Genomic DNA, 144,179 nt, shown 5'->3' on the forward strand with positions numbered 1-144,179 from the left:
TCCGCGGGATTTCGCGAGATCTCACAGTCGCACGTTGAAGGCATCAAGTCGATGTCGGGGTGCGGCCAAAAGCATTGGATCATCAAGGATCCAACGGAGCGCGTCACCTCCGTGTCGGGTTATTGGTGGGATGCTCTAAAATTTCGATCTGACAATCATCTACTTGCTCTGTTGGTCATAGTTCGGGACAGATCCAACGCCATCCCACAGTAGGCGTTCCACGCGAGTTATTTAACCTAATCCAATGCTCCAGATTGCCACCGACTATAATATGGGTAATTATTTCAAGTTAAGTCCGCCATTTTGAAGGGATATGTCTATTGACCCCAACACGAATCCTATTTAAACAACCCAAACCCACTTCATTTTTCATTCAATTCATTTTCTTCTAAAATCAATATTCTGGTATGTGTCTGGAATATAAATCTAATTTTAGAAGTATTCTGATATGTGTCTGGAATTCTGAAAAGTATTAAGTGAAGTTATAACATTCAAGTGCCTAGAAGATCCATTCGCATCAGCCCTAGAGCTAATATTATTTAAAAAGGTTCGCCCGCTTTCAGAATATAGAATTACCATCTTAACTTCTGAAATGATAGTCGTTGTATCCCGAAGGCATACACACTAACTATTGGTACTGTTACGGGATGTAAAATGTCTTAAGGAAAGAGAACTTATTCTCACCTCAACTCCATAAATACTTATTGTCTATCTCGGATAATCCGAAAGAAGGATTACTGATAAATCAGAATCCGCTTATTGTCATCTCTCTATAACTTAGAGAAAGGAAGTTCCCTACTTCAACCCAGACTATGTCTTCATCAAAACAAGACAAAGATCAAGTGAACTCGACCGATAACCAGAGGAACAACAATCTTAAGACATTTTATAGATAAGGATTATCACTCTAGTTATAAGCTTTTGATTTGGTTTATTTTCCGTGTGTTTCTGAAAAATAGCAAGAAACAAGAACAAATCTACGGTTTCTTCCATTAATAACTAAACTGTTGACGCATTAGACATATAAAGATGTTACTTGTTTTTATTTACTTCAATTACAATGCAAAAATTAAACGTTACAGCCTAAAGTTCTTAACCATGGGCCCTGGAGAAATAGATGTCGTAAATGCCGAAATGCTCAGAACAGAAGCGCTTCTGTGCAGAGCTTTCTAAGTCACAATTTTGATTATTCAAGGCACAATATAGAACTTCTAACACAAAGCGAAACTCACTTTAACGTCATTATCCTCTTCATCATCATTATCAAGTCAAGTCTAATACCTCTCAGAAGTCAAAGATCTGCCTAGCTTTCAAAACTTGAACTTGATCTCGAGCTATATTCTGCTACAAGCTTTGAGAACAAAGATGTCTTATTTTCCAACAACTTGCTTGGAGAATCATATTCCACAGCAAGGCCTATATAAGAGGTGAAAGAAAAAAATAATCACCTGACGAGAATCTAAATACGAACTAACGTTAATAGAAGAAATGAAAGTAGTTTTACCATTATCTAAGAGTAGGACCATATCACTATCGACAACGGATGTTATTCTGTGAGCGATTGTAATGACTGTAGAGTCACAGAACTGTTGTCTTAGTGTTTGCTGAATCAAGTTATCAGTTGCAGTGTCGACAGATGCAGTAGCTTCATCGAGAACCAAGACTTTGCTCTTTTTTAGAAGTACTCGTCCGAGACAAACTAGTTGCCTCTGCCCCACACTCCAGTTCTCTCCATTTTCAACAACTGAAAAAACCAAATAAACATTTCTAACTTATCTTGCACTGATAGAAGTAGGAGACGAAATTAAAAAGTAGAAGCATATATAGATGTCAATTCTACACTATATTAGTAATGAGAAAGTGATTTTTGCGAGAATATAACCTGCAGAGTCGAGCTTCCCTTCTTTCCTCCTTACTTCGTCACCGAGTTGACACTTATCTAGGGCCTAAAAACAGATTTTCATCTTTCAGCAACAATTTCGTAGAATGATTGAAGGTCATTTAGGACGATTGCTAAACAGTAAAGTGGGGTACCAACAAAATAAGATCATTATATTCTTCGAATCGTGTTTCACAAATTGAATATTTCATGTCGTATATCAAACTTACCTCCCAAATCTGTTCGTCAGTGTACTCTTCAAGGGGATCTAGGTTGCTTCGCACAGTACCCTCAAACATAGTTGGATCCTGCGGAATGATGCTTAATCGAGATCGTAAATCGTGCAATCCAATGGTGGAGATGTTTACATTATCTATAAGAATTTGGCCCACAGTAGGCTCAACAATGCGGAAAAGTGTCTGAATAAGAGTCGATTTACCACTGCCTGTTCTCCCTACAATACCAGTTTTTGCACCTCCACGGAAAGTGCAAGTAAGACCTCTCAACACAAATGGCATGTGTGAGGCATAACGAACCTACATCCACGTTAACAACGATACAGAAAGTTAACATAAGCCAAATCACAAAAACAAACTCGGCAACTCCAACCATCTTATTTATGATATTAGATATCTCATCAATATTTGCTTTTCGGCACAAATTTTGCTTACCTGCAGATTGTAAACACCAACTTCCCCATGTGATGGCCAGTTATTGAGTGGCTTATTTGCTTCTATAGAAAGAGGTGGTTCACTTGAGATGGATGAGTACTGAAGTATCCTCTCAACAGATATGATTTTATTCTCAAGATTGCAGAGGCTCCATATGACCCGTGCTTGTAGCATATTCAAGTTAAGCCCATATGTCACTGCTAGGCCCGCAATACCTATATAATAGATTAAATAGAAGATCAAAGAAATAGTGAGATTCATGTGCTTCATCGACATCCATAATAGCAAATTGAAATGTAATTTTCAGAAAGATTTCAGTGGTAGTTACCAGGGTCGATTACTCCCTTCGGCACAGAAATCAAGAAAACAAGTGAGAATGCAAATGTTATGGATGACAACATATCCAAGCGAAAGCATAACCACTCCATTGCAGCGGCATTAAAAAATTTAGGTCGTGAATATGCATCCATCAGCTTCAGATTGGTTTCCATGAATCTTGGTTCTTGATCAAAACTCCTGATTGTAGTTGATCCCGATATAGTCTCGGCAAAATGTTGTATGACTGGAGCTTTACATACTCCAACTAGTCGAGACAGTTCTCGTGCCGTCGGTATATAATATTGCTGGAGAATAAGCATTATTACTTATATGAGCATGCGCGAGAAGTATGTAGAGTAACGCCAGATATTCTTTAGGAAAATACTAATAGAAAAAAAAAACTAAGAAGGGTCCAGAGATCACCTGATACCAAATGCAGATGGAAATTACAGGTACGAAAATGATGAAGACCATCCACGACACCTGTGACATCACTGCGATAATCCCAAGGAGTTGTATGATAGAGAAGGCAACTGACGCAATTAGGGGTGGAATATCCATATCCACCGCACTTTGATCTGTAGAAGCCTGAAAACGGGAGTACGGATTACATATTGAAGAACTGAACAACAATATTAAGTTCGATATCTAAAATGTTTGAAATTGAACGAATGAAGAGAATATACAAAAAAAAGAAAGAAAAAAGATGTATATTTTCACTCACTCTATTTAATATCCGTCCACTTGGGGTGGAATCAAAGAATGACATCGGAGCTCGGAAAATACATGAATGCATTTTAGTGAAAAGTAGAGTTGCAGTTTTGTAACCAGCCATTGCACGGAGCAGCGCTCTCACAAGGACAAAAATGGAGCTTGCTATGGCCAAAGCAACATATACGAAGATGAGTGTAGAGCCCTCCACCGGAGGTTTTACATCCTTTGACACGGGGGTAGCCCAAGCCATCCAGTAATTGCTCCCAATTTGAAGGACTTGAAAAAGAAGTTGTGCTAACAATATCAATGGCACAAGTGCTCCTCCGTATGCGATGGTTATATATTTCCAATATACCCAGAACCCAACTCTTCCTTTCTCTCTCTCTTCTTCTTGAACCAGCTGCCCTTTTGCTCCAGATATCTCAGCTTCTTTACCATTTTGCTCTTCTTTTTTCTCTACAATTTGCTTCAAAGTACCGACATCATCATGTACCTCATTTTTTTTTGAATTGTCAGGCGCTGACCCTGGCTCAAAAGCATCTAAGGCTGACAAGGCATTTTGATGTGCACCTACTAATTCCATAAAATCTGTTCCTGAACTGAGAATATCATTGTACTTGCCAGATTGGGTAATCTTTCCATCTTTCATTACCTAACAAAAACATTAGCTGTAAGAACTACAAACTAAATGAGATTCTTTATATCTAAAGGAAAAAAGTCAGAACTTTACCAGAATAAGATCTGCAGAAGGTAAGAATTCTACTTGATGAGTAACATAAATTACTGTTTTTGAACCCAAAAGGCCGAGGAGGCACTCCTGTCATTCAGAAATTTGTTAGTCATAGAAATGAGTAACAATTACCTGCAGCAACTTCAAGGACAAACGAGGAAAAAAAATTACGCCAGAAACAGCATAACCGATAATTTAAGTGGTTTTGTTTGTATGGAAAGATAATGCAGAGTAACCATGTTAGGAAAATATATGATGTGTATAAAAGCAGAAAAAATGTACCCTTTTGTAAATTTAGGACAAAAACTGGCAGAATTCGGGTTTGACACTATTTTGCTTTCCCTATAACTTCTTTATGGGGCTATTTAATGTAGAAATCTGTGCGGGTTTGAAGTATCCGACACTAAAGGTGTCGGATGTGGAAACCCAAAAATCTTAGAAGTTAGAACAGGAATAAAGCGTAAGATTCGTGTATATTTTATCATAGCTTTTAGGTCCTTTTACATTTTGGATTAACCGTTGCTACATCATACATACATGATATTAGCTAAGAGCCGTACTTTATGGTCCTATATGGTAACTTGTTTGCGTGCTAGGACATTTACCTGCTTAGTTTATAAGAAAAATACTAAAAAGGATTATCCATACTACATAGATTTCAAGGGTTTTTAAGAAAAGATAAGTCAACCTAAGTCACAACTTGTTATCGATGTTGTCCTTTCTTTTGTCTCCGGGGCCCAAGTTCGATATGTACAGGGTTTGTTTCCGGCAAGGGAACTGTGAGGCTACACGGAAAACCTCGACACTTACTAAGCTTGAGATCGTACCTATAGCCTAAAACCTTAATCTCCAAAAGCTCCCACGAGGAACCCAAAAAAGCAACACAAGCAACCCAAACCAAGTGCATTTAAATATTCTGGTTTTGTTTTGGGCGAAGGCAACACGAGCAGCCCGAAAAGACCTCACCATTTCCTAAACTTGAACTCACACCTATAGCCCAGTCTACCACACGATCCCCTAAGAGTTGCAGTATACTACATAAGGTATTTGTGGTTTGTATGTGACTTCTGAGGGATAATGTTTTCTTTACCTATAAGCAAAGAATTTGTTGATTCAATGTACCTTGTGAAATTTATTACAATACAAGGCGTTTATCTAAAATATAGGATCTAGATGCACATACACGAGTTACATACCTAACTAATCTAACCATATATGTTATAATGTTAATAGAAACTTGTTAAACCCAACCTCAACAAATAACTAAAAACTAGAGGATAAACATGAGTTACCTTAAACAAATGTGTCCCTGTGTGAGCATCAACAGCACTAAAAGGATCATCGAAGAGATATATATCAGCATCCTGGTATAAAGCACGAGCAATCTGTATCCTTTGCTTTTGTCCTCCGCTCAGATTAATTCCCCTCTCTCCAATGACAGTCTGATCCCCGAAGGACAATATTTCTAAGTCCTTCCTCAAAGAACATGCTTCTAGTACCCTCTCATACTTTTCTCTGTCCATATTCTTACCAAACAATATATTATCCTCGATTTTTCCACTCTGTATCCATGGCGACTGAGCAACGAAGGCCTTTGTTCCACACAACTTAATGGTCCCAGATATCTTTGGTACTTCCCCTAAGATGCAAGAAAGCAAGCTCGACTTTCCCGAGCCAACTGTACCACAAACTGCTACCCTCATACCATGGTTCACTTGAAAATTTATATCTTTCAATGTAGGAGTAGGAGAAGAGATATCCCAAGAGAAATTCCCATCCCTTACTTCTATTGCAATTTTAGAAGTACTGCTTCGATGTTTTTCAATTATATCTGACTCAAGGTCACCGAGTCTGAGGAATGATGCAATCCTGTCAAGTGAAACTTTAGTTTGAGCTACCATAGAAATCGTGTCAGGGAGATTGTAAATAGGCTCTTGCAGTATCCTGAATGTTGCTAGTGCAGACAGAATTTTTCCGGACTCAAGTGGGATGCCCATGACCATACAAGCTCCAAATGTGACCACAGCCACAAATGTAGGTGCCCCCCAGAAGATGAAAGTAGTCATGGCTGATGTATAGACGTACTTTCTCAACCACCCTTCTTCGTTCTTCCTGAGATCAATAATCTTAGACAAAAATTTCATTTCCCATCCCTGGAGCTTGAGAATTCTCATGTTCCTCAAAATCTCAGATGTTGACTTCATTCTTTCATCTTTCGACTCCATCAATTTACCTTGGAACTTCTCCTGCAATGAACCCAAGGGAACATTTGCCAACATCACAATAACAGTGGCAACAAAAGCGGCAATTGAAGCAAGGCCAAGATTCTTATACAATATCAACAAGGCCAAACCAACTTGAATGGGCACCAACCATATATCATGCATATACCAACTGAAATCACCAATTCTCTCAGCATCGACAGTCATGAAGTTGATAATTTCCCCACTAGAGCGTCCCTGTCTCGATTGGCTTGAAAGGGTTAGACCCTTCTTATAGATGGTTGCGACTAGGGAAGCTCTTGCCCTGATACCAACCTGCTGCAACTTGAAAAACCAGTGCCTCTGTGCAAGACACTCAACAAGCTTTGCAATGAAGAAGGCAGACACCAAAACATACCCCTCATTGTCGAATTCTTCATAGCCATTAAGGTACTGAACGAAGGAATCAATAAGGTATGGACCGACATAAGAAGCAAGCGTGTATATAATTGCAAGTAAAGATGTTAGTAAAATTTCTCGCCACACCGAAAAGACTAATGCCTTGACCAAATCGAGAGTTCGCACTTCACGGTCACCGGAATAAGACCTAAGTTTATTTTTGAAATTCGGGTAGACACCATTAACACTATCACCAATGTCAAGCTCAGGAACATCCTCGAGGTCTAACTGTTTCTTGTTACCAATAGCAAGCAAAGGGCTCATCCAAGAGAAAGTGAGGATACTAAGAAAACCAGCACTCGAGAAAGGAGTTATATTTTCACCATTAATATTCTTCCTCGACTCATTGCCACCATTACCATTAACACCATTCAAAAGAGGCTCCTGAAGAGGAGCCTCTTCTCTCTCCCTCTTGCCGCAAATTCCGACATAAAATATGAATAAACCAGCAATAACAGAGATAACATCCAGAACCCATAAATGTGTCGGCAAGATTTGTTCTTTCCGATAGAGTACGAAGTCTACAACGAGAAAATAACTACACATGAGGAAGTAAAAACCCCACCAAATCCTAAGAAGAATTGGGTATTTCAGCTCACTTGAATGAGAGAATTCGATATGCAAGTAAGAAACAACTGCAACCCATGCAAGTGTTCTTATTACTAAATCTAATTGAATCACAAGCTTTTCATCAGACCAAACATTTGTATACCAAAGAAAGTAATTTAAACCACATAAGATAAGATTAAGCAGTGACAAAATCAAACAAGAGAAAAGGGTTGGCTTGTAATACAAAATCCTTAATTGTTTGAAGTTCTGTAAAGGGGTAGCTTTGAATCTCTTGATTGCCCAATAAATACATAAAGCTAGAAAGAGAAAAAGATGTAAAGAAGCAGAAAACCCATGAAGGACAATGGGTTTAAAGAACATTAGATTAGAATAGTCTGAGAAGTACATAATCACCATATCTGTCTTTGCAAAAACACCCATCTTTATGAAGCTCTTGTGATATGGTGCAACTTAGAGATATACAGAAATTTGATCATAACCCAAGTTAAATAAAAAGTTCAATTTGTAGAGAGAGGGAGAGGGAGAGAGTCAGGGGGGCTTTATCAGAAGTTTTTTGGGTACCTTGGTGGACAAGATTGGGTGAAGATGAAGGGAGAAGAACGCCAAAAAGCAGAGGAGGAAAAACCAGACAAAAAAAAGGTGGCAATCCCCCTCAAATTCTCAACTTGGGTGGGGTTCTTTTGAAAGAAATTCCTCCCCTTCCCCTTCCCCTTCCCCTTCACATTTTCAACTTCAACCAAATTTGTTTGTTATGACAGACAAACCGTTCCAAAACAAAAACAGATCCTTTGACCCAGCAGTCAACCGTGATTATTGTTATCACATAATGATTGTATCAAATTTAGATTTGCCGACTTACAAGGGTTTCTTACTTTCTTTAGGGAAGTTTTCTTCATTTCAGGGATGGTTTTGAATGGGTGGGAGGTTATTTTTTGGTCTATGTTTCCACAAATTAGGTAAGTTTGATGGATACATCTGGTGGTAGGAAGAAAGTTAATGACATTCCTATATTATTGGCGTATTATTTTTTTAATAATTAAAATTTAGAGAGATAAAAAGAGAAAAAAATATTTATGTGATGAAAAACCCGTATGAGAAAGAGAAAAAAAATTGTAGAAGTAGAGAGTATAAAACTTGTTACTTGTTAGGAAGAAAGAAATGACTCCTTGTGGTAGGGACCAAGTGCGGGTACACATCCCGCACCCCCTACCACACGGGCTTGACAATAATGTTTAGGTTAAACCTAAAATAAAAATTTCAAAGATCCACACTAATTTATGAGTAAATTTGTGTCGAAAAGTTCCTAGGCCAGATCTTTGGGTAAAAGTTCTGAATTTTTCATAAAAAATGAATAACGCGTTCTTTTAAAGTTCTTAAAAAAATCTGAACCAATAACACGAAACTTTAAAGTTCTTAAATAAAAGTCTGAATCAATAACACAGAATTTCGAAGCTCTTAAAAAAAGGTCGAAACCAATAGCACTAAACTTCAAAGGTTGGAAGAACTCATCGGAGACAATTTCCCTACTAATAATTCCTTGATAGTGAGAGAAGTAGAAGGATCAAGGGATGGTGGGTCCAATTATTTTGCTGTCTGGTGGAATGGAAAGGAAACCAATTTCCCAGGCGCTCACCCCACGCAACCCTCGTGGGACAGAATAAATATTTTTCCACAATATATAAGGTGCCACATCTCACATTATTCTCTGCTGCTACTCGAAAATATATACTGTTTGTTATGCCCCGAAATTCCGTAGGTAATATCACTTTTATGACACATTTGAATTCAAATGAAGTGTCAGATCCAGGGACGTGGGAGAGGGGTGTTGTAAATTTGAAGACACGTACCGGACTCCGTACGACAAAAATACCTACAAGACTAAATTACGAATATATACTTCTAAGTTAAGGATTTATGGAATTTGAAATTGGATAGTTATTGTTTTCGTTTTCTTTTTGGATAACGGTTCTTAAATAGAATTGGAATTTAATATTTTTTTTTATGAAAGAATGTAAGTGGGTTAGTAAATGCTTTGTCATAAGTACTTTGTGATAAGTTTGTGGTCGCCCAACTCAAAACCAATTGACTATGACTGGATATGACCTAGATATTATATTTTTGGTTGCTAGATAGCCATTCTCCTATACGGGAGTATTCTTACACGCCCCTTCACGTGTGACGTTGATAGAGAAAGATATTCTCTATATTAAATATTATGAGTTTCTATATTTTGGAAGATATTTTATAGTTGTTTCATATTAGGAGTTTCTATATTTTAGAGTTTCTAAGTAATTTAGGAGTTTCTATATTTCTAAATGTTGAATCCCTAGTTGAAGTATGATTAGGAGTCATAGTTAGAGTCTAATTTGTCTGGTTGTAGCCTATAAATATGGCTGAGTTCATAGTAGTTAGGATACGAATATGAATATTGAAGTTATTAATAAAATTTTATATTAGTATTACGTTTATCTTTGGCTGGCCTAGAGAAGGACTTAGGTTCTTATCTATTGGTATCCAGACCAGACGCTCCTATCATTCGCTTTCGCACTACTTTTATCTTCGTTAGAGAAACTTGTTTTTGGTACGAATTAAAAAAAAATGGAGAAGCAATTAGGCGAATTGAAGAGAAGATGGCTGGGATGCCGGTAAATCAATCATCATTGATTGAGAAGATTGGTCGATTGGTCGAAAATAGAAAGATTGTGTCTCAAAGAGGTGATCGTTTTAAAGGTGAAAGGTTATATTTTACACGGTTTGACGGATCAGATGTGGAAGGATGAATTTTTCAAGATGAACAATCTTTTGAGTTATATGACACTGCACAAGATCAAAAGATTCAGTTTGCAATCAGGTACTTTCGTTCATGGGAAGAGTTTATCGAAGCGGTTGTAGGTCGCTTCGGGAGAAAGACGTATGAAGATGTAGGGGATGCACTAACAAAATTACAACAAACAAAGTCCTACTATGAATATCAAGAAGATTTTGAGCGTCTTTCAAACATGGTTAAGGTGTCCGGGAAAGATAAGGAGAAGACAGAGAAAAACAACCAAAGTAGAAAACAAGAAAGCTGGCAGAGAGAACAAAAAAAAAACTCAGAGGAAGACGACATCGATGCCATCCCGATGAATATACAAAAAGAAGAATCCAAAAATAATGAAATTCAAATTGAAGAAAATGTTCCTAGACCTCCTCCTCGATCAAATTGTTCGATGAACATCAATCCATTGAAGGAAACAAAACTGATCATATATGGAGGATATTCCGAACAAATAGCATCTAATAAGAGTAGATTCTCTAAAAAGGGAAGTTCTACAGTAAGAAGGGCATACTTCAAAGTTATCTCCAAAGTACTATGGTTCATATAAAATACTGGAAAAAATCGGCCCACTAACGTTTCGTTTGGAATTGCTAGAGGAAACTAAAATTCTTCTTGTTTTTATGTTTCTGTTTTGAAGAAGGCACTTATCCTCAATATTGCGATTGGTGATGAAATACCAATTGTCAAAGATGAGGGAGACCCGGTGTTAACTATGATCCAGAACATCCTTCAGGGCAAGGATGCTGTCAAGGGGGGGGGGGGGGGGGGGGGGGGGGAATGATAGAGAAAGATATTCTCTATATTTAATATTATGAGTTTCTATATTTTGGAATATATTCTATATTTATTTAATATTAGGAGTTTCTATATTTTAGAGTTTCTAAGTAATTTAGGAGTTTCTATATCTATAATTCTAAATATTGAATCCTAGTTGAAGTCTAATCAGGAGTTCTATTTAGAGTCTAATTTGTCGGTTTGTAGCCTATATATATGGTTGAGTTCATAGTAGTTAGGATATGAATATGAATATTGAAGTTATTAATAAAATTTTACATTAGTATTACGTTTATCTTTGACTGGCCTAGAGAAGGACTTAAGTTCTTATCAGACATTCTTTGAGTCTAACGCGTGAGTATTTTCTTTTTTGGTTGACGTGGAGCACGTGGGACTTTTTAAGGCTATCACGTGTGGTCCTAGCTCTGATACCATGTTAAGTTTGTGGTCATCCAACTCAAAACCAATTAGCTATGAGTGGAGAGGACCTAAACATTATATTCTTGGTCGCTAGATAGCCCTTCTCCCATGTGAGACTATGCCCAAGTACTAAATACATAGTTAATTGCTATATTCATTCACACTCGTCCAAAATATAACAAAAAAATTATGTAACTCAACTGGAAATTTTTTGATCACTATGATACATATAAATGTTTCGTCTTATATTATCGAAGAGACCCGAACAAAAGTTCGCACAGAGTCCCATTTTTCTGAGCTACATCACTAGTTAATCTTCTTAAACTGAACACAGTTAAACTAACATCAATGGAAGGGGCCATTAAAAGGCACAAATATTGTTCGCCATATTCTTATATTTTGCTAAATAAATTGAGTGGAGGAAGAAGATGGAAACATAAGATAAGTGGTGTTTGAGTCTGACTTGTCTGAATTTGAATTGACTGAATATATATGACTCTTTCCAGTCAAATATATCGAGCTCAAATAGACCCAAATTCCAAGTGACTCATTTAGATGAATCAAATCATGAACTAGACAAAAACAAACACTCCAAAAATTTAAGCTGAATCTGAACAGATCTTCTGTCACACATATCTGACTCAGTCCATATTTTACGCACTACCAAGAAGTGAGCAATTTCTTATCACATAACAACTTATTTTTTTCACCACATTGAGTGAGATGGTAAAAGTGAGAAATAAAAAGACTGAGTATATGTTTTTAAGTTAGAACGACTAGTTATATTTTGTTTGGTTAAAAACCAAGCATTTGCAATTATATTTTTTGCAACTCTTTTGCAATCTGTTGCAATTCTCTTGTAACTAGTTGCAAATTACGATGTAACTTTACTAATATATGATATCATAACTAAAATATAAATTTTAGCTTTTGAGATTCAGTGTCACCAAATACAGGTACAATAAATGCAGACCAGAGAGAATTTAACAATTGGGATATAAAAGAGAACAAAGAAAAAATAATTATGGTAGAACAAAGTTAAAGAAGCTAACACACGGTTAAAGAAGATTGGAGAAGATAATAGAAATTAGAAAAGATGACATGATTATAGAAGACACGAGAAAATCAAAAGGTAAGCATGCGGTTGAGAGATGCCATAACTCCCCTTCGACACATGTTGGGTTTTTGATGTAGAAACGCAGCGGAATTAAAAGAGATGAATAATTAAATAAGAACGATGAAAATAAAGATCGAATAACTCTAAATAATAAACTTGATTAAAACTTCAATGGGGTTTTTCTCTCAATCTGAGAATAATAGACAAACTAGATATCCTTTTATAGGATTCTGGACTTTCCTAGATAGACTTGAATTAGACTTTCTAAATAATTAAATACTGCAACTGCCTAAATAACTTGGACTCAAATATGAACCTTTCCAATTATTGGAAATATTAAAATAGCATAATTCCTAAACCCAAATTAATTAATAATCATACTAAAATAAGGACTTCCTAATTCTACTCTCTCTGGCCGGTTGGTCCATGACCGGGTCCGGTCATGGAAATAGTCTCCACGCCGGGTGCCCCTGCATCAGCATCCCCTTCCCTCAAGAGGTTCGTCCCGAACCGTTTGTGAAGAGAATGTAGTTCTTCCGATCCATCTTCAATTGGCAATAACGTCACAATCTTCTTCTTCCACGGAAATTCATAAACATTCAAACGACCACGGTAAGTGGCATCAACATCAGATTGCCATGGTCGTCCTAATATGATGTGGCATAAATCCATATCGGTGACATCACAATTAACTGTAGACACATAAGAAGAACCAATAGAAAGATTAATAGTACACATGTGATCAACCCGTGTAGTAGTTCCTGACTGAATCCAAGCGGTTTTATATGGGTTTGATTTAATCATTGTAGGAGTACCCAAGAAATGAACCAGTTTTGTAGAAATTAAATTTTCTACACAACCATTGTCAATTACTATAGTACACACTTTATTCAGTATTGTTCCCCGTGTAACGAACAAATTCTTTCGTTGAGATAAATTCCTTTTTAAAGGTGTGAAAAGAACTCTACGAGTGAGTAACATAACCCGATCACCGTTGTCTGGAATAGTGTTAATTCGTTCCAATTGATCTTCATCTGAATCTGATTTCTTTTCAACAATATTTGCTTTACCGCGAGAGGGGCAAGCATTAGAATAGTGACCTGTTTCAAAGCAACGATAACACTTAACTGGTGGAGGTTTTTTATAAGGATTATCTGACAGTGATTTAGAACCGTCCTCCGCCTGTTTGGATTGATCTAAGTCATCCGGTAGAGTTCGAACTGCTTGACTTCTAGTACTGTGTCCTCGGAAAATAGAACGTGAATCTGATTCAAAAGACCGAGCTACACTAATACATTCAGAAACCGAAGTAAAAGATCTTAAATTAACCAAATCTTTAATATCATTCCGAAGTCCGTCCTTGAATTTCTCTACTTTCATTGACTCTGAATCTGGGAGATTAAGTCTTGTAATTAGTCTTTGGAATTCTGAAGCATATTCCTCAACTGAACGTTTTCCTTGGCGGCAACGTAAATAATCAACACATAATTGGTTCTCATAATCCGGAGGGAGGAAACGGGAGAACATTAATGGTTTCAATTCTAACCAAGAAGAAATAGGAGGTAAGTGTAATAAACGACGATTTTCAGATTCCTGTTTCCACCAAGTGAGAGCAGTTTTAGATAAATAACCAGTAACACAACGTACCTGTTCAGGACCTTCCACTTGCATAACATCAAAAAAAATTTCTAAACGGGAGATATAATCCAAAAATTCCTCAATATTTATTGCTCCGTCATAAGAAGGAACATCCATTCGTATACGATAAGCGGGACTTGACGTTGAAGAAGAACCCGATTGGTTAAGTTCGGTATTGGCCGTTGGAGGTAGTTGTACGGTTGCAATTTGTTGATGTGGGTTAATGGTTAATGGTCGATGGGTCGGGTTGTGGGTAGCTGATCGAGTGAAGTTGTGGTCTGGTTCTCGATAACGCGGGAAAATAGATTGCTCGGGTGGATGATAGGAGGGGTTGTTGAGGTGTTCGGTTTCTCGAATTCGTAAAAGTGGTTGGGTTTCGAGGGTTCGGTTAGGTGTGGTCGTGTGTTCTCGGGTTTGTGTGGTTTCAAAGGGACGAGTATAAGGGATTTCAGGTGGTGCTGTTGGGTATTGGAAACATGGGTTTTGGTTGTTGGAAGAGGACCCTGTTCCGATTGGATCGAATTGCTTGGTTGGGTACTCGGTTGGGGTATAGTGACGTGGTTGATAATGTGTTGAAGGGTTGTGGAATTGATGGTTGATTTGTGGTATATGGCTGCCTAGGTTTGGGTTACCTGAATTGTGGAAAAATAAGGGAGTTGTAGGTGGGTGGTGAGTGAGGTTTTCAAAGATGATTGGTGGTGTAGTTGAAGTTGTATAAGGGGGTGAAGTAATGGGTATTGGTAGTCGGCTGTTTTGGTGGTTTGTACATGTTGAGGGTAGTGTGGCGGTGGAGAAGGTGATGTGAGATGGTGGTGGTGTCACGGGACAAGGGTGGGAAATAGTATGGCCGAATAATGGTATCGTGGTGGATGTGGTGTTGGTTACGAAAGGTTGTTGTGGTTCGGGTGGAAACCCGAGAGGTGGAAATCGGTTGGTGTTGGTGGTAGTCGGTAGTGGTGAGGGTTGTTGAGTTGTGATAATGGTGGGAGGTGGAGTTTGGTTTTTACACATACCTTCGAGTTGTTTGGAGATGAAGTTGATGGAGTCGTTGAATTTATCGAATCGTTGATCGATTTTATCGAATTTTTCTGTTGTTTCTTTTTTGTACTCATTGAAACCTTCTTCCAACTTTTTACCTGCAGATAGCCCTTCTTTAATGTTGTCCCATTCAGATGAAAAGGTTGGTGTTTTCTCCTTAGTTGGTGTAGCTGAGATAGTAGTATTAACCATGATGATAAAAGTGATGAAGACCGGAAAGAAAAAAAAAATTTATGCCTCTAGATACCACTTGATGTAGAAACGCAGCGGAATTAAAAGAGATGAATAATTAAATAAGAACGATGAAAATAAAGATCAAATAACTCTAAATAATAAACTTGATTGAAACTTCAATGGGGTTTTTCTCTCAATCTGAGAATAATAGACAAACTAGATATCCTTTTATAGGATTCTGGACTTTCCTAGATAGACTTGAATTAGACTTTTTAAATAATTAAATACTGCAACTGCCTAAATAACTTGGACTCAAATATGAACCTTTCCAATTATTGGAAATATTAAAATAGCATAATTCCTAAACCCAAATTAATTAATAATCATACTAAAATAAGGACTTCCTAATTCTACTCTCTCTGGCCGGTTGGTCCATGACCGGGTCCGGTCATGGAAATAGTCTCCACGCCGGGTGCCCCTGCATCAGTTTTATTGTCTCCTAATGCTCTAAGCGGAATCTCAGACGTCTAATACGTCTAACATTACGTTTCTTAGGTCTCTGCATAAACTAATATTGAACTAGCAAGTAAGAGATATATTTTATATCGCTTCCCTCAGACTAAATTGATCACTTTTTTTCGAAGACGAAAAGCTCCAATTTGTAGTTCCTCCGCTCGAGACACCCGAGCAATCAACTTGATTTCCCTCCTTTCAAGTCAGCTAGAATACCACTAAGCGGTTTGATGAAGAATAGATTCTTCTTCGAACAAGACATATAGCTTGAGATCTTCTCGCTCTCGCTCTCTCTCTTACTGTTTCTACTTGATACGACAGAGATAGAAATCTACACCTGTTTTTGTTCCAATGAGGTCATTATATAAAACACCTGAAGTTTGAATGCAATTCGGACTAGGATTTCATATAGACCACAAAAACAGATTTCTAAGTCCGACTTAGAGTGGGGGATTCCCATATGGGATGTCTATCCCATCTAGGACATCCATAATATGGGTGGTTCTTCCATAGGTCGGGCCTTACGGCTTGCCATTCCTTTTGGTCCCGACAGTTGACTCGGCCTATGTTACATTTGTTTTGGCACTTTTGCCAGACCTTTTAGCCATGTTAATAGATCAAATCCACACTTATGGTGGCTTATTTTATTAGTCTTATTTTCTGATCGAGTCGATACTCGTTGTGTAATCTGTTGTAGGATCCGGTCACAATTAGTTCCGAATCACTTAAGTGATCCATTGATCGTAGTTAGTTTCTAGCCGAATATTACGATCCCTAATAGACCAGACTCGATGATCTTCGTCACTATTTGTCTTATAAGACAAGTTACACGCATTGTCATGTTGATCGAAGGACACCTCCTTCAACAATGACATATCTAGTTTGGGTTCACTGATAGTCAGTATCGCTCAGATATGCCTATGACCGATAACAGGTATTCGCGGTCTACCTCGTACTAAGGACCCAAGCAAGAAATGAGTCTTTGGGCCGTTTTCCCACCCCTGCTCTTGACTATAATTTTTAGATGAAAAATTAATCGTAATTGTTATTTTGTGGTGTTAAATTGTTTTTCCACCACACGTTTACCTAGTACTGCTACTTCTAGTGCCATTGAGTTTAGTTGATTAGACCATACATGAGATATCCTACGTAAAAAGACACTCACTATGTAAATGGGAGAATATTCCTCAAATAGTTGGTCCAGTTGATCGAGAAAAATGTAATCCATTTATAATCGTAGATAATATGTCATCTACTGGTAGTTCAGTCGGTTGGGCACTCTTCTAAGAGTTCAATAAGTCACAAGCTTGACGTTACGCAATAGGTAGATGGATTTTATAGGCCTAATGTTAATATTATGCTGTTAAGTTTGCTCATTCAGTTCATGACATATCGATTTTATAAAATAAAATTCATTATAAAGAGATGGAATTCCATATATTTATGCCTTATATGGGTACACATAGCTCATTTAAGAACTTTTTTGTTAGCTCATAAATAAAAATGCTTTTTAAAAATCAATTTGAGTTGCTTGATAAACTATATAAAAAGTGTTTTTATATCGTAAAAAACCTAGATGTGGCGTTTGGTAAAAGTATATAATTTTGTATTGTGATTATTAAAATTAGGGTCCACGAGCTTTAGGCCCAAAATAAAATTCAAAAGGGGATACTTCATCATCAAATCTTCTTCGCCATCACCGTCTACAAAGTAAGTCTTTATTTCAGTCAATATTGTTCACTACTATGCTTACTAATTTCTACAATAAACCCGTGAAAAAATAACGAGTATTGAGAATTGAAATGGCACGATGTGTCGCTCAAATGCATTAGGGCTTTATATGGAATGATCTTAGATTTGCTTTTATCATTTCTGGTTGCTTTGAGAGATTTCTTAATCATATTGACATGACTTTGTCAGAGTGATTTTTCCTATATCATTTTTATTTCTATTTGGTTTTTTGTTCTCGGTTTGTTTCTACATCACACAAAAAGTGAATATTATTTTTATTTTATTTTTTCTACCTTTATCGGTATTTTTCACTACTATGTCTACTAAGTCAAATAGTAAATATCGATCTAGAACTGAACTCTATAATGGATCCGTGAAGACCAACAAATTGAAAAAGTTGTTTCTCTATCTAAACCAAGTTTGCAAGATCTGCAAATCCAATTCACATGTGCTATCGAGTTTGTGAGATCTGCAAATCCAATTTGTCTTATTTGCGGACTCAGATTGCGCAAAAAGTAAAACAAGTTTCTAAAATTTGCAAATTCAGTTTGCAAAGGAAAAAAAATACAGAAAAGAATCATCATTTTTTTGGGTTTTTGTATATAAAAATGTGTCGAAAGTAGATCTTGTTAGAAAGATTATAGAAAATCCTTCCTTAATATGTAATTGTTATCCCTATTTGAAGTCTAATAAAAATAATATATACATATATGTAAAGTTTTAAAAGAAAAGTTACAGAGATTTTAAGCTTTATAAATATCTTGATCAGATAATAATTGTAAAATGTTAATGGATTTTAGATCCAAAATCACAATGTCAATGGATTTTAAAAGAAAATCCTTCCTTAACTATTTTGGATATTATTTCGACTCAAATAACTAAAGGGGTGATGGGTTTTAGATCCAAAATCACAATGTCAATGGATTTAGAGCCCAAAGATAATATTAAATAGAAAATAAATCCATTAGGAGTAATTTACATGTCTAACCTCTCTTTTCTCTACTACTACCTAACCTATTCCAGGGTGATAGGGTATCAATATGTTTCTTAAAAAAAAATCCTTCAAATCTTGTCTCATTGTTTCTCTTTTCATAATCTTGTTTTCTCCAAGAAAATTGCATGAAAGGTAATTATATATTTTGCAAAGTTTTTGTATATTCTTATAGCATTTTCTTGACTCTAACAGCATATATACGTTTTGTAATTTTTTGAGTTACGCAAAATATCATTTGGGTTTTGTAATTTTGAATGAGCGAGTTTATTTTTCATCACGTCTGAATGTTTATCTCACTATTATTGTAGATGAGTAGAATAACTTGGATTTTGTCATGGTAACCTTGTCAGGTATAGTTATTCTAAGAATGTTTATAACCATTATAAAGTTACCCCAAAAGACGACTTCAACACTTAACTGTGGTTACGGTTCTTAATTGTGATTACCATTCACATCATTATATCTTGAACTATTATAGCTGTTGTCAGATAATTTAACTTTTAAGTAAAATGGAAATGATGCACAAATCACCGTAATTTGGAATAATTTGAAAAGTGAAATATTCAAATTTCAAATAATATTTATAACAAAAAAAGAACATAATCACCAATTTTCCTGTTAGTATTTGATCCAAATTGAAGTCCATAGCAATCGATGGAAGTAGTCTCAAAGGAAAAATTGCAGAATCCTTCTGCATGTCAAAAACTCCAAATGCTCTTCTTTTATTTTTTCTTCAAGCTTCTTTACCTGAATCAAATAAAAGCAAAGCGAAAATGCTGAAACCATACTTTGAATCAAATACTAACAGGAAAACGGGAACTGAAACAAAATTTTACCATCATAGAACTTAAACTATTTGTTTATTTACTAATACGATTAGAACTTCTTTCAATAGTCAAAAGCCATAATTGCCCACGACTTGTCTTAAGAGAGGAAATTTTGTCTCCGAAGAATTAGGTACGTGGAGAAGACCTAAATATTAGAATAAAGTTTTTTTAATGTTAGGACTCACCTTAGTTAGAATGTATACCATTCGCGTCGCAGGTTAGAAGTTCCACTATGCTTCCATTGATTTAGTTGCCACTTCTATGATGCTTGTCCCTCGCCAACAACTATACTCAGGCCCAATCGTTGTTGTTTTTATTTTGACTGAAATTCCTGCATTGACGAATGAGGAATGATATGAGCAAAAGGATTTCTCAAAACAATGTGGATTTTAGAATGTTACTTTCCTACTCGTTCTATTCTTCTAGTGAATCCCAGAGTTACAGATTATCCATGGTTAGAAAGAGGCATTGGAAGGGTTTTGGAGCACTATCGACAATAATAAGCGCAATCTAACTATTTCAAGATGAGGTCAATATATCAATGATCAATATATCTGCATCATTCACCAAAATAGCCAGTCATTGAAGGTAAAATGTTCAAATTTAAACTCAAAGTTAGATCATCTGTAGACATTATTTGCAACCGAGAGTCTATATATACACGAGCAATATTGATTCACTACACCAAAATAACTACCTAATTTGGGTTCTCGTTTTTTTTTTTGTTGAAACAATTTGGGTTCTCTTTGAGGGAGCAGCCTTGCAAGACTTAAATCCCCATAGACAACAACCCAAAAAAGTTGTACCCGAAAATAATATATAAATAAGAAATAATCACCTAATCAAAGAAAATTTTATTTTCTCCATCATCAACACCAAGATTTGTCGAATGGTTAATGAAATGACTTAATGCCATCTTCAACAACATACTAACTTACTCATGTTGTTGACAAAGAATAAAACCTAGCAAAGTTAGGCAACTAACTATAACTTCATACTAACAATAACTCAGAAGTACTCTAATAATTAAGTCTGTGAGAAAACATAAACAAAAATCGCAAATGGGATTTAAGGTTGAAAGTGAATTAATGACTCCCACTGACCTCTTAAGTAACTCCAATTATTTAAACCAAAGCTTGAAAATGAGAAAAAATTATACGAACTTGATTCCTCATAAGAAGACAATCAAAGGGTTCAGTAATGTTACAAATATGAGCTGAAAGGATAATGACTAATGACGCTATAGATCTTGGTTGGCATAAAAAAATTGCTCACTTGTTTACGGATCTTCAATGTCCAATGCCTACAAGGCTACAAATAGAAAATTGCAGCCAATGAGTAAAGGAGTTTGACGACATCCAGTTAATGTACATCAACATGCCGTGTGATTAGAAAGTAAATAAACTTAGCAAAAAATACTAAGAATGTAAAGGTTAATGATTCGCAAAACTTAAAAAGGTCCAAAGCAAGGCTAACCCACTATTATCATGAAATTATTGCTGCAATGGTGGCGATCAAGCCGTTTACCTTTAAGCCTGCCCTTTCTATTGTCCCAAGTCTGAAGTGCTGCAAGGTCATAAATAGCAACAAAATCAGGTCTAAGATAAAACAAAAGTTAGGTCATTGACATGTATCAATTAGAATTTATATGCATAATATAAACAAAATTAGGCCAGGGAGTAAATTGAAGATATCGTAAAGCAGATCAATTGGCTACTGGATCTTAAAAAATAAGGTCTTAGATGCGAATGTAGTTGAAATATATTGAAATTGGCGACTAAATCTTCCAAAATAAGCAAATCAGTACATCGAGTCATTCAAAACAATATATCAGTTGACATTGGAAGCTATAACCATCAACAAATAGTTGTGTCAACCGAATGAAATGAAGAAAACGAAAGATTCAATATATGAAGAATCAAATGGAGAGAGACAAAGTACTTGAACTATTTTCTTTAAAGAATGAATCTTCATACAACAAATTATATGTAAAGAGAGTCTGTGAATTTATCAATGATGATGGTACCTGTGCTGGCCACTACCCTATATGCGGAACTACCATTCATCTGTAATTCAACATGTCCTCTTCCCCTACCTTTATTCTTATCTCCACATTCTTACCCCAACGGAAATATAAATATATATTTAACTCAATAAGAAGGTGAGAAAGAGATAAAGAGAGAAAACTCGATGTTAGATTTTGGTTCAGGACATCGTAGGTTGTGAATGCAGATAGGGTCTCCTGCTGTAATTTAAGCATCACAAATGTCATATACAATTATTTGAATGAATCGTGTTTAAAAGGACGTGTATGTATATGAATATTTGTTGGGCAGTCTATGAAATATACGTCCCCGGTGGAATCATAACGACCTAATTATTTCAACTTTGACTCTAAGTCCTAGTAGTATCGGTATAAAACTATGTTATATGATTATATTCTTGTTATAACCAAGTATGGTGAAATAGGAAGTAAAGGACAGTTTAAAGTGGAAGCATGTTTTATATGACTTACAATGAGGTTATGATATCATGGAATTGTGGGAAAGGAAGTGTAAAAATCAATAACTGACCTAGGGGAGATTGTCCTTTGATAATGGTAATCCTGCATCTTCATTTTTTCCTTTTACGATAAGGACAAACCCTTCACCCAGTTCTTTGAGTTTTCGTCATGGATCTATCTGATTGAATCTTTCAATCAATGTTCAGCTGTAAAAGTTATAAAAGTAAAACGACATTGTTACGACATCTTATAGTTTGTAATATGTATTAATGAACCCTAAAAAAGATTTATTAGATATTAAACTTTAATATATAACATAGACATGTACAATTTAGTGCAAGTAATTTATGAAAAAAAGCTAATGAGTTAGGTTTAGAGAGCCTACCAAATCATGACAGTCGAAAGTTCTTTTCCAAGTTTGGAAATATTGCTTAACAGTAATTATATTTGTCATCTACGTATCTGGTCGGGAAATCCTTATGACAGAAATGATCGTAAAATAATATAAGATGCGAATGAATAACAATTGGTATTGTTTGTAACTATTACAATAAAATTTCAGTATAAACAACATTAGGGGTAGTAAAAGTGTTGCAATGTTCGGGTAATAAAACGTGTATTCTACTACTGGCAGTGCATCTTGATAAAGCAACATATAATTGACCATGGCTAAACACAGGAAAGCGTAGGTCTATCCCAACAAATTTAACAGACTGCCCTTGAGACTTGTTTATTGTCATGGCATACGCTAACCGTACCGGGAATTGCCTCCTCACAAACGGAATGCCCAAATCAGAAGATGTTGTTAGAGAGATTCTTGGAATAAAAACCAAGTTACCAGACTTATCTCCTGTTAATATTTTTGCTTCGATAACTCTGGGAGCTGTTCTAACCACCATCAATCTTGTACCATTACACAGGCCATCCCTTGGAGAAAGGTTCCTTAACAACATGATGGGACAACCGATTTTAAATTCCAATTTGAATTGCGGAAATCCAGGAGGATTAAGGGAGTTTAGAAACTCGTTAGGACAGCTAGCATTTAAAGAATAGTTAGTAACTTCTGTATCATTCATCTTATCGGCTGCGAGATAAGTTATACATTCTCCCGAAAATATATTTAAAGCCACATTATTGATCGCAGATACATCTTCGTTTCGCGCTGATAGAATGGTTCTTTCTGTGAGGTAACTTGGAGTAACATTTGTAACTACACCCAACCTTGGATATATAGCAGTTATTAGATCTAACAGGGAGGCTGATCTATTAATTGAATCAGGTAACGGAAGATTTTCTGATGGAGTTGCTCCAACCTATAAGAAAAAATATTGTATTTTTAAATGATGAAGTTTTGTGTAAAAATAATTCAAACATAGGTAAGGTGAATCCAAATTTGGAATATTAAAGTAGAAAGGTCTTACCAATTGTAGAAAAGTGCGAAAGGAATTACAACCAGGATCTTCAGACTCAAGTCGCATGTTTTGTGACAAAGTAAGGACATTGATGCGAGTCCAAATGTGGGACCTCCTTACTGACCCACTTACAATTTCTTCTCGACTTCCTTTTGGTATAACAGGTAAAATTTGTCTAAAGTCGCCGCCAAGAACAACAGTTATCCCACCAAATGGTCGATTAGAATCTCGAATATCTTGCAATGTGCGATCAACTGCTTCAACACAATACCGGTGTTGCATAGGAACCTCATCCCATATTATCAACTTTGTTGCTTTAAATAACTCTGCTTGTTGGGTTTGTTTACCAATGTTGCAAATTGAGTCTTCATGGATGTCAAGAGGGATCTGAAATGTTGAATGAGCTGTCCTTCCTCCAACTAATAACAAAGATGCAATACCAGATGAAGCAACTGTGATGACTATATGGTCTTTAATTCGACAAGAAGCTGCAACTGTGTTGTACAAAAATGTTTTTCCAGTTCCAGCAGCACCGTTGAGAAAAAAAAGCGAACCTCCATTAGTAAATACAGACCTTGTAATTTCCTCAAAAGCGTATCGTTGGCCTTCATTAAGGCAATCAACTTTACTTGTTAAATCGAATTGATTTATAGAGTTTTTGAGTTGTATATGCTCCCATATTAATCTATTCTCTGGAACTTCATTCCATTGTTGCTGTGGCAAAGGCATGGATGGGAAGTTGACTTGAAGGCTTTTACCAGATTCCAAAAGGATTTCATTTAAGAGGTGTAGTCCAAAATCCTGGATTTGTGCCTCTGTTGGGTTCTCAATTCTGCGTGTAGTACGCATGAGGTATGGAATATCATCACAAATATTCATTGCAAATTTATTCCATAGCTTATCTGGATTTAAAGGATTACACTCTAATAGGATTATACAAAAAAGCCTTCGTAATTGATAACCTGTTTTCATTGAAGCAGCTTCTTGTAAACATTGTATCCATTCTCCATCTGATTCAAGCATTCCACGTGCAACACAAGCTAATTTAAAGGTATCATATATCACACCATTGAAAGTACGTAAGGATTCAAAAGAAGACGGGCCAATTGCAACTGTTAATAGCATTCGGAGGTAAAATCTTTCTCCGGCATTCGGGCTTACGAAGTACATTCTCCCTATGGCAAAACCACGTTTTCTTTTTTTCCAAAATTTTGCATCTTTGTCCCAAACATAGTGTTGTGGGAATTCTTGATATGTGTAGTTTCTTGCAGCTTGATCCGTAGAGCACTTAATGAAAAATGACATTAAAGTAGACATTTGTAGACCAGCTCTATACTGAATGACTTCGGGAGGATCTTCAGGGTTAAAAACTACGTGGTGCATACCTGGTAGATGTACAGCAAGACGCACAATATTTGGAAATTCTTCATGTAGTAAATGACCGAATAATCTCCATGCAGCTTCAGGCGCAGCTATATACCGTGAGTCGAGGTATTGTTGAATCTCGTCATTTTCACCCACAACCATTGTTGCTCGATCGTGACCCTTGTAAATATACTTGTGGATATATTTCACACATCGGACGCTTGCACAGATTTCAACATTAATGTGACAATCAAAGAGCTTAGAAAGGTAAGGATTGTAAGGAACAATATTTCTATTATCTACCAGATGCCCTCGAACAATAAAGGACCGACCATCATCACGACGGCGATATATTGGATATCCATCTTCCCCTAGGGTTGTTGTATCTGTAAAATTCCGAGGATAACCTTTCGAGCATTTTCCATCAATCATACATGGTGAAGTAGGCTTTTGATGTCCACACGGGCCATGTACCATGCAATTTTTTATTGTTTCAAAAAGTAATGGGTCCTTATACTCACAAGGTAATTCAGCAGAAACAAAACGGTCAACCTGATTCGCAGTGTGGATTTTATCTGATTGTTGAAGAAATATGAGGGCGTGCATATGTGGTAAGCCACGTTTTTGAAACTCAATTGTGTAAACATGTGCAACCGCTTTGCCAAACACACACTCATTTTGAATAACGTTCATTAATTTTTTCCTTTTTAGTTCGAAGACCCGCGCAACTAAATCTGGACGATCAACTGCAGTTTGATGAGGGAAAAGGGCAAACGTTATCTCAGGCCATTTGGGATTTGCAGTCATAGTTAAAAATATATCTGGATGGTGGTGGTAACGAGTTATTGCCATTGAATCTTGATAAATTTCAAACAGATGTCTGCCACTTCCTGTGAAGGAAGATGGTAAGATGAACTTGCGTCCCACTTGATTTGGATTTAACCCATCAACAGATACATCAGTAAGACCATTATAAAGCTCTGACCGTAGTTGGGTTTGATGATGCCTAATATACATCAAACGATTTTGCTCCGTCGACGCCCATGCATCGACAAGAAACTCTTGAAATAAGTTACCTGCTCTTAGTATTGATGAATATTCAGTTTCTCGATGGAATATACGGTAACTGTAAAACTGCATTTGCGTTAGTCGTGACTTACTTACACGATTACGTTTTATATCCCATTGCTTCAAATCAGGGTCCCATCCCAGCTCTCCAAATGGGAATAGTAAAACGTAGTGTAATGGCAAGTAAGCTGGGTGACTTTCTGATACTCTGAGTAATTCGGTTGACCCTTTCAGATGTAGGACAATATCCCTCGACGATGCTTTTTCGGTACCATCTCCTGGTATTATAACGGCAATCTCATGAGATGTAGGCAAATTATATAGCCTTCTATCCATGGTTGGATTATAATGCAAGTGAACAGGCAAATGTTGGTTAGCTGAAATAGTTTCTGATAAAATTTCATATGCCTGACAATATTTAGGGTAGAATGCATTGTAACGAAGGAGCGTTTCTTGAATAATGTTGAGAACACGAACATCCAAATCATTGTTTCTTTCACTACGAATCCTTAATGCAGTATCAGGATCATAGATATAGAGTTGAGCATAGGATGGTGGTGTGTCCGCCTCTGGTAATAGTGAACCAGTCCGATGACGCAATTCCCCATGTATAGTGAATGAATATGGTCCCCGACCACTTAGCGTTCTGGATTCTAATGTGCATCCTAGACTTGTGAATGCATTTGCAGCGTTAAAACGACGTATGTTCCGTCTAAATGACGTTGAACTTTCGTCATCTCCATCATATAAAGATTTTAATGGCAATGGTGGTTCACGTAGCCGGGGTAGGCGGATTTTTCCTTGGAAACAACATGTACCAAATAACGGTCTTGATATAGATGAATTCTTTAATTTTTCGTCAATCCAATGTAGTGCTGAACAATGAGGACACAATACTTCCATAAGTCCAAGAAAATGTCGCTCAGTATCAACTGTATTGAACTCATCTAATGTGGAAGTCGAAGCCTCGGTCGGCTCTTCTAGGGTACTAACATGGTTTGTGTGTTGTCTATCATCTTCTTGTTGGCCCAACATCTTTAGTCGCTTACATGTATTTGTACTTTGTGACGACATATTGGTTTGCTATTATATTATAGATATATGTTAGCAAGACTTATTATTAAGGATAAAAATAACCTGTAAAAATATATAATATCGCCCATAAATAAAGAATGAAGAGATAATAAACCTCATAAGCGTTATGCAGGGTTGTGGTAGGTGAATGTTGTGTGGTCACAGGAAAGACATCATTTGGTATTGATGGTCCTTTTCTCTTGTCTCCAGAAGACAGACGTTCCCTATTGCGACGCAATTGTTGACCAATGCTACGTTTCTGTAGTATTAGAAAAGGATCATTTTTTTATTAAATGAAGGGGACCAAAATGGTATATGAGGGGTACAAAGTAAGAAGTAGCGCAATTAATGAGTTAGAGTCTGTGTAAATAGGTAGATACGATTTTAGTAAAACAATACAAAAACTGTAAAACAAACCTCATTAACAGATGCAGTGGTGGGCGAAGTTTCATGTTGTATAGGTATGCCAGAAGTTGTGTCATTTATTCGCAGGGGTCGCATAGATGTACTTTGCAGAAAACCAGATGAGCGTTCATCCTATAGAAGACAACTTCAGTGTAAGTCGGATAAAGGATTTTTTTTAGTATGCAATAGAAATGTAGCGATTCAAGTTGTGCAGTAGTGATTAGGAGGAATATATAGTGTCTAACATTGTTAGGTATCACCACTGTTTTTCCTTTGTTTTGGCGTGCTATCCGTTCCCTTTCCCGACGCAGGCGTTGTCCTGTACTGCGTTGCTAGTTTGTAAGAATGAATAAATAAAGTCAGGGATGTAGTTGCTTTGTTAATTTGTAACACTAAACAAATGAAATCAGGAATGTATTATGGGAAAGATCCGTAATTTAAGGTAGTATATAGTGGAGGAAATGGAGTAGGTGTTTATTTGATAACAATCAATTTGTCAGTAACAACCTATGTACAATATAATATATGTTTACATATATGTGTGTGTGTAGGAGATGCATTTTCATATTTATTTTCTTAAGTTTAGTAGTGTGAAAGGGAAGGTGTATTATAAGAGAGATGTTGTAGTAATGAAGACGTCATAAGTAAATTTTTGTTGTTGTCAATTCAATTGAGTAATTTGCATAAGAATAACCACAAATGAGATTAAAATGCTCACATGTGATTCGGTGCCTTCAGTTGATGGTGTGGTGCCGCTTTAGAAGTAACCATTGAATTTAGGTTGAGGCGATGCTGAAAAATAATTTGAGGAAATAAAACAACACAGCTGCAGAGACCTACATAAAATGGATTTGAAGATAAGTTTAACTGTCTGAAATTGTTTAAAGTTATATATTGAATTAAAGGTCCAAAAAGATTTTCATATTTATGACATTAAGTGAACATTTGTTTAATTATCATATATAAATACCACAACTAATATGCATTTAGGAAAAGTAAGTTACGATGTAACGTTTACATAGGAAATGGTAATAGATGTTTGTAGAAATATGAAATTGCATTTTGAAAGACAATATATATACTTTAATACGATAAAGCATTAACTTGTTTTTGAGCATCCCTATTTAAAATGGGCTTCCTATTCTCCGATATTACTAATTGAATCCAAAAGGAACTGGGATTCAGATGAGAAGTCCACCGCCTCCGCCTTAACGACAGTTAATTTCACCAGACGCTCATTATTGTAAAGTTCTTCTTTTACTATTAACTTGAATGAGTACAACTTAAATTTCACCATCCTTATAGTGTCTGAAAATTTTTCTTCATCCCCTTCTTTCAAAATTGTCAAATCTTTCGCTGAAATGCCCATTATTGCTTCAGCAACCTCTTGGAATGCAGTCACATATATAGTACCTGTGCAATCTTGAAGTTGTAATTGCAGAATGTATTCACATTCAGGAACTGATTGATCACACCTTCCACACCACCAACGTCCCTCCTCATTCTTTGTTACCTTTTTGTTGCATTTACGAGACCCAACCATTAATGGGCACGCAGTGTACGAAAAGTTTTCTGGTTTTACGTATGAAATTCTAGCGGTAACAATGATATAGTTGGGTTCGCCAGATTTTCCGAGCCCCTCTTCTTTGATTTGAGATATTAGTTTACGGTGATATTGAACATTTGTTGCTGATTGCTTAGAAATACGGATGGATGTGGTTTTGGATTCGTCTGAACTATACCACAACCTAAGTTTATGAGCCTCTGGAATGTCTGGATTGATGATTAATTGCGTTGACATCACTGTGTACACTGATTTTCCATTAAATTCATTAATTCTTCCAGATTTGACAGCGATGACAACAATAGAAGCAGAGTCAAGAAGTTCGGAAACCTTGTCACCCTCAACATTGCAAAACTTTCCCCACATGGTCAAATCCACTGTGTAACCAGACATGTCTCTCAACTCCAGATTTCTTTTCACTGTCTCGGTTCCATCTTTTTTCACTATAGGCGTGGTTGAATTTATAGACATCACCAGACCAACTACATCCACTAATGAGTATTTTTCCATGTTTCCAATTTCATTTATTGGTTGAAAGTGAAATTGATGTACAGGTATTGTGTTATCATCTTCCGCACAACGTTCAATTTTGGAAGATTTGTCTAGATAAATCTCATACTCATTTCTCAGATGGTTGAAGGTTTTAGATGCAGGTTTTAGATGCAGGTTTTAGCATGCCATTAGCAATGAAGTATACTTGTCTCTCTTCAATGTAATCATAGAATTGGTCGGCTACCGCGTTAAAACAAGTTATATGGATTTCATCTCCTTCAGAATCTACAATGTCAAAGGAAAATACTTTCCCAGGACCTTTTGCATTTGTGTAATTCGTAAGTTTACTTTTTGAGGTGACCCTAGCTTTCACTGTCCACTTCCCTTGATAAGGATTGAGTAACCTTATGGGTATTATCATCACAGGAGTTGCGATTGTAGGTGAACTCATTATCTGTATATAATGTCATGAATTGGTGGTAATGAATTCTAACGTTGGGGACACTTAAAATAAGGATGAAACATCAATAAGCATTAATCATGACATTTTTCAAAAAAAATTGGGTTATATTTTACTCTATAATGCATTGATAAAGTATTAAAGTGTAGAATATCAATACAGGTATGTTGGTTATATAGAAGTGGGTTTTTAGTCAGGTAAGTAATCCTAAAGTTAAGTAGTTTATGTGGTTTTATGTGATTTAGTCGGTAAGGTCTGTCAATAAAATACATGATTCTTATAAGATCTACAATTATGTCTATCATGGTGACTAAGATACTAAGTAGTTAAGTAACCAAAGACTAACATAGCATAGGTCAGACGAAGTGGGAACAACGTTTAATGGGTATAAGCTAATGGTTTGTTAGTAAAGAACGTCAGAAAAGTTAATTATAATATCAATGAATTTAACGCACCTACGCTGAATCAGAGCCTGTCTTGCGCAAATTCCAATTACCTATAAAAAAGTGTGGAAAGTAAGTAAAAAAGAATGTTCAATAATGTATGAAGCTTTAATGATTAAAGTTTTCAATATTATGTACACTTATTTATAATAGTTCAATACTGAAATTAACCAAATTTTGTTAGTAGCCCTGTAAATATCCGGGTTATACCTAGTCTATTATACAAAACAGATACCTGTGACTAGGACAAAATAAATGTTCCTAGATGCTGATTGTACAGCCACGTAGACATATGACATGGACATTCATTCTCTTTTAATCTGACCGGTTCAAACAATTCTCAAATTCAATAAGATTAATTTTGTTTTAATCGGAGCCCTTCAATCATCTATCTCAACGGATGATTCATACCCAAAACTCTTCTTCTCCCACAACGAGTGACTCCTCATTCCCCCCCTTCAGTTTCTTTCCAACTTCTCAACATTCCAGTGCTCTCACCCTCTCTCTTTCCCACCAAGCTTCTTCTTCCGAATTGTAGTAATCTCTCCTGGTTTAGCTTCAAAATCAACATCTTCCAAGATGTACCTAGGAGTAGTAATATTGTTGTAATTAGTCCTTTTACAGCAAACCCAATTGAATGCATCGACTCTGTTTCTATATGTGTTCTTTACTAGTAATTCCATTGAAAGAAAAATACTCAGAGGAGAAGAAAGCAAACAGAGTGAGTCAGAAAACTATTAAGAATGAAAATGAAGACAAATAGCTAGAGAGAGAGGTAGAATGAATGCTGAGGATAGAAGAGAGAAGAAAAACTACCATACCAAATTATGGTGTCTTAGAGAACAAAGCAAGAGAACAAATTGAAGTAATATTGGTGTGCATATAATAATAACTTCATGAGAACTGAATTCAGGTGAACTGAGTTGACGATTGTTGGTGAGGAAATGGGGAGAAGGTAGCCCGTTGTCACTTGTGAACCGAGTAAGTTTCTTTCCTAGCCTCTTTAAATGACAAAATTGCTAATAAAGTCAGTAACATGAAGATTATAAAATTAAGACAGAGTAAGTTTTTCCTCGATCATTTCTTAGCCCCTTTTATGATTTTTGCTTCAAGAAATTTCTTCCTTAATTGTTATCTGCGGATAATCTTGGTCATTTTTGGTTAATTTTAAGTGTTTTAGATACAATTTTCCCATTACTCTTTCTTAATCGTGGTCATTCTTGGTTCATAATTTTGGCCATCTTAAAACAAGTATATATCAAAAGGTGTTTGATGAAATGACTGAAAGAGTTGTTCATTTATGGACTATTATTAATTGTTGTTAATATAAAGCTGTCAATTTGATGGAGATTTGTTTATTGTAGAACATATGCTAATTCAAGGGTTGAACCTAACCTGTTAACAAACTTTATTTAGGTTTTTCTCATTTTGAGTATTTTGATCTTCATGGTTGTTCAATTTACTTGCGTACATTTGATCCAGTTTCCTAACTTTAATGTGTAGGGGATGGAATCAGTGGATTAATGGGACCTGACATACCAACAATCGGTTTTACAAGTCAATCCGATCAACATCTTGTGGGTAACTAAATCTCTTATGGTTAAAGTTAAACACTTATTTATCTTCCTCGTTTAGCTATGAAAAAGTTGCACAGGTAATATTTCAATATAGGGTTAATTATTGAGTTAATTCCTATATGGCCCCCCTACTTTGTGACCAGCTTCCTTTATGGCCCCCTTTTTTTCGTAAATTCAAATATGACCCCTATTTTCAAGTAAATGTCATTACTACCCTTCTTAATTTTAAATTTAAAACATTTAAAAAACATTATTTCCACCTCACCCCCCTCTCTCTCTCCACCTCATCTCTCTCTACAACTCACCCATCTCTCTCTCTCCAATTCACTTCTCTATCTTTCCAACTCACCTCTCTCTCTTCCAACTCACCTCTCTCTCTTCCAACTCACCTCTCTCTCTTCCAACTCACCTCTCTCTCTCTCCAACTCACCTTCATCTTCCCCGATTAAGGTCGCCGGCCGGAAAATTTTCCGGCCGGCGACCTCCAAAAGAAAAAAGAAATTGATCAAGTTTATGAGCCCTAAATTTGTCTGCTAAACTAGTATCAACATCTTTACTAGTAGTAGTTCCAGTAGTAGTAGTAGTCCCTCTTTTCGACGAAGACCTAATGAAGAACCACCAAATCCCAAACCCTAACATCAAAGAAACAGCAGCACCAAAAACAGCAGCAGAAATTACAACAATGAGATTCTTTTTTTTCATTCCATCACAATTAGATCCAAGTGGTTGACCACAAAGTCCATCATTTCCATCAAAATTAGTTGAATCAAAATCAGAAAAATAAGATAGGATCTGACCTGATAAATCATTATTAGCAACTGATAATTTCTTCAAACGACCTAAATTTGATAACTGATAAGGAATCGAACCCGATAATCTATTATATTTCAAAATCAAAGTATTAAGATACTTACAATTAACAATTTCAAGTGGGATTTCACCAGTTAGGTCATTTCTTGATAGATCTAAGTGAGTTAAATAAGGTAACCAATCACAGATTTGAGAAGGGATATTACCAGAAAGTGCATTATCTGAAAGTTGAAGCATCTGAAGACTTGAACAATACTTAAGTGATTCAGGAATTTGACCTAGAAGTTCCATTGATGGAAGTTGTAAACCTATTAAACGATTTTCCCTTTCATTCCAACATGAAACACCAACAAATTTACAGATATAACCAATGGAGATATTTGAAAATACCCATGAACTTAGTTTTGATTGTGGATCAGTAATTGATGATTTTATACCTTCAAGACATTTTGAATCATCTTCTTGACCTTTGATTGGGACAAGAAATGAAATAGCTATGAATAAGAAGAAGAAGAAAAATGTGGTTTTTATCTCTCTTGATCTGTTCATGGCGGAAGTGAGAGAAAGGAAGAGACTTTGAGACTGTTTTGGACTTTAGTAGGTATTTTGAAGTTAGGGTTTTTTAGTATCTGCTCCACTACACAGAGAAGCCATTGACTTCAAGCAGGTTTAGAGTGGACAGAGAGATGAGAGCATAATGGGGTTGTTTTTAGAGAGAGAAAGAGTTTTCTAGAGAAAGAAAGATTATCTCCCTAGAGTAATGCTTGGAGAGTTGGAGTGAATGTGAGTGAAATGAGTTGAAATTAGAGAAGAAGGTGGTGGGTAGACCTTTGAAAGGTCTGTTCGTGAACAGACCAGATCGGTCTGTTCACGACTCCGGCGAAGGCAAACCCCCTTCGCCGGAGTTTTTAGAGAGAGAGAGAGAGATGAGAGGAATTTTTTTTTTTTTTTTTGGAGGTCGCCGGCCGGAAAATTTGCCGGCCGGCGACCTTAATCGGGGAAGATGAAGGTGAGTTGGAGAGAGAGAGAGGTGAGTTGGAAGAGAGAGAGGTGAGTTGGAAAGATAGAGAGGTGAATTGGAGAGAGAGAGATGGGTGAGTTGTAGAGAGAGATGAGGTGGAGAGAGAGAGATGGGTGAGTTGTAGAGAGAGATGAGGTGGAGAGCGAGAGAGGGGTGAGGTGGAAATAATGTTTTTTAAATGTTTTAAATTTAAAATTAAGAAGGGTAGTAATGACATTTACTTGAAAATAGGGGTCATATTTGAATTTACGAAAAAAAAGGGGTCATAAAGGAAGCTGGTCACAAAGTAGGGGGCCATATAGGAATTAACTCTTAATTATTTTGTTTATCTGTATACATAACATGAACAATGATAGAAAAATATCAAACAATATTTGGAAGAGGGTAAAAAAAAATACTACCGCTGCCAGCCATCTTGTAGGGGTTTAAGTACATAGAAATTGACTACAACTTCTATTCTTTTTAGCTTCTCAAGATGCTAATTTACATGAACAGTTATTGGATTCATCTATCTCAATTTCACATTTTCCTTCTTATTTTTAACAACACTTCAATACTCACAGAATTATAAATATTTATTATTCTTTTAGATGCATGAATTTCATTGTAACCATTACATGAAGGATAAATCATAAAATAGTTCTTCATTAAGAACTTGTTTTTCCATTTTCCTACATTCTTAGAATCCTTTTATGTACCTCGAGATGTAATTTTTGCTCTTATATATGCCAACCATGTATTGTAAACCAAAATTCTAAAGGAAATAACAAATGTAGACCAACCCCTTCCAGGATCATTCAGACATGATAGATCTGGAAATTGACCTTGCATTGGTGATTTTCTCCAATATTGTCTTCACTGCTGCTCAACAATTTTTCTTACAATATATGGAGTTATAAGTCCATACATAGCAGTATTTTCAGTGTCTTGAACACTATCGATTTATTCCAGCATTCAACTATTACAATTAACTTTATATTAGATTGAGATATAAACCAGTTCTTGCATTATATATTGAAAAAAAAAATCGCCTTACTTTGCTGTGGTTTGCAGGTGTTTGGAAATTGCGTTAGACAACCCTAATTCAAGTTAAGCGCGTCATTTTATTGATAACTTTATTTCGAACTATTTGGTTAGACCCTCCTTGCACGTATCACCTCTATTTCCTCTCAGTCTCCCTACCTCTCTATTCAACTTCGCTAAAGTTCTTCCTTCACCAGTTATTTGTTATTCTTTCACCATTTCATTCATATTCATCTCCTCTCAACGCTTTATCTGCCTCTCTCATGCAAGCCTCTCTCATCTCAGGTATTTATCTCTTTCCCTCTCTGACTCTATCTCTCTCACACATATAGAACCTCTTTCTCTCTCTCGATGTAGGTCAGTGTGCTTTTGGTTGATGATTGATGATGCTACTCATTTGCCTTCCTGGTATTGTAATCAGGGCTTCATAGTTATGGTGCTCATCTGCCTTCTCTGGTGTTGTAATTACGGCTTTCTAGATTCACGGGATGTTCAGCCCTAATCCTTGTTGCTATGTACCCTATCTAGATTTGACACTGTCCAAGTCACTCACCCATCTAGGCATCTATCTTATTCATCACCCAAAAAATTTTGTATGCTTCTTAGTGATTAATGGTGATATTTATTTGATATAATAGAGATTAGTCTGGTGATTTAGGCCTTTGATGATTTAGGCAGAATTTAGTTTCAACTATTTCTTTTGTTTTAGGTCATCATTTATAGAACTCCATTAGATTGAAACTAACCTATTACCAGTATTTAGTTTCAATTTGCTTGTATGTCTATAGAACTCTTTATGCAGGTTGCGGCTTTATTTGGTTTCAATCTTCATTTGGTTTCAATATGTTTTCATCTCATTTAGGTTGACGATTGATGGTGAGACCTCTTCCAGGTTTTTGAAATGATCTCTTTGTCTTTCTCCCTTTCAATAACAATTGATCTTCTGTTTTTCTGTTCTTTTTAATCCCTACCATCTCAAGAGAAGAAACATAATTTTCTATCAAACATGTAGTCATCCCTTTTATCTGTGTATTTTTCACTTTTTCTAACTTCTCTATATACCAATCTCAATTTCAGTAACACTTAAACCTTTGTAGTTTAGTTTCTTTCGTCGCATCATAGCGGCACCACGTATGTCATTTTTCTTCTGATCTTTTTAATAAGCATGTATGATTCTTATCTTTGGTGTGGTTTAGATGAAACTCAAAATTGATTTTCTTTAATTCAGCGTATCACTCCAAATTTACAGTTTCAATCCATCTATTCGTATTGGTCTTTTTTGCAGGTTGAAGTTTAAGAACAAACCAAACATTTGTTGTGCAAGAATTTTATGCTATGTAAATCAACAATCTCACCTTCACATTGAAGAAATCTTATTCACCAAAATTCTATCCTTTTCTTCTTTCAGGCGTTGGGATTTCCATATCTTTGTTGAAGGTAATTCTTTCCAACTTTGCGGATAACTACCAAAAGAGTTTAATTACTTATAAGTTTGGTTTCACCATACCAAGGTTCAAATAACAATTTCTTTATAGTACATATATGGTTCGGGTAACTGCTCCTTATTTATGTTTGTTTAGTGAATAATTGTTCCAATGTACTACTTCATCAGTTACTTAAGCTGGTTTCCTGGTTTTCTAATGACTTAGCATTCACTCCGGCAGACGATAATAATGAAGATGATGCTTTAACGTTTTATGCAAAAAAAATGATGCTTTAACGCTCGTGTCTCTTCCTAATCGTGATCCACTACTCATTTTTATTATCACCTCCCCATCTCAAATAGGTTTGATCATCTTTCTCGAGGTCTCTCGGTTTCTATTACGGCTAATGAGTTCTTTATTTTTTTCTCAAACCTCAAAAGTAATTGGAAATAATCAGTCATGGCTTTCTCAATTCTCAATAATTGAATGGTGATCTCCTTTGTCTGTCCAGGAAGTGAGTTGATTTAATGAACTATGAACTCCAGTTGTTCAATGAAAATTCTCAACCAAATAACCAATTGTATGTATGTTCAAGGTAATTTCTTTGATCTGTAATTTATTTAGTTTCCCCTTCCAAATGTAACTTATTGGAGCCTTGTGAAGCATGTTGTAAATGGAGTCAATGATGTGGCTGGTGATCATAAGGCTTCATTCATCATGATTACATTATGATGATTCTATTATCGTGTTTGGATGCAAACATATGATGGGTGGGGAATATATCTTTTGTTGGGCGAATTAGGGATTCGTACTCCCTTGTGTAAGAAATATAGTCACTAGATATTACTCAAGGGAAGACTACGTTACAGTTGGAAATCCGGAATCAGTTACTGAAAATTAGTTTAGTACGCTTTAATGGTACAAACCTGTACGCGGACATGTTATATTTTTACCATCTCTTACCAAGAGTCGCTCTCTCTTAATGTTACACTAGATAGTATTTAAGGGCAGACTACGTTAGAGTTGAAAATCCGAAATCAGTTACTGAAAATTAGTTTAATACGCTTCAATGGTAGAAACCTGTAAGCAGACATGTTATATCCCATATTTTTAGTGAGTACCAAGAGTCACTTGTGATGTGTAATGGGACTTTGGATCATGGATGTATAATGCGACTTCATCAATAATATAGTCGGTGTGTTAATAACTTTTAGGTGACGACTTATTTTTGGTTTGTTCCTTTATGTCTAAATTGGAAATGTTTTGGCACATTATCTAATTTAACATAAGCATTTTACAAGTACCACATATACATAGTATCTATCCATGGATTCTTATTTTACCATTATAAATCTATGCAGCATTAAAATCACATTTTGGTTGTTATCTCATTAACATGTTATATTTCTTAATTTATACTGGAGTTTGTTTACTGTAATCGCAGTTCTTTTTTATCAATTCTCAAATAGAGACCATTTTCCCTCTTAGTACACTTTTAGTTTTTCAACTTATGATTTTTCAAAAGCATAATTCTATCGATCATTTGAATACCGCGTTAGGATTGTAACTTCATGCTCTCTTTCAATCATTTCTAACTAATAGTAACTACTTCAGACTTTTCTTCTATGTAATGAATGGTGGAAGGTTATCTAAGTTGTATCATCCAAATTGTTCATCTTCAAGGCTCACAATTTCTGGCTCCTTTTTGTTTGATTTGTAGTTTCTTCTAAGACTCATGGAATTTCAATTTCAAGTAAGTTTTGTTTAAGTTTATATGATTCCTGCTTGATGTAAACCTTCACGATAACTTATTTTTTTGTTGTATAAATGCGACGGATGAAGGAAAGGGTTCTCCTCTTTTGGTTACACCATCACCATTCTTCACTAGCTAGCTCTCCTCCGCTCTGAAAAAGAGACGGGGAGGATGAAGAAATCTAAGTATAACTTTTGAAATTTTTCTTTTTTCCTTTGGTTTCGGTTGGATAGCTCAAGTGGAAAAATAAGAAAAAGATGAATGTGGATCCTGTTTCAGCGATCTCTCATGGTAACATTGACGAGCAGATTTCTCAGGTTATGCAATGCAAACCCTTACTCCGAAAACGAGGTTTTCATGTTCCTTGTTTTATTCATCTCTTAATGCAGTTCATCAGATAAAATTTGGAACCTTTTTGTAGATATTCGTGTTCTCTTTCTCTTGATTTTCCTTTGAGCTACTCCTTCCAAACCTCTTTATGATCCACTTTGATTTCAGACTTTTATTGTAATTGGGGAAAATTCAGCATTTTCTCTATCTTGGGTCTTAAGCAAATGATCTAGATTATGTTGATATCCACCATGAGTTGTTAGTACAGTTTTTGCAGACCAAAGGATTCGTAGGAAGGTTTCATTTTGCAATTTGGGTGTGATCGCTATTCTAGATGCCTAATTGATTTTTGTTTTATGTTTGGCTAACGTAAATCTTTGTGTAATACTAAAATGGATATATTTTTTCACTTGTGTATGGTTTTTAGATGAGTTATTTTCTTGGTAACTGATCTCATTTTTAGACACCAAAGTTTCGAACTCTTTGGTATGGCACTAAGATCATATTCTAAGCATTTGACCAAACTAGAGAAAGTGTGCACCCATCCTTTTTTAACTTTATTACTTTAGCATTGGAGGCTGCATTCAGATAGTAAATGACCATAGTTTGTTTGTCTTCTTTTTTCTTGCCTCGTGACTTGTATTCTTGTAAGGAGGATATATAATAGCTAATTTAGTTTCTATAAGCTTCTTGTTTCGTTAATAACTTCATCGAAATTGCAAACTATGTTTATTTATATGATGCTTGGTGGTTGGTATGTATGTTGAGAGATTCTTTAGAGTTCATGTATTGTATGGATAATCACTTCAGTCCTTTTGGTAACACTTTAATTTGGAGTTTCGTAAGTCGCAACCTTTGACTTTTTCATGAATTGCAGAAACCATATTTTTCTCCTCGTGGTGCTTCAGTGTGTGATGACTGTCTTAAGTACCTGCGTTGACAGTAACAACTGTAGAGTAAATACTTCTCAATTTAGAATAGGATTATGTAATACTTTTCTAATGTGTAAGGATTTTGTAAATTCAAACTCTGTGTAGTAGCATTTTGATATGTAATGGATGATATATTTTATTTTGGTCTGCTCTCTTTTGTGAAACCCAGTATCTTAACCGTTGAACGTGATAATATGTTCGACGGTAGGTCAGAGCATTATGCGACAAGGCTAAAGAAATACTAATGACAGAAAGCAATGTTCATGTGGTATTTCTTCAACCTCTTTCTATGTGATCATGTTCAATCTGTGATGTTATGCTTTAATGGGATACATATCGAAACACATATTCTTTTTTATTATGTTTGATGATGTATTGGCACATGTAGTATTCTTTCATAAAAAAATCGTCTAAGGCTTCAATTGTGATTTGTGACTGAATAAATGGTGTTATTTTTTCAGGGAGTTACTGCTGCATTTTTATCTGGTTCAGCTAAAAGGGAGCCTAATCAAATAACTATGTTGAGGTACTTTACTTAATGTAAAGTCGGTTTAAGTCAAGTTAGTTAACGTGAAATAGAATTAGATCAATAATAGTTTTTATCCCATTTTATGTAGTTTTCCATTGTATTAAGTGATGATGCATTGATTTCGTGGATGGAGTCAGCTCTTGTTTAACGAAGTTATTAACGCCAACTTGTAGAAAATTTTCGAGGTAATCATTCCGCAACTGGTTGTTTTGATTAGGTATTGCTTCTCAAAAGTTATTATTGCTTGATTAATTACATATCAGTATTTATTGACCTCAATAGTCAATATATCTATTGTCACATGCCTGAAATTCCTTGATGGGAAGTAGAAACCTAAGTTCACAGTGATGGTTGCACACAAAAAATATCACAATATATTCTCATAGCATGTATAAATCTTCAAATTGTTCCACTACGAAATAGTCTACTCACCAAGTACATTACAAAATAAAAGTTCCTATTTAATTTAACAACTAATATGACTTTGTTTTCAGTTTTCACTTTTATAAGCATCGTTATCTATGTATGCTTTAATAAGTTCCGCAGTTATTGATCTCCTTATTCATATCTATTTTTAAATTTCTTCGGGTTTGGCTATTACTCTTGGTCTATCTCCCTCTGTACAAAAATGTTCCCCTTCTCTTATTGCATCATCATCCTCCATGTAGATACATGTATGTTATTTGATTTAGAGCAAGTCCAATGGGGAGCGGACACCCCATCCTCCCCATTGGAGTGGAAATGGTCCCGGGTCCCTTATTAGGGGCCGGCCCCTAGCTCCCCAAGGGACCGTTGGGGCTCCCCAACGGTCACATTGGGGAGCAAATCCCACCGTTGGATCACATCCAACGGTGATCCAACGGTGGAATTATTTATTTATTTTATTTTCTTTGTAAAAACTAAATAAAAATAACTCATTAATTTAAAAACTTAAAAATTCATAAAAAAACTTAAACTTAAAAAACTTGAATAAAAAAACTTAAACTTAAAAAACTTGAATAAAAAAACTTAAAGAAACTTCAAATTTAAGGGCCCTGGACCGCTCCCCATTGGAGCTGATTTTGAGGGTCTGAGCCCGGGCCCTTAAATTTGAATGAAAAGGTGAATTAAGGGCCCTGGGACCGGGACTCATTGGACTTGCTCTTATTTTGTAAATTTTAGTTCAAATCAACTTCAATGAGAATTTTACTGTTTGTACTTTTCAGTAGTCACTTGTGTTTTCTTATGTGAAATTGTTAAGAAATTTGAATTTGATTTGTTCACTAAAAGTATTTAACATGTGTTTTATATGTGATACATTGTACGATTAATAATTTTATTCAACGATTTGTACATAATATTGAAAACATAATTCTCTTTTATACATAATTCAAATATTGGGGAAATGAAATTGAGATACGTAGAACTGGTTACAATTTTTATTTATCTAACACATTGTATGTAACTATGGATACAATACATTATATCATAAATGAGTTGAGAACTATTCGTTTTTGTGTTCCAACAATAAAAATATCATCTTGTCGAAACAAAGTTGTATATGTGATGTACATGATAAAACAAATACAAATTAGACAGTAAAGTAAGAATATCTATAGTTTATAATGAAATTCGAATCTCAAACGTAAACTCCAACCTCCGTATGCTTGAGAAATCCCCTAAATTTGTTTTTCTTCGATATATTTGAAACTACAAAGTTGAAAAAAGTAAATAATAAGAATAAAATACAAACATTTGCTTTACATTCACCTGTAGACATAATAAAATTGTGTTATAAGTTATGATCAGTCACAGTATTCTCCTTAGTTGTCTTCACACAAACAATTACTTGCAAGGAAAGTAAATAATTGTTAGGAGGTGCAGAAGGGTGGAAGAATGGAGAAGAAATTTAGCAGAATATACTTCAATGAAGAGGAAGGGCATACGTAACATGTTGTTAAGCAGCAATTAGTACAACCATGGGCGTTCCGAATTTGGAAAGATTACACGTTGCAGACTTAGGTACAACTTGAAACTCAAACACCACAATATTAACTTAAAGATATGCATCAATCTGCCATTAGCACGCCATAAATCGCCGAGGATGAGAGGCACACTTTCAAGTTATAGCAGCCATCCTGAAATTGTTCAACAAAGCTCATAATGATAGGTTTTAGAGTGAGAAACAATAAATCTGCGGAGATTTGTGCCCCCAATAGACATGTACAGGTATTTTCAAGCAAACTTGTCAACATCACCTCGTTCACAATAAGAACTAAAGACAGAAAAACCATTGAAAATAATTGGATTCACATTGCGTAATCCTGTTTACTTGGCCAACACCATCCTCACAAACTCCTCATAGTTTACTTGGCCATCCCCATCCACATATATTTCTCTGATCATCTCGCCCACTTCTTCATCAGTCAATTTCTCCCAGATTTGTCATCACATGCCTTAGCTGCTCCATGTTGGTATAAAAAACAAATACAATTTATTATGATAGGATATCTTCCAATGGTCGGAAAATATTTTGATAACTTAGTGTCTTCTGTAATACATATTATAAGTTTTGATGTAAGAGCTCTTTGCTCGATTGGTGCACTCTTTACACCATTGTCAATATATTATAGACCTTTAAGAAAAAAATGCAAAACCACAATGTACACAAAGTATGAAGAACCCAATTTTGTATTGTTTTTGTAATAATAAAATGAACAAATAACGATCATACAAATATATAAATGAATCAATAGGGCCTATCTCTGCAGCTGAAATGACACCATTACGATCCTTGTCAAAAACCTTGAAAGCTTCCTTGAGTTCTTCTTCGGAATCAGTATCCTTCAAGAGTAGAAATAGAAATTTTAACCATGTCAACATAATTATTCTAAAATTTTTAAATTTAATTGAAGAAAGAAAACGTGTATTACTTCTTCCAAACATTCATGATCTTAAATTTCAAATACACAAATAAATCAAGTGAAACAAATATAACAAAACATTAAGATATAATATTTTCATGAAGAAAGAAAAAGAGGCGAAATTTAATGGGTAACAACTATACCTATATGGGTTTAGAATCACTATTATGGTGTTCCGTGACAAAATGTTATAGATGAAATTTTTTTTTGGATTTGAATGAAAGAAACACCATTCGGACGCTAACCGATTAATATGTAGGGTTTGTAAAGACTTTGCGACCTTAAAAGTGGAGTCAAACTCCATATGGTTGAGATATTAGTTGGAAATATATTTTCTCCAATAATCAAAATTCAAAACTACAGAATTGGTAAATTAAATAATAATAATGAAATACATATCTATCCCTAGAAAAAGTTACATAAAATAAATTTTCAAGTGGATTTTGGAAGAAATCTATTCTAGCGACATGTAGACTGTAATGAGAACAAACAATCCAAGTGACGTTTCCATATCTAATGTTCTAGAAGAAGGTATTTAAAAAAATCCATTACCAATTATAAAAGGCATGGAGTAGTTCACTTAGCGTTAAAGTGACCTGTAGATATAAAGAAATTGCGTTATAAGTTATAGATTGCCCACAACACTCTGTTTAGTTGTGGTTCGTAACGTGAATAATTAGAGTATCAAGAAGGATAAATGTCAATGATTGTCAGATGATGCATAATTGTGGGAAAAGACGAAGAAATTTAGTAGACTACACTTTAACGGATAGAAGGTTATATGTAGCATCCCAATAAGGCGTAGCACCGGACGTGACCAGTTTCGAAAGATAGACATTACAGTTGAACATGTGTTATGTCTTGACGGAAACAATAAAAAATTTTAATTACAGTAATAGAGACCAAAAAAGTACTTAAATATACTAAAGATTCCATGTCTTGTGTAATAAAATACCTAATGACTTGTGTAGTTGAATAGTACTTTTGTTGTCCTATTGAGTTTGAAACGAAAACGCTTTAGTTATGTTCTTTACTTATGGTGATTGTAAACATCCATACAAATGCGTATGAAATTAAATTTAAGCGACAACCCAAAGAGACCAATGTGGCTATAAGACGACCTTGTTAACTATAGCTGAACTAAAATTAGGAGTTGCATTGATGGATTTATTGAGTAATTTGAAACTTGAACATAACAAGACTAAACTAAATATATGGATAAAAGAACCCTTTGCTGCACCAAATGTTTCAACTTGATTTTATGGCACCATGATAACCTACATTAAATTTAAGCGACAACTCAATCAGACCAATGTAGCTATAAGACGACCTTCTTAACTGTAACTGAACAAAAATAAGGAGTTGCATTGACGGAATTGTTGAATAATTTTAAACTTAAACATAACAAGACTAAACTAAATATATGGATAAAAGAACATTCACGATGTTCGTGGTAACCTACAATTTTTTTAAAATGAAAACAATTAAAGAGGTAAAAAAATAATATAACAGATAAGTAAAGTTAGTGTGTCGTACAGAAAATTAATGATTCAACCTTTGTGTGAAGCCAAGCAACTACAATAAGAACATTCACGATGTTCGTTAGTACGTTCCGATCAGGAGGAAGATATACATATCTAAAATGGGAAGGATGTTAATGAGGACTGAGGAGAACATGAAACTAACTTTTATGACAAACCAAATAATTTATTTCACTATTAGATGACTGGATCAAGAAATGAGGATGTCTTCACAATTTTACAATGAAAACTCATTACCAAAGAAAGGAGAAGGAAGTAACATACTCAAGATGAGGAAGAAATGTGTATTCCACGACAATCTTGTAGCTATAGGTTCACTAACAGGAAGAGACCCCATATTGACTCCCCTACTTTGGTTTCCAGTAAAGCCGACATCTTTGGTCAACTATGCAGGTAGACAACTCGAGTCCTTCACAACTTGTGCTTCATTTTGTTGATCCTTATTATCTGTTGATATTGGCTTAGTTGCTGAATAAAATTTGACTAATTTGCTTAATGTCAGGTTGGTACGTAATTTAGGGGGAAGACTTCTTTCCCTACTAAGTTACCAAAGAAATGGAAAACTAAAGAGAAATTTCTTCTCTTTTCCTAACCGTAAAAGTTAATCAAACAAAAATTAAAGGTAATAAGAGCAAAACATATATGTACTTGTTTAGTTGTCTTTTGCTTCATAAGTCAAGTTTTCATCTTTGAAATCCACAAATGCAATGTTCCTTAGCCTCAACATAACAATAAAGACCGGTCAAGCGGATGAATATTGAATGCAAAGTCCCACCTAAATAACCCAACCAGTAAATATATAATTTGCAGGCATGTATGGAAGGTTACCAATTTATAGTTCATGGATCTTATAGGAACAAAGGTAGGATTTCATTTTTTATTTATTTTTCATGCTCCTCTTTGCATTAATATGCTGGCGGTTTACTACAATAATCAGGACATCGGTATTCAGAATGACCACCAATATCAATTAGAAGCAAAATCGAACATCCATGTGAAAAATTAATATATTTGAACATGATTTACTCAAAACGGCTTACAAGAACAATCTAATTGATAAACAAAAATTTATAAACTAATTCGAACTATGAGGTTGTTATGGGAGGAGAGCGATACCTTCCTCCAGAGCAAAGACAGACAAAGGAAGCACCGTAGTGATCAGAAAAGAGTCGAGAGAGTTTCTCGTGATCAGGAGATACCGAAAAAAGGGTCCCTCCTAATAGTGAATCTTCTTCTTGTCCTCATGTCTACATTGGTGTTGTCTGCATCTGATGATGAAATTAATTCATTTGCTACCGCTGCAATGGAAGAAATACATCCAGGAGAGAAATCAATAATAAGCAGTTGATTAAAGTTAACAAAAGAAAGTCATACCAAATGAGAACGTGAAGAGATTGTTGTCCATTGCCATATATTATCCGAAATGAAATTTGATTGAAAACGTCGAAATTTTGTTCAAGTAGTTGTCCTGTTACACCATCAATGACTTCACATAAGAATAAATAATCTCGTAAGCAATTGATATAACTGGAACATAAGAAATTTAGGCAACAACAATCTGCGAGTATCAAACCTACAACCTCTTTTAGTTAGAATCGGTTGCACGCCCATTAGAGTACAACCCATTTGCTATATAAAGAAGCTTTGAATCGGTAACAATCAATTTTCTAATGTAGATCTGAGAGGATGAAGGATAAACTGTGTAAATTATAGCCAAGATACAGTTATAGAATAGTTCTATATTCAAACAAAGTTGTTCCATGGAGGAATTTGACCAGGTAGGTAGTTTGCACCTTATTGGAAATGTTGATTACGGTACATATCAAATAAAACACGGAACACTGTAGGAGCAAAGGTAACCAGGAAGCAAAATTTATGAAAATAAAATTCAATTGGTTGAGTCATTTCCCCAAACAAGTTGTGTCATAAATAAAAAGAACTATGGACAAGTGGAGGATGAAAGTATTCACTCAATCTCGTCCAATACTCGGTACTTCTTAACAAATAAAAAAAAAGTAGATAAAGATGTCATAAAATCTAAGACAGTGAGAGAGTGAGACATTGAGAGAGGAAGGTGAGATATTGCGGAGAATTTTAAGTATGAAATAATTACAAAAAAATTGAGAGTGGGGGATGAAGAGGTAAGGAAGGAGGATTAGATGAAAGGGATAAATGGGAAAGTGAAAAAAATAGAGGATTTGAGAGACAGGGATGGACATTGACAGAGAGGAATGAGAGATATGACAAAGAATTTGAGAGTGCATATTCAATGAAGCGCTTGCACGAGAGGGGAGGGATTTTGGTGTTTGAGATTCACTGGGCGCGGTTAGGAGTTGATAAGGCGAGGAAGACAAACATGGAAGAATAGTTGTCTGTGTGGCTACCCAAGTTTTTGTTGTTGAGAGAGAAAAATGAATTTCTGAGAGAGAAGAAGGAAAATGTCATGTTTGGTATGCGAATGAGGTAATTGAAGGGACAACGAAGAGGTAATTGAAGGGACAATCAAGTGTAGATGGATAACAACAAAATGAATGGATTGTTTTGAATGAATAGTGTTTGTCCTAGTCACATGTATGTGTGGTCACCAAGTTACCCGGAGGAGCTTTCATTTTGTCCTAGAACTGGGTAGAGTTAATTCAACTGAACAGAGAGAAGTTCAAAAGATGAATCGACCCATAGGAGAGGAACATACCGTGAAAGATGGGCGAAAGCTTTTGGTTATTAATGTGCGATTCAATTAAAAGGTCTGGACTAAACGATAAATAAATCATATCAAATTTGACATCTGTTTGAACCATGAAAGAGGAAAGTTGCCTTTTTTTTTTTAGGAAAGGAAAGTTGTCCTTTTAAAATGTCTATGTGGCTATCAAATTATGTCTTAAGCATGACCCCCCGTCCTACTGGCGGGGTAATGCCCTTTAAACAACGCGAAAAAGTAGATATGATATTCGATTATTTTTTTTAATTAGTATCCTGATACCCTCTAAAGATAGGTGTAGTTGTCTAGAGGTATAAGATTTGTCGTTAGTTATTTAAAAGTTTTGAAATTACAAAACTTTTTTGATTTTGATGTTTAAATCTATTTACAATTTTTTTTTAAAAATATTTCTAGTTTTCTTTTATAGATAGCTAACTGCCCCCATATTATAGGTTTAAGTCCAATTTAATACAATCAATCTAGACCCATTTAAAAAAAAAAATCAAACTCCAACTTAGGTGTAGTAGACATATGTTTAAGTTTTTTTAAAGTATGTCTTACAAAAGACATGAAAATTAGAATTGTACGATTCTAGCCACATAATATTCAGCAAACAAAAATTCGCTATGACATAGAAGGCATCTCCATCAATTCATAAAGGGGTGCTATTATAAAAATTGTAACTTCACTTTCCCTCTTTTCTTGTTTGTTGGATTATCAAACCAACTCCATATCACAACAATTCAAAGTGAGAACAAGAAAATATTAACAAAATTAAATTGTGAGATAAATTGATAAATACGTAACATGTTCTACCTTGTTATTAGAAACGGAACCAAAAATTTTGTTTGGAGTACAAACACGAAAAAATTTGTCAAAGTATAAGTTCTGGTATGAAATATAATTTTCATATATATTTTTCATTTTGATTTAAGAGGAAATGACTCAATATTAAAAGCAGAATACAAGAGTGAACATGAAGGTACGAGAAGATACGAAAATGAGTCTCCACCAAGGCAATAAACCTAATCTTTCAATTATATAATCAGTAAAAGGAAGAAGGCAACTGTTGCACCAATCAGTTATACCCGCTTACTTCTTTTTTTTGTTGAGATTATATCCGCTTACTTGATTATCAATCTTGTATGAGCGTACCAGTATATGATACCACAAAATCACTTATTGCTCTTACTGTTCATTTAGATATTTCATCATCCTAATAGATAAAAAAAAATAAGAATACTAAAGAACAAATACCCATCATCATTATTGATAGTTTGAAACTTTTCATCACTGAATGAAACATATGAGCATAACATTAATAAAATACTTGATCTGTATCAATTCTCCTTCCATGAATATATCAACTGTTGCTTCGACGTATGGGGAAATGGTTCTTTCTTATATATGGGAAAAATAATTTGGTTCATGAAAATGCTACGGAATTAGTAATTAGAATTGACTAATACTAAATTGATATTTTATGGACATAACATTTAACATAATTGTTCATCTTCCTAAATTTTTCTTTGAGAGGCTTAATAGGTTCAAGAAGCTACAATTAATTTAATAATCACCTATTAATCACTACTGAGATTTGTTCATCTTCCTAAATCGTTCTTTGAGAAGTTTAATAACTTCTGGAACATCAACTAATTTATTAGTTAGCTATTAAAATTTATTAAGATATATTTTGAATAAAATCAATACAATTGTTGATCTTCCTCAATGGCTCTTTGGGAAGCTTAATAGGTTCATGAATTTGAAACTAATTTAGTAATTAACTACTAATTATTAATGAGTGGAAGACTGATCTAAAGGTTAAGATTATAGATGAAAGAGAAGGGAGGACTATGATTTGTCATAATCTTTGTCCTAGTCAGCAAATCATATGTTTTGGTATGCCTAGTCACATTGTCCTAGTCACCATCTAAGAGCATTCATTTTGTCCTAGTCACAAGTATCTGTTTTGTATAATAGATATATATATATATATATATATATATATATAACAAAACAGAGTGGTTTTGTGCTGACTAGGACAAAATAAATGCAAGCTGACTGGACAAAATTAATGCATCATATTTAAATCTTAACCGTTGAGTGTTAACCTTTGAATCTGGACCCTCAGACCCCTCTCCAATGGGTTAAACCTTGCATTAAATCGCAGTTGTTTTACTTCCCAACTCTTCCACTTCCTACGTCCTTTCATATTCTCCCTCGATAACGCAATGTTTTGTGCTGACTGGGACAAACCAAAACACAAATCTGACCGTTTGTTCAATTTGATCTTATATCTTAACCTTTTGATATCTTACCCACCTAAAAAATTAATTATTTGTTCACCCATTCAATGGACAATGTTACAAAACTCAATATTTAGTGCTGATTGGGATATATTACAATAAATCCTAACCGTCCATCTCCGATCAAATCCTACCATAGCCACTAAATCATACTTATCAATTAACGATAGTTATCCTTCCCTCATTAATTAAATCCGTTTATCAATGTCTGTTACCCACTTTTAACTTCCCTCAACGTTACATTCATCTATTTCATTACGTCTCTCTACGTTTCTTTCTTATCTTTCTTTTAAATCAGTGGTTTGATGATAGTTAGAGTCCCCACCCCTCACTCACTGATCCTAAGAGGTTATCCTTCACTTCATCTTAAATCTTCATCAAGATTTCAGTTACAAAATCCTCAATCCCTCTTTTCTAAAATTTTAATCTTCCTGTTTCAGTTACAAATTCCAGCCGTTATCCTCTCTCCTGTAATTTCTTAATTCTATCCCCAGAACAAATAAAATCATTTATTTGGAATTATGGATCCATATTGACCAGAACGATGACAACGATTTCTTATGATAGGGTTCACTAACTTTTGGATTTATTCTCAGATTTGATTGTCTTAAACATTTTGATGTATCTATTAGGTCTCAGTTTGATCTTATGTTGATGTTATTGTCAAGATAAATCAACATTTTGATCTTATTTGATTGTCTTAAACAGTTATTTGAATTTAGTTTGACATTTTTTGTGATTTTCTCTATGATCCTAAAGGGGGGTCAGCTTGATTTCTCCAATTTGATTATTTTGTTGTAAATTTTCTCACCTTGATGTGGTATCTGAAATTGAATTTGTGCAGGTTCATTCCCATCATAAATCAATAATTGAAGTGACCAGACATTTTTCACTCTCCAATTCAGTTGCCTTCTCGAAGGTAAGACATTTTTCACTCTTTCATCTTCTACATTTCAATATTTTTATCCAATTTATTTCAAGGTTTGTCTTGCTTAGTTGGTGCTTAGAAGGTGTTTGCTTAAATGTCAATGTGAAATGGGTATGATTTTGTCTTGTTTAGTTAGTTTCTGTCTATTGTTGATGAAATGGGTATCAATGAATTGTTTGATAAATTAATGTCTGTTGTTCTTTGGAACTCTCTCATGGAGATGGTGACTGAAATTCATTCACAATAAAGAACAATTAAAGAGATAACAAAAGTGTTATGTTGTGTCCTAATATCATATTATCATATCAACCATTAAATCTGCTCATGCTCTTGGATGTGAATTGAGGATACTGAGTGATGCAAATGTATTCATTCAAACAATCTTAGAACACCATGGGTTAATGGGTTATTTTTTGGAGATTAACACTAACCCTGGCAATATCGACAACGACGGAAAGCTCATGATCTTGCCTTACCATGATTTCAATACTTCTTCTCAGGTTATTTTATTTGCCCTCCCAATATGTGCAACGGATTAATTTTCGAGAGGATTAAAGCAGAAGTTTATGCAAATGGAAGTATGGAACAATCGATTCATATATCTTGGAGATGGAAAGGGTGATTTTTGCACTGAGTTTAAAGCTAGAACAAGTAGATAAAGTTATGCCGAGAAAGAATTACCCATTATGGGAACTAATAACCGCCTAAAGATCAGTAATCAAGGCAGAAATTCATGAATGGAGCGACGGGGAGGATCTCGGACGAATTCTTCTTCAACTCGTTGACGCAGTTATTTATGAAAAGAACACCAATTGCCCACTAGGATTGGTGTCAACAGAGTGTAAGTTTCATATGACACCGATCTCTACTCACGAATGTTTACTAATGTGCCATTTTGACATAATATTTTTGTAATCCTGGGTGTGGAAGTGAAAGTTATGACTTTAAACTTTTATGGCGATTCCAACTCCAAAAGTGAAACTTATGGTTTCTCTGCATTCATTGTATGCTTTCTAAATCAACCAGTTATATTTACAGAAAGCACCGGTATTGATGCAGCCATGCAGGGTGTTGCAACATTTGGGTTTCCATACAACACCTCTAAGACTCGTTACTCGATATTTATCAAACAATTGGATGCTATAATTTACTTCACTCGGCATTTACTAAAATCAAGAGTAAAATAGCGATGGCTGCAAGCATGTTCATAAAAGACTAATTTTACTTGTTTTGTATTTCTAATAATTCGACGCTTTAGGTTGCAACATGTTCAGCCTTATATTTTTGCTCTTTTTTCTGTATGGATGTGACATTTTTATGTGGAGAAAAACTCGAATAAACTATAACTTCATCTTCGAATTGGCTCCTTCCAAAATCTTAGATAGAGACGTGTCTTATTTTGATATCATCCAATGTTGAGTTGGTCAAATTGAAGATTTTCGTATCTATTGTTTTTCTTTCCTTTATTTATATCAATTTTTTTTTGTCAAAGTTGGTCTCTGTTTATGGAGAATGTCAAACTATAAAACTTTCATCTCATTCTTTATATTTCCTCATAATCTTATTTATATCACAGTTTCATCATGCCAGAGGCACGGGTTATATCTAGTATATATATATATATATATATATATATATATAACAAAACAGGGAAGGTTAGTGCTGACTAGGACAAAATAAATGCAAGCTCCAAATCCATCATCTTCTTCCCTAAATTAATACAATCAAAATTCTTGAGTTAGCTTCCATCACCATCTCCTACTCTTCAGTTACCCGACTCCAGTCATTTGATTTACACCCCACATTTACAATCAAAATTAATACACTTTCAGTTACCAAACTCTTTCTTTTTCTTCTGCACCTCTCCACTTTTCACCGTCTCTCACTATACCCATACCGGTCTTTCAAACTAGAGAGAAGTGAAAAATCGATGAAATCTGGGATTAGGATGCTCTGCTTTTTTCCTATGAATTTCTTATTCTCCTCAGGTTTCCACTATTTTCTTCCTCTTTTTTTTATTCTTTTCACATTTTAGGGTTTTTGTTGTGTCTAGGGTTTGATTACTTTTAATATTCACTTGTATTTGGTTAATTTTTCGATTGATTTTAGGATGTTCAATGGTTTATGTTATGGTTAATAATCTCTATTTTTATTTGCTTAATTTTTTCCTTTTCTTCCATTTCAACTCATCAGGTACTTGGTACATATGGTATTTGCTCCCTGCCTGCAGGTAGTACTTTTTATTTACTTTGTGGTTGAGTTTGAATCTATGGTTTGAGATTGTAGTTTGTTATGATTTATTCTCTTTTTCCCAAAAGATGTGTTGTTTTTCAAATATCTTCACCAAGAAATAACGGATCATCGCGTAGAGACTTTAGTAGAACAGAGTAGATGTTGTGTATTACAGAATTATCTTTGGCATCAGAAGAAGCCCGTCTTGTCAATGAAATAACGGGTAATGCAATGGGTTTTGTTGTGTTTTACATTTTAGGGTTTTTGTTGTTTCTAGGGTTCGATTACTTTTAGTATTAACTTGTATTTGCTTAATTTTTTCGTTTTAGAAACTACATCATTCAGTTCTTGGTCAAATAGTCTAATGAGATAAGTCATAGGGACTTTCAAGTCTCTCTCTCTCTGCAAAAATTTAGAAGGAATGTGGTTCAAAGGTTCTCGATCAAAACAGAAGAAGAAGAATCAATAGAAGTTATAAGGGAACTTCTCAATTTTAACTTGTTGATGATTATTCAAGATCAATTTGGAAACTATGTTGCAAAGTTTGTTCTTGCTGTAGCAAAGGTCAGAGAGTTCCTTGGCGTTACTTCATGACTTTAATTTGTTATTAGTTCTGTGAAATAGTTATTTTGCTACTTAGTGTTTTCAATTCGGGTTGCATTTACTTGAGCTAATGTCGAACCATTCGAGCACTAGAAATGAGGATTGGAGCTATCTATATCAAGGTCTGTCTTTTTTCTTTTAACTCTGTGACTAAAAGATGTTTTTGTGGTTATCTACAGCAGCAACACATTTGAATCGAACATTCATGTTAGTTTCAGCCAATGATGTACTTTTGGATTCTTCAGTTATGAAATATAGCCCCTCAGATTGTCAGAGGTCAGAAGTTTTTAACACGAACTTAGTGAAGGGAAATATTCTTCTTTGTGGGTATTCATTTAAATTTGTCGTTTGCTTCAGGTGAAGAAAGTTTCAGCAACTTCTAAGGCCCTTGGTGTTGTTGGTTTTGTTCTGGCCGTAGAAAATATTTCTCCAGGAACAAAATTTGATCCTGCCCCTGTTGAAATTCCGGCATTGTCATCACCGATGTCAGCAAGTCAATGGTAAATATATTAGATCCTTACTAAGGAAAATTGATGTAGAACGCAGCGGAATTTAAGAATAAAATAAACTAATACGAAGAACGATAAAATAACGATTAAATAACTGTAAAATTGATTAAACTTGATTGGGTTTTCTCTTCAACATGAAAATAAAAGACAGACTAGACCTCCTTTTATAGGATATCATACTTTCCTAGTTAGACTCAAACTGGACTTTCCTGAATAATGGAAATACTGAAATACTGCAACTTCCTAAATAGATAGACTCAAAACAAGACCTTTCCAATTATTGGAAATATTAAAATAGCATAATTTCCTAAACCTAATTTATCTAATAATCATACTAAAATAAAGACTTCCTAAATCTACTCTCTCTGGCCGGTTGGTCCATGACCGGGTTCGGTCATGGAAATAGTCTCCACGTCGGGTGCCCCTGCATCAGCTTCCCCTTCTCCCACGAGGTTCGTCCCGAACCGTTTCGACGAAGAAATTAATTTGATGGACCCGCATACGATGAATACCACCAAGGCGATTCGTAACTCCCACTTCGAACGAATTTTACAAAGAATGTGAAGAATACTAAATTGCAAGAAATCGCCAACTTCGTTCCCAATCTCATATGCCACTGATTCTCGCAATATTAACATTAGAAATTCAAGAACATTCATCTCGCCATCTTCCCAAAATTTGTCCGTAAGATCCAAAATATAAAAGTAATGAACTTCAATTATGATTTCGAGGTGGAAACGTGTAGTATTGATATGAAACCCAAAATATACCTTCCCACGTTCATCTTCATGAAGTTTATAGAATATAATTCTATCATAATATGGCAACTTATGAAATCCCCGAGTTAACATATCATGTTGTCGACGAACTAAAGTTGACAAATCCGTGTATGGAAGCTTAGGGTCGATTTTGTATTCACGAAGGATTCGTCGTATCCAAAGTATGATTCTACTAATGAAGTGTGATTCGTCGTTAATAATCCCTCGCCAGATATCCTTTGCTAAAGAAATCTCCTGCTGGTCTTCTTTCAGTCTTGGTACAAAATCTTCCAAACCAGGCATCTCAACACCACTCGACTGGTTTCGAGGGAAATCAACTCGTTTATCTTCCTTGTACACATTAAAGAAATTCCCTATAATGTCGTAACCAATATGTTGTTTGCAAGTAATATGAAACTCTACCATATCAGATGCGACAATAAAAGCATCATTCATCAACGGGAGAAGATGGGTCTTTGTAGAAACATTGTAGTACGAATAAGCAGCCTTCAGATGAGAATAGTTTTTATTGCCAAGGATCGATGATGGAAGCGTATAAAAGCTGCAGAAATTAGTAATCTCATGGGTCTCTGGGCTCTCAACCAAAAAAATATTCACAACATTCTCCGTTGGGAGAAGCCAATGCTCAACGTCATCATCATTAAAATCAAGAGCAACAATGAAGTTGCTTAAGTAGTTTCGTAACAAACGGGTAACTGCAGGAACATCACAAAGCTCCATTTTCTTGAAACCCTGAGTGACAGTTGATTCGGGTAACTTATAAAGTTTTATTGTTCTGCTCATTGTCATCCTTGCACCCAATCCGGAGAAATCCACGTCGATAAGTTTCTTGGGGTTCATAGATCGGTGCCAATATTGACAAGTTGATATCGGTGTTGGAAGAACAACTCCAGCAGTATAAGATGCTTGCCATATATTTTCCAAGTGAACTCTCCTTGTAACCTCCTTAATCATAGAAGGAGCAAGTCTCTTAGATCTAAGTTTCTTATGAACACATAAAAAGTTAATCTCTGCCACCGTGACAACTTCATCACGAACTCGAATCTTAGCAGGCACACTAGTAATGAAAGCAACAAGCTGTTTTGATACTTTAACACGAACACCAATATGCCAACTCTTAAAGTAACCAGGAGGACGAAGAGTCCAACGAAGAAACTCTTTCAAATAATTAAATCGAAACATATTTTCATCATCTTCAACATAATTGTTTGTTAGATTATAAACCTCTGCACAAGTTTCTTCGGAATCAATATCACAAGTAGTCCATTCATATAAATTGGGTAGATTATAAGGTTCTTGTTTCACTTCAGAGAGAGGCGTTGGTGGTTCAATAGGACCTTCAGTTAAGCTACTATCACATAGATCTTTAAATTGTCCAACAGGTTGGGTTTTCCAGAAAGTATGTTTCTTTCCTAGAGAGAGAGAATCTTGAACTTTTCTAGCTATTGCTTCAATTGATGTTTCATTCTCAGAAGGTGGGTTGGAATCAAAATCAGGTTTGATGTTGTCACACATATGTAGAATCGAATCTAAATAAGACTTTAGCGATTGAACTGTTTCGAAAAACGACGGTTGCGGTGGTGGTGATGGTGAATAGGAAAGCGAAGATAATTGTGTTGGTGGTGGTGGTGTATAATCGTCTATGAATTTTGCTTCCTCCTCCGTCATTGACTGAATTTTGTTCCTCTTTTCCAGAACTTCTCCTTCAATATCATTGATCTTAGTAATTAAAGTAGCTTCGGAGAACTGCCTCCTTGATTCAATATTTGTTTCGACACATGACAAATATTCATCAAGAGGAAGAAAACCATACCTGAGGATACTTTTCAATGTCGTCCAATCGTTTATGAATTGTTTTCCTTCATCAATGAGTCTCCATTGCATTGCATTGAATTGTTCATAAATTCTTTTGGACATATGTTGCTCAACCGAAAAGACTTTATCTTTGTCATGAACTTCTTGATTTCTGAACCAATCTTCCATGTGTTGAATCCAGAAATTTATATGAAATTGTCCATCGAAGAGTGGAATTTTGGACACTTGATGAATTTTACTTTCATCTTCTCGATCAATATAAAATTGAGTTGTATCGCGAATGGGATCCCAACATAAACGTGGAAAATTTTTCCAACATTCAAGAGGAATAGTAGTGTTAACCATTGTGAACGATTAAAAAAAAAAATGGCTCTGAATACCACTTGATGTAGAACGCAGCGGAATTTAAGAATAAAATAAACTAATACGAAGAACGATAAAATAACGATTAAATAACTGTAAAATTGATTAAACTTGATTGGGTTTTCTCTTCAACATGAAAATAAAAGACAGACTAGACCTCCTTTTATAGGATATCATACTTTCCTAGTTAGACTCAAACTGGACTTTCCTGAATAATGGAAATACTGAAATACTGCAACTTCCTAAATAGATAGACTCAAAACAAGACCTTTCCAATTATTGGAAATATTAAAATAGCATAATTTCCTAAACCTAATTTATCTAATAATCATACTAAAATAAAGACTTCCTAAATCTACACTCTCTGGCCGGTTGGTCCATGACCGGGTTCGGTCATGGAAATAGTCTCCACGCCGGGTGCCCCTGCATCAAAAATACTTCAGAATTCTTATTCATAGCATCAATGTTGTTAACTGCAGGATCTCATAGATTATTATAATAGATATACATCAAGAGATCTATGATAATATAAGGACAAGGAAATTTCTCCAGAATTCTTCATTGGACAAGTGAAGAGGTTTGAGGCAACATGTAGCATCGGGGAAGTTTGAAGTCTATTCTCCACGAATCGGCACCTCAAGTGGCTTTCTTCTCTGCTAGAGGGCCCAAATATAAAAGATTTTAGCTACCAAGATGTCAATCTTCTCAAACCAGATATATTAGCTCCTGGTTCTCTTATTTGGTCTGCATGGTCTCCAAATGGAACTCATGAGCCTAACTACATGGTAAGACCTTAATATTTTCATCGATCTAATTGTGGTTTTGAATAGATTGACGTATCATATGATATTATTATTCACGTTTCTTATGCTAATGTCGGTCACAGAAGAAACCTGTCATTGTATAAGTAGTTGCTGCAGTTGTTTTGTTGTCGTGCAGCGGAAGGGGTAAAACAGAAGTTGGTAACTCATGATATACATCATTGCAGCTGATGGTAATAATATCAGTTTGAGTTTTTCATACGTCACTTTTTTGAGATCCTCAAATCGTCAAATTATTCATGAATATACTAACTTCTTATGAGTTATGACCGTACTATATCGTGTTTACCAGCTCAAGGCAGAGGAGGATATCAAAGCTAATCTTGACGGAAGCTTGAGATCTATACCTGATCAAATTAGAGAGGACCTACGCCAATTCAAGTTGCAGGACACTATTTCTTGCAATTGAAACTTTACTGAACATAGAATCATAATGAGTTGCTTGGAATTTAGTTGCTCAGTTAGTGTGAACATGTTATAAAGTATGTTAGATAGTTGGTAATGAAGTAAAATTTATTTTTTAGTGTTCAACCCTATATTTGATCTTGCCGGTATCATGTGTGTGAAAGTCGGTATTCCATTTTGGATGTTTTTCTTTGTAAGTTACAAGTTACAACATTGATCAGAACTAATTGTTAAGGCTCATTTATAGTTGGAGGCTTGGAGCTTTTATTTCCAAGAAATTTATGTATGACTCTATATTTAGATGAAAAGAGCTTCAAGAAACTTGCATCAGGCGTTATTCCGGTTTTGTTTGTTTAGGTAATGGTGCAATCCTCTCTGGGCAAAGAGGAAAGGAAAGCTGTTATTTTAACATTTGCAAATAAGGTGGAGTAATCAGTTGTATTTTTTCATTTGTAACAGTAAGTTCCCAGTTCAAACAATTTATTGAGAAAGATAATAAGAGGCAACGTCCATCATTTTTATTTCGTCATTGAGTTATGCACTAAAGGAGATTAGCATATATTTCTATACTTTAGATGGTATTATGCACTTATTAAACTATTCTTACCTTGTCTCATTACCGAACTACATAAGCTGATCCATTTTACATTACAAGGCACAGTCTACGTCATTCTGTTGCAGAACAGACTAAAGAAATTAGTATTTTCTTGCTTATAATAGTCTGTGTTTTCTTTCATTCTTTTTACTCGCACAGGGATGGGTGATCGTCAATAGCTACAATCTGGAATCCTATAGTATGACTCATGCTCTTACACTTATTCTCTACGATTATAACAGGTTATGCTTGGAGATATGTCAAGAGGAAAAAAGAGAAGAAAATTACATCGTTGGTTAAGAAGTTGAAGGATGTTAGAACAGTGGAGCAAATTTGTTATCTTACTGGGGTTCTGCAATCAAAATAGACTTACAACTTAATTAGAAAAATTTGAATTATGACTCCCACAAATTCTTTTTTTCAGGAAAAGTCCAGAACTTAGTCAAGGATAGATTACTACAAATTTGAGAAGAAAAGGCTCAGGTTTATTAAGCTTGGATTTAAGGCGTATCCCGAGTGGCTTCTTAGCTATCCCTTATTTTGTAACTTTTTTTTTGTTAACATCCTTATTTTGTAACTTGATATTTGATTACTCTAACATACTTTTTTTGTAAATGAATTCACGTAATTGAAATTTAGTTTTTAAATCTCTACGGTAGAGTTGTTTTATTTTTGTCTGAATTTGATTCGGTTGAACTTGAATTTTTTCTACTCAAATCATATTAGAGGGTACCGTCTAATAACTTCGTCGTGCTGGAGGCACGGGTTATACCTAGGACAAAATAAATATGCACATCTCATCTTTCCCTCACTTGTTCTCTCCCCAAATAAACCTTTCACTTTCCCTCTTCAAAGTAAAGGACCCTATCATTAAAAATTGAGGTTCCCTTCATTTGAGATAATCTTAATGTAATCCAACGGCTTAGAATGAGAATAACAAGAATAATGAGACAAAACAGATCTTTCGTTATTAAAAAAAAGATTAGTGATTTATTTGTCCGAAAAATTATTACCTATTAAACAATTGCAATTGAATTTTGAAATATTAAATATTTAGGTTCATTCGATCTGAATTGTAATAGAATGGCTTCGAATGAGAGTAGTACCCCTCTTAAAATAAATGACCCTAACATTACACATTTAGGCTCACTCGATTTAAAATAATTCTAATGTAATCCAACAACCTAGAATGAGAGCAACAAGAGTAATGAGACAAACCAAAAAAATCTTTCGTTATTCAAAAAAATTAGTGGTTTATTTGTCCGAAATAATTATTATCTTCTAAACAATTGCAATTGAATTTAGAAATTAAACATTTAGGTTCACTCGATTTGAAATGTAATTGAACGACTTAGAGTGAGAGTGGCAAGAGCAACGATACAAACTAAAAATATTTCGTTATTAAAAAAAATTGTGGTTTATTTGTTCAAAAAAATAAATTATTATGTTATAAACAATTGGAACTGAATTCAAAATATTAATTCATAAATCGAAAATATATTTGAGGGAGAAAAATAGAGAGAAAGAAAAATATTTTCCCAATGTGCGCATAGGGTTTTGATGGCTTTACGAACACGATACACGAAGTACACACACACACACACACACACACACACACACACACACATATATATATATAGTCATATTAATTATGTTACGCGTTGTTGAAAGTAAAATTTCAATCCTTAATGGAAAATCTTGTCTATATAACAAAACATAATAGTCTATAGCTCACTAGGACAAAATAAATGACGTTGACGGGGACAAAATAAATGAGGCTCTAAACCACTCTAAATTTAATCTTGGACCCTAAAATGAGTTCTTTTTGTTTTAAGGTTTCCGTTACCAATTTTCTTAAATCAAATACAATTGGCTACATCAGTTACCACTCCATTAACAACAGATCACCCTAAGAAATTAAAGCTGAAAATCAACAATTGAGCTTCCTAAATCGATGAACGTTAAGGAGAAGAAATACCCAAAAAATTTCACTCTCTCTCCCTTTGTCTAAGTTTACCTGACGGTATGAGTTTGGCTGCTCTTACATTTATAGAGCACAAAGATTTCCCCGCAACGGATTCGATCATAGATTCGTTGTTTTTCGATTACCATAAACTTCAAGCATCTGCTGTCATTCTCATTGATATTCAAGTATCTACTTTGGGTTTTCATTTGAAATTAGGGTTTATATTAAATTTCTCTATAGGTTGTTGTTCGATTCAATTTCTTATCAGTTCAGAAGAAGACGAAGACTCACCTTTCTATGGAGAAATTTAGAGCTCGGTAATGATCCATTTTCTGGTGTTTTTTTTTTCGGTTTGATCAATAATAAATGTCGGGTCTTTGTTTTTTGTGTAAGATTAAGTCTGGGATTTTGATTTTATAAGTTTGTCTCTGAGTGAAGATTTTTTTACTTGATTTTGTTTTACTTTTCGTTAGGCTTGAATTCCTGTGATTATTTGAAATTTAGTTCATGATTTTAGTAAGTTTTATTTTCATTGGTTTTTTGTTAGTCAATCGTCTGATACAAGAAGATTGATATGCTCTAAATATGTGTCCATGTTATTATGTTGGTTAAGCTTCTTCTTCTTCTTCTTCTTTATGGAAGGGGTCACCATTCGATAAAAGAAATCTTCTTCTTCTTCGAATCAAAGAAAATGACCTTTAGATGGAGATATTTTAAACTCGGTAATGATCTCTTTGGTGTTTTCTATGATTTTTTGATTAATAAGTTTCAGTCCTGAATATGGCTTGATCTAGTAAGTTTGATTTTAATCGATTTATTTGTTTTAATCTCTGACGTAGGAAGAATGATATGCTCTTCTAACTTATCACTTCTCTTAGAATACTCTCATGGTTCTCGAAGGTGTATAAGATTCCCCTTCATCAGTTGTTAGGAAATGTTTACTCGACAAGAGTTCAAAGTCTGTTTGGCCTGAACGGGCCTCTATTAGTGCTTCCACTTCTAATGAGGTACTCATAGTTTCAAATTTAAGAGTTATCTGATTATAGAGTTCAATTGCTTGATCAATATGTTGTCACTTATCAACATTAATAGATTTTGGTTAAAAATTGTAATCTTTCTCTCTTCCTACATTGTTTGTGTTTTCTATGAGGTGTAAGAAAATGAGTTTGATGGTATTTTGGAGATATTGAAAGAAGCAAATTCCGTAATGCCTCATATAATTCTACCAAGTACATTGCCGGCTTTATCTTTCGACCTTCTTTGACATGGTTTACTACCGGGTTATGATTATTAATATGCTGTTTTTACATGACATAAACTGGGTTGTTTTTTCATGGATCTTATCTTCTTTCTGCTTTTATTTCTTGAAACACCACCAAAGGAATTTGACAATAGGGTCAATCATGCAATTTCCGCACATAGAGGGTAAGTTATCATATCGTCATGCAGATTTCACATAACTATTTCGAATACTGGCCCATGAAACAAATAATCTTGGGATAACCGTATTTTAAGAATTATAAATTTTCAATTTATTTACTTTTCAATAGTTTTTATATATATACATGGAAACTGATGTGTACATGAGTTTGTAAATATGGTGTTCAGTGTTAGTTGAGAGTTTGAGACACCTTTGGTCATTCTTCTCTAGAAAATCATATGTACTTGTAGTTTATACGACATAGTCTCTACTGAAATTGAAGCACCTTCTCAAGATTACCTCCCGTCTTGGCTATTATACAAATATCATCAAATATTTGAGGATCCCGCGAAGAAGTCCTGCAAAACTCTAATCAAATAATGAAATGATTCAAATCCTAGAATACGATGACAATCCAAAGTAGCCACTTTAACATCCCTGAGATGAAAATTTCTTCTCAAATTAGGACGCTCTTCACATTGATCCGAGATGCATAGACTTTGAATCTATTACGATTTATTTCTCTTAAATTTTGGAACTGCCTTAAATAGTTCATCGCATTCCTCATAGTTTTGGATACAAGTAAACATGCCATTAAAATGAAGTCAAATGGTAGTAACAGTTTTAATTGCTACATTTAAAGGTTTTAGAATAGCGAAATAAAATAAAAAACGTCTAACATTGTGTAGTAGAAAATAACTTTTTTATTCCAAAAGAATAAATCCAACACCCAAGAGCAAGAGTAGAGCCACCTATAGGCAACTCTATCACAAATGCAATATACGAATCCAAGCGAATGCACTAGACCTTCATACATGGTAATTACGTGATAAGTTCCACCGTGCCGAAGGCACAGGCTATGCCTAGTTATACAAATAGAAAGAAATTTAATTAGGTTATTCATTATGACGATAAGGTATCAGTTGAACCATATGTTGATACCAGTTATCATGATAGGGTATCAACTTTTACTAATTAAAAAAAGTAGTATTAAATTTTGACAAATTTTTAGAGTTATAACGTTTTTTATACATTTCTTTTAAATTTTGTTTTAATAAATATTTTTGTCTTTATAATAAAGCTTTAAGTCTTTTTAATAATTTTTGTTTACATTTTAAAATAAAAATATATATAAGCGGATTACACGGACAATATTTTTGTCTTTATGATAAACTTTTTTTTACTTTTTGTTTTGATGTACTTGCCACTTGTATAGTTTTCTGATATCTTTTTGTTTTAAGCTTGTTGACGGTCTAGTATTAATTTTTATCTACTAAAGTAAGTCTATATAACTTGTGAATTTATTAGTTATAACTTTAAACAAGTCGACGGCACAAAGTAGTGGAAAACAAAATGAAGCTAAGGAGGAAACTTCTTAACAGATATGAAAAACGGATGATGAAAGCAGTAACTAATGTTGGAATTAGGAAAGACTATATATTATATTATTAGGTTCAGAGATGTATCTTATTATATTATATATATATATATAATATAATATATATATATAAATCTGTTATATATATATATATATATATATATATATATATATATAACAGATTTATCTTATTTTATTCATATATTTATCTTATAAATTAAGTTATAAATTATTGTACATACAAGTGAACGATATGAGAAAAATTATAATTTCAATTTGGTATCAGAGATACATTTTTTTATTCACCTTTATTTTATAACAATATTTATCTTATAAATTAAGTTATAAATTATTGTACATACAAGTAAATGATATGAGAAAAATTATGAATTCAATTTAGTATCAGAGATATATATTATATATATATATATATATATATATATATATATATATATATATATATATATATAACAGATATATCTTATTTTATTAACCTTTATTTTATAACTATATTTATCTTATAAATTAAGTTATAAAGTATTGTACATACAAGTGAACGATATGAGAAAAATTATAAATTCAATTTGGTATCAGAGATACATTTTTTTATTCACCTTTATTTTATAACAATATGTATCTTAAATTAAGTTATAAATTATTGTACATACAAGTAAACGATATGAGAAAAATTATGAATTCAATTTAGTATCAGAGATATATCTTATATATATATTTTATATATTATAGAGATATATCTTATTTGATTCACCTTTATGTTATAACTATATTTATCTTATAAATTAAGTTGTAAATTGTTGTACATACGAGTGAATGATATATCGTACATTTTTTTTATTCACCTTTATTTTATAACAATATTTATCTTATAAATTAATTTATAAATTATTGTACATACAAGTAAATGATATGTATATATGTAATTGATATTCAGGAATAAAAAAAAAAGGATCTAAAAGATCTTTTTCCTAAGATTCACGACCCATTTATGTCATACCCCTAATGAATATTCTATCCTACTATGAATAAAAATTGTTATGCTATTCGGTTCCGATGTGCGATTAAACAAAAAAACGATGTTCTATATTCTATAGAACGATTGCCATTTCATTTGAGTTAATTCAACGATCGAAAGAAATTCTAATTAATTGCATGCATTTAGATCAAGAGTCTATGGGTATATAGACCAAAATCATTTTCATAATAGGTATATAGACCAATCTTCCCAAAATGTGGACATTTAGTCCTTTTACAATAAGGGCATAAGTAACTCATACTTTATTGATAAATACCCTCCATGTCCCTCGTCTAAAAAATCCGGGGTTTTTAAATTTCGGAATCAATCCGGAAAGTTTCCCAAACCAGGGGGCGTGATTTGGGGGAGATATTTAGGTTATAAACTGAAAAGATTTAATAGGAAGTAACGGATCAAGGATATTTTTCCAAAACAGATTTTTCAAAACAGATTTGGAAAACGGATATTTTCCAAAACAGATTTTCTCTCTCGTCCTTTCAGATTTGGAAACCAAATCTATATATCACTTTCTCTCACTTAATTTTCAGATTTGGAATGAGTATATTTTCTGAGATCAATTAGCGTGATTTGGGGGTTAATATTCAAAACATATATATCAACTTTCTCTCACTTAACTTTCGTTTTTTACTCATACATAAACACACATCGAATACAAATTATGAAACAAGTTCGTAAATTATGTGTTATTTATGACGAGGAAACCATCATTTGTCATGTATACAACGTAATTTATCATATGTGTGTGTGTCATCCATTATGTACCATTGAATACTTAGATTATTTTCTGACATAAATTACTTGTTTTTTACGCGTACATGTCCATTATGTACCATAAATTATAGTAACATGTTAGGAAATGTAAATTTGAAATCATGTTTTTTGTTATAAAGTATGTGATTTATCATAAATTATGTATACTGTATAGTAAATAACACAACCTTTGTACGACTGAAACGAAATTTTATTGAACAATAATCTGTGTTTTATTGTAAATGAAAAGAACATAGTAGACTAGGTAACTTAAAAACAAACTCCGTCAGAATGTTGTCCGAGCTCTCGATCCTTACTGTCTTTGGTCTTCCAGGTTTACGGCGAATCAAACATGGTAGTGTTTTTGACTCTTCCTTAAATGTACATGGTTCATCGAAGTTAGGGGCAGGGTTTATATGTTCCTTGTAAGTCTTCACGTAAGACTCCGTTGTCCAAACAGGATCATAGAAACAATCTTCTTCATCGTAATTTATACTTCTATAGTTTATGTGATGATTCTGTAAGAAATTCCATCAGTGCTGGTTTACTACAAGGAAAAAAAAGATATCTATTAGTTAAAAAAATTTATAATCAAATTTACATACATTAATAATGAAACATTTAATAAAAAAACAGATGAGATGGATCATAAATAACAGGTACAGATCAATAAATTATGTATAGTGTATGAAAGTACAATTGTTTATTAGGTTAAGAGAAGTTTTATATGCTTGTCATGACCACTGTTCTGGTAAAAAAAAGGACGTGTAATGTTGGATAAATTTTTCATACTTTACGCACCTTTGTTCATTAATACTATCATCTGATGTGAAATGTATGCAAATTGTATCAGAAAGTATGGTAATTTATCGTAAAGTAAGTGTAATTTTTATTCTGTTACAAGAATCAGAAAGGATAAACATCAATATATTATTAGTAAATTGTATCAGAAAACATGGAAAGTTTCGTAAAGTACCTGTACTTTATATTCTGTTAAAGGAATAAGTGTGGATAATCACAAAGATCAAGAACTGTACGGACAGATGATTCTGATCTGCAAAAAAAATAAAAAAAAAGAGAGGATTTAACGTAGATCTGAAGAAATATACAATGAACATTGGAAGGAGAAATAACATACTAACATTGAATACATCATTAATAAGAAATAAACATCAAAGATCTTAAAGAGTTATGAAAGTTTTAGAGAGAGAAAATATAAATCTTCCATTCGAAGGTAGTTAAGATGGAAACAGATCTTATGTAGTTGGATCACAAATGTAATATGTTCAATAATAAAGCATCGTAATCTGATAATGGAAAAAAAGAATCATCATTAGATCTTTAACAATGGTGTTAATACAAAACTGAAAATTTTAAACCTTATAAAAGATGAATGATTTTCGAGCAATCTAATGAAGATGAAAGAAAAATTCTGAGATTAATGGAGGTTTAACAACTAGCTTCGAGTTTAAAGAGAGGAAATAAAAAATTTCCGTTACAGAATATAATGAAGGTAAGATTACTTTGAATAGAAATGTGATTGGAGAGAGAATGAGGGAGATAAAAAAGGAAAAGAGATATGCTAAGATTTTTATGGTTAATCGGTTACATTAGATAAGGAAGGTTATATTCGGTATTAAGAAAGATTAATTATTATAGAGATTTGTGTTGTCTCTCTAGATGGACCCAAATGGACTAGATATCCATTTAGATTATTATTTTGGTTTTCAATCTCTTTATTGGATTAGAGAGGATTAAAAGTCCTATTAGGGGTCGTTTTTTGGGCTATAAGCTCAAAAAATATTAGATCAATCAAATTTTGATATTGTATTGATATGTAATGATTTAGGCTAATCAATCCGTCTATTTGGATTCATGCGGGATAATGATAAAAAAAAGGCAAAGAATAATTTACAGATGAGAAAAAAATAGGTTAGGAGGTCGAATTAGGCATATATAACGGTTACAAGCCAACTCTTGTGTATGTTTCAAAGGGGGATTCTCGAATCCGGATATATATAAGATGGGAATAGTTGGTTTACGCTATGTAAGAAACATATGTATATGTGATATTATATATTGGCTAGTTATATTATGAACTATTCATAGATCTTATTTCCTTTACGATCTTACTGTGAATTTAGATGAGAATCCCAATAGAAAAGTCCTCCCATTTCATTTGTTTATTCATTCATCACAGAAGAAATGGAAGGACTAGAGCCGTAAGGATGGGTAAAGACTCCATGGGTGGGAACTAAAAACGAGATATAGAAGTCATTCTGATGATTCGATAATTTTATTACTTCAATTCAAAGTTCTTAGTTACTTCAATTGGATATATCTTAGGAATGGAATGATAAGTCATAATTCATTAATTGATTATATCATTAACCATTTCTTTAGTTTGGTGCGAGGAGCTTACCATGAATCCACTGATTTCTGCCGCTTCCGTTATTGTTGCTGGATTGGTTGTAGGGCTTGCTTCTATTGGACCCAGGATTGGTCAAGGTACTGCTGCGGGACAAGCCGTAGAGGGTATCGCGAGACAACCAGAGGCAGAGGGTAAAATACGAGGTACTTTGTTGCTTAGTATGGCTTTTATGGAAGCTTTAACAATTTATGGGTTGGTCGTGGCATTAGCACTGTTATTTGCGAATCCTAAAAATTTGACCGTTTTTTCTTATTTTATTGCCTTGAATTTGCCACTTGTTTTTTTTAATTATATCAATATTTCACTCCTACAATCACTTATTCGTTGAGACAATATCCCGCGGGAAGGACTGATTTGAGGATGAGGAATTAGCAGACCAACTCGCTTTCTTTCTTCCCGTTCTTACTCCAATTGAAACCTTTATTGTTTTCAGAAAGCGTTGCAACAAACGAGGTATTTCACAATTGACATCAGATCTGGACTTAATTCGAATAAATATTTTTCTTAGTGGGAACTTCAGTTACAATAAATAATAGGGTAAACAATTGAAAGCTAGAATAACGAAATCTATTTAGAAACCAATAAAAAAAACAGGGATGAAGTGATACAAAATGAACTCTGTTTGATTTTGTTAGTCCTATCTATAAGAGGAGATCATATGAAAACTGTAACTGATTCTTTCCTTTCCTTGGGTCACTGGCCATCCGCTGGGAGTTTCGGGTTTAGTACCGATATTTTAGCAACAAATCCAATAAATCTAAGTGTAGTACTTGGTGTATTGATCTTTTTCGGAAAGGGAGTGTGTGCGAGTTGTTTATTTCAAGAATAGGTTGGATCTAACCAACTGCATTTTCTTTATAACTATAACTAGGAAAGAAGGGTGCACGACTTCGCGAATTACTTCTGAATAAGTTAAGAAATCATATGGACGAACCATAGCATTTCGTGACTCATTGGTACATCCACTTTGATTCTCTATCAACCAATAATGTGGGACAATTAACATGGTTAAAACTAAACAGTTTTGAATAAACCGTTTGAAGTCCAGGCGCGACATGGTACTCTTTCTACCACTATGTTAGTATGGAGATGGTTTCAAAATAAATAGTTGGCAATTTATCCGATATATAACACTCGTACCGATAAAATGATTTGAACTAGTTACAGGAAAAATGGGCACCTTGCCCTTTTTCCAATGCTGAATCGACGACTTATGTATAAAGTAAAAAGCATTTTTTGAATTTTCAGAAAATTAATTAAAAAAAAGAAACAACTTTGCCAATAATTACAGATTTTTGTCTGGTTGAAAGAAATAACTGATTAGTCTTCTACTCTACTGCAGGTATTATTTTTTTTCCCTTGCTTCTGAAAAAGAAATAAGAAAGACTCATGGCAACTATTAGAGCCGACGAAGTTAGTAATATTTAGTAATATTATCCGTGAACGCATTGAGCAATATAATAGAGAAGTAAAGATTGTGAATACCGGCACTGTACTTCAAGTAGGTGACAACATTACAATACCTGACTCCTTATACAGGAGCGGCTATGGCTGAATATTTTATGTACCGTGAATGACATACTTCAATCATTTATGATGATCCCTCCAAACAAGCACAAGCTTATCGCCAAATGTCTCTTCTATTACGGAGACCGCCAGGTCGCGAAGCTTATCCAGGAGATGTTTTTTATTTGCATTCACGTCTTTTGGAAAGAGCCGCTAAATTAAGTTCTCTTTTAGGCGAAGGGAATATGACTGCTTTACCAATAGTAGAGACTCAATCGGGAGACGTTTCGGCTTATATTCCTACCAAGGTAATTTCCATTACAGATGGACAAATATTCTTATCCGTCGATCTATTCAATTCTGGAATCCGACCTGCTATAAATGTGGGGATTTCTATCTCGGGAGTAGGATCTGCAACTTAAATTAAAGCCATGAAACAAGTAGCGGGCAAATCAAAATTGGAACTGGCTCAATTCGCAGAGTTAGAAGCCTTTGCACACTTTGCTTCTGATTTGGATAAAGCTACTCAGAATCAATTGGCAAAAGGTCAACGATTACGTGAATTGCTCAAACAATCCCAATCAGCCCCTCTCACGGTGGAAGAACAGATAGTGACTATTTATACCGGAACGGATGGATATCTCGATTCGTTAGAAATTGGGCAGGTAAAGAAATTCCTCGTTCAATTACGAACTTACTTAAAAACGAATAAACCTCAATTGCAAGAAATCATATCTTCTACCAAGACATATTCACCAAGGAAGCAGAAGTCCTTTTGAAGGAAGCCATTCAGGAGCAGATGGAACGTTTTATACTTCAGGAACAAGCATAAAAATACAAGGGAAATCATTGATAAACGTCTCTGATTCGAATCATTCAAAATATCTTTCTTGACCTTGGCATAGAAATCTACAAAAATAGATGAAAATAAATTGCGTCCAATAGGATTTGAACCTATACCAAAGGTTTAGAAGACCTCTGTCCTATCCATTAGACAATGGACGCTTTTGATTCCGTATTTTTTTTTCGGATTTTGCCTTTACTAGTTCCTGTTTGGAAAAAAAGAATTGGATTGTATTTGTATGTGAGAGAATTTAGTAAATCAAGATGCATATTCACATCAATGATGTGTGTATCAGACTTAATATGGGGCGGGTAGCGGGAATCGAACCCGCATCGTTAGCTTGGAAGGCTAGGGGTTGTAGTCGACGTCGATTCATAATTTTTAATGTCTCTAATTCAAAACTGAACATGAAACTTTGGTTTCATTCGGCTCCTTTATGGAATGGAAGTTGGATAGATTTCCAGATCTAAGTCGTAAACATAAAAAAAAAGGAAATTCGACCCATAACACCTGTGTCAGCTTTTTGGTCTGAATGCACTCAAAACAACTCGCTTTATAGCTGATCCCTCTAGAAGAGGGGATTTCTAACAAATACTTCTAGTTATTTCGTTCTCTATTTCCACTTGAGAGAATCCTGAGGAAAAGAATTGTGTTTCCACCGAGCTGAAACATATGTTGATGGCTCTAGTAAAACAAAGTCATCATTTAATAGCTATTTCGCTTCAATTTCCCCTATACAAACAAAAAATTGAAGATGTAGTTACGATTGAAATACACTTTTTCATCTTCGTCCATGGACCCTTTACGCACACTCATTCCATTGGATGTTTTGATCCAATTAAAATAATTATGTTTGGTAATTCCATAATCTTATTTTTCAATATTGACCCTTGGATACAAATCAAGATAATGTATATTCCTCCACAAATCTGTCATTGAGAAGTAAAGGATTAAATCCTTTTAAGAAATAAAGTTTTTGATCGGAATAAGAATTAACCGAAAGACCCCTTAACTATTTAAGGGGTTAATAGACCGAATCACACTTTCACCACTAAACTATACCCGCTACAATGTAATTATTGTATATGAATGGATTGTTTGTCGAACAAGGGAATCCTACGTAATCAAGATAGGTTCAGAACAGACTCATGAAATTGGAGTGTTGACGTATTTTGCTGGGGGAGGGGATAGGAAAAGAAGGCTTATTTAATATTTAAATAATAAGTTCTATCTTTTCTTTTTTCGTTGACAACCCTTTCCCTATTTATTTTATTCATATTCAACTGTTAGATTTTAGGAATTCGGGCCAATCAATTGGATTTAGTAGAAGAAAATCATAGTATTTTTTTATGGATTCAAATGTTCCAATAAAGTTTGTCCCTTGAAGAAATAACTAAATTATAGTTATACTATTAAAAAATATGATGGGTCTTTTTTACAAACCGAGAAAAATAATAAGAAATAACATTTCTATCCTATATCATAGGAATGGAAATAGTCTTTCCTGCTCTTATTGTTGTTGCTTCAATAATAAGTATTTTTGTTTTCAAATCAAATAAATCATTTGATTTATCCTTCTTGGAATAAAACAAGACACAAAAATGGCTTGGCTAGGCACTGACCAGGCCAGGCCGGGAGTAAAAGGATCTTTCGGACGAAATCAAAGAGATTTTATTTTTTTATTTCTGTTAGAGATACCCACTTATAGAAATTAAACTCGAATTGGATTGCTAATCCAATTTCTTTCTATCTATAAAAATAAAGAAAGAAGAAACAAATACTTTTTCTATTTGGGAGAGATGGCTGATTGGACTAAAGCGGCGGATTGCTAATCCGTTGTACGAGTTATCTGTACCGAGGGTTCGAATTCCTCTCTTTCCGTTTCCTCTGATGACTTTCTATTTTTCTTTGGAATTCAAAAAAATACCGAGATCATTTCATTGTCTCTGATTTTATCATAGTTAAATGTCTGGAATCAAAAGAATCATAAGAAAATGAAGAAATCAACAAAGAATATCACTATGTAAATGAAGAGTTTGAGTGTAAAGATTACAAAATCTCCAAGATCATTTTTGGCAAAAAGGGAATAGATTATCCATTTTTATACCACATATCATATTTTGACACCAAGAAATGAAGTGGTTTCTAGAAAAGAGAGGACTTTCAGAAATTTATTTGTAATGTAATAAGATTCTTTCGTTACCAAAATTATCTTTCATGACCTAATTCGATCTTTTGATTATGGGGGACCCTAAAGTTAATAGGGTCCTTGTTAAATGGAAATAGAAGATCAGAATGAGGAAATGAGGTGATCCAGATTCATCATGACTATCCAAGAATTTAAATGTTTGAATCAAGGGTTGATAATGTAAGACTTAGCTGATCTTAGCAATTGTTAGAGTCTTTTTCTTATCGAAAAAATCATGAATATTTTTAGCATAACAAACATTTCCTTCATGGAGATAATTGCATTTTGATTGAGTTATTGATAGAAGGGAAAAAATAAAGAAAGAAAGGTAGACCAAAATTCTTCTTTTTCTTTTACTTACCCAATCAAAAATCTTTCAGTTCTCAAACGAGAGTAGAAGGAGTCATACTTTCATACAATATCTTAATTGAATTATATGTAATGATCAATAAATTCTGTTGAATTCTACAACTACACGGGTCAAATCTTAGCAACAATCTAACCTATTTAATAGATATTTGGGTGGGAATTGACGAATAAACAATACCGATATTAGTGTTTATTAGTGTCAAATAGAAATATAAATGGGGCGTGGCCAAGTGGTAAGGCAACAGGTTTTGGTCCCGCGACTCGGAGGTTCGAATCCTTCCGTCCCAAAGTAGTCTGATTCTATCAGAATAAAGATTGTTCTCTTTAACAATCGTCTCTTGAGTTTAAGAACGTAATGTTGAATATGAATATAATGTGATCTTTGTTTCTGATTTCTATTGATTCTTTTCTGAATCATATCTTTCCTTTTTTTTTCACGAACCAATCCAGCGTAAATGATATGCAGATGGAACTAAATCCATTTGTGAGCCCGACTAGGCTGAGAAATAGATTAATATTAATGGTTGAATTCAAAATCAAAAATAGGATAAGTCGTTCAGCGTCTACTCATCTCGCTCATATTCATAATTACTTAGAAAAACTTTATGGCCTATATCTATTGAAATTATCAATGACGCATTTTGTATGGAAATGCAAAAGAAAATCTTAGATATTCCCTATATCTAAAGTAAATAGGGTAGTCCAATTACTAATTCTCTATGGATCATTAGTGGAGACTTAACCCATGTGGGTTTTGAGTGATCTCTTCTGAGCTAATTCTAAGTAAAATGAAGAGCTACTCAACCTCGCAATATTGAAAGAAGAACTCATTTGATCTATTGAGTTCAAATTTTACAACCACTAGGGATGTCATCATGAAGCGAACCTTTCTCTTATAGTCTGAAAACTTGAAAACAGTGTCAACAAGAGGAAGATAGGAACCTCATCATTATTTAAAATCCTAAGAATAAGGCATGAAGCAAAGTATAGAGAATTTTACCCAAGGAGAGAGTCGTACCAAGAAAGTGATTTTTGTATTATGCGTACTACGAAAAAAAAAAAAAAAAAGGAAAAGTGTTTGTTTAGTTGTTTTTGTTTATCCCTTGAAGATTTGAAGACGTCGAGTTCTCAAGGGTTCTTGTCACATCATCATTAGTGTCTATCGACCTCTATGAAGCATTGTTAGATAGTAGATCAGGTGAGAAGAGTTGGTAAGCTTTCCCATTCGGTATTAGTGGTTGTTTCCTTTCTATGAGATCAGTCGTTTACGAAAAATTTAGTCCGTCCTTTTCATGTATTGAATTTTCCTTCATATTCATACTTACACATTGAGTGAACCATTTCTAAGTAACTTAAATTTTTGAGTGTATGACCGTGAGGCAGTAGTCGAGGCGAAATGTATTGAGAAGGTAATCAAGGTTTTGTCTGTTCAGAATCGAAATGATGCTCATATTGGCTGGTCATCTGCAATTTGAGTCTAGATTACTAGTGAAAGGATTTTTAGCATTTGTATGGTTTGGTCGATTTGGATTTCATTTCTATTAGCTTTCGAAAATTTATAACGGATAAACATTTTTCAGTCTATATTAGATTTAGACTCTACTGGATTTTGAAAGTGTTGTGGCTTTAGGGAATAAAGAATAGTCTTCGGGGAATAAAGAATTAGTCAACTATTATTGATTTCGAAGACATACTTATCTTTTGGCCCAAAAAATAGCTAATTTGGCTTTGCCCCTTAATTTTCATCTTCCTCAAATTTCATCTTCCTCCAACTTCATCCCACCACAAATCCCTTTTGGCATGTTTCCGCTGCAAAAAGATCTAATGGCCATGATTTTTTTACTTAATAGGTCAAATCTGAAGCTCACGTGCTTCAAGCTTTGACTTGTTATTTCTAGAGAGAAGATGTTACTAGCTTGCTACCATTTGTATTGTTCCAACAACCCCCCTTTTTTTAATTATAGAAAACCTAACAAAACCAATTATAAAGATTTCCTCTCATATCGTATTCGAACCTTCCTTTCTTCTCCATTTGCTTTTGGTTGTTGTCCTAATTTGTTCCTTCTTTTGTACCCGTCACCCTTTTTTACTTTAGGGTTCTTCAATTTTCCTGTTCTTGCGATCAAGAAACAACCTTCTCTTTCGATTTAGATTCAGATCCAGTAAAAAATTGTTTAGTAGCACTTCTGATTGAAATCTAGGATTCCCCCCCCCCCCCTTTTACTTGTTGGTATTCTTGATCTAGTTTAGATTTCAATGATTTCAAGTTTATATCATTTAAAACCCTATATTTGGTATTCTTTCTCCCTGTTTTCTCCTCTCTTCCTCCTCTTTTCCCTTTTTAGGGTGGTTCGAATTATTGGTGGTCGAAATTTATGATGGGGTGAAATTTGAGCTAGATGAAGATTAAGGGGCAAGAGACAAGTTAGCTATATTTTAGACAAAAAAATAAATATGTCTTCGAAGTCAATAAAGGTTAACTCATTCTTTACTCCCGGAGACTATTCTTTATTCCCAAAGCCGCGACCTTTTGAAATATTGAATTTTGTGGGTATATTCACTGCAAACCCTCACAAGACAAAACTCGTCCTCTAGGGCAACTTAGAGGTTTAACGGCTTGTTGCACGTGTTAAGTGCAATCGTGATTCCCTACGAAAGTGGTGAATTAGGTTTAGTTTTATTTTTTTGTTTTGCTGGAGGACTAGCAAAATCTAAGTTTGGGGATGTTTGATGAGACATAAAAATGTCCCATATGGATTTCTTAAATTGGACTAGTTAGTCTATTTCGAGCAAGTACTCTCATGAATTGTGTGTTTTTCTCCAGGTGTCTTCTACGATATTGAGCGCGAAAAATGGATAAAAACTAGAGAAAGGCACATGAAATGGCATTGTGGTCATTTAGAGATTCTGGTCGATATTGATACTCGAATAAAAGGTAGAGTCCAAGATGAAACCAACGGCGAAAACAACAGGTCATTTAGAGATTTTGGTCGATATTGATACTCGAATAAAAGGTTCGTTTCATGATGACATCCCTAGTGGTTGTAAAATTTGAACTCAATAGATCAAATGAGTTCTTCTTTCAATATTGCGAGGTTTTTAGTTTTTATCAGTTATTTTTGTCGGATCTTTAGGATCCTTTTGTCAGATCTTTAGGGTCTCTTTTCTCGGATCTTTAGGATCCCAATAGTGTCTGTATCTAGTCCAATTTCTCCCCCTTTAGGAGGGTTTTGCATTTACAGGTATGTAAGTAGCTTGACGCACCTCCAACAGAGAGAAATAACTTTTATAATCCTTGTATCATTGTGATTTTTCACTATTAATGGATATGTATCCCTTGGATTCAAAAAAAAAAAAAAAAAAAAAAAAAGAATTAGCTCAAAAGAGATCACTCAAAACAGAAGTCAAATCGTAGTCCAGGTGCGAAAGATAATCCAAGTCAAAGTTTGGGTTAAAACAGGTTCAACAATGAAACAAATCTGACGGTTCAGATCAGGTGCGGGATTTCTTCGGGGACATTTGGGTGTATATCGGGTTGCCAAAGGGTGCATGATCCTGTGTAACCCAATGCAAGAATCTACTATTTAGCCGACCACTACCTGTTTTGATCTAACGGCTGGAGGCCCCTTCATCCACATGGCTTCATCTAAGGGGGTTTGTTGCATGATTTCCACTCTCCTACGATGCGCTGAATCTTCTCACTTAAGAGCCAAAAATGGCGCCCAGGTTTGAAACAAATACTCTTTCTCTCATCTTCTTTTGGAAGCTATATAACAGTGAAGTATAGAGAGAGAAAGAGAAAGAGATAGAGAAAGAGCTAGAATGGAATTTCTTAAAGATGGAAAGGAGAAATCAAGGTGGATGCGATTTTCTGTAGAAATCAAGAAATATTTTATCTTCTCTGGAAAATCATTTTGCAGATTAAGAGAGAAGATTTTATTCTATTTTAGAGAGAGAGAATCGACTGATAGAGAAAGAGAGGAGATTCAATCTCTTCTCTGAAGATCACTAATTTTATTTGGAGGATGATATTTTTATAAGAGAAATCAGTGGGGGAGGATTCAGATTTGCAGAGAAGAAAATAGAGTAGAAAGTTGGAGATAGAGAGAACTGTAAATAGAGAGAGAGGGAGAGGGGCCAGTGTTTTCATTTTCTTCTTTTAAAGAGAGAATTGTAGAGAGAGGCAGAACACTATAAATTATCTTCTTCTTCTTTTACAGAACTTAGTTTTGGTGAAAAGAGAAATAAAGAGAGAGTACAGGGGTTCTTAAATCTTTCTGTGAGAGAGAGATTAAAATGGGTGTTGCTTTGAGTTTTTCTTTGTATCTTTGTGAGAGGGATTCGATAAAAAATCATCGCACTCCGTCATCTTTATTATCATCTCTCATTAGCATTTTACCATCTTCTCACCATCATCATCCTCAGTAAGGAGCAACTTGGAGATTTTTATTTGGTGATCTTTCTTCACCTTTACATTTGATTTTGTAATAAGCTCATTTGTTTACAATTTCCATGATGATGATCTTGTGTAGCTAAGTCTCTATCCGACTAAGGTTTATGAGGAAGTCTTAACATATCAATAGTGAAACTCTTTTCATGCCTTAATATCTTGAAATGTTTTAACCGTAGTAATACTGAATTCTATGTTTCGATATACGAAGATCTCTTCATTAGCTATGCTTTATAGTTCATGATTCATGTTTAGAATACATCTTTAACGGGTCATACTTGCAAATTGATAGTTAATAGTTGCGTCTTTGACATTTCGAAACTTTGAGTTTGCACATTAGTGATTCGGCTTTAATTTGATTATTTTCCGAGAATTGGTATGATAGGTTACCAATACTTGAGTAATACGAGAGATGCATGATTATGTGTCATTAGTATGTGTTAAAAGATAGCTAGCTTAAACTCTTTAGTCCCACTCTGTTGAGTTAAAGATAAAGAAGCAAGTGGAGAGGCTATATATTTATCTCTTTCTTTGCTTCACAAAACAAAGCTTGTCAATGATCAAAATTTTAGCTAGCTCCAACTCTTTAGTCTCACGCCTTTTGGGTTAAAGATAAACAAGCAAGGGTAGATGTTATATATGAGCTCTTACTTTCTTCTCAAAACGAGGCTCTTTGAAGACCAAAATTTTTTTAACCCTCAGTCCTGGGATCATATAAACTTATGTTGGTGATTGGACGGATGAGACGGGCGCTCGGGTAGTAACAGTCGATCGGACAGCGGGTAGCTAACGAACGGGTATAATGGGTCGGGACTCGGGTAGGGCCTCCTATCCAATTCCCAGTTAGGTATCTCTAATAATATATAGCATATCTAGACCCTAAATGAAACTGGGCCCCTGGTGGTGGGGGGCTAGTGCGGGCGCCCTGCCCGCACCCCAACCACACGTCCCTAGTCGTGAGTCGATGGCATGAACTCTGCAAAATTTCTAAATCTCTTAGGTGATTCCGAAATGGCGAAAGCCATATGCTCAATTTACATACAATATTAGAGACTTACGGAATTTAACCATTTTCCTAATTCATAACAAAAACCATCTCAACATCATCTTTAGTTTTATGAATAGAAAATATAAAAAATTATATAGATTTCAAAAACTTGAATGTCCCGAACCAATTGACAAACGATGAAGAGAGATATGTATGTAGATATGTTGAAGATCATAAAAACAAAGAAGTGGATGTTTGTTTTTTTGTAAGGTTGAAACTAAGTTGGGAACTTGTATGCTTAACTCTTTGAGATAAATATGGGAGTGTAATCTTAGCCTTTGAAGAAGGTTTGAAGATAAATTTGGGAAGTATAATCCTAACCCGTGGAGACAAGTTTGGGAGATGTATTCTTAGTCATTGAAGATGAAGATATATTCTAAGATAAATACCATCTTTCTTATGATATAGCTTACGTAATGAAGTGCTACTCTTCTCATCGGTAATTTACCTTTACACAATGTTACCTCAATAACACGGTGTGATTAAAAGGAACATTTTCTTATTACTTGAGACAAAACTCAAAGCTTAGTAACTAGTGTGATGCCTGCTTATTGATCATTCGCAGTTGATTGAGGAAAAATGCGGATAGGAAGGCCATTGGCAGGCTTGGGCAGTGGATCACACACTATTCTCTCATTATCATCTATTTTCTCCCATTTGTACCTTCTGACTAAATGGTACATGAACACCAATATCTCTATCTTGGCATACTCCTTCCCAGGGCACATCCTTGGCCCTCCACCAAATGGTACATATGTGTATGGTGGTGGCCCTGTTCCCTCGAACCTTGATGGGTCAAACTTGTCCGGTTCTTCAAAATATTCTGGGTTTTTGTGGGTCGAACTGGCATTCCAGTATAGCTGCATTCATAATCAGTTTAACATATAATTAATTATCTGTAACGGAATAATGAAAAATTCGTCTAAATTTTTTATGCAGATCATATGTCATAAATGAAACAAAGACAAACAATCAGTTATCTAATTCAAGTCAATTCAGATTTCAAGTCAGACTTAAAAAAAATACAAATCTTATCTAAAATTTACATATGATCCCATATTCTTACAGTACCATTGGTCTTAGAGCAAGTCCAACTAGGGGCAGTAGGGACCCTAAATTCAAATTTAGGGCCCCTCCCCCTAGTCCAACCACAGCCGACCCTTAATTAAGGGCCGGATGAACTCCCCAACAAACCGTTGGGGAGCTCCCAACGGTCATGTTGGGGACCACATCTAACCGTTGGATGTGATCCAACGGCTAGATTTGGTCGTTGGATCACATCCAACGGTCCAAATTTTTTTTAAACAAACTAAAATTAAAAATTTAACAAAAACCCAAACATTTCTTTAAAATCCAATGTGTCGTTTCCCGAATAATTTTTCAACTTTAGAAAAAAAAATATTATTTCCAAAATAGTCAGAACAAGTGTTTCGTACATACACAAAATCACACAAGTTCTTCGCACTCCCACAAAAAATCTACACACGTGTTTCCAACATGAACATATTTAGGACCCCAAGAGAAGCTGAGGCTGGAGCTGAATTGTAAGAGCTGACGTGAGACTGTAAAATCTGGGTTAAAAAATGGTTTTTAGGGCGTGGGACAGCCTATGATTGGACTTGCTCTTACTAACCAAGAATAACAAAGAAATTGGGTCTTCATTCTGTTCAACAATAAAGTATTAAATTATTATATTTTTTGGAAGATGGTATTAAATTATAATAGTGCTATTAATGAAATGAAGACCAACCTTCCATCCCTTGGGGACTGAGAAACCAGCATACTCGAAGTCATCTATGGCCTCTCTAAAGGCACCTTGAAGAGGAGGTGCCAATCTCCACACTTCACATATCACATTCCACGAGTACTTCATCTTTTGTATATCTTCCCAATTCAGCAACTCTTCTTCTCCTTTCCCCTTTGCTACCTCCCTTTGCTCTTCATTACCAAAAAGATAAAGCTAATTATGTTAACCATTTACTACTCTTTAACTTAATTGTGGATAAGATAATGGTGTTGAGTATGTGTAAGGGAGATGCTAGACAGCTAGAGTGACTCAGAGGGTGACCAAAAGGGTGACACAATGACGTGTAATCCCTTTATTTGAGGCCACTCATGGAAGTTATGGACGAAGCGAAATGGCATAATCCATGTGCAATTTACACTCCTACCTAAACTTATGTAAGTATTTTGTTTAAAGCGTAGAAACAAAGCATATTCTTCTTTCTGTTAAGAAAAAGAAACAAATTCGTTCTAGTTAAAACTAGTTTACTAAAAAAGAAAAAGCAGGAGGAGCATAACATAATATATGTACCTTTGAGGACTTCATTATAAATATGAGGAAGTTCAGCAAGATACTTGATAATGAATGTAATGGCAGCACTAGCACTATCATGACCAGCAATTAGCAACCCTAGTATGTAATTAGCAATCTCCGTCTCACATATAAACTTCCCGCTTTCATATTCAGTTGAAAGCATACAAGACAATATGTCTTGTGTTGATGAAGCTTTCTTCTCTGATAAATCTATCTTCCTTTGTTGTATTATGGACATTAGCTCCTTTCTAATAAAATTTGAAGCTTTTATTCCACGGTTATATGCCATCCCCGGTAGATTTATTGGTATCGAAATGAGTCCAGACGTCATATGGGCGAACGGAATAGCCAACTCGTTGACACGGGTCGTGTCCTCCATGTTCAACATTACCTTACAAGCTACAGTAAAGGTGTATTCTTTAGATAGAGGAAACACAATAACTTCTTTCTTGTGTTCCCAACATGTGTCAAAGTGTTTTCTTGCTATTCTATCCATAATAGGAATATACCTGTTGAAAATAATTAGTTAACATCAACATTTATACTGGTATCAGAGTTGATCGAGAAAATAATACGAGTATCATTGTATCTAACAGAGAAGCAGATTGCAATTAATTTATTGCCTAAAGTTTAATTTATAGGATTCTTGAGAAGTTTTTTTTTCTTTTACTTGGTTGTGAAGTTTTCTTCCCTAGCTTGTCAAGATATTTCATAGTTATCTAATATCAGGAGTTTATAGTAATTAGGGATATATTTTTGAAAGTAATTAATAAAGTTTCTACTTGTTTTATATCTATTTTGGCTAGCCTTGAGAAAGACATGAAGGTTCTTATCAATTGGTAATTGGTATCATATAGAATACACTCATACAACTCACTTTTGAACTACTTCCGTTTTCCTTAAAGAAACCTCGTTTATGGTACAAACTCGAAAATAGAAAAACAAAAATTATGGAGAAGCAATTGGATGAATTGGTGGGAAGATGATAAAACTGACGGTAAAGCTAGGGCGTGAAAAAAAATCCGAGAACACGAAATTCGTCATAGAGACACGAGTCCGTTAGTGCCCAGAGGTACCCGAACCTCGAAAGCCGGTTTAGCCCGACCGACCTGATAAAATAAACACTTTGGGCTCGATCGAGTTTTGAAGTGCTACCCTACATTCCGCCCAAACTGATCCATTAGTATATGCCCGACATAACTCTCTTAATAATGCCCTCCATTTATCCTATACCTATGTAATTTTGTATATGTCTATGATATATTTACACACACACATATATATAGGGGAGCGGACCCAGTGTAGACCATAGGCAATACCCCAGGCTGGAATTTTGGAATTTGTAAGAAATTGAAGACAATTCTGACTGAGTTTTGGTTTAGTGGTCAAGTATTTACCTCTGTTCATTTTCTTTCTTCTAGCTTTAGGTTACAACCAATTTACAAAATGACCCCTAAATTTTTCCAACTTCTAAAATAGCCTTTTTAAATTACTTTTTTGTGATTTATTCTTTTGTTTTGGTAGATATTACACATTATTTTAATACCAATTTTACCTTTAATTTTTATTTCTATTAAAGATAAAGTTATTATGAGGGAGAATAAGAGATGTGGTATTTTTTATCCTCTCTCTGAAGTCGTTATCTTTTCTTTTTATCTTTCCCTTGGACAAGCCGAGATTCGCTTGTAGAATTTTATTCGACAATTTCTCTCCCTCTCTCTCTCTCATTTTTCAAACAACTATCTACTTTATTTCAAGTAAAAAAATCAAAATTTGTATATATATATATATATACACGTAATAGTTTGTAAAAATCGTACACATATACATAAGATCTATATTTTTTATAGTATTTTAAACTTGCTCCGGCTAGTTCAAAATCCTGGTTCCGCCCATATATATATATATATATATATATATATATATATATATATATATATATATATACTATAGCTATACCTGTATACATAATAATATACATTACTACGTATAAGTGCGGTGGTGGACCCGGTAAAAAGAACTAATAAATCTTTAGACATTAAATGTACTTTGAAGTTGAAAATTCGAGACTCGATCGTCTGATACCTGATAAACTCGAAAAGTTTGATGGGTTTAGATAGGTTTTAAACATTAAGATTTTTGAAATAACCCCGCGGCTAGGTTTGAGAGCCCAAATGAACAGGGAGTTTCGAAGCCCGACTAGCTCGACTCAGGGCCAACTTTGGCCCAAAACCACTAAAACAGTGGCTTTGAGCCCCAAGTTTTGGGTGGTGTCGTGAGGGCCATATATTTAGAAATATATGTAAAAAGAAAATGCAAATTTATTATATGAAGTACTTATTGCCTAGTAGGTAACCTACATATGGGAAACTCAAAAAAGTTTCAAGTTCAATCTGCCTAATCTACGCTTGTATTTTTATTTGAGTTTATAGCCCAAAAAACGGATCCTAATAGGAGATATAGTCCTCTATAATCCTATAAAGAGTTTCAAAACCAAAATAATAATATAAATGGATATCTAGTCCATTTGGTCTCATCTAGAGAGAAAACACAAATCCCTAGATTACCAAATAAATCATAATTCCTAATCTAGCCTTCCTCATATATTTTAACTGATTTATCTTCAAAATCCATAAAGATCTTTATGCGAACTACAATTCCTCGTATTTTTATGTTTCTGTTTTGACGAAGGCGCTTCTCCTCCATACCGCAGTTGATGATGAATTACCAAGTGTTGAAGATGAAGACGACCCAAACATAACTGCTGTCGAGATCATCCTTGAGGCAATGATGTTGCCAAGGAGGGATAAATAACAGAGAAAACAACTGCAATTTAGTTTGTCAGGGTATTTTAATTAGTAGGATTCTTGTGAAGTTTTTTAACTTCATTATGAAGTCTTTTTCCCTTATCAAGATATTCCATAGTTTGGTTCAACAAAAAAAAAAAGATAGTCCATAGTTATATCATAGTCGGAGTTTATAGATTGAAGTCTAATTAGGAGTCCTAGTTGATATTCAATTAGGAATCTTAGTCGAAGTGTAAATTGTCAAGATGTAAGCCTGTATATGTGGTACTGAGTTCATAGTAGTGGGAGATACTTTTGAAAATAATTAATAAAGTTTGTATTCGTATTAGGTCCCTTTAGCTGACCATGAGAAAGACCTGAAAGTTCTTATCAATTGCATATTAAAAAGATAATGTGAATATATGAGCTAATACCTTTGTAAAGCTTGAGGTTTCAAAAACTGAGGTAAGAACTGTTGACGCAGAATCATCGTTGCTTCTTGACTGGATATGTCACGGGGGAAAATTTTATCGACGGATTTTGGCCACCATGCGTGGACGACTGTACCCTCATTCGAGAATAAGAATTTGTTACCGGCTTGACCACACAAAACAGCAAAAGATTCACCAAACAGCGAAGTTCTGAAGATTTTTGTTGAGAACTTGTTCATTCTATCTGTGACGAATTTTTCAGGCGTACCCTTTAGCCCATAATTAAAGAATTCGATACTTTCACCGATTATCGGCCATCCTGTTTTCCCTGGTGGGTACTTGGAAGGATCTACTGATGATGATGGTGATTGAAATTTGGTTCTAAAGGAGATGATTGTGATGAGAAGTATAGTTAAAGAGGGAATGAGGATAGAATATATTATCCAGGGAAGCTCCATGGGGTTTGCTGAATGCAAGTGATGATCAAGAAGATGAATGAAGAGCTATAAATAGAGTTGATGACCTTATAATTGACAGTTAAAAGTAATAAATGTTAGGAAAGAGGCTTTTTGAGATAGGTGATTAGCTGGGTAGAAATTTATATTCTATCATTCATTGTGGATCCACACTCATAACTATTATAATTATGAAATGACATGATACAAATTACTAAACCATCATGTTCAATAAGAGTGGGTGGGCGGCAAAAGTGTTTGCCAAAAAATGGAAACCTCCTGCCTACCCCACTGTCTAGTTGTTTGCTATAACCGAGTGAGTCCTTAATTTGAGCAGGAGGACAGTTTTACTTCAACATCAACCCATTAATACGAGCAACCCTCTCACCTACTTGAAATATATTTCCCTGTTTCACAACCGTTCTTTTTATACTCCGTATTGCTCAGTTGCATTCATGTTTTTCTTTGGCCACCGCTTTGGGGAAAGCTAAAAAGTTTCCGGAAAAGACGGTGAAAAACCAAAAAAATTCAATCCAAACGCACCTTTATCTCTCTTCTCTCTCTTCTCCGGCCAACTCTCCCTCTCCGCCGGCCGGCAGGCTCTCTCTCTCCTCTCCTCTCTCTCCTCTCCTCTCTGTCTTCTCTCTCTCTCTCCTCTCCTCTCTGTCTTCTCTCTCTCTCCTCTCTCTCTTCTCTGTATCTCTCTCTCCCTAAGTTCCGACGAAGGGAATGGTTTTCTAGACGAAGGTCCAGATCGCTTGGAAAACCAGACGAGGGTTCCGGCGAAGGGGACTCTCCTTCGCCGGAACATTGAAAAAAAAATAGGAAAGATTGAGGAAAGAGAAGAATGAGAGAGAAGATAGAGGAAAAAGAGAGAAGATATAGGAAAGAGAGGGATGAAGAAAGAGAGAGAGATGGATGACCGGAGTTGTTGTCGCCGGAGATAATGGCCTTCGGAGTTGATGTTGGTGAGAAGGAAGATGGTGAAAGAAGAAATGGGTAGTGTTTGAAAGAAACAAAAAAACTTGTTTCCACCCAAAACTTATTACCCTGAAAACTTTGTTTATTTCCCCAAAACACTGCCCTTTTTTTGTTGTTGTTGAAAGCAGTGCATTCATGTTGACAACCCCCAAAGTGTTGGCTGAGAAGGACAATTATACATGACATCTACATATAAAGAAAAGTATCTCGTTGTGTAATTGTTGCAACAACATTATTGTGTAATAATTTTCTTTTGTTTTTTATAATTTGAAAGACACGCGAATAGAATAAAGTTTAACTTTTTTGAAACAAATATGGAGAAAGAATTTTGAATTTGAAAGAACAAACATAATTAATTAATTAGACTACACACTCCAAACTAATTTAATTTAATTCAGCAACACTAATGGTGTGTTTGGATGACGGAATCATGAATCCGCGGATTCATGAGTCCTTGGGATTCATGATTCCACGGATTCATGAATACAAGTAATATTTTTTGGTTTGTTTGGCAACTAATAAGAATCTTATAATTTATTATTATTTAAGTATTTTTTCACGAAATTTTTTTTTCAGGAAACTTTTTTTTTCGAGCATCATTTTTTCTTTTGGGAAAAACATGGTCTCTATCAAGCAAAAAAATGTTTATAAAATTTCAGTTTTCGGAAAATATTTTTCGAGAAAAAAAAATTGGGTAAAAAAAAGGATTTGGTGTAAAAACAGTTTTTAAAGGAAAAATCTGTTTTCTGGAAAAAGAAATTGGATATTCGAAAAAAAACCTATTTGGGGAAGAATCGATTTTCGGGGAAAAAATGATTGTCGGAAAAATCAAATTTTGGGAAAAAACGATTTTTTGAAAAAAAAAATGATTTTTTAAGAAAAAAATAATTTTCGGAAAAAAATGATTTTTGAAAAAAAATATAATATACTTTTATCACATAAAGCCTAAAGGGAGTATAATTTAAGTTTTGTGATCTGATGATATGCACCCATTTATGAATGGCACTTTATTGATGACTTTTTCAAAAGATTTTTAGATGACATTTTGCAACTCTGTTGCTATTTCACATGCTTTGCCATTCCGAAAGGCATTTGCAAAAGCATTTCGACTATGCAGAAGTCGTTCTGGTGGGGTAAGTCCAAAGGAATATGTACGAAATCTTGGTCTTCCATTTGTAAGCCAAAAGCTTTGGGAGGTCTGGGTATACATATTCCGGAACTCGACAATAAAGCTATGCTTAGTAAGCTTGCTTGGAGGATGAAACGGAGCCCAATGCTATTTGGGTCAGATTCCTTAAAGCCAAATATTTCCCTAATAATGAGAACCCAGGTCCAGTTAAGCCACATCACTCTTGGATGTGGAAGACTATCAGGAAGCAATTACTTCAGATTGAAGATTATATTACATGGGAGGTACACAATGGAGAGAATATTAATATTTGGACTGATAGAGGGATTCCTGACATCCATACTCCTCCAATCCGGAGTTTTGACCCTTCGGTAACTAAGGTTGCTCAATTGATAAGTAATAATGAGTGGAATGAAGAGGCTCTAAACGACCACTTTGATAATAACACTAAAAACCTAATTAAATCCATCCCCATTGATATGTCGGGGATGGATCAAAGAATTTGGACGCTTACAAAATCAGGAAAATTTACAGTTAAATCCATGTATAACTACCTTTGCACTAGTATGAATTCCCCCCATCCACTAAACCCTAATTGGAAATTTATTTGGTCTCTCCCTACTATTCCCAGAATAAAAAACTTCATTTGGAAAATTTGTACGAAATCCCTACCAGTGAGGGATATAATCGGTAAATATATTAATAATATCTTGGTCTGTCCTAACTGCATTGAAATTGAAACTATTGAGCATGCTTTCCTCCACTGTACTCTTGCAAGGAATATCTGGTTCTACTTCAATATTATATCTGAGAATATTATGAATGTTGCAGAATGGATTTTTACATGGGAGAACACCCCCTCTTTCAAAGAACCTTCATATCAGAATCTGCTTGCCACTATTCTGTGGATCATCTGGAAAATTAGATGTGATCACTGTTTTCAATATGAAATTAATTCTCTTCCAAAAATTATTAATATGATTATAGCTTTTCCTAAAAATACAAATACCACTCCTAGCATAAAAAACCAATTGCAAGGAAAATGGAACCCGCCTGAACCAAATTGGCTGAAAATTAATGTTGATGCTTCATTTACCAATGTGAACGAAATTACAGGGATCAGTCTTATTATCCATGACTCTGGTTCTAAATTTATAGAAGCTCATACCAATGTTACGAGAAGTAGAAATAGTGAAGAAGGCGAGGCATTGGCTATCCTTGCCGGCCTGGAATGGGCGGTAGAGCATGATTATAAGTATATTATTATTGAAAGTGATAATATTAATATCATTCAGAATATTCAGAACCCAAAGCATGAAGTTCAATGGCAGTCTAAAATTCATTTGCGGAAAATTCTAGAGATTAAACGTCAGATCCATAAGGTGAAATTCAGTTACACTTGCCGAAGATTCAACACTCCAGCGGATAAGCTAGCTAAATGGGCCAGAAAGAAGAAAAAATCGAAGACTTGGAGCAGAATTCCTTACTTTATGATTTCCTTGTATTGTAATGACTCTTTATTAGCTTAATAATATTGTATCTCTTAACAAAAAAAAAAAAAAAAGTTCACAGCCGATCTGCCTAATAATTATTTTATTTATGTGACAAACACAAGGTAATAGGCTGTTTATCTTGTCAATAACAACTCCAAATTCATTAGTGGACACAAAGCTCACTTGCCTGTTGTGAAGTGTACAACATCTCTGAGAAAAAAAAACAAATACTATTGGTTGGTCACCACTCAAAAAACTGCATTGTGAACAACATAATCTTCTTAACTATTATTGAAAGCGACACTATTAGGAAAGAAAAAAAAAAGTAGTTTTAACAATAACGTATTGAATTCATCACTATTTCATTTGGTACAACAAGAAGAAATCCAACTTCAATTTGTGAAAACTAATGTGTTGTCGATGTATGTATTCACAAAAGTTGCTACAATATAAAACAACAAATAAAAAATGATCGAGAAACTTATAAATTAAGAAGGCTACTGAAAAGAAAAAATATGTTATGATATTCTAGATTGCGTCCTCTTTGTACATCGGGTATAACTCAATTTGGAAATAATACATAAACAAAGTATCTACCATATACTATTGTCATGGCTTCAATTTCCACGTAATTTAATTCCACAAAATAGTTTAATTTTAATTCTTTGTTTCGTGTGATTCAGTTTTTCCTGTGATTTAGTTTCGATTGTACCCAGAGAACAGTATTTTAAACTATTCGATAATTAAAACCTCATTTCTCCTTCATATCTTTCGTCAAAACTCATTCCCGTATAAATATATTTGTGTAGTTTTACCTAGCGCTTTTTATCTAATTCATTCTGATGCGTGGAGTCATTCTCCTGAGGAAGCTATGTCCAAACATCGTTACTATGTCATATTCATTGACGATTACATTCGTTGCACATGAGTTTATTTGCTGAAAAGTCTGAAGTCTTCACTCATTTTACTAATTTGTTTCAACTGATAAAAACTCAATTTAATACAATAGTTTGTAACATTAAATCTGATAACTGCGGGGTATACCTAACTAATGAGTTTTGATCTAAAGTTAACAAAAAAGGTATTCTTCAACAACTTACACGCCCTAACACTCCTGGGCAGAATGGTATAGCAAAACAAAAAAACTGTCATATTATGTCTGTAGAATGTTGCCTTCTACGTAGTACGAGTGCCTCTAAGTCCTTTTGGCATTTGACAGTCCTCCCAACAATCTATCTTATAAATCGAACACCTAATAGAGTATTAAATGGCAAGACTCTTTTCTATATTCTCCAGCCGGATAGCACCTTATTTACCATCTTACCTCGTGTCTTTGGATACACGTGTTTCATTCAGAATCGTAGCCTTACATGTACAAAGCTTGATGATAAGGCTATTAAGTGTTAATTTTGGCAAGAAGAAGTAAAGTTCTTGGGTCATGTTATCAGTCGACCCTTCTAAGGTCGAGGCAGTGCTTAACTAGAAGCAACCTACATCAGTGATGGAGGTTCGTAGTTTTCTGGGTTTGGCTGGATATTACAGGCAGTTTATGAAAGGGTTTTCGAGTAGTGCAGGTCCTTTGACTAACCTAACTAAGAAGGAAGTTTTGTTTCGATGGTCTACAGAGTGTGACCTGACATTTCAAGAACTAAAAACGAGGTTGACTACTGCACCGATTTTGACCATTCCTGAGACCGGTGTTTGGTTAGTGATTTACACTGATGGTTCAATTCAGGGTTTGGGTTGTGTTGTTATGCAAGGTGATAGGGTGGTTGCCTATGCTTCGAGGCAGTTGAGCCGCATGAGCGAAATTACCCAACTCAAGACTTAGAGTTGACAGCTATAGTGTTTGCTTTGAAAATTTGAGACATTATTTTTACGGTGAAAAGTTTGATCTCTTTACCGACCATAAGAGCCTCAAGTATCTATTCTTGCAAAAGGAGTTGAACACGCGCCAACGCCGATGGTTAGAGTTGATGAAAGACTATGACTTCTCGCTGCAATACCACCCGGGTAAGGCTGATGTAGTAGCTGATGCATTAAGTCGACAACCGAGAGGTATCATAGCCGCATTGATGATGAATCAGTGGAAGATGTTGGAGGATGTGGCAACATATGACATTGATATGTTTGGGTCAGGAGTTGACTCGTTATTCCTAGGTAGTATGGTTGTTAGACCATCCTTGCTTAACCATATTGTGGATGCACAAGTCAACGATGAGTGGTGCCAGAAACAGGTTTCGTTAATGCAAAAAACTGAAACTAAGTTCAGTACAGGATAAGATGGAGGATTGAGATTCCGAGGGAGGTTATTTTTACCGGCAGATCCGGTCTTGAGACGGGATATATTAGACGAGGCACATCGGAGTAAGTACACTGTTCATCCTGATGGTAACAAGATGTATAGAGACTTGAAGAGGCAGTATTGGTGGTCCAGAATGAAGAAAGATGTTGCTGAGCATGTAAGGAAGTGTGAGGTGTGTCAGATGGTGAAAGCAGAAAATCGACATCCGTTGGGACTTCTAGAACCGTTGCCTATTCCAGAATGGAAATGGGAAAACATATCGATGGACTTCATCACAGGTTTACCGCGTTCAAGTCGAGGCTTTGGCGCCATTTGGGAGATAGTTGATAGGCTAACTAAGTCTGCTCACTTCCTGCCCGTTAAGACGACGGATAGCGGAGATCGATTGACACAACATTATATGAAGGAGATAGTCAGGTTGCACGGAGTTCCAGTGTCTATTGTGTCAGATAGGGATTCATCCTTTACTTCTCGGTTCTAGAAGAGTTTCCAAGCTTCTATGGGAACATCGATTACACTTTAGTACTGCCTTTCACCCTCAAAGCGATGGGCAGACAGAGAGAGTCAACAAAGTACTCGAGGGTATGTTACGGTGCTCGATACTAGATCTTGGTGGTAGTTGGCAAGATCACTTGCCTTTGGTGGAGTTCGCATGTAATAATAGTGACCAATCTAGCATTGGCATGGCTCATTTTGAGGCATTATATGGGAGGCCTTGTCGATCACCATTATGTTGGACAGAAGCAGGAGATGTTAAACTAGAAGGACCAGAGGTAATTCAGGACACTTCTGAAAAGATTACGTTAATTCGAAGTAGGCTTTAAGCAGCTCAAAGTCGTCAGAAGAGTTATGCTGACAAACGACATAGGGATCTGGAGTTTATCGTCGAAGATGAGGTCTTGTTGAAGGTGTCACCTATGAGCTTTGATAAACTTAGTAAAGTTTCATTAGTTGATATATTGTTACTTTTTGAACTTTATGTTCGATACTATTTGTCTCCTTGGATGAGTATATCGTATATGTTTACTGTTTGCGGAGAAATGCTTTAAGTTTAGGTTTTCATGGCAGCCGACGTGGAAATCTGGATTTGGGGTGTACACTCATAACATCGTTTAATGTCTGTGCAATGGACATAGTGATACCTAGTATATCTATATAATAAAACAGAAGGGAAAACGATGACTGGGACAAACATCCTTTTTTAATAAAGGATATTGTCTAGAAGCCCTTCTCAGAATTTAAAATATAGTCCTTCGTAGAAATAAAGTTACCTATTTAAATAACAATAATCTTTTCCTTCTTAGAAATAAAATAACTAATTTAAGAAAAAAAGAAACAAATTAAATTTCAAGAGTTAAAAAAGAAATTAAAATCTCTCTCTCTCAATAAAATAATAACTAATTTAAGAGAAAAGAAACAAAAAAATAATAAAAAAAATAATAACTAAATTTTTTTTTTGAAATAACAGCCATATATAACAAAACCCGATTACAAAGTTAGACGAAACAAAAAAAGAACAAACAGCACAGGGGCCACATTGTAATCACTTTAACAACAGAGGGCTAAAATCAAATAATAACTAGTGGAGGGGTAATATCGAAGCAGCCAAAGCATGCGCGTCCTTGTTCTGAACCCTAGGGCAATAAAGGAGCTCCAACTGTCGCCCATTAGTCCTCACACGTAGACTCTCGATCTTGTCCGTTATTCTCCAAGGAGGGACCAGATCAACGTCTCTTATTAATTCCATTAAAACCTTAGCGTCCCCCTCTATTATATAAGAGGAGAGACTCATTTCTTCAGCTAGGGTTATACCCAACTCCATGGCGGCGATCTCACTATACATTGGAGAAATTGGCTCAATCAATCTGGCTCTGGAGTTAAGAATTTCTCCATTAGAGTTTCTTACTACTGCTGCACATGAAGCAGACGTTGCTCTAAAAGCACCATCGAAGTTTATTTTAAGTCTACCTTCTGGCGGAGGACACCATTGTGGTTCCTGCACAGAGTGGTTAGTATTAAAAGTAGAAGGGGAAGAAGATACGTACCTTAGGGATTCAGTAATAGTCCACCAACATCGTTGCAGATTCGGAGATTTATTTTGGAAGTGTTTTTCATTCCTTACCTTCCACCAATTCCACAACAGATAAGTTATCATATACCAGTATTTTTGTCTACTTTCTTTATCTTTTAGCAGATTAGAAAGATTTCTAATCGGATCTGTTCTTATTTCATGTAGATCAGTAATACCTGCTATATGAATCAGTTTACCAAACGTAGGACATTCACCAAATAAATGTTCAATACTTTCCAGATTGCCCGAGTTACACATCTTGCATGTCTGATCTAAGTGAGGGATTCTGATCCCTATGTTGGTAAGTGTAGGTAGTCCCTTATGAATTAACTTCCAAATGAAGTTTTGGATTTTTGGTTGCATTTGATTCATTTTCCAAAATTGAGACCAAGGAAAGTCATGTGCTTTTATAGTTAGGACTGGATTCATCTTTATTTTTGTGTAAAAAGATTTAGAAGAGAAGTTCCCACTTTCTATAAGGCACCAAATAAGTTTATCACATGGATAATTAGAATGAATAGGTATATTGATTATATTGTTTGCCTCTGCTTCATTGAAATGCCTGCGTATAAGAGCCAAATCCCATTCATGAGTATCCTGTATAATCAGTTGAGAAACATATATTATATTATGAGGTAATGTGTGATTATTAGATGGAATATTATCAATCATATTAGGTATCCAAGGATCATTTCTAATGTTAATCGAACTACCATTAGCTACATGATAAATAATATTCTTCCTAATTGTATCTTTAGTATGATTAATGGCTTTCCAAAAGTTGGATGATCTAGCAGTAGGTCTGTAAGTCCAAAAAGACTCATTCTTAAGATATTTAGCTTGAATTAGCCTAACCCATACCTCATCTGGATTAGTAAGAAACTTCAAGGTCATTTTAGCAATTAGGGATTGATTAACCTCATTAATAGTTCTAATACCTAAGCTTCCTTTGTGTTTGGGACTGGCTATAATATCCCAATTAATAAAATGAAGCTTTCTCTCTGTGATGTCATGACCCCACCAGAAACATCTCTCAATTTTATCAAGATGATTAGCTACTCCTTTAGGCATAACTTGGTAACTGCAAGTGTAAGTACAAAAAGAGGCTAAAATAGATTTAATTAAGGTGGTCATACCTGCCTGAGATATGAATTTTTGCTTCCACCCAGATAAAGAGTTCTGGAATTTTTCAATGAGACACTTATAACTATCTATTCTATTATCTTTTTTGAGTACAAGGGCCCCAACATATTTCTCTCTATCGGTCATAAGAGGCGCGTGAAGCTTGTGGACAAGTTGCATAGTAACATTGGTGGGAACTCTTCTGCTGAAATACAAGGAAGATTTAGAGTAATTTATCTGTTGCCCAGAGAAGCTGCCATAATGTTCCATAATCCGAATAACAGTATCTAGATTATCAAGATTAGCTTTACCAAATATGATAAGATCATCAGCGAAAAGTAAATGTGTAATAGTAGGAGCAGACTGATTGATCTTATAACCTGTAAATGTACCTTGATTCTCATAGTGATTAAAGAGGAGGGAGAGTGATTGTGAGGATAATATAAATAGATAGGGCGACAACGGACAACCCTGTCTAAGGCCTCTAGTGGCCTGAAAGTCCCCAACAGTAGTGCCATTAATCTGGATGTTGAACCTCGCAGTCTTAATACACGACATAATGAGATTCAGAATCCGACCATTTAACCCTGTTGCCTTGAATACTAACTCAAAGAAAATCCCAACTAACTCTATCATAGGCTTTAGCCATGTCCATTTTAAGCGAGAAGATACCTTTCTTAGCTTTTGACCCATGCATCGAGTGAAGAAGTTCCTTGGTGATTATGATATTATCCATAATTTGTCTACTAGGAACAAATGCATTCTGAGTCCACATGATACCTTCTTCTAGATATGGTCTGATTCTATTGGCTATAATTTTAGTGATGAATTTAAAGACCGAATTGCAAAGGGATATCGGTCTATACTCCGAGGCTATACTCGGATTCCTCGTTTTTGGAACTAAGGCAATAGTAGTAAAATTTAAATGAGGATCGATCAAACCTGTTGAGAATGCTGACTGAATATATGTAATGAGATCATGACCAATAACGTCCCAATTATGTTGAAAAAAGAAGCAAGGTAAGCCATCGGGTCCCGGACTTTTGATCGAGCCCATTTCCATTACTACTGTTTTAATTTCCTCATCCGAAGGGATCCTGGAGATATCAGCCAGTTGTTCGACCGAAAATACCTTATATGCATTAATTACTTCGGCCGGCGGTTCTGAAACTTGAGTCGCCGTAAATAAATTCTGAAAAAAGCCAATAAATTCTTGCGATATTTCCTCGATGTTACTGGTAGACTGTCCATTACTTAACCTAAGTTGATGAATTTTATTCCTCTGTTTTCTAACAGACATGGCGATATGGAATGCTTTGGTGTTCCTATCCCCGTTCTGAACCCATTTAGATCTCGTTCTTTGTTCTGCTTTGGTTCTTTGAATGTTTTCCAAACAAATTAATTCTTCCTGAATTTTTCCCTCTATATGTAGGATAGCTGAATTCGAGGGCAAAGATTGTATGTCAAGAAGTCTTTTTCTCAAAATACTCATTCTATTTTTAATAACCCCAAAAGCTCTTCTGCTCCAATGTTTTATAGAAAATCTTAACTTGATCAACTTTTTCTAGAAAATTTCCTTCTGAATTTAACCATTTTTCTTCAAACGTCGGTTTATAGTCTGCATGTTTTGTCCAAAAAACCTCGTACCTCGAAATTTTATTGAGAGGTTGTCCTTCAACTGAAAGTTTAAGTAATATCGGTGCATGATCGCTATTATAACGGGGTAAATGAAAAACTCCCGCTTCCGGATATCTTGTTAACCAGTTTGCGTCACATAGCACTCTATCCAGTCTTTCTTTAGTTAAATGATGGGTCGCTTTATTGTTTGTCCATGTGAATGCAGGTCCATTACAACCCAGGTCCAACAGGTTAGCATTAAGGATGAACTCTTTAAAATTAGACATACACGGAATATTAGAATGACCACCCCATTTTTCATTATTACTACAAATAGCATTTAAGTCTCCAAGACAATTATAAGGGTTAGAAATATTCTGTATTCGGGTCAGGAGACAATTCCAGAAATTTGGTCTGTCTCTAATATTTGGCGGTCCATATATGCACAAGATGTCCCACGGTTCAGTTGAGGGAATATTAACCATAGCATGAATAAGATTGTGTGATGTATGATGAATGCCCATGTGTATGTCATCCTGCCAATGTAGAAGAAGGCCTCCACTACGGCCTACCGACGGAACAGAAATATACTTAGAAAGATTTGCATTAGTAAAACAATTCATAGGTACATAATAAGATAATTTAGTTTCAGAGAGAAAAACCAAAGACAGTTTAGTCGCTCCTAGGAACTGATTAAGTGTCTCTTTTGTCGGGGTGTTCCCTAGTCGCCGACAATTCCACGCTAAGACACTCATTGATTCTGCGGCATTTGGGTTGCCGGGACCCTTTCATTATTACCCACGACCAGTTGGTCTAATGATCTTCTATAGAACTTGGAAGATCTATCTTCATCTGTTGTCATTTCTTCATCTACATAACCTTCTGAACTTTGTGCACCAGAATGTTGTCCCTGTACATTAACAGAATTTCCTGAAAAAATGGCATTAGTATATAAACCCGTCACTCCATATGAAGTTTCTAGTCCTATTTTCTTCGTTTTAGACAATCTTGACAACAATTCACCAAAATTAGTATTAATTGAAAAGTCTGGAATCACTTCAGTGCTCTTGGACGGCAAGTCAGACTGATTTATGTTATTGGGAGCACTGATCAATATTTTATCTTGACCAAAGGAATCAAGGTCCTTTGTTTTATTTCTAGCAGTAAAAGGAACTTTGAAATCCTCATTATAAGAAGGAGTCATGGCTTTAGTCACTTTGAATCGTTGTTCTACGGATATATTCTGTTTTGATAAATCGTTTAGGGTTAACATTGTGGGACAAAATTTAATTGTATGTCCAGTCAGCCCACAAGAGAAGCAGAATCGAGGGAGTTTCTCGACCTTAAGAGGGATAGCCACTATTTTGGTGTTAGAGAGTTTTAGATAAACTCTTAGAGGTATTGGCTGTTTAAGACTCAATTCTATACGAACTCTAGCGAAAACACACCATTTCATCGCCTCCTCAGAGGTAGTAGGAATGAAGTTACCCAACGGTGCTGCTAACCGATTCACTATAGTACTGTTGAGATGACTAGGCGGCAATCCGTGCATTTGAAACCAAAACCATGCCGACTCAAAAGTTTGATCTCCTGGCATAACATCATGAGTACATTTCTTCAGGATTGTCAATTCGTCTTGGATAACCCAAGGGGAACTGTCAAAAGCTAGATCCAGTTCTGTAGCCGTGAGAAACTTAATTAAGAAAGTATTATCTTTTATCTCGGATACATTAAATCTATTTGGTCCATGAATGACCCTCGATAGTCTCGTTAATGCCTGATTAATGTCAATTTTCCTGTCACTCTGAAACCAAACCACTCCATGTTTGACAATATCCATCTCCCAAGGAGGCAGATCTTCCACATCAACCAGGGTAGGAGGTTGTTCCTCTGTAGTTAAAGCAGCAAATTTCTGAATAAACTGATTACTTGGTTCCGCCATTGCAATGAGAAATCAGAGAATTAGATTAAAGGATTGAAATGTTGAGGGAAAAGCACGAAAAGAGAATAAAGAAACAAGGAACTCCGAAAGAGTGACAAAAGATGGAATTCCCGGCTTAAAACAGCCTGAATTCGAGAAATTCGAATTTCAAACCCCAAAAACTGCCAGTAACCGCAACAAAAAGTGAAAATAACCGAATAACTGCTCTAAAAAAACCAATTGCACCACCAAAACTGGTGTAAACCGATGACTCTAATAACTATCTCCACCCGGGAACAAAAATCCTCTAATTTTTCTCTTTTGTTTGTTATCTGAAACTAAAAAATAATAACTAATAAAAATCTCTCTCTCAATAAAATATATCAATAAAGTTCGTAACATTTGATTGGTACAAGTGTCCGTGCCCTAGCGCACGGGATATACCCTAGTATTATAATATATAAGCATATAATTTGGAGAACCCTACTTTCTCTAATATGTCAATTACATAACGATGTGCTACTCTTGTAAATTATATACCAATGTTTGCCTTTATGTTCTAGATTTTGTGTTTTAAACCTCAGGGTTACACAATGTTACCTCAATAACTAGTTACGCCTGCTTATTGATCATTCACTGTTGATTGAGGAAAAAGGCGAATAGGAAGGCCATTGGCAGGCATGGGCAGTGGATCAAACACTATTCTCTCATTATCATCTATTTTCTCCCATTTGTACCTTCTTACTACATGGTACATGAACACCAATATCTCTATCTTCGCATACTCCTTCCCAGGACACATCCTTGGCCCTCCACCAAATGGTACAAATGTGTACGCTGCTGGCCCTCTTCCCTCGAACCTTGATGGATCAAACTTATCTGGTTCTTCAAAGTATTCAGGGTTCTTGTGGGTCGAATTAGCACTCCAATATAGCTGCATACATAATCAGTTTAATATATAATTAATTATGTGTAATTGAATAATGGAAAATTTGTCTAAAATTTTCATGCGCATTATATATCACAAAAACAAACCGTAAGATATTTAACTCAAGTCAATTTAGACTTCAAGTAAGATTTCATGTCTAACTTACAAGAAAAAAAAAATGCAAATGCCATCTAAAATTTGCAAATAGACCCACATTTCTTACAATATATAGGTCTTACTAACCAAAAATAACAAAGATATTGGGTCTTCGGCTTGTTGAATAATTGGGTACTAAATTATATTAGTGATGATGAAATGAAGACTAACCTTCCATCCCTTGGGAACTGAGAAACCAGCATAGTCAAAGTCATCAATGGCTTCTCTAAAGGCACCTTGAAGAGGGGGTGCCAGTCTAAACACTTCACATGCTACATTCCATGAGTACTTCATCTTTTGTATATCTTCCCAATTCAGCAACTCTTCATCTCCTTTCCCCTTTGCTACCTCCATTTGCTCTTCATTACCAATAAGATAAAGCTAATTATGTTAACCCTTTACTACTCTAACTTAATAGGAGTAGTGGATAAGATAATGGTGTTAACAATGTGTCATGCCTTAATTGAACTCCACCCATGGAAGTTATTAATCAATTAAGTATAGTTTATGTTCAAATGAATGCGTATTAATGAAATTAAGTATTTTGTTTAAATTTAAAATCCTGGTAATATTTTGAAAAAAAGTTCTAATGATATTAAACTCATGGTTTCATCTTATGACTTTATAGTGGAAAAAATAGAACAAAAATTAAGGGGCTGGAAACGGAACACTCTTTCTCACGCCGGTAGAACGATTCTTCTGAAGAGGGAATTAGCTTCTATCCCCATTTATTTTCTTTTGACAAATTTAGCTCCTAAAGGTGTTATAGATAATATTGAGAAACACCAAAGAAACTTTTGGTGGGGTCATGATACTGAAACCACAAAGATGCATTACCTGAACTGGAGAAGACTACAAGCTAGTAAAGAAGAAGGAGGTCTTGGCATTCGTAATATGGGATTTGTGAATAAGGCTTTGGTGGGCAAATTGGTGTGGAGGTTTGTTACAGAACCGGATGCACTTTGGGTTAGGCTACTTAAAGCTAAATACCTAAGGAATTTAGACTTTTGGAGTTATGAAGCCAAATCATCATCTATGACCGCTACCTGGAAAAGTATGTTATTGATGAGAAAATTTATCAAAGAGGGGATGTGTTATTCGGTGGGAGATGGAAGGAAAATTAGAATTTGGGACGATCCTTGGGTACCGAATTTGAGAGGGTTCAAGCCCGGAAAAAAATATGAAGACATGGATCTCCAAAATTTATTCTTGGTGAGGGACTTAATTGATGCTTCGGGGTCTTGGAAGAGGGAATTAATAGAGAATATATTCGATGAACTTTCGGCTCGTGCTATATTACAAATACCATTGAATGGAAGAGGTGTAACCGACAAATTATTTTGGATTCATACGGTGAAAGGTAATTTCTCCACTAAATCTCTTTATAAAACAATCGAGACAGCGAATCCTTCATCTTCGCATAATACGGAACTGCCATTGAGTATCACTTGGAACCAGTTTTGGAAGAAACTAAATATAATGCCAATAGTAAAGTTCTTCTTATGGAGACTCCTCCATAATGCATTACCTACTAAGAAGAGAGCACTAAGATTCAATCACGTAGAATCCAAGCTATGTCCATTATGTGATGAAGAAGACTAAGATATTGATCACTTGTTCCGCAAGTGTAGAATTGCTAGAGAAGTTTGGAGTAGTCGACCTTTGTTGATTCGGCTAGATGGTGTTGAAACTTTTCAGACTAGTTTGGTTAGTTGGTTGTTGGGAGATGAGGATGAGACTACTATACACTTGAGAGTTTATACGAGTTGGTTTTTGTGGAAAGCTCGTAATAAGAAAGTGTTCGAGGGTACGACTCCGTGCATAAATTCAATTGTCACTCAAGCTTTGAACCTGTTAAGAGAATATACACTTTCTGAGCCTAATCATGAAATCGAGGTGAGAGTTTCTGACCATGTGAAATTGGTGAAGTGGGGTCCCCCTCCTTTAGAATCAATGAAATTTAATTTTGATGCGGCGTTTAAGGAAGGGGTCGCGGCAATTGCAGTAGTTTGTAGAGACTATGAGGGAAACTTTGTTACAGCCTGCACAGAGATCATCACAGTTTCGAACGCATTAGTAGCTGAAGCAATGGCGGCTAAACTAGCCATTGCTCGAGCGAAATCATTACATAGTTGGAATTGTGTTATTGAAGGAGATGCAATGGTTGTGACTGAAGCTTGTTCAAAATCAGATGAAGACCCTCCGTGGAGGATCAGGAATGTAGTATCGGAAATACAATCCGAAATTGCAATTTTTGAAATTTCAATATTGTCCGCGCAAGATTAATGAAGTTGCTCACTTATTAGCTAAGTTCGCTCTTAATGAGAATGTAACTCAAATTTGGGAGGTTCCTAATACCCCTAATTGTGTTGTAAGTCCATTGGCGACGGATAAAGCCAATATTTTGATTTAATAAATAAATTCTAGGCATATGCCTACTTTCATAAAAAAAAAAAAAACTCATGGTTTCATATTTTCTTTTCAGAAGGTAGAAAAAAGTATCGCGCACGAGAGAGTTCTTAAAGTTATACACTAGATTCTTTTTCTGTTTGTCATTGTAATTTTGTCCATTGTTTTGTTTTTGTTGTGTTAAAAGATTGTTATAGAATGGCGACAATTTGGTGTTGTTAAGATCTCCGAGGCACTTTCAACAAAAAAAAATCCACCAGCCGTTGGTGTAACAGTTGGGCACTCCTCTTAATCCCATGAGGTCGTGGGATCGAGTCTCGGTGGAAGCAGTTACCATCAAGATTTATCCTATGTAATTTAGGCAATAAATAATGTAATAATTTATCAAGCTTTAGGCCTCTTTGTTGTCGGGCTTTAGGCCTCTTTCATTCTTGGTTTAAATTAGGCGGTTGTCGTGCTTATTACATCTTCAAGATGCACCAATGCCTTGTAACGACTAACGTAGATCGTAGTCGAATTCTCAAAAAAAAAAAAAAAAAAAACATAACAAAAAAAAAAGATCCCCGAGGCATATAAATCCAATACACGAAGTTCTACGTATTGATGAGTCAGGATGAAGAATTTTAATGCAATAGAGATCAACACACTTGCGGACTTTCATTATTGACGTAACCTCACGATTCGAGGAGTAGAAAAAATTGTATACGCACCTAAAAAGGCGTCCCATTGTATTACTTATTCTTTTGCTATTACGATCAGGAACAATTTCCGTGTCTCTTCTAAAAATTCTTCTTACAAGTTTTCTCTTAATGGGCAATATGGTTTTGATGGAGAGGACAAGGAACACCTATATTGAGCATTGAACCAAGTTCAAAGATGTGGATGATTTCCAGAAAGTTGGTTGTTGCTAAACCAACATCTTTTGTCCAACCAAAAAAACTAGCTAGAAAGCAAAAAACAAAGCATTAATTGAATGCTAACAAACACCCTCTAAAGTAGGCAAGAATTAAGCCAACACCAAACTCATATTTCTAGGGTTTCTTCTTCTTTCTTTTAAGGAAAAGAAGCAAGTTCTTTCTAGTTAAAAACTAATTCCGCTTTAAAAAAGCACGAAGAAAGCAGGGGGCATAACATAATATATGTACCTTTGAGGACTTCATCATAAATATGAGGAAGTTCAGCAAGATACTTGATAATGAATGTAATGGCAGCACTAGCAGTATCATGACCAGCAATTAGCAACCCTAGTATCTTATTAGCAATCTCCATCTCACTCATCAACTTCCCACTATCATCTTCTGCTAAAAGCATATGAGACAATATGTCTTGTGTTGTTGAAGCTTTCTTCTCTGATAAATCTATCTTCCTTTGCTTTATTATGGACACTAACTCCTTCCTAACAAAATTCGAAGCTTTTATTCCACGGTTAAATGCCGTCCCTGGTAGATTTATTGGTATCGAAATGACTCCAGATGCCATATGGGCGAACGGAATACCTAACTCATTGACACGGGTGGTGTCGTCTACGCTCAAAAATACCTTACACGCTAAAGCAAAGGTGTAATTTTTGGATAGAGGAAACACAACAACTTCTTTCTTGTTAGCCCAATATGCCTGCAAGTGTTTTCTCGCTATTGTATCCATGATAGGGATATACCTGTTGAAAATAATCAATTACCACTAACAATCTATCATGGTATCAGAGCAGATAAAAAAAAATAATGCGAATATCATAGTATTAGAGCTGATCAAGAAAATAATGTGAATATATGATTAGTACCTTTGTAAGGCTTCAGGTTTGAAAAACTGAGGTAACAATTTACGCATTTTCTTCGATGCTTCTCGATTAGAGATGTTTTCGTAGGAAGGAAACATTTTATCCACGGATCTAGGCCACCATGACTCGACCAGTTTACCCTCATTTGAGAATAAGAATTTGTTACCAGCCGGACCACATAGGACAGCAAAATATTCACCAAACAGTGAAGTTCTAAAGATTTCTGACGAAAACTTGTTCATTCTATCTGTGATGAACTTTTCAGGCGAACCCTTACGACCAGAATTGAGGAATTCTAGACTTTCGCCGATTATTGGCCATCCTGTTTTCCCTGGTGGGTACTTGGAAGGATCTACTGAGGATGATGGTGATTGAAATTTGGTTATAAAGGAGATGATTGTGATGAGAAGTATAGTTAAAGAGAGAATGAGTATAGAATATAGTATCAAGGGAAGGTCCATGGGGTTTGCTGAAGGCATGTGATGATCAAGAAGATGAATGATGGGCTATAACCTATAAATGCTAAGAAAGAGGGACTCTAACTAGCTAGGCACAAGATCAACTTCCAAGCTTGAGTATTTTTGATATAGGTGGGTTGAAATTTATATTATATCTTTGCATGTGGATCCACACTCATGTTCACTAGGGGTTGGGTGGGCTTTCCCCATCCATATTGGCAAAAATGAATATTCCATGTTGCAGGAGGACTGTTCTACTTTAACATTGAGACAATTAATACAAGCAACCTGTCAACTACTTGAAATATAGGGCCTGTATTCACAATCTTTAGTTTTCTATTATTACAAGCCACGCTCTTGAAATACTAGTGATCCATTAGTTATTCTAATTTCAAACTCAAAAATATATTTTTGATTAGGTCATTTTTCAAATAGTCCTCTAGTTTACAATCAGTTCTCTTTTTAATTCATTCTTCTCAGCTCTCTATCTCTCTCTCTAAAAACTCTCACCCACTCATCATATCTTTCTTTTTTTCTTCTCTAGATTTTCTCTCTCTAGAACTTTACTCTCTGAAAATATTATTTTTAACTGAAAATTGCGATCATTTAGTTCTTTTTTTCCTCCTATTGTTCGATCTGATGAACTTCATGTACTTGTTGTTGATGATAGTGTTAGGTAAATCCCACATTGGTTGTGGAAGGGGCAGGTAGTGCGTTAATAGGTGTGGGAGAAGCCTTACCTCTTGAGCTAGCTTTTGAGGTGAGAGAGGCCCAAGACCACCCAACACTGATATAAGAGCGTGGGTAATAACAAGTCTCGGAGATTGTTAGGTTAATCCCACATTGGTGCTGGAATGGCAGTTAAGAGTCAATGTGTGTGAGAGGGAGATTGTTAGGTTAATCCAACATTAGTTGTGGAAGGGGCATGTGGTGCGTTAATAAGTGTGGGAGAAACCTTACCTCTTGAGATAGCTTTTGAGGTGAGAGAGGCCCAAGACCACCCAACAAATAGTATCATAGATAGGAAAATTATTGAACGTTTACTCAAGATCTCTTCTTGCAAAGGTAGACCTAATTTTTCAGTACCGACCAGATGAACTTCATGTTCTTGTTCTGTTTTATGGTTCCTGATTTGATTTTAATTTGGATTTGTAGAGCAATTTAGGTATCTTAGTTTCCTAAGACTCTATTTTGGCCAAGTACAATATAACTAAATAATATATTTTAAATCATAGTATATCTTGGACGGTTGATATTTGATATCTTCGGATCTCGATCCTTCTCGATCTTTATATTCTAATACTCTCCCTCAAGTTGGAATGTGAAATTTGTACAGTATCCAATTTGAAGCTTGTATTTGGAAGATATGAATGTTTCTCGCTTACGATCAGATTCAAAACTTCAACTTGAAATTACTTTTTTTTTTAATATCGAACAATTGTCGTTGAGGGGTATTGTCTGCAACTCCACTGTATAAGTAACTTTAGCTTGGTAATTTGAATAGGCTTTCAAACTTGAAATACTTCAACTGAAGTAATCTTGGCTAGTTTCAGTTGGAGCTTTGAAAAATCAATTGGCTTCTCATGGATTTCGCCTAGTTGGCGATACTTTGGCACTCAAATGAGTGACGACTAAGAAGACCTTCCTGGTTACCATGGCTTCATCAAGTAATGACCTTGGTCAAACTTGAGTATCATCCTCCATTATTTGGACCCCCATTTTTCTAGAATTAGATTCCTAATTTCTGATTTGGATCCCCATTTTTTCCGAATTCATTTTCTTTATTGACTTGATTTTGAATATGGTTGCTTAGGAATCTTCAATGTTGATATATAGAAGTACTGGTAGTAATAATGTCATCAGAAAATGTATTGACAATAATTATTAGATGTTTAGAGGAAAGAGCGGAAGAACTTTTTGTAAAACTAGTAAAACTTTCGGATGTTTGAAGATTGAAAGATCAAATCCAAAGAAAATAAATTGAATCAAATGAGAAAAGTTCCATTTTTAATAATAAAAGAAAATTGCAAGATTCACCATCAGATCTTCATCTTCCAACTTCCATAATCAGTTTCAACATCAAAAGGTCTTCATCTTCTATCATCAAATTCATCATCATCATTGTCAATGGCCAAATATAAGAAAACCTAAGAACGAACGATTTTGAATCAATTAAATTAGGTTAACTAGTTATATTACTAGTCTACTAATTTTCCTACTTTCTATTTTTGGAAGATGGTTGATTATGTGCTGATTTTTTAGAGGGAAAAAAAACTTTGTATAAATCCACCGCCATAACTAAACGGATCACAAGCGGCGACCGAAGCAAGTTTAGAACAATACATGGAAGATTTTGGCGACACTGTAACTTCATTTACCTCAGATATGATCTTGAAGATAAAAATGTAAGAGAGTTGATGGTGATGATGAACCAGGGACTAAAGTCGAAGACAAATAGACAAAGAGACCTTAGAAGAAGAAAATCGGTTATGAAAGGACGAAGGTGGAATTAAGCAGTTTCTATGAGCACTCCCACACACGTGTTATTCACTTATGTGTTTTCTATTAACAGAATGGATTAGTCGAAGTGTTAGTTATCCTAAAACTAACTTTCTCTCTCTAGGTATTAGTTCTATAATTCTGTTAATTGTTTTCTTCAAACTCTATATAAAGAGATCTCTTGTAAACTAATTGGTATTGATTGAAGTAATAGAATTCGAGCTTCTCTTTCATGGTATCGGAGCCCTAAGCGAATTTTTTCGATCATCAGATCCAGAAAGCGCAATTGGGACAATTTCAAACGAACAAGATAGTTTTAAATCGATCAGAGGTTTCTGCTATTCTTTGTAAAATCTTCAAGCTGAATCTTCAGCTTCGAATTGGAAAAGAGTTGTTTCTTCTGTATCAAAGAATCAGGGACTCAATCTCTTCCTGGAAATTGCTACAAATCAAAACCCTAATTCAGGTCAGTTTACTCATAATGCGAATATTACAAGTTTGATTTCTACTCGTTTAGATGATTCAAATTTTCTGGTCTGGAAGGATCAAATTGAGAATGCCCTAATTGGAAATGACCTAATTTCTTATATTGATGGTACAATTGAAGAACCCCCCCAGTTAATTGTTCTTGAGGGTAGAGATTCTGTAAATCCAGCCTATCTTCAATGGCGGAAAAATGATAGTTTTGTCAAATCTTTTATTAAAGCTACCATTTCTCAGTCAATAGCATCAGATATTTTAGGCTTAAAAACATCAAGAGACATTTGGGTCTACCTTGAGTTGATTTTCCTTCAAGAATTTGAAGCTAAGAAGTCCTGTTTGAGACATAGTCTTCAATCTATCAAGAAAGGTTCCTCTTCAATTTTTGTTTATCTTAGCAAGATCAAAACCATTGCTGATTCACTTGTGGCTGTAAATGATAGAGTCTCTGACTCTGAACTCTCACGAATTGCTCTTCAAGGTCTAGGAAGGGAGTATTCCCAATTTGTTATTACAATTCAAAATAGGGAAGGTTCTTTAACTTTTGCTGAATTAAGAAGTAGACTACTTCACCATGAACATTGGCTTAAAGAACAAGAACCAATTGATGATAATGAATCTTATTTTGTTAAAAGATATCCTTCTAGAGGTGTGTCTCGACCCTTTCCTTTCAGAGGTAACAAACCATTTTCACAGACTCAAGCTCTTGAGTCTGGGTCCAAGCTTCCACCCAAGGTTAATTCTCCTTCTGTCAGGAATAATTTCTTTGACTATACAACTATACCTTGTGGCATTTGCTATAAATGGGGCCACACAGCTAGGCAATGTCGAATGAGATTCAAGGACTTCTCAGAGTCAACTCCTGTTCAAAGAAATCAACCAAGAAACTTTGCTAATTTTCACTTACAAGAAATTGAAGAAGATGATGAAGAAGGAGATGAATACATAGAACAAATAGAAGAAGAAGAGGAACAGGCTCATTTTGGAGCACTTATGAGTGATCTCCAACCTCTATCTTCTTCTCCTGATCAGATTCCATCCACTAAGAGAGATGAGAAGTGGATAGCAGACACAGGAGCCACTAGCCACATGACACACACCAAGGGTATACTTATTCATAGCTCTCCATATAAAGGAGACAATGGAGTCATGATAGGAGATGGAAAGTGTCTTGATATTAGAAACACTGGTAAAGCTACTGTGATGGCTGGGTCTCAGGCATTTGAGCTTAAAAAGGTACTCCATGTCCCAGCCATCCATAAGAATCTTCTCTCTATTTCCAAATTTACTAAAGAGAATTTTTGTAGTGTTAAGTTCTTACCTTGGGGGTTTTTAATTAGAGATCTCTGGTCTAAGGAGGTGCTAGCTGATGGTCCTATGGTGAATAACCTATATAGTATTGATTTTACTATGATTCTCTGTGATAATTCATCACATATATCTTTGGAACAAGCTTATAGTGTCAATGCCTCTGCTAGGACATGGCACAACAGACTTGGCCATCCCTCAAAAGAAGTTATATCAATTTTGGAAAGTGGTAATCACATCACAATTTCCTCTAAAGATGCCTATGATGTGTGTCCTTCTTGTCAGCTAGGGAAGAGTCACAGGCTCCCTTTCTATCAATCCACAAGCTCTTCTTCCACTCCACTTGAGCTTATCCACTGTGACATCTGGGGTCCATCTCCAGTCTCTACAAAGTCTGGTATTAGATACTACATATTGTTTATGGATGATTATAGTACCTTCTTTTGGATATACCCCATGAAATTGAGGTCAGACAGCTTTGGCTGTTTTCAACACTTTCAAAGGCACTATGAGAAGCTACTTTCTGCATCCATCAAGACATTCCAGAGTGATGGAGCTTTGGAATTGGCTAAGGGAGACTTTCAAGCTTATCTAAATAAATGTGGGATAATTTTCAGAAGCTCCTGTCCCTATACTCCCCAACAGAATGGGAGAGCTGAGAGGAAGAACAGACACATTACATCTGTGGGCAACACCATCCTCTTTCAAGCTTCTATGCCTAAGTATTTTTGGTATCATGCATATGCCACAGCTACTTTCCTCATCAATAGGACTCCAAGTAAGGTACTTTCTTACAAAACTCCTTATGAGGTATTATTCAATAGGGTCCCTGATTATAATATGATTAAAGTGTTTGGTTCCACTTGCTATCCCTATCTTGGAGACATTAAGATTGATAAACTTAGTCCAAGATCAACAAAGTGTGTGTTTATAGGATATAGTCCTACCCATAAGGGGTTCAAATGCTTGGATCTCACTTCAAATAAAGAGTATGTCTCTAGACATGTTATTTTTGATGAGTACTCTTTCCCTTTTAGTGAAATGACTTAGTCTCCTACTCCCTCATCTAGTGAGTTCCTAGCTCCTTATGAAGTTATTGTTCTGCCTGCTTTACCAGCCAGTTGCGACACTTCTTTAAGTGATCACCACACAAATTATCCTATTCATGATCAAGATACTCCAACCCCTCCTATTGAACTCACAGAGAACAATCCCACATCTGGTCTACCCTCAGCCACATCTCTTTCTAATTCTCATTCTATGCAGACTAGGTCTAAGAGTGGTATTGCTAAATGATGGGTCATGAAAATGCCCCATCTGAGTCGTTTAATTTAGCCAAGTTAGTCGGTTTCGAGTCTTTATTATAATAAAATGGTTGGTTTTCTTGATTAGGTGTGTTTTGCGGAGTTAGGTGTGAAAAACGGTTAAAAACGAGGAAAAGATGCATGAAGGGTATTTTGGTCATCTGGAGTCAAGGACAATCTGGTAATTTGGCCAAGGTCAGTGCGTGGTTGAAAAGTAGAGGTCGAGACGAGTCCGTAGGAGAAAACGGAAGTCAAATCAGAGTCCGGACGAAGGAATAAACCAAGGTCAAAGTTGGGTCAAATGCTGTTGACTTGGTGGGGTACTTTCGGTAGAAATTCTGGCACGCTGTACACAAAGGAACACGTGGCGTTCTCCGGAGGCCGGTCCATCTAAATCCCGTATTCTCGCTCAGCAACAAAATGGACCCTAAGAGCATGATCCGGTGGAGCGCGCTGCAGCTTAATTTGGTGGTCCCGATCCAACGTTTTAATCTCAGCCGGTCGTTCCCGCGTTTTCAAGATCTACAGCTGCTGACCGTCCCGTCCTTATTAATTATCCCGTGTTGCCCGAATAGCTAGGTTCCGTGCTCCCGGCCACGTAGCTGTCTCCTGTCTGTCCTGATCCGAGCGCGCCAAGATCAGACGGCTGTAGTCCCTACCGCGACTTGTTAACTTCAATCCGGCTACACATTAGTTGTTAAAACCTTTACCCCTCTCCCAGCCGCCACATGTCCTCCTCCCTTTCACTTTTGTTAAAACCAGCCATACCTTCTTGCACAAATGGGTACAAAAACCCTAATTTCACCTAAACCATCTTTCCCATTTTATCCCTTTTCTACCAAAAACCCTAACCCTATATAATACCTTTTTCCTCCTCAACTAAAACCTAGACTTGCAAACCCTCTCAATCTCCTTCTCTTCTCAATATCCCTCTTCTCTATATTCCTCTTCTCTACTCAACCTATCCCTCTTCTCACCTATTTCTTTCTCTCTTTTCTACTACTAAATCTATCTTCTCCATTATTTTACCATCTCTTTCTCTACTACTACTTCTTCTCTACCACTATTCCTTCTTCCATTAGTCTTCTTCTTCTTTCTTCCATATTCTTCTATCATCTTTACCCTCTTCATCTCTTCTTGACAACTTCTTTCTGGATCTAATTTCTTCTTTTTCTTTCTTTTTCTTATTTGGGTGGCAATAAAATAGCTATTACTTGGATTTCTTGGAGTACAATTCTTGAACACGAATGGAGCAAATCTTGGATAAAATGGAGATACATGGGAATATGGATTTTGAACATTCGTGGTGATTTCTTTCCATTAATTTCTTAGTATTTTCATTTATTTTACAATGTCAATGAATGTCACTCTAGATTCCATGTATAGTTAATTTAGCAATCTAAGGTTGTGAATGAAACCCATTTTGGATCTTTATAATACTTGTTCTTGATTAATTAAATCCTTTGATGTGCTTTAATGTCTATTGATTGTTTATCTATATGGATTGGATTTTCTTTCCATTACTCATGCCTCATAATTAGATATTTCATACTTTCCTTAAGTTGTTAGATGGAGTATGCTTTTTAGATGATGAATAATAGTTTAGCAATCCGAATCTCTATAAGGTAGACAATTAGAATTAGTAATTATAAAATTGTTTTAACTAGAACATCATCCGGAATCCAAATAGTTCATTATATTGGATCCCGAGTAAATACAAAAGAGATTTAAGTAATTAAGTGTTTGTTTTATAAAGTGAAATTATGTGATGGATTTTATAACCTTAGATATCTTCTCCCCTCTCTTAGATAGTTTAGATAGTTTCATTTGTTTTCTTATTGCTTATATATCAATCATCAAATTTATGACTGGGGTGTGTGTGTGTTTTAGTCTAAGTTAGATATTGACATCTTGATTATTGGGTTAAACTCGCCGTTAATATCCGAAGTTACCTACTTATCTCTTGGGACGATACACGATCTTATTATAAATAATATAACTTGACCCCGTATACTTGCGGGAATAGACTTAATTTTAGGCCTATCAAGTTTTTGGCGCCGCTGCCGGGGATAGGTTTAGTAGTTCGGACATTGTTTGCTTGTTTTGTTCATTAGTTTAGTGTTATTTGTTAACTTAGATGTTTTTCTTTCTTTATTTTCGTAGTTTCTTATCTTTTATTTTTTTCAGGTACCACTTTAAGAGAAAAGCCAAAAAACAGGAACATAGGAGCGAAGGGGAACAAAAAAATCAGAAAGGAATCGGAAGGAAGAACAAAACGAGAGGAGCATCCGCTAGTATCGTATTCTATCTCTTTCTTTCTTACTTGTGTGTGATTGGTTGGATAAGTTTTGATTTGCATTGATAGCTTGTTTGTTAGTTCCTTGAGCATTGTGAGATTATGGCACGTTCTTATAACGGTTGGCCATTTGATGATGATGATGAGCTTATTTCGAGGATTCCCCGCACTAACCGACCTGATATGACCTTAGGTGAATACCAAAGGATGTGTAGGGATGCTCCGATTAGTGAGGGGAATAGACCATTTGAGCCCGACCGATCTCGTATGACCCTAGGAGAATACCGATGGATGTGTAGAGACGATCAGATTAGTGATAGATATGGTCCGACATCAAATATGTATGAGAGACCTTACATTTCACACTTTTCTGAGACCAATGATTTTAGAGGCAGGTATGATCCTAGTATGTACGGTGGGAGTTATTATCAAGAGTCTTCATTTAATTACACTTGTGAGCCTTATCATGAAGAGACTCTTGAAGATAGATCTCAATTAGAGTCTGTGAGTCGTCTGACTGAAATGATGTTACAACTTGAAGAGACACAAAATCAATTTGAACAGACGCAGATTCAAATGCAACAAGAGTTACATCAGAGGTTTGAGCCTCTAAATCATCAATTAGAGTCTCTAAATCATCCATTAGAGATGATGATGTCACAGTTATTAGCCGACGAGGAAGGGGTTTTACCACCCCAAACTCAAGAGGGTACTAGGTCCGATGGCGAGGGTAATACGTCATACCCTAGTACTAAGTTAAATGTCGACGAATCAACTGAGAGGGCCCAAGAGCTTGAACAAACTGATAACCTTGTTGTCTCGTTTCCTCACCATTTGTCGTCTCACCATGATAGGACTACATTAGACGTTGATGTTCAGGGTGATGGCTCTACGAGCAAGTTTGAGGATGACACGATTCCGAACTATCCAATTTTTGACATTTGTAAGGAGTCAGTCTTAGATGCAATGCTAGGAAGGCCTGATATTATAACTGACTGCGAGGCCCCAGATGTCTTTGAGGATATTGATGACGTAGTAGTTAGAGACATGTTGGATAGTTTGTCAGACTATTTACCTAAGGAAACCATGGACCTTGACTTGGTCCCCAAGCATACTGCCTTACCCTTAGAGTCTAGTTCGACTTTCCACATGATCTCAAACTCGGTTGTTGATCCCTTTTGGGACATTTCAGACGTCTTTCCAAAGACGTCTATGGACATAGTGGATATTCTGTCCACTAAGCTTCCAGATGATTTTTTGCCTTCGACTGATATTTTGACTCTTCACATGTATGTCGATCCTTTTGATGATTTCTTTGTTGTCGTTCCTTCTATCTATACCTACTTAGTGGACTGTGCACCCACTAAGTTTGGGGATGGCTTGTTTTCTTTTATCGTCTCATGTGCACTTCGTATTCTTTATCTTTTTTTGAGACGATTAGCACATGCATATAGCTTTCTTTGGGTTGACCCCCAAATTTTTCGTCTTTTGCTTTATGATCGTTAGGCCGATTAATGGGTCTTGATGTTTGTGGGTATCATCTCTGGAAACCCTCCACGAGACATAACTCGTGTTCTTATGTGAAATCAAGAGAATCAAAGGCTAATTGCATAGCTCAATGCAATCGTGTATACCCGCGTTAGTGGTAGATTTGTATGTGGTCATGTCTTTTATGTGATTCATTCTTATGATATTTGTTGATATTTTAGGAGCAATTCTTATATGTTTTACTTCTAAGGCGTGGTTTGTTCCAAGTTGGGGATGGCGCGAGCTTGGCATCAACTTGGAATCTCTTTATACATGAGCCTTGGTAGTATCATCTTTTATCTCCTTCGGTTATGGTAATATCTCTCCACTCTTCTCTTTAGATTGATGTGTCTCTTTATCTTTTGGTGAGTATATGCTTAGAACATTGAGGACAATGTTAGTTTTAAGTTTGGGGATGCGGGATATGACCATAACCAATGCATGACCATGGGTTTCAAAGACAAAAGGGTTCAAAGTAGCCAAAATTTGAAAATTTTGAACATTTTAAGTAGATTTGCATGTGATTCTAGTGATAGTTTTAAGAATTTTGATGCATATGTGTCGAGTTGATGAGTTTTGTGATTGCTAATGGCCTTTGCATGAAAGTCGAGTCTTTTAGTGTCTGTGTCGTGCCATGTGAGTGACATCTTAGTGAAGAAGAAACATTTCTAAGAGACCTAAAGTAGTCATTAGTGGAGACTTAACCCATGTGAGAGCTCAAAGCCTAAATTGTCATTCGAGTGTTCTCTTCCGCGCTAACTCCGAGTACAATGAAGAGCTACTCAACCTCGTAACTTGTAAAAGAGCTCATTTGATCTCGTGTGCTCAATTTCCTTAGCCACTAGGAGTGACATTAGGATAGTGAATTAACCTTGCCCTTGTAGTCCATGAAACCCAATGAGAATGTCAACTAGAGGAAAGCGGATACTCCATCACCATCCATCATCTTATATCCCGAGAATGAAGACATGAGATAAAAAAATGAAGAATGTCAGAAGCAAGTATGAAATGAAAAGTTGATTGCAAAGATAGATTTATGTGTGTAGTATTTTATTTTGGTTGATTGTATTTGTGTTATGAAAAAAAAAATGAAAAAAAATGAAAAATGAAAAAAAAAAGTGATATGGAAAAAAAGAAGAAAAAAAGAAAAAGAGTGAAATAAAGTGATTTTTGTGTATGTTTGAGCATGTGTTAGCTCTTTTGTGTGAGTGATTATATGTGTTGGTGTTTTTGTTAATGAATAAGTATTCGAAGCAAGAAACAAATGTTGAGATGCTTAAGAGGTTCTACCATAATGAAGAGGTCGAAATTCTCGGGAATCCACCATCATTATCCATCTCTAGTTTAGAAGGCATTTTTAGAGGGTAGAATGGTTGAGAAGGGTGAGTGAGCTTCCCCACTCTATTAGTGGCTAATTCCTTTTCGAAGATCATTCGTTCCAAAATGTTGTCCTCACCCCTTTTTATGTGTTGAGTCCTATTTAAGTGATCACACTCACACATACGAGCGAACCATTCTTGAGTGATTTCATTTTTGGAGTTTATGTCCGTGAGGCCGAAGTCGAGGCGAAATGTACTAACTTGGGAATTAAGGTTTTGTGACTTCGGAACATAGATGTGCTTATTATGGTATGACACTTGCATTTTAGGGTAAGATCATTAGTGAAGGGGCCTTTAGCCTTTACAAGAGCTTATTTACTTGATTCATTATGTGTTGACATGCTTAAACCCTTTACTATATCAATCATGTTTATCTACGATTTGGATTTTGGACCCTTGTGTATTTGAAACCATGATGTTTGTGGGTGTCATCTATGGAAACCCTCACGAGACCACACTCGTCCACTAGGGCAACCTAGGGGTTTAACGGCTTGTTGCATACGCTAAATGCAACCGGGATTCCTCCGAAAGTGAGTTAGGTCTTTTCTTTTATTTTGTTTTGCTCGAGGACTAGCAAAATCTAAGTTTGGGGATGTTTGATGGGTCATGAAAATGCCCCATCTGAGTCGTTTAATTTAGCCAAGTTAGTCGGTTTCGAGTCTTTATTATAATAAAATGGTTGGTTTTCTTGATTAGGTGTCTTTTGCGGAGTTAGATGTGAAAAACGGTTAAAAACGAGGAAAAGATGCATGAAGGGTATTTTGGTCATTTGGAGTCAAGGACATTCTGGAAATTTGGCCAAGGTCAGTGCGTAGTTGAAAAGTAGAGGTCGAGACGAGTCCGTAGGAGAAAACGGAAGTCAATTCGGAGTCCGGATGAGTGAAAAATGCAAAGTCAAAGTCAGGTCAACATTTGGTCAGCTTTCGGTACAATGTCGGGCACTATTCTGGCGCGCGGTACACCAAGGAACACGTGGCGCGCTATGGAGGCTGGTGCATCTAAATCCCGAGTTTCCTCTAAGCAGCGAAGTGGACCCTTATAAGCCTGATTCAGTGTAGCGCGTCGCATCTTGCTCCAGTAGTCCCGCTCCCACATTATAATCTGGACCGTAGCCTTCTGCGTTTTCAAGATCTACGGCTGATGTGCGTCCGTCCTTGATTCCATTCCCGTGTAGCCCGTTGCAACTTAGTTCCGTACTCCCTGATCTAACGTTTTAATCTCAGCCGGTCGTTCCCGCGTTTTCACGATCGTGTGGCTCCTGTGCATCCCGTCCTTTATTGTTTATTCCGTGTACCCGTAGCAGCATAGCTGCCGTGCTCCCGGATGCGTGTCACTCTCTTAACAGCCCAGATCCGCGCGCTTCGAAATCCGACGGTTTCTGTGGCCGATTCACTCTACTATCCTATAACCGGGTACACCAAATCACCCAAATTCCCACTTTAAAACCCTAGCCACCTGGTTTTGTCCTTTTAACCCATTAAATTGCAAAAGTAACCCTATCTTTTAAATTTTTTTACCATTTAACCCAACCAAAACCCTAACCCTATAAATAAATCCCTTTCTCCTCCATTAAAACCTAGACTTGCAAACCCTCTCATACTTTCTCTCCCCTCTTAACCTCTTCTTACTATACCTTCTCTTCTCTATTTCTAATCCCTCTTCTTACCTATTTCTTTCTTCAACCTAATCCCTCTTTTCCATTCTTTTTCTATCTTTCTCTACTAATACTACAACTTCTTCTCTACCACTATTCTTCTTCCATTAATAGTCATCTCCTTCTTTCTTCCATATTCTTCTATCATCTTTACCCTCTTCATCTCTTCTTTCCAACTTCTTTCTAGATCTAATTTCTTCTTTCTCTTTCTTTTTTCTTATTTGGGTGGCAATAAAATAGCTATTACTTGGATTTCTTGGAGAAACATTCTTGAGCATAAATGGAGCAAATCTTGGACAAATTGGAGATACATGGGGATATGGAATTTGAACATTCTTGGTGATTTCTTTCCATTAATTTCTTCGTATTTTCATTTATTTTACAATGTCAATGAATGGTATTCTAGATTCCATGTATAGTTAATTTAGCAATCTAAGGTTGTGAATGAAACCCATTTTGGATCTTTATAATACTTGTTCTTGATTAATTAAATCCTTTGATGTGCTTTAATGTCTATTAATTGTTTATCTATATGGATTGGATTCTCTTTCTATTACTCATGCCTCATAATTAGATATTTCATACTTTCGTTAAGTTGTTAGATGGAGTATGCTTTTTAGATGATGGATAATAGTTAAGCGATCCGAACCATCTATAAGGAAGACAATTAGAATTAGTAATTATAAATCGTTTTATCTAGAATATCATCCGGAATCCAAATAGTTCATTATATTGGATCCCGAGTAAATACAAAAGAGATTTGAGTAATTAAGTGTTTGTCTTATAAAGTGAAATTATGTGGTGGATTTTATACCCTTAGATATCTTCTCCCCTCTCTTAGATAGTTTAGTTAGTATCATTTGTTTTCTTATTTCTTATATATCAATCATCAATTTTATGAGGGGTGTGTGTGTGTTTTAGTCTAAGTTAGATATTGACATCTTGATTATTGGGTTAAACCCGCATTCAATGTCCAAAGTTACCTACCTATCTTTTGGGACGATACTCGATCTTATTATAAATACTATAACTTGACCCCGTATACTTGCGGGAATAGACCTTTTTTAGGCCCATCACTAAACCTAAGCACATACCTGATTATGTGCCTTTATTGACATCTCCTCATACTTTTCATTCTTCTTTTCTGAGTGCTCATACCCACTCTATCCCTGAACCCACCTCTTATAAGGAAGCCAGCAAAAGTGAGCACTGGTGTAATGCTATGTCTGCAGAGTTTCAGGCTCTTACCCAAAACAAGACTTGGTCTTTGGTACCTAGGCTTCCCTCTATGAATGTGCTGGGTAGTAAGTGGGTTTTCAAGGTTAAATATAGGTCAGATGGCTCACTTGAGAGATATAAAGCTAGGTTAGTAGCACAAGGCTACAACCAACAAGAGGGAATTGACTATCAAGAGACCTTTAGCCTTGTAGTTAAGATACAAACAGTTAGAATTGTGTTAACTTTAGCAGTCACAAGGTCTTGGTCTATTCTCCAACTTGATGTTTCAAATGCCTTCCTCCATGGGGACTTGTTTGAAAATGTATACATGAAGCAGCCACAGGGGTTTGTTGATCCTACTCATCCTGATTTTGTGTGTCACTTACACAAATCTCTGTATGGCCTCAAGCAGGCACCTAGGGCCTGGTTTACCAAAATAGCTAGCTATCTAGTTAAATGGGGTTTTAGAAAGAGCTCTTCAGACTCTTCAATGTTTGTTTATAGTAAAAATGGTGACCTTTTGGTGTTTCTTCTGTATGTTGATGACATCATTTTAACTGGCTCAAGTACAACTTTGGTTCAGACCCTAGTTCATGATTTGGGTACTACATTTGCAATGAAGGAGTTGGGTATTCTCCATTACTTTTTAGGAGTTGAGGTACATAGGTGTTCTTCTTCCACTTCTCTTCAGCTTACACAAACCAAGTATATACTTGAACTACTTCAGAAGGTGGATTTGGTCAATTGTAAGCCTAGTGGAGTTCCTGTGACTCATGGAAAGAGAGTCTCTAAGCTGGATGGTGATTTACTTGATGATCCATTGACATATAGGAGTATTGTTGGTGGATTACAGTATGTAACTCTCACCAGACCAGATGTTACTTATGCCATTAACTATCTCTCACAGTTTATGCACAACCCTACCTCTACTCATTTGGTTTTACTTAAGAAAGTTCTTAGATACTTAAAGGGCAGCATTGGAGCTGGCATTACCATTGCCTCAGGAGATCTTTCCTCTTTGTCTGGTTACTCTGATTCAGATTGGGGGAGTTGTCCAGATTCTAGGAGGTCTACAAGTGGGTATTGTATTTTCTTAGGCTCTTCTTTGATTTCTTGGTCTTCTAAGAAGCAGAATACTGTCTCTAGGTCATCAACTGAGGCAGAATACAGGGCTTTGTCCTTAGCCACATCTGAACTTTTTTGGGTCTCTTACTTGCTGAATGATCTTACCATTCCTATCTCTTTTCCAATGGTTCTCTACTGTGATAATATGGGGGCTAAGTATTTGGCTTCTAATCCTGTGTTTCATGCTAGAACTAAGCATGTAGAAATTGATATTCATTTTGTTCGAGATTTGGTCAATTTGAATCATTTGGAAGTGAAGTTTGTCTCTTCAGATATGAATCTTGCTGATATATTGACAAAGGGTCTTCTCCTCTCCTCTTTTGAGTTTCTCAGAAGCAAACTTATGTTCCTTCCTTCCTTGGAACATATGTTTGAGGGGGGCTGTAAGAGAGTTGATGGTGATGATGAACCAGGGACTAAAGTCGAAGACAAATAGACAAAGAGACCTTAGAAGAAGAAAATCGGTTATGAAAGGATGAAGGTGGAATTAAGCAGTTTCTATGAGCACTCCCACACACGTGTTATTCACTCGTGTGTTTTTTATTAACAGAATGGATTAGTCGAAGTGTTAGTTAATTGTTAGTTATCCTAAAACTAACTTTCTCTCTCTAGGTATTAGTTCTATAATTCTGTTAATTGTTTTCTTCAAACTCTATATAAAGAGATCTCTTGTAAACTAATTGGTATTGATTGAAGTAATAGAATTCGAGCTTCTCTTTCAAAAAAAAATGGCAGATTTTGGGAAATAACTGTTTTGATTACTGAACTGTTGTTCTTATACGTAAGCCCATTCTCTTAATTATAGAATGACATGATGAATTATTGTTAAGTTTGAGGACATACAGTTCAAAGTAATATTTTTTATTGTTAAAATAATGTTTTCCCATGTAGGCCTACTTTCACAGTTTTTTTTTTTTTTTGTTGAACTACCTACATTCACAGTTACCATGTTGGGGTGGAATTGATTTGTAGTTTTGCCTTCATTTCATATAGTTATTTGGTATATTCACGAAATCAGGCTGAAAGTCCAATTTTATGTTTTTTTTGTTAAAAGATAAATTAACTTTTTGTTTTTCTAGGCACCATAGAAAGTTTAGAAATGCACTTGAAAGACAATTTAAAAAGCACTCCCTTTTTCAAATACCAAAAATACCTCTTATTTAAATCCAAAAAAGTTAAGATTGAAAATTTGGCCAATTTTCGCGAGCTACGTCTTTAGGGTTTTCATTCGATTTTTTTGCTATCAAATCATCAATCTATTTTCGAAAATGCTTAGTAACCCAGTTCTTGGGACCATGGAATCTTCTTTAAAAACTAATGGTTTTAGGTCTAATCTGGATCGTTCAAAATGAACCGTCCACATTAGACCCCACTTACTTGTTAGAATACATAGCAAGAAATTAATCCATCGTTCCATCTTCATCTATTTTGCCTTCTTTTTCTTTTGCCTCCAAGAAATCTTTTTAAGGTTTTGAAGGATTGTCCATTTTCCAGAACTTTTATACAACTATAAACTCCAATGGATGAAGGTTCTTCTTCTTCTCCGAAAGAGGCGTTTGTAAATGGTGAAGGTGAGATTATTAAGACTAAAATCCTTGAAACAATGATTATTTGTACTCTATTTTTACTATATTGCAAACACTATTTTTACCTGAAGTTCACGCGTAAAGAGGATTGTGTTCTAATTAGCGAGTTCATTGATTTAACATAAACTTATTTTTAATCAAAAAGATCAATGAAATAGGTTTTCAAGTTGGTAGGTTAACCACTTGTATGGGTGTGTATATACTCATTCTTTTACCTCACTCTTTGGTAATATGGGGAAGTTAAGAATTTAAATGGGGGAATATAGGTGTTCATATAATCTGAATTATAGTTTTCATAATATGTTGTATGCATTATTAATTAATTTTTTGCTATTTTTATTTCACTAGGGTATGGCCCGTGCCTCCGGCACGGTAAACATAAGTAAATCTGAACTTATTAATAGAAATTTGAATTGGTTCAAAAGAATAGAATAAAATTATACTACCAACCTGATTGAACAAATCAACAATACTACTTCAAACTGATCCTAGTCACCATAACCAGACCGAACCCGAACCCAAACGATGAGACTGTTGAAAGTTGAAACAAATATAGTTCTCAAAATTTGCTATCTAACATATACCCAAATGTTAAAAGTATGTTCACATATAATTATGAATCAAACCAGAATTCTAATCCTAAATCAGAACTTATCTTATTTGGTCCTTTCCACTTGAACAAACACTTCTTGCAGTTGATGTTTATCTCCTGTGCATGTACTACTTATCGCGACACAAGCATGATCAAGGTATTCTGATGAAGTTTGCATTATTTGTTCCCACTTCAATGTGGCGACATAACAATGTAATTCTGTAATTGAAGTAGCATTTTATGAAAAAATTTCAGTGTTTAATACCACAAGATAGGTAATTTAAAGATAATGCATAAAGATTTTCATAGCTTAATCAAATCAATAGAAACATGGATTGTATAAACAAAAGTAATGGACGAAGAATATCAAATATAACTTGCAAGGTAGTAAAATATAAGCTCTGGCAAATGAAAACCTCCAGATTGACAAGCAAACACCACAAACCACATACATTGTTTAGCTTCAGAAAGTTAAGTTGTTCTCATGTTACCTTCCCAAAAAATAGATGCTTTACGCATTTTATTTCATTATCAAGTTTCCCAACTTTCCATAAGATCCATGTAAAAAAATAATATGCAAGTAAATTAGTAGAATGAAAAGCGTTATTTCTTCCATAAGCAACAATGACCTTCTCAAGTTCACTTGTACGTGTATAAACTCATATTCAGACTTTCATAAAATTAACTCACACTACCACTAAACCGAAATAGGTAGCAACCTAAAGTTCATATTTTGTACTTGGAAGTACATAATTGAAGGTCTGCAAATAATTTTTCTGTATTTCCTTGTATAAATAGATAGGAATTTGTTGTAGATTAAACTACACGTGTCCTACAAACTCCTTACTAATTTAGATTTAAGGAAACTTTCAAAGGTAAGGAAAAGTTTCCACAAGTAACAATGATCATAATCAAAAGATACAAACATTTTGAAACATATCGAACAACAATGACATAAAAAAGTTTGGAGAAAGGCGTGATTAGAGGACAAACCTAAAAACATAGATCTTCGACCTGAGTTGGCTTCGTTTGATCTCCAGTGAAGAATAGTTCTCTGCATTTGTCCCAATTTGTGAAAATAAAATTAAAAATGAAATATATATTAGCCATACGTGTGTGTGTATATATATATATATATATATATATATATATTAGAGCTGTATAGGATCAAGAACATTGACCAGTAATTTGAGTTCGAAACACCAAACTATCAGAACAAATTGGTTTTCGTAAATTAGATAGATTAAAACCTCATTTATTATTAGAGCTGTATAGGATCAAGAACATTGACCAGTAATTGGGAGATTAGATAATTGAATGTGTATAAATCTAAAATATATACGTACGCTGATTTTTAATCTTCTGACATCCATGGCTCGCGATAACGCAAATCCTGCAAAAATATGTCTAGCCAAATACCACCTGAGATAATCTCACAACCTTAATCAAATAGTCAATCTTAAAGGGAAGAGATTATCAAACATCTAAGTTAGATATAAACAAACGACACCACTGAAGTTCAATTTAATTTATCTGAAAGAATAACTTCAAAGAAAACTATAGGAGCTTACAGAAGTTTCAAGTATTGCAAATCGAAACATAGCAAGATAAAGGTTATATTGTAGTCCAAAAGCTAAAATCGGCTTCAATGAAACACCACATACATTTTGATGAAGCCATTCCTGCCATCACCTGATTCCATAAAAACCTAAACTCAAAACCACAAAGAAAGAGTTCTGATGGCTTTCAACAAAAGATTAGGATTTTTTACTTGAAAATTAACTAAAGAGAACTTAGGTTTTTAGGGCTAACCTCTTAATGAAAAAAGTGCTAATCATCGAAGCTGAAGAGATGTGATTGTTTTCCTCACTGGAGAATTTTCCCACCATATTTTTAGTATTCTCTATACCATTTATGGTTCAACGTGTCGATCTAACATTGAATGATAGAAAAGAAATGGTGGCCTACGATGTCAATTCCATCATTTTGAATCATTTTGAAGCTCTTAAAAATAACGGTTTAAGAGCTCATCTACAATAAAAAATACTTTCATCATTCATCATTTTGACAATTCTAAAAAATGCCTAACGAAAACTAAGAATCTTAAATGTAAAACTCATGACAACTAAATCCTTTAGTAGGTGCTCCAAAACCATGTATATACGTAGCCTTGAAAATGAAATCTCTATTCCTAAGCAAGGAATGATAGAAAAGAAAAAGAAGCCGAAACCTTTTTACGAAATCGATATTAGAAAAAATCGCGATAACGCAAATTGAGAAAACAAAGGTAGGAGGTTATCCTATTTTACGTTCTAATTCAAAATTTCTTTAGACATTTACTCAAACACATATATGGCAGCATCAAACACATGCTATATTAATTTCTATTTGACACTTCATCAAACACATGATAAAGAGTTAAGCACATATATGACAACATCAAACACATACACAAAGTAGATAAGAATAGCCCTCCAAATTAGATTAACCTAAAAATTATATGTTTATTGTAACGAAGATAGAGCATCACCTCCAAATCCTAGTTCACCCATTAGAGAGCTTCAGTTTTATTACAGTTTTCTGACTATCTCCCTGAATATAAAATGAGAAGAAACCTTAGTTTGAAATAACCAAACAAACTCTAGTTTCTGATAAAAAAAACCTATTTGTAAATCAATGTGTGAAGAAATCTCACTCTATTTCCTGGGTTACCCTAGTTTCTAATTTAAATAAATATTATTTCATCACCCAAATAAGAAATCGACAACAGATAAACATTCACAAAGATGAAGCAAAAGAATACTAACCTTTCTTGAGAAGACAAAAAATGAAGCAACTGAGAAGCCACAAAATGAAGCAACAAAACAAACCCTAGTTTCTGATTCAGGAAACCTACTTCGTTAACCAATTTGAGAAACCCTAGTTCCTGTTTATTTGAATTTCATTATCCCAATAAGCAATCAACAACATATAAACATTCACAAAAATCCTAATATTCCTTGAGAAGGCACAAAATGAATGAACAGAATTGAGAAGCAACAAAATGAAGAACAAAACTGAGAAGATATGTCTGTCTTGAAAAGATATGTCTGTTGAGAAGGAAGAGGAGGAAGTCACGGTGAAGTGAGAATGAAATTGAATGAATGGAATTGAAATCTGCCCATGATTTAAGTGTGGGTTTTAGTGAGAGAGAGGAGATGTGTCTGGTGAAGTGAGAAGATACATCCCGCCAACTAAGAAGAAGCGTCCACACGGCCATTTTAGAGATTTTGTTGAATTCGATGGTGGATGATAGTGCTGATGTGGGACGGACGGCTGGATTTATCCTGGGGTTTGTCCCAGTCAGCACCCATCCACCTGTTTTATTATATATAGATTCTTTGAATTTGTCTACAGTAACAACTTTAGTCCTCATTATTTGATTCGTGTACGTGTCGTTTTGTAGGTTTCGTGAAAGTGTTTGCTGACAATGATGGTGTGTCCAATCCTTGTCTATCAATTGAAAACAATCAACAAATCGTACAACCTGAATTAGGTATGAAATTTCGCGACGAATATTTGAACTCTTCAAAAGATGCATACAGTAAAGGGTTCGCTGTTAAGAAAAGAACAAGAGTCAAAGATGGAGAAAATAATCGTTATGTAGCATTTTCATGTTGTCGAGAAGGTAGTAGAATTTCGTCTGTAAGCACAACATTAAATCCAAAACCAAATTCTAAAACAGGTTGCAATGTTAAGATCGCCGCGAAGTTTGGGTTGGATAGATATTGGGCGATTTCGAAAGTCATTTTAGACCACAACCATGAGATTAGTCCTTCCAAATCTCGTTTGTTTCGCTCCAACTGAGAAATTAGTAAATCAGTTCAAAGGCAACTCGACTTATCGGATCAGACCAGAATTTGTCCAATCAAGACGTATGAAAAATTGGTTATCGAAGCAGTGGGTTATTCTAATCTACCATTTACTGAAAAGGATTGCAGGAATTACCTAAAATAATCAAGAATATTACGACTAGGTGAAGGAGATGTAATTGCAGTTGAACGCTACTTGTTGAAAATGTTGGAACAAAACAATGGATTCTTCTATAAAATGGACTTAGATGATGAAGATCGGTTAAGAAATATGTTTTTGACCTACGGATGGTGTAGAAAAGCTTACAAAGAGTTTCGCGATGCTATCACGTTTGACACGACATATTTGACAAACAAGCATGAAATGCCATTTGCCCCTTTTGTTGGAGTTAATCATCATGGTCAATCAATAATTCTTGGATTTGGTTTGATTTAAAGTGAAAATATTGATTCATATGTTTGGCTCTTTAGGACATGGCTTGATTGCATGGATAATGTTGCTCTGGGAGGCATTATGACCGATCAAGATGCTGCCATGAAAAATGCAATTGGACAAATATTCCCTAACACTAGGTATCAATGGTGTTTATGGCACATTACGAAGAAATTGTCGTTGAAGTTAGGTAGCTACACCCATTATCGTTCAATAACTTATGTCTTACAAGGTTTGGTGTATGAAACACAACGCCCATCGGAATTTGACTATCAGTGGTGTGACATGATTAACAAATATGAGTTACATAATTGTGATTCGTTAAGTGACTTGTATAAAGAGAAACACCGGTGGGCACCATGCTATGCAAAACATACATTTTGAGCTAGAATGTCTATTACTCAGCGCAGTGAGGGGGTCAATGCTTTCTTTGATGGATACCTTAGTTCAAAAACTACATTAAAACAATTTTAGAACAATGTGAGAATGCTTTGAAGAAGAAAATAGAAAATTACTTCGATAGATTTTAGGTCTTTCTCACAGACGATCCTGTTGAAAGTGAATATGGGTTGATATCGAACCCGGTTTACGACCCGCTAACCCGTGAATTTGGACTCGTTAGCGGAGCTGATTACTAAGACAGAGCTGGTATGCGAAGCAGGACTGTGAGGCAGAGCTGGACTCTGAGACAGAGCTGGAATGCGGAGCAGTGCTTATGTCGGTTATTAGTGTTAGTGTATCCATGTGTCATTCGGACTTAGAGAGAAAGTCGGTGAGGCGGTGGGATTAGGATTTTAGTGGCTATATAAACTAAAACCTCAAGGAGATATCAGCAGCACAATCTCACGAAATCTCTTGTGTAACTTGTTTGCTTATCATAGTGGAAATCATCGCGCTGTTGGCGCCGTGGAGTAGGTCTCACCAACCGAACCACGTAAATCTCTGTGTTCTCTGTTCTTGATTGTTCTTTATTTCCTATTGCTTTTGTTTGATTGCTTGTATTGATCACATTAAACCCCGATTGTCATAACAGATCCCATGTACCACCAGATTCATGATGGACACACAGATTCAAGGTGCCTATACTATATTAAAATTTCAAGAATTTCAATTTGAGTTAACCGGACAATTATATTGTCGTTTGGTTTCAGTTCGTGAGACAGATATAGGAGTGGAGTACGACATACAAGAGGATGTTATGGTAGGAGCGTACCGAGATGGTGACTTTTACTATCTTGCTGATGAGGTACGAATGTATTGTCGAGTGTACTTGGCCACTTGTTTGAGTTCAAAGGGATACTTTGTAAACATGCTCTTTTTGTGTTACTCCAAAATAACATCACAATGTTACCCGACAATTACATAGGAGGTGGAAGAAGGATGTGAGAAGATGTCAAACAAAAACGACAGTTGGTTACAATAGACAAACTGAGACTACAGAACAAGTGCGATATAATATGTTGTCTCACAAACTTAATGAAGTGGCCGACTTGGCTTCAGAAAATGAAGATTATTTTCTTGAAATTTCTCAGTGGGTGAACAATCAGATAAAGATGTAGTCGATGTGTAAGTCAAGTGATGCAAGTGGTTTGAAGAAGACAACTAAAGAAAATGGTGCAAATGATCACATACTTGACCCGAAAGTAACTTCTAGGAAAGGACTTAGACGGGGGAATAGGTTGAAGCCCACGATACGAAAAAGTAGGAAAAAAATAACGTCAACTACTACTACTACTACCAAACTAGTTAAATCTACTACTAGAACTATTTAAATTTGTTATGGTGTTTTGAGAGGCTTCATCTTCTTTGTTTTTAAATATTTTGGTGAGATGTCATCCTTAGTTTATTGTCGAACAATTTTGTGACTTCATTTTCCTAACAATTTAATGGAGTCATTGATTGCAAAAAAATCTCCATTTGTCCTATATGTCAAGTTCCAATTGAGATTCTCACTCTTATGTGGCGGAAATAGAGATCTTAAACTCTTTTGTATCTACAATGCAAAACTCTAAACCAATCTTATTTACTTATGTGTCGTAGTTATGTTTGTAAAGAAATAATTAGTTGTTTAGAAAATATAGAAGACTCGATTTCTATTGGTTGAAATTCAAATATTGATGAGTTGGACTGTAAGAGGCAGTTTCTAAAAATTGAAGAGGAGGTTTAAGAGGCAGCAATAGGCAGTTTCCAAATTGGGATGGTTTCCAATTTTTTGGCTCAATAGGCAGTTTCCAATTTTTTGGCTTATAATATATATAAATAGGGGTTGAGTGCTTTGTAATCAACACACCAACACAAGCAACAACAACTCTTCTTTAGAGAGCTAGAGAGAGAGCAAGAGTGAGAGAAATTTTTCATAGTTTTTGAGCGGTGTTAAATTTCTCGGTCGTCGAAGATTTAGTATAGAAGGTTAATTTCTATACGGTACCATCTTGGGACGAACTTGCGGATTGTGTTAGTCGTCTTCATCTATCCTTCAATAAAGATTTCTTGTTCGCCCGAGGACGTAGGCTTTAAAGCCGAACCTCGTTAAATTCTGTTCGCATATTTGATTTTGACTTAGCTTTTCGATTAATCTTCATAATCGGATCAATTTCTAGGATAGGTTCGATAGCTTCCGCGACTTTTAGTTCCAACAATTGGTACCAGAGCCTTCTTGAGATTGAACGAAGAGAAGATGGGATCGAGAAGTGGTACGGTCAAAGCAGGGAAATATGAGATAGAGAAGTTCAATGGGAAAAACGATTTTTCTTATTGGCGGATGCAGATGAAGAATCTGTTAATCTCGCAGAAATTACACAAGACGTTGACGGGAAAGAAACCAGGAGATATGTCAGATGAGGATTGGGAGGAGTTAGATCTCGAAGCACGGGCTACCATTATGTTGTGTCTTGAGAGGGACGTGGCGTTCTTAGTAGACGGAGAAACAACGGCGGCGGGTGTGTGGTTAAAGCTACAAAGCAGTTTCATGACGAAAACTTTAACGAATCGGGTCTACTTAAAATCCAAATTATTCACATGTAGAATGGAAGAGATTTCTTCTATTCAGGAATATGTGAATAGGTTTGACAGGATTATCTCAGATTTGAAGGATATTGATGTTAAGGTTGAGGATGAGGACCAAGCCCTCATATTGTTACTTTCATTGCCTAAATCCTATGAGAACCTTGTTCAAACTTTGATGCTTGTTGGTGATAGTCTAAGCATGGAAGAGACGAGAAATTCGCTATTAGCGGATGACCTTCGTAAGGTTGCTACTAGCAGTATGGCGTCGGGTGGAGTAGACAAAGAATAAGCACAAAGGTTGTTTGTAACGAGGGGGGGGGGAGTAATGAAAGAGGAAAGGGAAAGGGCGGAAAATCTAGATCCAAATCTAGAGGCTCTTTCAAGAAAACGTGCTTTAGTTGTGGTGAGCTCGGCCACTTTAAAGCGGCTTGTCCAAAGAGAAAGTTGAAGCAAAAGAACGAAGGCTACAAGGAGAAACAAGAGATGCAAGAGGCGGGATATGTGTCAGAAGAGGCGGATGAATGTTTCTCGGTGACAGAGGTGTCTGAGAAAATCTTCGATAAGTGGATGTTTGATTCAGGGGCGTCACACCATATGTGTCCAAATAGGGAGTTGTTTACTACCTATAGGAGTATAGATGGTGGTACAGTTATACTGGGTGATGATAGTATATGTAAAACTGTGGGACTCGGAACAATACGTATCAAGATGCACGATGGAGTGGTGAGAACATTGACGGACGTAAGACACATACCCGATTTGCGGAAAAATCTAATTTCCCTTGGTGTGTTGGAGCGGAACGGCTGTAAGATAATTATAGAGAATGGCTCCATAAAAGTCGTTAAGGGTTCTTTGGTGGTAATGAGAGGTACTCGTTACGGTAATTTATACAAACTTTTGGGGACAACAATTACTGGAGATGTAGCAGTAGGAATCAGTGGAAGGGATCCAACGGCTAGTACGAGGCTTTGGCATATGCGCCTTGGGCATATGTCAGAAAAGGGTCTATCTCTGATGTGCGGGAAAGGCTTGTTGAAGGACATGAAGAAGCCTTGCATGGAGTTTTGTGAGCATTGTGTGTTCGGGAAGGCACACAGGGTGACGTTCTCTTCAAGCAAGCATAGGAGCAAAGAGGTATTAGACTACGTACATACCGATGTCTGGGGACCGGCAAAGTTACCTTCCAAGGGTGGTTCCAGGTATTTTGTTACATTCGTTGATGATCATTCGAGATTTGTCTGGCTTTATTTTCTGAAGCATAAGAATGAGGTATTCAACACGTTCCTGGTGTGGAAAGCAATGGTTGAGAACAAAACTGGTCGAAAGCTGAAGACGTTAAGATCGGATAATGGGACCGAGTACACGGATGGGGCATTCAAGGAGTTTTGTAATCAGGAAGGCATTGTGAGGCACTGGACAGTAGTAAACATACCTCAGCAGAATGGAGTCGCAGAGAGATTGAACCGTACACTACTTGAGAAGGCTAGATGTATGCGCTCCAATTCGGGATTAGGCGTAGAATGGTGGGCAGAATCTGTTGCTACAGCTTGTTATATTGTGAACAGGTCTCCACATTCTTCTTTAGATGGCGGCATACCTTACGAGGTATGGTCAGGTGAACATGCAGATTACGGGAGACTTAAGGTTTTCGGTTGTACGGCCTATTACCATGTTAAAGGTAACAAACTTGACAATAGAGCAAAGAAGGCAATTTTCTTAGGATATGCTACAGGAGTCAAGGGTTATCGGCTATGGTGTACGGAAGACAAGAAGTTTGTAATCAGCAGAGATGTGGTGTTTGATGAGTCATCTATTGTAGCTATGGCGAAAGCTACGGTGCCTAATTGTGGTGATGTTGGGTCTACTAAAGCTCAAGTAGTGGAAGTAGAAACCGAAGACCAACGGGTTTCTAGGAATCATGATCAGGTGGAGCATCAGGATAATACTCAGGATGAGGAAATTGATGAACCCGATCATGAGGAGGTTCAAGGGGAAGGTACACAAGTTTTACAACAACAACAGCAGGATGTTTCGGTACACACTAGGCCGAAACGGTTATATAAGCCGGTACAGAGGTTAGGGTCAGACAAACCTCTTAGGCATTACGGGCAGGCAAATCTGGTTGAATATGCACTCTCGGTGGAAGACGACGAGCCGGTCACCTTCAAACAAGCTATTACCGCGGAGGAAAGAGAGAGTTGGTGGGTTGCTATGCAAGAAGAGATGGAGTCTCTTCACAAGAACAAGACATGGGAGGTTGTCCCATTGCCCGAAGGTAAGTCTGTTATTGGTTGTAAATGGGTGTACAAGAAGAAAGAGGATTCTTCCGAGATCAAGGGTACAAGGTATAAGGCAAGACTAGTGGCCAAGGGTTATGCACAGAAAGAAGGGGTCGACTACAATGAGATTTTCTCACCGGTCGTGAAACATACTTCTATTCGGGTGCTATTGAGTATTGTTGCTCACAGGGATCTTGAGCTGGAACAACTCGATGTTAAAACTGCCTTCTTGCACGGAGATTTGGAAGAAGAAATTTATATGGCTCAACCTGAGGGATACAAGGTTGAGGGTAAAGAAAATCAAGTATGTCGTTTGAGGAAGTCTCTTTACGGATTGAAACAATCCCCTCGCCAATGGTACAAACGATTTGATTTTTTCATGCTAAAGCATGGTTTTCGCAGAAATGACTATGATTGTTGTGTATACATCAAGAAGCTTCGCGAAGGTGACTTTATTTATCTCCTTTTGTATGTGGATGACATGCTTATTGCTTCTCGAAGCATGGTGGAGATAGATAAGTTGAAATCTCAACTCAGTCAAGAGTTTGAGATGAAAGACATGGGCGCTGCAAAGAAGATACTGGGAATGGAGATTAAGAGAGAGCGGTCAAGTAAGAAACTGTACTTGAATCAGAAAGGTTACATCGAACGAGTAGTTTCTCGGTTCGGGATGCAGAATGCGAAGGCGGTGTCAACACCTTTGGCCCCACACTTCAGGCTCTCGGGAAAACAATCTCCCACTACTACGGTGGAGAAGGATCATATGGATCGTATACCGTATGCTAGTGCAGTTGGCAGTTTGATGTACGCTATGGTGTGTACTCATCCGGACATTTCACAGGCGGTCAGTGTGGTTAGTAGGTTTATGGCAAACCCGGGGAAGACACATTGGGAAGCTGTGAAGTGGGTCTTGAGGTACTTGAAGGGTACCGTTGATACGGGTTTGTGCTTTGGTGGAGACACATGTCAGGTAAGCGGTTATGTTGACTCGGATTATGCTGGCGATCTAGATAGAAGACGATCTACTACTGGTTATGTATTTAAGGTACATGGTGCTCCAGTTAGTTGGCGATCGATGTTACAATCTACAGTTGTGTTATCTACTACGGAGGCCGAGTATATGGCTATGGCCGAGGGTGTGAAGGAAGCATTGTGGTTGTGGGGTCTTCTAGATGATCTAGGGATTAAACAGGAGTGCGTGGATGTATGGTGTGATAGTCAAAGTGCGATCCACTTGGCGAAGAATCAGGTCCATCATGCTCGTACTAAGCATATCGATGTCAGGTATCACTTTGTACGAGATGTCATAGAGGAAGGTGATGTTTCTCTCATGAAGGTTCACACAGATGAGAATCCCGCGGACATGTTGACTAAAGTGGTGACGTGTAGCAAGTTTCAGCATTGCCTGGAATTGCTACAAATCGGCTCGTGTTAAGTTGCCCGAAAGGGCGTAATGGCGACAAGGTAATCTTTATGTGAAGGGTTGGTAGAACTACGGTAGGCTTGATCCAATAAAAGGGTACGTAGGCAACCATGGTCATATGGTGCAGTCGGATGAAGTTACAAAAAGAAGATATATCTTACAAGGAGTATCCTGGTGTTCGTCTAAAATTTGAAGTATATCAAATTGTGTACGAGGTGGAGAATTGTAAGAGGCAGTTTCTAAAAATTGAAGAGGAGGTTTAAGAGGCAGCAATAGGCAGTTTCCAAATTGGGATGGTTTCCAATTTTTTGGCTCAATAGGCAGTTTCCAATTTTTTGGCTTATAATATATATAAATAGGGGTTGAGTGCTTTGTAATCAACACACCAACACAAGCAACAACAACTCTTCTTTAGAGAGCTAGAGAGAGAGCAAGAGTGAGAGAAATTTTTCATAGTTTTTGAGCGGTGTTAAATTTCTCGGTCGTCGAAGATTTAGTATAGAAGGTTAATTTCTATACGGTACCATCTTGGGACGAACTTGCGGATTGTGTTAGTCGTCTTCATCTATCCTTCAATAAAGATTTCTTGTTCGCCCGAGGACGTAGGCTTTAAAGCCGAACCTCGTTAAATTCTGTTCGCATATTTGATTTTGACTTAGCTTTTCGATTAATCTTCATAATCGGATCAATTTCTAGGATAGGTTCGATAGCTTCCGCGACTTTTAGTTCCAACAATTGGTACCAGAGCCTTCTTGAGATTGAACGAAGAGAAGATGGGATCGAGAAGTGGTACGGTCAAAGCAGGGAAATATGAGATAGAGAAGTTCAATGGGAAAAACGATTTTTCTTATTGGCGGATGCAGATGAAGAATCTGTTAATCTCGCAGAAATTACACAAGACGTTGACGGGAAAGAAACCAGGAGATATGTCAGATGAGGATTGGGAGGAGTTAGATCTCGAAGCACGGGCTACCATTATGTTGTGTCTTGAGAGGGACGTGGCGTTCCTAGTAGACGGAGAAACAACGGCGGCGGGTGTGTGGTTAAAGCTACAAAGCAGTTTCATGACGAAAACTTTAACGAATCGGGTCTACTTAAAATCCAAATTATTCACATGTAGAATGGAAGAGGGTTCTTCTATTCAGGAATATGTGAATAGGTTTGACAGGATTATCTCAGATTTGAAGGATATTGATGTTAAGGTTGAGGATGAGGACCAAGCCCTCATATTGTTACTTTCATTGCCTAAATCCTATGAGAACCTTGTTCAAACTTTGATGCTTGTTGGTGATAGTCTAAGCATGGAAGAGACGAGAAATTCGCTATTAGCGGATGACCTTCGTAAGGTTGCTACTAGCAGTATGGCGTCGGGTGGAGTAGACAAAGAACAAGCACATGGGTTGTTTGTAACGAGGAGGAGGAGTAATGAAAGGGGAAAGGGAAAGGGCGGAAAATCTAGATCCAAATCTAGAGGCTCTTTCAAGAAAACGTGCTTTAGTTGTGGTGAGCTTGGCCACTTTAAAGCGGCTTGTCCAAAGAGAAAGTTGAAGCAAAAGAACGAAGGCTACAAGGAGAAACAAGAGATGCAAGAGGCGGGATATGTGTCAGAAGAGGCGGATGAATGTTTCTCGGTCACAGAGGTGTCTGAGAAAATCTTCGATAAGTGGATGCTTGATTCAGGGGCGTCACACCATATGTGTCCAAATAGGGAGTTGTTTACTACCTATAGGAGTATAGATGGTGGTACAGTTATACTGGGTGATGATAGTATATGTAAAACTGTGGGACTCGGAACAATACGTATCAAGATGCACGATGGAGTGGTGAGAACATTGATGGACGTAAGACACATACCCGATTTGCGGAAAAATCTAATTTCCCTTGGTGTGTTGGAGCGGAACGGCTGTAAGATAATTATAGGGAATGGCTCCATAAAAGTCGTTAAGGGTTCTTTGGTGGTAATGAGAGGTACTCGTTACGGTAATTTATACAAACTTTTGGGCACAACAATTACTGGAGATGTAGCAGTAGGAATCAGTGAAAGGGATCCAACGGCTAGTGCGAGGCTTTGGCATATGCGCCTTGGGCATATGTCAGAAAAGGGTCTATCTCTGATGTGCGGGAAAGGCTTGTTGAAGGACATGAAGAAGCCTTGCATGGAGTTTTGTGAGCATTGTGTGTTCGGGAAGGCACACAGGGTGACGTTCTCTTCAAGCAAGCACAGGAGCAAAGAGGTATTAGACTACGTACATACCGATGTCTGGGGACCGGCAAAGTTACCTTCCAAGGGTGGTTCCAGGTATTTTGTTACATTCGTTGATGATCATTCGAGATTTGTCTGGCTTTATTTTCTGAAGCATAAGAATGAGGTATTCAACACGTTCCTGGTGTGGAAAGCAATGGTTGAGAACAAAACTGGTCGAAAGCTGAAGACGTTAAGATCGGATAATGGGACCGAGTACACGGATGGGGCATTCAAGGAGTTTTGTAATCAGGAAGGCATTGTGAGGCACTGGACAGTAGTAAACATACCTCAGCAGAATGGAGTCGCAGAGAGATTGAACCGTACACTACTTGAGAAGGCTAGATGTATGCGCTCCAACTCGGGATTAGGCGTAGAATGGTGGGCAGAATCTGTTGCTACAGCTTGTTATATTGTGAACAGGTCTCCACATTCTTCTTTAGATGGCGGCATACCTTACGAGGTATGGTCAGGTGAACATGCAGATTACGGGAGACTTAAGGTTTTCGGTTGTACGGCCTATTACCATGTTAAAGGTAACAAACTTGACAATAGAGCAAAGAAGGCAATTTTCTTAGGATATGCTACAGGAGTCAAGGGTTATCGGCTATGGTGTACGGAAGACAAGAAGTTTGTAATCAGCAGAGATGTGGTGTTTGATGAGTCATCTATTGTAGCTATGGCGAAAGCTACGGTGCCTAATTGTGGTGATGTTGGGTCTACTAAAGCTCAAGTAGTGGAAGTAGAAACCGAAGACCAACGGGTTTCTAGGAATCATGATCAGGTGGAGCATCAGGATAATACTCAGGATGAGGAAATTGATGAACCCGATCATGAGGAGGTTCAAGGGGAAGGTACACAAGTTTTACAACAACAACAGCAGGATGTTTCGGTACACACTAGGCCGAAACGGTTATATAAGCCGGTACAGAGGTTACGGTCAGACAAACCTCTTAGGCATTACGGGCAGGCAAATCTGGTTGAATATGCACTCTCGGTGGAAGACGACGAGCCGGTCACCTTCAAACAAGCTATTACCGCGGAGGAAAGAGAGAGTTGGTTGGTTGCTATGCAAGAAGAGATGGAGTCTCTTCACAAGAACAAGACATGGGAGGTTGTCCCATTGCCCGAAGGTAAGTCTGTTATTGGTTGTAAATGGGTGTACAAGAAGAAAGAGGATTCTTCCGAGATCAAGGGTACAAGGTATAAGGCAAGACTAGTGGCCAAGGGTTATGCACAGAAAGAAGGGGTCGACTACAATGAGATTTTCTCACCGGTCGTGAAACATACTTCTATTCGGGTGCTATTGAGTATTGTTGCTCACAGGGATCTTGAGCTGGAACAACTCGATGTTAAAACCGCCTTCTTGCACGGAGATTTGGAAGAAGAAATTTATATGGCTCAACCTGAGGGATACAAGGTTGAGGGTAAAGAAAATCAAGTATGTCGTTTGAGGAAGTCTCTTTACGGATTGAAACAATCCCCTCGCCAATGGTACAAACGATTTGATTTTTTCATGCTAAAGCATGGTTTTCGCAGAAGTGACTATGATTGTTGTGTATACATCAAGAAGCTTCGCGAAGGTGACTTTATTTATCTCCTTTTGTATGTGGATGACATGCTTATTGCTTTTCGAAGCATGGTGGAGATAGATAAGTTGAAATCTCAACTCAGTCAAGAGTTTGAGATGAAAGACATGGGCGCTGCAAAGAAGATACTGGGAATGGAGATTAAGAGAGAGCGGTCAAGTAAGAAACTGTACTTGAATCAGAAAGGTTACATCGAACGAGTAGTTTCTCGGTTCGGGATGCAGAATGCGAAGGCGGTGTCAACACCTTTGGCACCACACTTCAGGCTCTCGGGAAAACAATCTCCCACTACTACGGTGGAGAAGGATCATATGGATCGTATACCGTATGCTAGTGCAGTTGGCAGTTTGATGTACGCTATGGTGTGTACTCATCCGGACATTTCACAGGCGGTCAATGTGGTTAGTAGGTTTATGGCAAACCCGGGGAAGACACATTGGGAAGCTGTGAAGTGGGTCTTGAGGTACTTGAAGGGTACCGTTGATACGGGTTTGTGCTTTGGTGGAGACACATGTCAGGTAAGCGGTTATGTTGACTCGGATTATGCTGGCGATCTAGATAGAAGACGATCTACTACTGGTTATGTATTTAAGGTACATGGTGCTCCAGTTAGTTGGCGATCGATGTTACAATCTACAGTTGTGTTATCTACTACGGAGGCCGAGTATATGGCAATGGCCGAGGGTGTGAAGGAAGCATTGTGGTTGTGGGGTCTTCTAGATGATCTAGGGATTAAACAGGAGTGCGTGGATGTATGGTGTGATAGTCAAAGTGCGATCCACTTGGCGAAGAATCAGGTCCATCATGCTCGTACTAAGCATATCGATGTCAGGTATCACTTTGTACGAGATGTCATAGAGGAAGGTGATGTTTCTCTCATGAAGGTTCACACAGATGAGAATCCCACGGACATGTTGACTAAAGTGGTGACGTGTAGCAAGTTTCAGCATTGCCTGGAATTGCTACAAATCGGCTCGTGTTAAGTTGCCCGAAAGGGCGTAATGGCGACAAGGTAATCTTTATGTGAAGGGTTGGTAGAACTACGGTAGGCTTGATCCAATAAAAGGGTACGTAGGCAACCATGGTCATATGGTGCAGTCGGATGAAGTTACAAAAAGAAGATATATCTTACAAGGAGTATCCTGGTGTTCGTCCAAAATTTGAAGTATATCAAATTGTGTACGAGGTGGAGAATTGTAAGAGGCAGTTTCTAAAAATTGAAGAGGAGGTTTAAGAGGCAGCAATAGGCAGTTTCCAAATTGGGATGGTTTCCAATTTTTTGGCTCAATAGGCAGTTTCCAATTTTTTGGCTTATAATATATATAAATAGGGGTTGAGTGCTTTGTAATCAACACACCAACACAAGCAACAACAACTCTTCTTTAGAGAGCTAGAGAGAGAGCAAGAGTGAGAGAAATTTTTCATAGTTTTTGAGCGGTGTTAAATTTCTCGGTCGTCGAAGATTTAGTATAGAAGGTTAATTTCTATACGGTACCATCTTGGGACGAACTTGCGGATTGTGTTAGTCGTCTTCATCTATCCTTCAATAAAGATTTCTTGTTCGCCCGAGGACGTAGGCTTTAAAGCCGAACCTCGTTAAATTCTGTTCGCATATTTGATTTTGACTTAGCTTTTCGATTAATCTTCATAATCGGATCAATTTCTAGGATAGGTTCGATAGCTTCCGCGACTTTTAGTTCCAACAATTGGTACCAGAGCCTTCTTGAGATTGAACGAAGAGAAGATAAGATCGAGAAGTGGTACGGTCAAAGCAGGGAAATATGAGATAGAGAAGTTCAATGGGAAAAACGATTTTTCTTATTGGCGGATGCAGATGAAGAATCTGTTAATCTCGCAGAAATTACACAAGACGTCGACAGGAAAGAAACCAGGAGATATGTCAGATGAGGATTGGGAGGAGTTAGATCTCGAAGCACGGGCTACCATTATGTTGTGTCTTGAGAGGGACGTGGCGTTCCTAGTAGACGGAGAAACAACGGCGGCGGGTGTGTGGTTAAAGCTACAAAGCAGTTTCATGACGAAAACTTTAACGAATCGGGTCTACTTAAAATCCAAATTATTCACATGTAGAATGGAAGAGGGTTCTTCTATTCAGGAATATGTGAATAGGTTTGACAGGATTATCTCAGATTTGAAGGATATTGATGTTAAGGTTGAGGATGAGGACCAAGCCCTCATATTGTTACTTTCATTGCCTAAATCCTATGAAAACCTTGTTCAGACTTTGATGCTTGTTGGTGATAGTCTAAGCATGGAAGAGACGAGAAATTCGCTATTAGCGGATGACCTTCGTAAGGTTGCTACTAGCAGTATGGCGTCGGGTGGAGTAGACAAAGAACAAGCACAAGGGTTATTTGTAACGAGGGGGAGGAGTAATGAAAGGGGAAAGGGAAAGGGCGGAAAATCTAGATCCAAATCTAGAGGCTCTTTCAAGAAAACGTGCTTTAGTTGTGGTGAGCTTGGCCACTTTAAAGCGGCTTGTCCAAAGAGAAAGTTGAAGCAAAAGAACGAAGGCTACAAGGAGAAACAAGAGATGCAAGAGGCGGGATATGTGTCAGAAGAGGCGGATGAATGTTTCTCGGTGACAGAGGTGTCTGAGAAAATCTTCGATAAGTGGATGCTTGATTCAGGGGCGTCACACCATATGTGTCCAAATAAGGAGTTGTTTACTACCTATAGGAGTATAGATGGTGGTACAGTTATACTGGGTGATGATAGTATATGTAAAACTGTGGGACTCGGAACAATACGTATCAAGATGCACGATGGAGTGGTGAGAACATTGACGGACGTAAGACACATACCCGATTTGCGGAAAAATCTAATTTCCCTTGGTGTGTTGGAGCGGAACGGCTGTAAGATAATTATAGAGAATGGCTCCATAAAAGTCGTTAAGGGTTCTTTGGTGGTAATGAGAGGTACTCGTTACGGTAATTTATACAAACTTTTGGGGACAACAATTACTGGAGATGTAGCAGTAGGAATCAGTGGAAGGGATCCAACGGCTAGTACGAGGCTTTGGCATATGCGCCTTGGGCATATGTCAGAAAAGGGTCTATCTCTGATGTGCGGGAAAGGCTTGTTGAAGGACATGAAGAAGCCTTGCATGGAGTTTTGTGAGCATTGTGTGTTCGGGAAGGCACACAGGGTGACGTTCTCTTCAAGCAAGCACAGGAGCAAAGAGGTATTAGACTACGTACATACCGATGTCTGGGGACCGGCAAAGTTACCTTCCAAGGGTGGTTCCAGGTATTTTGTTACATTCGTTGATGATCATTCGAGATTTGTCTGGCTTTATTTTCTGAAGCATAAGAATGAGGTATTCAACACGTTCCTGGTGTGGAAAGCAATGGTTGAGAACAAAACTGGTCGAAAGCTGAAGACGTTAAGATCGTATAATGGGACCGAGTACACGGATGGGGCATTCAAGGAGTTTTGTAATCAGGAAGGCATTGTGAGGCACTGGACAGTAGTAAACACGCCTCAGCAGAATGGAGTCGCAGAGAGATTGAACCGTACACTACTTGAGAAGGCTAGATGTATGCGCTCCAATTCGGGATTAGGCGTAGAATGGTGGGCAGAATCTGTTGCTACAGCTTGTTATATTGTGAACAGGTCTCCACATTCTTCTTTAGATGGCGGCATACCTTACGAGGTATGGTCAGGTGAACATGCAGATTACGGGAGACTTAAGGTTTTCGGTTGTACGGCCTATTACCATGTTAAAGGTAACAAACTTGACAATAGAGCAAAGAAGGCAATTTTCTTAGGATATGCTACAGGAGTCAAGGGTTATCGGCTATGGTGTACGGAAGACAAGAAGTTTGTAATCAGCAGAGATGTGGTGTTTGATGAGTCATCTATTGTAGCTATGGCGAAAGCTACGGTGCCTAATTGTGGTGATGTTGGGTCTACTAAAGCTCAAGTAGTGGAAGTAGAAACCGAAGACCAACGGGTTTCTAGGAATCATGATCAGGTGGAGCATCAGGATAATACTCAGGATGAGGAAATTGATGAACCCGATCATGAGGAGGTTCAAGGGGAAGGTACACAAGTTTTACAACAACAACAGCAGGATGTTTCGGTACACACTAGGCCGAAACGGTTATATAAGCCGGTACAGAGGTTAGGGTCAGACAAACCTCTTAGGCATTACGGGCAGGCAAATCTGGTTGAATATGCACTCTCGGTGGAAGACGACGAGCCGGTCACCTTCAAACAAGCTATTACCGCGGAGGAAAGAGAGAGTTGGTTGGTTGCTATGCAAGAAGAGATGGAGTCTCTTCACAAGAACAAGACATGGGAGGTTGTCCCATTGCCCGAAGGTAAGTCTGTTATTGGTTGTAAATGGGCGTACAAGAAGAAAGAGGATTCTTCTGAGATCAAGGGTACAAGGTATAAGGCAAGACTAGTGGCCAAGGGTTATGCACAGAAAGAAGGGGTCGACTACAATGAGATTTTCTCACCGGTCGTGAAACATACTTCTATTCGGGTGCTATTGAGTATTGTTGCTCACAGGGATCTTGAGCTGGAACAACTCGATGTTAAAACTGCCTTCTTGCACGGAGATTTGGAAGAAGAAATTTATATGGCTCAACCTGAGGGATACAAGGTTGAGGGTAAAGAAAATCAAGTATGTCGTTTGAGGAAGTCTCTTTACGGATTGAAACAATCCCCTCGCCAATGGTACAAACGATTTGATTTTTTCATGCTAAAGCATGGTTTTCGCAGAAGTGACTATGATTGTTGTGTATACATCAAGAAGCTTCGCGAAGGTGACTTTATTTATCTCCTTTTGTATGTGGATGACATGCTTATTGCTTCTCGAAGCATGGTGGAGATAGATAAGTTGAAATCTCAACTCAGTCAAGAGTTTGAGATGAAAGACATGGGCGCTGCAAAGAAGATACTGGGAATGGAGATTAAGAGAGAGCGGTCAAGTAAGAAACTGTACTTGAATCAGAAAGGTTACATCGAACGAGTAGTTTCTCGGTTCGGGATGCAGAATGCGAAGGCGGTGTCAACACCTTTGGCACCACACTTCAGGCTCTCGGGAAAACAATCTCCCACTACTACGGTGGAGAAGGATCATATGGATCGTATACCGTATGCTAGTGCAGTTGGCAGTTTGATGTACGCTATGGTGTGTACTCATCCGGACATTTCACAGGCGGTCAGTGTGGTTAGTAGGTTTATGGCAAACCCGGGGAAGACACATTGGGAAGCTGTGAAGTGGGTCTTGAGGTACTTGAAGGGTACCGTTGATACGGGTTTGTGCGTTGGTGGAGACACATGTCAGGTAAGCGGTTATGTTGACTCGGATTATGCTGGCGATCTAGATAGAAGACGATCTACTACTGGTTATGTATTTAAGGTACATGGTGCTCCAGTTAGTTGGCGATCGATGTTACAATCTACAGTTGCGTTATCTACTACGGAGGCCGAGTATATGGCTATGGCCGAGGGTGTGAAGGAAGCATTGTGGTTGTGGGGTCTTCTAGATGATCTAGGGATTAAACAGGAGTGCGTGGATGTATGGTGTGATAGTCAAAGTGCGATCCACTTGGCGAAGAATCAGGTCCATCATGCTCGTACTAAGCATATCGATGTCAGGTATCACTTTGTACGAGATGTCATAGAGGAAGGTGATGTTTCTCTCATGAAGGTTCACACAGATGAGAATCCCGCGGACATGTTGACTAAAGTGGTGACGTGTAGCAAGTTTCAGCATTGCCTGGAATTGCTACAAATCGACTCGTGTTAAGTTGCCCGAAAGAGCGTAATGGCGACAAGGTAATCTTTATCTGAAGGGTTGGTAGAACTACGGTAGGCTTGATCCTATAAAAGGGTACGTAGGCAACCATGGTCATATGGTGCAGTCGGATGAAGTTACAAAAAGAAGATATATCTTACAAGGAGTATCCTGGTGTTCGTCCAAAATTTGAAGTATATCAAATTGTGTACGAGGTGGAGAATTGTAAGAGGCAGTTTCTAAAAATTGAAGAGGAGGTTTAAGAGGCAGCAATAGGCAGTTTCCAAATTGGGATGGTTTCCAATTTTTTGGCTCAATAGGCAGTTTCCAATTTTTTGGCTTATAATATATATAAATAGGGGTTGAGTGCTTTGTAATCAACACACCAACACAAGCAACAACAACTCTTCTTTAGAGAGCTAGAGAGAGAGCAAGAGTGAGAGAAATTTTTCATAGTTTTTGAGCGGTGTTAAATTTCTCGGTCGTCGAAGATTTAGTATAGAAGGTTAATTTCTATACGGTACCATCTTGGGACGAACTTGCGGATTGTGTTAGTCGTCTTCATCTATCCTTCAATAAAGATTTCTTGTTCGCCCGAGGACGTAGGCTTTAAAGCCGAACCTCGTTAAATTCTGTTCGCATATTTGATTTTGACTTAGCTTTTCGATTAATCTTCATAATCGGATCAATTTCTAGGATAGGTTCGATAGCTTCCGCGACTTTTAGTTCCAACAATTGGTACCAGAGCCTTCTTGAGATTGAACGAAGAGAAGATGGGATCGAGAAGTGGTACGGTCAAAGCAGGGAAATATGAGATAGAGAAGTTCAATGGGAAAAACGATTTTTCTTATTGGCGGATGCAGATGAAGAATCTGTTAATCTCGCAGAAATTACACAAGACGTTGACGGGAAAGAAACCAGGAGATATGTCAGATGAGGATTGGGAGGAGTTAGATCTCGAAGCACGGGCTACCATTATGTTGTGTCTTGAGAGGGACGTGGCGTTCCTAGTAGACGGGGAAACAACGGCGGCGGGTGTGTGGTTAAAGCTACAAAGCAGTTTCATGATGAAAACTTTAACGAATCGGGTCTACTTAAAATCCAAATTATTCACATGTAGAATGGAAGAGGGTTCTTCTATTCAGGAATATGTGAATAGGTTTGACAGGATTATCTCAGATTTGAAGGATATTGATGTTAAGGTTGAGGATGAGGACCAAGCCCTCATATTGTTACTTTCATTGCCTAAATCCTATGAGAACCTTGTTCAAACTTTGATGCTTGTTGGTGATAGTCTAAGCATGGAAGAGACGAGAAATTCGCTATTAGCGGATGACCTTCGTAAGGTTGCTACTAGCAGTATGGCGTCGGGTGGAGTAGACAAAGAACAAGCACAAGGGTTGTTTGTAACGAGGGGGAGGAGTAATGAAAGGGGAAAGGGAAAGGGCGGAAAATCTAGATCCAAATCTAGAGGCTCTTTCAAGAAAACGTGCTTTAGTTGTGGTGAGCTTGGCCACTTTAAAGCGGCTTGTCCAAAGAGAAAGTTGAACCAAAAGAACGAAGGCTACAAGGAGAAACAAGAGATGCAAGAGGCGGGATATGTGTCAGAAGAGGCGGATGAATGTTTCTCGGTGACAGAGGTGTCTGAGAAAATCTTCGATAAGTGGATGCTTGATTCAGGGGCGTCACACCATATGTGTCCAAATAAGGAGTTGTTTACTACCTATAGGAGTATAGATGGTGGTACAGTTATACTGGGTGATGATAGTATATGTAAAACTGTGGGACTCGGAACAATACGTATCAAGATGCACGATGGAGTGGTGAGAACATTGACGGACGTAAGACACATACCCGATTTGCGGAAAAATCTAATTTCCCTTGGTGTGTTGGAGCGGAACGGCTGTAAGATAATTATAGAGAATGGCTCCATAAAAGTCGTTAAGGGTTCTTTGGTGGTAATGAGAGGTACTCGTTACGGTAATTTATACAAACTTTTGGGGACAACAATTACTGGAGATGTAGCAGTAGAAATCAGTGGAAGGGATCCAACGGCTAGTACGAGGCTTTGGCATATGCGCCTTGGGCATATGTCAGAAAAGGGTCTATCTCTGATGTGCGGGAAAGGCTTGTTGAAGGACATGAAGAAGCCTTGCATGGAGTTTTGTGAGCATTGTGTGTTCGGGAAGGCACACAGGGTGACGTTCTCTTCAAGCAAGCACAGGAGCAAAGAGGTATTAGACTACGTACATACCGATGTCTGGGGACCGGCAAAGTTACCTTCCAAGGGTGGTTCCAGGTATTTTGTTACATTCGTTGATGATCATTCGAGATTTGTCTGGCTTTATTTTCTGAAGCATAAGAATGAGGTATTCAACACGTTCCTGGTGTGGAAAGCAATGGTTGAGAACAAAACTGGTCGAAAGCTGAAGACGTTAAGATCGGATAATGGGACCGAGTACACGGATGGGGCATTCAAGGAGTTTTGTAATCAGGAAGGCATTGTGAGGCACTGGACAGTAGTAAACACACCTCAGCAGAATGGAGTCGCAGAGAGATTGAACCGTACACTACTTGAGAAGGCTAGATGTATGCGCTCCAATTCGGGATTAGGCGTAGAATGGTGGGCAGAATCTGTTGCTACAGCTTGTTATATTGTGAACAGGTCTCCACATTCTTCTTTAGATGGCGGCATACCTTACGAGGTATGGTCAGGTGAACATGCAGATTACGGGAGACTTAAGGTTTTCGGTTGTACGGCCTATTACCATGTTAAAGGTAACAAACTTGACAATAGAGCAAAGAAGGCAATTTTCTTAGGATATGCTACAAGAGTCAAGGGTTATCGGCTATGGTGTACGGAAGACAAGAAGTTTGTAATCAGCAGAGATGTGGTGTTTGATGAGTCATCTATTGTAGCTATGGCGAAAGCTACGGTGCCTAATTGTGGTGATGTTGGGTCTACTAAAGCTCAAGTAGTGGAAGTAGAAACCGAAGACCAACGGATTTCTAGGAATCATGATCAGGTGGAGCATCAGGATAATACTCAGGATGAGGAAATTGATGAACCCGATCATGAGGAGGTTCAAGGGGAAGGTACACAAGTTTTACAACAACAACAGCAGGATGTTTCGGTACACACTAGGCCGAAACGGTTATATAAGCCGGTACAGAGGTTAGGGTCAGACAAACCTCTTAGGCATTACGGGCAGGCAAATCTGGTTGAATATGCACTCTCGGTGGAAGACGACGAGCCGGTCACCTTCAAACAAGCTATTACCGCGGAGGAAAGAGAGAGTTGGTTGGTTGCTATGCAAGAAGAGATGGAGTCTCTTCACAAGAACAAGACATGGGAGGTTGTCCCATTGCCCGAAGGTAAGTCTGTTATTGGTTGTAAATGGGCGTACAAGAAGAAAGAGGATTCTTCTGAGATCAAGGGTACAAGGTATAAGGCAAGACTAGTGGCCAAGGGTTATGCACAGAAAGAAGGGGTCGACTACAATGAGATTTTCTCACCGGTCGTGAAACATACTTCTATTCGGGTGCTATTGAGTATTGTTGCTCACAGGGATCTTGAGCTGGAACAACTCGATGTTAAAACTGCCTTCTTGCACGGAGATTTGGAAGAAGAAATTTATATGGCTCAACCTGAGGGATACAAGGTTGAGGGTAAAGAAAATCAAGTATGTCGTTTGAGGAAGTCTCTTTACGGATTGAAACAATCCCCTCGCCAATGGTACAAACGATTTGATTTTTTCATGCTAAAGCATGGTTTTCGCAGAAGTGACTATGATTGTTGTGTATACATCAAGAAGCTTCGCGAAGGTGACTTTGTTTATCTTCTTTTGTATGTGGATGACATGCTTATTGCTTCTCGAAGCATGGTGGAGATAGATAAGTTGAAATCTCAACTCTGTCAAGAGTTTGAGATGAAAGACATGGGCGCTGCAAAGAAGATACTGGGAATGGAGATTAAGAGAGAGCGGTCAAGTAAGAAACTGTACTTGAATCAGAAAGGTTACATCGAACGAGTAGTTTCTCGGTTCGGGATGCAGAATGCGAAGGCGGTGTCAACACCTTTGGCACCACACTTCAGGCTCTCGGGAAAACAATCCCCCACTACTACGGTGGAGAAGGATCATATGGATCGTATACCGTATGCTAGTGCAGTTGGCAGTTTGATGTACGCTATGGTGTGTACTCATCCGGACATTTCACAGGCGGTCAGTGTGGTTAGTAGGTTTATGGCAAACCCGGGGAAGACACATTGGGAAGCTGTGAAGTGGGTCTTGAGGTACTTGAAGGGTACCGTTGATACGGGTTTGTGCTTTGGTGGAGACACATGTCAGGTAAGCGGTTATGTTGACTCGGATTATGCTGGCGATCTAGATAGAAGACGATCTACTACTGGTTATGTATTTAAGGTACATGGTGCTCCAGTTAGTTGGCGATCGATGTTACAATCTACAGTTGCGTTATCTACTACGGAGGCCGAGTATATGGCTATGGCCGAGGGTGTGAAGGAAGCATTGTGGTTGTGGGGTCTTCTAGATGATCTAGGGATTAAACAGGAGTGCGTGGATGTA

At 36.3% G+C, this 144,179-nt stretch overlaps 6 protein-coding genes, 5 long non-coding RNA genes, 1 other non-coding gene and 4 pseudogenes across 16 annotated transcripts; 4 read left to right on the forward strand and 12 right to left on the reverse strand.

Moving 5' to 3' along the window:
- Nucleotides 1-968: 968 nt before the first annotated feature.
- On the reverse strand, nt 969-8,350 carry LOC147556260 (ABC transporter C family member 3-like). 2 transcript variants are annotated; one of them, XR_015235265.1, is made up of 11 exons: nt 5,605-8,340; nt 4,313-4,399; nt 3,593-4,234; nt 3,292-3,456; nt 2,879-3,173; nt 2,551-2,765; nt 2,110-2,415; nt 1,883-1,946; nt 1,505-1,744; nt 1,233-1,416; nt 969-1,091 (listed from the first exon to the last, which is right to left on the reverse strand). XR_015235265.1 is itself a non-coding variant. In XM_086664101.1 (10 exons), the coding sequence occupies exons 1-10, from the start codon at nt 7,960-7,962 to the stop codon at nt 1,304-1,306; spliced, it is 4,485 nt and encodes a 1,494-aa protein (XP_086520227.1). In that variant the 5' UTR covers nt 7,963-8,350; the 3' UTR covers nt 969-1,303. The 2 variants fall into 2 exon arrangements, 1 of the variants encoding a protein (XP_086520227.1); XM_086664101.1 differs by having other exon boundaries at nt 969-1,416; nt 5,605-8,350.
- A 14,035-nt stretch (nt 8,351-22,385) lies between these two features.
- Nucleotides 22,386-27,797, reverse strand: LOC147556261 (uncharacterized). The gene is made up of 4 exons (XR_015235024.1): nt 27,659-27,797; nt 27,426-27,545; nt 27,124-27,267; nt 22,386-22,565 (listed from the first exon to the last, which is right to left on the reverse strand). It is a non-coding gene; the product is annotated as an uncharacterized LOC147556261 (long non-coding RNA).
- Nucleotides 22,635-27,008, reverse strand: LOC147556262 (uncharacterized). The gene is made up of 2 exons (XM_086664251.1): nt 23,511-27,008; nt 22,635-23,402 (listed from the first exon to the last, which is right to left on the reverse strand). Exons 1-2 carry the CDS (start codon nt 27,006-27,008, stop codon nt 22,635-22,637), a joined length of 4,266 nt encoding a protein of 1,421 aa, XP_086520377.1.
- A 754-nt stretch (nt 27,798-28,551) lies between the features above and the next one.
- LOC147556263 (replication protein A 70 kDa DNA-binding subunit A pseudogene) lies at nt 28,552-30,450 on the reverse strand (annotated as a pseudogene).
- Nucleotides 30,385-33,308, reverse strand: LOC147556264 (inactive LRR receptor-like serine/threonine-protein kinase BIR2 pseudogene; annotated as a pseudogene).
- Nucleotides 33,309-36,452: 3,144 nt separating this feature from the next.
- On the forward strand, nt 36,453-39,956 carry LOC147556265 (uncharacterized). The gene is made up of 4 exons (XR_015235271.1): nt 36,453-36,589; nt 36,739-39,510; nt 39,704-39,768; nt 39,860-39,956. It is a non-coding gene; the product is annotated as an uncharacterized LOC147556265 (long non-coding RNA).
- A 3,886-nt stretch (nt 39,957-43,842) lies between these two features.
- LOC147556266 (uncharacterized) lies at nt 43,843-46,201 on the reverse strand. Its single transcript, XR_015235094.1, has 3 exons — nt 45,590-46,201; nt 45,332-45,513; nt 43,843-43,951 (listed from the first exon to the last, which is right to left on the reverse strand). It is a non-coding gene; the product is annotated as an uncharacterized LOC147556266 (long non-coding RNA).
- A 4,166-nt stretch (nt 46,202-50,367) lies between these two features.
- Nucleotides 50,368-51,188, forward strand: LOC147556267 (inorganic pyrophosphatase 2 pseudogene; annotated as a pseudogene).
- Nucleotides 51,189-51,787: 599 nt separating this feature from the next.
- Nucleotides 51,788-57,952, forward strand: LOC147556268 (uncharacterized). 3 transcript variants are annotated; one of them, XR_015235268.1, is made up of 9 exons: nt 51,788-52,135; nt 52,341-52,377; nt 52,466-52,602; nt 52,709-52,943; nt 53,162-53,258; nt 53,340-53,482; nt 56,928-57,233; nt 57,335-57,442; nt 57,562-57,952. It is a non-coding gene; the product is annotated as an uncharacterized LOC147556268 (long non-coding RNA). The 3 variants fall into 3 exon arrangements; XR_015235270.1 differs by having other exon boundaries at nt 53,165-53,258; XR_015235269.1 differs by lacking the exon at nt 52,466-52,602.
- LOC147556269 (glycylpeptide N-tetradecanoyltransferase 1 pseudogene) lies at nt 53,973-56,154 on the reverse strand (annotated as a pseudogene).
- An 11,755-nt stretch (nt 57,953-69,707) lies between the features above and the next one.
- TRNAR-UCU (transfer RNA arginine (anticodon UCU)) lies at nt 69,708-69,779 on the reverse strand. Its single transcript has one exon. It is a non-coding gene; the product is annotated as a tRNA-Arg (tRNA).
- An 8,228-nt stretch (nt 69,780-78,007) lies between these two features.
- LOC147556271 (beta-amyrin 28-monooxygenase-like) lies at nt 78,008-83,963 on the reverse strand. Its single transcript, XM_086664102.1, has 4 exons — nt 83,211-83,963; nt 79,988-80,499; nt 79,424-79,611; nt 78,008-78,533 (listed from the first exon to the last, which is right to left on the reverse strand). Exons 1-4 carry the CDS (start codon nt 83,663-83,665, stop codon nt 78,222-78,224), a joined length of 1,467 nt encoding a protein of 488 aa, XP_086520228.1. The 5' UTR covers nt 83,666-83,963; the 3' UTR covers nt 78,008-78,221.
- A 10,299-nt stretch (nt 83,964-94,262) lies between these two features.
- On the reverse strand, nt 94,263-95,135 carry LOC147556272 (uncharacterized). The gene has a single exon (XM_086658603.1). The coding sequence runs from the start codon at nt 95,133-95,135 to the stop codon at nt 94,263-94,265; it is 873 nt and encodes a 290-aa protein (XP_086514729.1).
- A 1,519-nt stretch (nt 95,136-96,654) lies between these two features.
- Nucleotides 96,655-102,305, reverse strand: LOC147556273 (beta-amyrin 28-monooxygenase-like). 2 transcript variants are annotated; one of them, XM_086664104.1, is made up of 5 exons: nt 102,126-102,301; nt 101,575-102,084; nt 100,940-101,451; nt 97,557-97,744; nt 96,655-97,235 (listed from the first exon to the last, which is right to left on the reverse strand). In XM_086664104.1, the coding sequence occupies exons 2-5, from the start codon at nt 102,048-102,050 to the stop codon at nt 96,924-96,926; spliced, it is 1,488 nt and encodes a 495-aa protein (XP_086520230.1). In that variant the 5' UTR covers nt 102,051-102,084; nt 102,126-102,301; the 3' UTR covers nt 96,655-96,923. The 2 variants fall into 2 exon arrangements, with proteins under 2 accessions (XP_086520230.1, XP_086520229.1); XM_086664103.1 differs by having other exon boundaries at nt 101,575-102,305.
- Nucleotides 102,306-108,508: 6,203 nt separating this feature from the next.
- On the forward strand, nt 108,509-114,962 carry LOC147556274 (uncharacterized). The gene is made up of 2 exons (XM_086664106.1): nt 108,509-108,926; nt 109,808-114,962. Exon 2 carries the CDS (start codon nt 110,019-110,021, stop codon nt 111,420-111,422), a length of 1,404 nt encoding a protein of 467 aa, XP_086520232.1. The 5' UTR covers nt 108,509-108,926; nt 109,808-110,018; the 3' UTR covers nt 111,423-114,962.
- Nucleotides 114,963-118,757: 3,795 nt separating this feature from the next.
- On the reverse strand, nt 118,758-120,652 carry LOC147556275 (uncharacterized). The gene is made up of 4 exons (XR_015234980.1): nt 120,569-120,652; nt 120,344-120,419; nt 119,991-120,051; nt 118,758-119,216 (listed from the first exon to the last, which is right to left on the reverse strand). It is a non-coding gene; the product is annotated as an uncharacterized LOC147556275 (long non-coding RNA).
- Nucleotides 120,653-144,179: the final 23,527 nt, after the last annotated feature.

Source organism: Eschscholzia californica, unplaced genomic scaffold (genome assembly GCF_041429995.1).
Source record: "Eschscholzia californica isolate CP2 unplaced genomic scaffold, dmEscCali1.0.p SCAF_2, whole genome shotgun sequence".
NCBI classification, from domain to species: Eukaryota; Viridiplantae; Streptophyta; class Magnoliopsida; order Ranunculales; family Papaveraceae; genus Eschscholzia; species Eschscholzia californica.

Coding starts and splice junctions, on each gene's coding strand:
- LOC147556260 (XM_086664101.1), bottom strand. CDS start 7,962: ATGGGTGTTTTTGCAAAGACAGATATGGTGATTATGTACTTCTCAGAC. Junction 4,235..4,312: donor CTTCTGCAGATCTTATTCTG/GTAAAGTTCTGA, acceptor TGTTTTTGTTAG/GTAATGAAAGATGGAAAGAT. Junction 1,745..1,882: donor AGGGAAGCTCGACTCTGCAG/GTTATATTCTCG, acceptor TGGTTTTTTCAG/TTGTTGAAAATGGAGAGAAC.
- LOC147556262 (XM_086664251.1), bottom strand. CDS start 27,008: ATGTCGTCACAAAGTACAAATACATGTAAGCGACTAAAGATGTTGGGC. Junction 23,403..23,510: donor TTCGCACTTTTCTACAATTG/GTAAGACCTTTC, acceptor TTTTTCTTATAG/GTTGGAGCAACTCCATCAGA.
- LOC147556271 (XM_086664102.1), bottom strand. CDS start 83,665: ATGGAGCTTCCCTGGATAATATATTCTATCCTCATTCCCTCTTTAACT. Junction 79,612..79,987: donor TTATAATGAAGTCCTCAAAG/GTACATATATTA, acceptor TTGGTAATGAAG/AGCAAAGGGAGGTAGCAAAG. Junction 78,534..79,423: donor CAGTCCCCAAGGGATGGAAG/GTTGGTCTTCAT, acceptor TTATGAATGCAG/CTATACTGGAATGCCAGTTC.
- LOC147556272 (XM_086658603.1), bottom strand. CDS start 95,135: ATGAGTGTCTTAGCGTGGAATTGTCGGCGACTAGGGAACACCCCGACA.
- LOC147556273 (XM_086664103.1), bottom strand. CDS start 102,050: ATGCCTTCAGCAAACCCCATGGACCTTCCCTTGATACTATATTCTATA. Junction 101,452..101,574: donor AAACCTGAAGCCTTACAAAG/GTACTAATCATA, acceptor TATTTTCAACAG/GTATATCCCTATCATGGATA. Junction 97,236..97,556: donor CAGTTCCCAAGGGATGGAAG/GTTAGTCTTCAT, acceptor TTATGTATGCAG/CTATATTGGAGTGCTAATTC.
- LOC147556274 (XM_086664106.1), top strand. CDS start 110,019: ATGGCACGTTCTTATAACGGTTGGCCATTTGATGATGATGATGAGCTT.